General features: G+C 34.7%; 1 protein-coding gene across 2 annotated transcripts; it reads right to left on the reverse strand.

The window, feature by feature from the left end:
* Nucleotides 1-9,522: 9,522 nt before the first annotated feature.
* On the reverse strand, nucleotides 9,523-78,387 carry LOC138335125 (cilia- and flagella-associated protein 46-like). 2 transcript variants are annotated; one of them, XM_069284056.1, is made up of 72 exons: nucleotides 78,236-78,387; nucleotides 76,725-76,855; nucleotides 75,731-75,862; nucleotides 74,728-74,792; nucleotides 73,758-73,922; nucleotides 73,300-73,423; nucleotides 72,554-72,648; nucleotides 71,103-71,291; nucleotides 68,158-68,211; nucleotides 66,362-66,394; nucleotides 65,098-65,175; nucleotides 61,065-61,164; nucleotides 60,461-60,559; nucleotides 59,836-60,026; nucleotides 59,113-59,209; nucleotides 58,764-58,895; nucleotides 58,206-58,323; nucleotides 57,546-57,581; nucleotides 53,346-53,475; nucleotides 52,756-52,893; nucleotides 52,076-52,367; nucleotides 51,491-51,624; nucleotides 50,238-50,450; nucleotides 49,485-49,710; nucleotides 49,051-49,200; nucleotides 48,685-48,795; nucleotides 48,043-48,221; nucleotides 47,411-47,542; nucleotides 46,934-47,105; nucleotides 46,361-46,522; nucleotides 44,174-44,244; nucleotides 43,433-43,508; nucleotides 42,702-42,740; nucleotides 41,361-41,468; nucleotides 40,736-40,895; nucleotides 39,775-39,831; nucleotides 35,402-35,635; nucleotides 34,772-34,941; nucleotides 34,114-34,332; nucleotides 33,751-33,819; nucleotides 33,361-33,509; nucleotides 32,810-32,908; nucleotides 32,178-32,340; nucleotides 31,669-31,767; nucleotides 31,127-31,180; nucleotides 30,308-30,415; nucleotides 29,874-29,972; nucleotides 29,420-29,526; nucleotides 28,563-28,653; nucleotides 28,221-28,370; nucleotides 27,852-27,932; nucleotides 27,357-27,503; nucleotides 26,780-26,850; nucleotides 26,132-26,210; nucleotides 25,729-25,815; nucleotides 25,415-25,531; nucleotides 24,869-24,958; nucleotides 23,050-23,139; nucleotides 22,316-22,498; nucleotides 21,341-21,438; nucleotides 20,974-21,062; nucleotides 20,165-20,355; nucleotides 19,674-19,795; nucleotides 19,102-19,322; nucleotides 18,551-18,562; nucleotides 14,138-14,232; nucleotides 13,191-13,251; nucleotides 12,748-12,783; nucleotides 11,870-12,085; nucleotides 11,465-11,546; nucleotides 10,830-10,966; nucleotides 9,523-10,374 (listed from the first exon to the last, which is right to left on the reverse strand). In XM_069284056.1, the coding sequence occupies exons 1-72, from the start codon at nucleotides 78,282-78,284 to the stop codon at nucleotides 10,127-10,129; spliced, it is 8,802 nt and encodes a 2,933-aa protein (XP_069140157.1). In that variant the 5' UTR covers nucleotides 78,285-78,387; the 3' UTR covers nucleotides 9,523-10,126. The 2 variants fall into 2 exon arrangements, with proteins under 2 accessions (XP_069140157.1, XP_069140158.1); XM_069284057.1 differs by lacking the exons at nucleotides 18,551-18,562; nucleotides 42,702-42,740; nucleotides 57,546-57,581; nucleotides 66,362-66,394 and adding exons at nucleotides 15,184-15,216; nucleotides 56,432-56,455.
* Nucleotides 78,388-120,313: the final 41,926 nt, after the last annotated feature.

Here is a 120,313-nt window from a genome sequence, read left to right on the forward strand (position 1 = left end):
AAAATAAACAAGATTCTGAAAGCAAGTATTTTTTTATATCTAAAAAAAAAAAATGTCAAAAAGTTACCGGAACTAATATGCCACAAGTACAGAATAACCGGAAGTACATAAACAGGAAGTTCACAACCGGAAATACAAATTTAGAAAATACACATCTTATGACAACGAACGAAAATAATAAAAATACTGAATCGGTAGTTGAAATCAAGTAAATATTCACAAATTTTAGAACAACGTTATCAAGAGAAAAAAAACTTTTGTGAAATACAGAATGTCAATTTACACTTTTTAACTGAAGATCACAGAAGAAGCACAAGATTTATAGCAAGATATATGAAAAGTCAGTGGTACACAAATGTCATTTACCGTGTACGGTCTCCTCCGGATATTCCTTCGTCCAGTTCTTATCCATTCACTTTCAGCTTAGAATTCACTATAGATACGCACATATAGGAAACGTGCCGTACACGCGCACTCGCTGGTCAAGGTCATCTGTAGGTCGTTCAAACGTAGACGCGTGTCTTTCCGATACACAAACATACACAATGGAAATCCATTCATTCATTCACCAGGTGAATCGTCGATAGGTATACACAGGTGACTTTACCTGTCGGGCCTTCAAGGTCGCTATTCTACTTGGTAGGAATCACAACGTATCCCGTCATGCGTGTCGACTGGCAGTACACAAAGGTCATCAATCCAACGATACATGGGCGCCAATGTAGTAGCTATGGTTTCAAGGAAGACACCAATGCTGTTGTCGGGTTCACTTCATTTATTCATTAAAATAATACCCTGTAACATGAATTACATCATATTACCATTTAATATACAGTTATCTATATACATACAATTATACGGCTATACTCATATGTTCAATATTACTTTACATGTTCTAACGGATAGTTAACCAGTTCGTTATCAGAACATATATAATAGCAATTAACAACATCTATATGTATAGATGGCAACTATTACATAACTATAGCATATATAAAAATACCCACCTCTTCAGTGTGAAGAGGGTTTCACCGGACCGTCGTCCGACGAGCTCAAACCACTCGTTTTATAAATTATGTATTGGGCTAATTTCCTATGAGTCTGCAATCAGTTCATCTACTAGAGATCGATGTTGCCTCTTGGTCATCCAAACCCCAAGTGACCAATACCCCAGATAAACTACCCAACATTCACTCGACGTAGACAATAGACTAATACCATATAAGGACACAAATATGATTGACATACACATTACGTCACATTCACATAACTCATCGCTCTCACTTACACGTGCCTTTTCCGCGCGCGCGCCAACGATCTTGTCGCATTGCGTATCCGCGACCCGCGACTATCGCTATACGGACCATACGCGAACGCGCACTAAAATATAACGTATACAAAATAAAAGTAGTAAAATAACACTACTACAGAATGTCACAGTAGATGGCACTGGAACCAGAGCTTTACTGGATACAGGCGCGACGGTGTCTACGGTGAGTCAACGATTTTATGAAAGCCATTTGAGTCATCTGGACAGTCTGTTGGTGAACTACTTGCTATTGAGTGTGCAGATGGACAACAGTTGCCGTATTCGGGATTGATTGAGACGAATGTCAAGTTTGAAGGATTACCTGGATCAGCTGAGCAGAGCTGTTTATTGTTGGTTGTTCCTAACAGCAATTATAACTCGAAGGTACCAGTTTTGTTCGGGACAAATGTTTTGGATGTATTATTAGGAGATTGTCGAAGGAAGAAAGGACCGAAGTATCTACAGAAGGGGTTGGATACGCCATGGTTTTTAGCGTTTCGTTGTATGACGTTGAGGGACCGGGATTTAGCGAGGAATCGTAACAGCATTGGTCTTGTTAAGAATGCAGGAAACATGGATTGTATTTTGAAGCCCAATTCTACGGTTACTCTAAAGGGATACATAGATCAGCGAAGTGCTTATCCGACTACTTGCGCTATCATTCAGCCTACGGAACGTTCTAAACTGTCGAAGGATATAGACGTTACGCCTACTGTATTCTCCTACGATTGTGATAACACACAACCGCTAGATATCCAGCTTTCAAATTTAACCACAAGGACATTTGTAATTCCTCCTAAGGCCGTTTTGTGTGAAATACAGCCGGTGGTTGTACAAGAGTTGCCTAAATCTGATGACGAGATGGGAATACTTCAGTCGTTTATGGACAAGATAGACTTTTCAAATTCAGCTGTTACCGAAGATGAATTGCGTATTGGAAAGAAACTCATTAAGGACTACGAGGATATATTCTCACATGGGGACACTGATCTTGGATGTACTGGTCTCGTGAAACATCGAATCGATTTGACGGATGCAGTTGCTTTTAAACAACGTCACAGGAGGATACCGCCTTCTATGTACGATGAAGTCAAGACTCATCTTCAACAATTGCTATCTGCAGGAGTCATTAAGCCATCACACAGTCCTTGGTCTTCGAACGTTGTTTTGGTAAGAAAGAAAGACGGATCATTGAGAATGTGTGTAGATTTCCGTCAGTTGAATCAGAGAACCATACGGGATTCATATGCTTTACCACGAGTGGAGGATATTCTGGATTGTTTAGCTGGATCGCATTACTTTACCGTGTTGGATTTAAAATCGGGTTATCATCAGATCGAGCTTGAGGATGAACACAAGGAGCGTACTGCGTTTTCTGTTGGCCCATTAGGATTTTACGAGTTTACAAGGATGCCATTTGGACTTACAAATGCTCCTGCGACGTTTCAGCGCTTAATGGAACGATGTATGGGAGACCTACACCTTGCCATTTGTTTGATATATCTTGATGATTTAATTATCTTCTCAAGGACCTATGATGAGCATTTGGAGGTTAGGAAAGGTTTTTCAGAGATTACGAGACAACGGATTGAAACTTGCATCTAAGAAATGTCAGTTCTTCATGAACAGAGTTGCCTACGTGGGACATATTGTTACACCTGATGGAATTGAGGCTGACCCAAAGAAGATTGAGAAGGTACGAGATTGGCCGACACCAACTAATCCTGAGGAATTACGTCAGTTTTTAGGGTTCGCGGGATATTACAGAAAGTTCGTAAAGGATTTTGCAAAGATTGCGCGGCCTTTAACCAACTTATTGCCACCAACAAGAGATAAGAAGAAAAAGGGTAGAGTGAAGTCCGATGTGGGTACCGTTAAATGGATGTGGACGTCTGAACAGGCTACTGCATTTCAGAGTCTGAAGGATGCACTGTGCAACCCACCTGTCCTTGGTTATGCTAATTACAGCCGGCCGTTTGAGCTGCACACGGATGCGAGTACCCAGGGACTAGGAGCTGTTCTTTATCAAGAGCAGGATGGACATTTGAGACCTATTTGCTACGCCAGCCGAGGATTAGGTAAATCGGAAAGGAATTACCCAGCTCATAAACTGGAGTTCTTGGCGTTGAAATGGGCTATTACGGAGAAGTTTCATGATCATTTATATGGACAGAAATTTACAGTTTTAACGGACAACAACCCTTTGACCTACGTCCTATCTAAGGCTAAGCTTGATGCGACGGGGCATAGATGGCTGTCCGCTTTATCAGCATACAACTTCGAGATAAAGTATCGACCAGGAAGGAACAATGCCGATGCGGATGCTTTGTCACGACTTCCGGGATGTAGCATTTCGGCAGAGTCTGTGCAAGCAGTGTGTAAGGGAGCAGTTACCTGTAGTGGACCCTTGGTAGAATGTTTGAGTTTGTCAGCAGAGGCATTGGATACATTTGAAGTTGAAGACGAACATGGTTTCCGCACGATGACAGCACGTGAATGGAGAAAGTTACAGGCAGATGATGATGTCATTGGGGAATGGTTGCCAGTCATAAGGCAGAACCTGAAGCCGTCACGAAAGAGGTTATCCGCTATTCCAGAGAGCGCCACCCTTAAGAGATGCTGGGATAGCTGGAAATTGAAACGTGGTGTGCTGTATAGACACATGTCTGATGAAGAGGGCGAAGTAGACCAACTTGTACTGCCGGCTTCCATGCGCGAGCAAGTGTTGACGTCGTTACATAATGATACGGGCCACCCAGGACGCGATAGAACGTTATCATTGCTGCGGGATAGATTTTTTTGGCCTGGCATGACCAAAGACGTGGAGAAGTGGCTAAAGGAATGTCAAAGATGTCTCTTCAGGAAGTCTAAGATTGATGTCAAGGCACCGTTGGTAAGCATTGTCACCACCCAGCCCATGGACTTGGTGTGTATGGATTTCTTGAAATTGGAAGTTTCCAAAGGCGGGTTCCAGGATGTGTTGGTAATTACTGATCACTTCACGCGGTACGCTAAAGCGATACCTACCCGTAGCCAGTCTGCTAAAGCGACTGCTGAGGCGCTTCAAGGATTTATTGAGCATTACGGAATTCCACGGAGGTTACATTCCGACCAAGGCGCTAACTTTGAGGGGAAGGTAATCGAGAGCTTATGTGACACACTACACATCGCCAAATCAAGGACGACGCCATACCACCCTAGTGGGAATGGGATGTGTGAGCGATTTAATCGGACCCTTATTGACATGTTGGGCACACTGGAGCCTCATCAAAAAAAGGATTGGAAAAGCTACGTAGGATCTCTAACGTTAGCTTATAACTGCACAAGGCACAAGACTACTGGATATTCGCCATTCCATCTAATGTTCGGACGACAACCGCGTTTACCAGTTGATCTTTTGTGTGGATTTGTTGAGGAACCTACTTCACGTTCTTTACCGGATTATATTAAGAATTTAAGGAACAGGATGTCTCATTCGTTTAGCTTGGCAAGTAAGAAGGCTCGGGAATCGCAGAGTCGACAGAAGGCAGACTACGATCTTCGTAGTAGGGAAGCCGTTTTGGAACCGGGAGACCGAGTTCTTGTCAAAGTACTGGCCTTTGAGGGACGACATAAGCTAGCGGATCGATGGGAACCTGACGTGTACATCGTAAAGAGTCAGCCCAATGGAGACATTCCTGTATACACAATACAGAGGGAAGACGGGAAGGGGAAATCAAAAACCCTCCATCGGAACCATCTACTTCCCATTGGAGCGATACCTGTGGAAATAGATAAGGAACCACTTCCTGAACTTCCACCTCGACCAGTTCCACGTATAAGGAGGTCGAGGCTGGAACGTGAACCACTTCGAAAGGAATCTGTGGCGGAACTCGTCGAACCACTGTCCGGGAACGATAGTAGCGACAGTTCCGATGAGGATGTTGTGGGCATGGATATTAATTCCGATGTTCAGCGGCCACCCACGCAGGATAGTATCCGGTCGAGCAATGACACGGTACATATTCCTGGACCTCGCACTGGTTTCGTTGATGTGGAAACGTCGGAATCTGAACCGGAGAATGCAGCTGCTGATGCAGTACAGGGAAATGTTAATTTGCCTGAACCGGAGATTCTAGGGCCAAGGAGATCGACAAGGAACAGACGACCGCCTAATTGGATGACCTCTGGCGAGTTTGTATGTTCACAGCAACCTGTTGAAACGGTGCCGGACTGGAAAATGAAGGCTTTATTTCTGGTGGACATGGTATCTTCAGCGTCCTTTCGGGATATGCCTTCGGCTGCTCAACAGGCAATGCTAAAAATTTTAAGCACTTAGTTTTTTTTTCTTTTGTCATTGGATACTTGTAACCATGTTGTAATGTTATTTTGGAAACCCTTGCGGAAGATGAGGGCATCTTCTTTACGAGCGGGGGAGTACGGGATGAATTTTGTGGCTGAAATTAAGATTTTTGTTGTATATTCTTTTTTCGTATTGTAATTTCATTTATTTTGTTTATAGTTTGTCCTTGACATATAGATGGGGACAGCTTCCATCTAAGGAGGGGAGAATGTAGTAGTGTTATTTTACTACTTTTATTTTGTATACGTTATATTTTAGTGCGCGTTCGCGTATGGTCCGTATAGCGATAGTCGCGGGTCGCGGATACGCAATGCGACAAGATCGTTGGCGCGCGCGCGGAAAAGGCACGTGTAAGTGAGAGCGATGAGTTATGTGAATGTGACGTAATGTGTATGTCAATCATATTTGTGTCCTTATATGGTATTAGTCTATTGTCTACGTCGAGTGAATGTTGGGTAGTTTATCTGGGGTATTGGTCACTTGGGGTTTGGATGACCAAGAGGCAACATCGATCTCTAGTAGATGAACTGATTGCAGACTCATAGGAAATTAGCCCAATACATAATTTATAAAACGAGTGGTTTGAGCTCGTCGGACGACGGTCCGGTGAAACCCTCTTCACACTGAAGAGGTGGGTATTTTTATATATGCTATAGTTATGTAATAGTTGCCATCTATACATATAGATGTTGTTAATTGCTATTATATATGTTCTGATAACGAACTGGTTAACTATCCGTTAGAACATGTAAAGTAATATTGAACATATGGGTATAGCCGTATAATTGTATGTATATAGATAACTGTATATTAAATGGTAATATGATGTAATTCATGTTACAGGGTATTATTTTAATGAATAAATGAAGTGAACCCGACAACAGCATTGGTGTCTTCCTTGAAACCATAGCTACTACAGTTTATCATTTTAAAAACCAACTAAATATTACTCATGTTTGTATTTTCATATGCAGATTCATTTGCCTCTTACCTTATGGCTGGATTCCATATTAAAATGCTGGTGGCATATTTTAAAATTTAATGGTTTTATCACGTGTCCTGATGCCAGAAGAATATAGTTTTACAAACATATATGTGATATTGTTGATTATTTTTTAAAACCAATAAAATATTCCCAATGTTTGTATGTTTTTATGCAGATTCATTTGTTCAACCCCATTCCAGTATACCCCTTTACTTCGTTGCGGGAGTATAAATAAACAATGGTTATTAATATGTAGTAATTAACAACAAATGTGTTGGGTTTATACTTGTGTAACGAACCAACTATGAACAGATGATTTTACTGACAAAATACAACAAGTGTTGGGGTATAACTGATGTAATAGCTCGCTGGCTGGGACAGTAGCAGATAGATGAAACAGGGTCTCTCATTGGCTATCGCGGCGACTGAAAGGCGGGGCATATATGTTACCTTGCTCTTCACTTTACCTTAGTCCGATCAAGTGTCAGGCTGATACAAATACATTTCTCGTATAATACCCATATGTAAATCTATTGTACTAACAACTATGATCAATTTACAAATAACAAATCTGCTGATAATAATGTTTCGTCAACTATACATATCTGTATAAGTGTCAATATCCAAGGCAAACAACACCAAGAATTTATAATACATATACGTCCTTGCATAACACACACATAATTCTTTTCAAATACACCGCCATGATTTACCGGAAGCCGAGAAGAACCACGAAGATGTGTTACAAATGAAACAATCGACAAAGTTTTGAAGTTAATAAAAGTCAACAAACTTAAAATAAACTTTGTGAAACACCAGAGTCATTTGGATTTTACCCAGAATAATTTTTCAAACTCGAGTTAAAAAATCTGTGAAATCATCTTTCATATTAAAAATTGTGTGCAAGTAAGTTAAGTTATTCCAAATATGATAAAGTAGGCTAACGAGAATCATCATGGCGGACAAGTGAACCGTGTCGGAGATGCGAGTCAAAATGTGCTTACAAACATAATTTAGACATGAAGGTGGGTAAAAGTACAAGGTATAATCAGTAATTTAAGAAATGTTGGATATTGTTGAATTTAATTGCAAACTTGCATGACACACGTGAATATATCATTTTCACCGCTGGATGTTTTTTCAACACTACGGTCAATGAGATGGAATCGTAGCTCTGACGATGAACATCTGTCAGAAATCCTCCGTTCGTCGTTCAGAGCTACGTTGTTGCAGCCAGGTTTTATATAAATATCAGTCTCCAGATTTAATGTAGCGGAATATATATTTCGACTCATATATATATAAATGAGGCACGAATTACAGGAAAACATGTGGCTAACGTACGACTTTAATGAATAATTAATGCAATTACAACTTTACAAATCAAAGATTCATTTCATCTTAATCTGTTGGGAGATGATATGTGTGAATTTATTTACTGTGGACAAGACTGTTGTGACTGAGACTTATATAGATACATGTATGTTTGATAATACCGATTAAAATGTGGCATTGTTGTATGTTGTTGCTATTTTTAGGTCATCTGACCCTCTTCGGGTCAGATGACCTATAGCCATCATGCTTCGTCCGTCGTCGTGCGCCGTGCGCCGTCCGTAAACTTTTCACATTTTGAACTTCTTCTCAAGTTCTACCGGTGCGATTTGGCTGAAACTTGCATGAAATGATCCTGACATGGTCCCGACAAAGTGTTCTTATTTTTCGGGTCGATCCGAAATCCAAGATGGCCGCCACAGCCGCCATCTTGAAAACACATTTTGAACTTCTTCTCAAGTTCTACCTGTGCGATTTGGCTGAGACTTGCATGAAATGATCCTGACATGGTCCCGACAAAGTGTTCTTATTTTTCGGGTCGATCCGAAATCCAAGATGGCCGCCACAGCCGCCATCTTGAAAACACATTTTGAACTTCTTCTCAAGTTCTACCGGTGCGATTTGGCTGAGACTTGCATGAAATGATCCTGACATGGTCCCGACAAAGTGTTCTTATTTTTCGGGTCGATCAAAAATCCAAGATGGCCGCCACAGCCGCCATCTTGAAAACACATTTTGAACTTCTTCTCAAGTTCAACCGGTGCGATTTGGCTGAAACTTGCATGAAATGATCCTGACATGGTCCCGACAAAGTATTCTTATTTTTCGGGTCGATCAAAAATCCAAGATGGCCGCCACAGCCGCCATCTTGAAAACACATTTTGAACTTCTTCTCAAGTTCAACCGGTGCGCGATTTAGCTGAAACTTGCATGAAATGATCCTGACATGGTCCCGACAAAATATTCTTATTTTTCGGGTCGATCAAAATCAAAGATGGCCGCCACAGCCGCCATCTTGAAAACACATTTTGAACTTCTTCTCAAGTTCTACCTGTGCGATTTGGCTGAAACTTGCATGAAAGGAGCCTGACATGGTTCCAACAAAGTGTTGTTACATCTCTGGTTGATCCCCAATCGAAGATGGCAACCATGACACTATATCTAATTAATTTCCTATATGATTATTGCCAAGGTACTCAGATGACCGTTAAGGCCCATGGGCCTCTTGTCTGAATTTATCTCTCGTGAAAGATTGTTCATTGTATCGTTGCTACGCCCATGGAGCTATCCCAACCAATCAGAGCCAAGATTACATACTTCAATTGCCTAATTGCTATATTGGTTCGCTCACCTATCACGGTGCTACTGAGCTGCGACACCAGTTGATAGGTCACGGCCGTTACCAACACTTGTTGTATTTTGTCGGTAATATTGAAATTGAGATGAATTGATTATATACAGCTTGCGTAGTTGTAAAGCAATTAAAAAAAAAACCTGTGGTTAAAACCTTCACTTTACAATTGTCATCATAAAGGATCAAACTGAAGATTAGAATGGTTGATGCAAAGCATTTAATTGGTATCCTCAATTAAAACAATAAAAGAATTTCATTAAATAAACTATATGTGTAAATAATATTGGAATGTAGTCAAATACTTATATCACAGTTGTTATCACATGGAAAATAAATATTTAGTAGGGACGGAAAGCATGTATATCAATATAAATTAGAATATAAATATACATGTCTATTGTTTTTCTTTCAAAACAATTTAACATTCAAAATGTGTATCCAAACTAATGTTAGCTTATCATAGCATGGTTATCAGTTCAAAGTCAGATACTTTGTAGATTAAACACAATGTAACAGACTAATGCTCAGATCTCTATTTCATAAAACTGTCATTCTAGATATCACAGAGTACAAAAAACAAAAAGGTTTGAGATAAGGAGCAGCATGGTCATTAATATCTTTCAGAGATAATAACATAATCCATATTTCATCACTTTTTAAACAGTCGTGTATAAAATTGTAATCTTTTTGGACATTATATCATATTCATATTTGATCTCAATTTTGACGATATTTTTAGCACTGGCGAAAAATCCTCTTGATTACATTGTTGGAAATTCCTGACAAGAGTTCTAGTGATGTTGATTATGTTCCTGAGAGCTGGGTCACCACAATGTTTGGAAGTCCGTAACAGACAGTGTTATACCAGGACATTTCTGGTTCAGGCATTTCCTCCTTGGCACCAAAGTCACGATCACTGAAGTCTCGTTCCTCTGTTCTGTGACTCTCTTCCGTCTCCTCTGTAGGTTTATCCTCCTCGGGTTTACGTCGTCTGTACGGTGTAAACACCAGTCTAACTGCCTCTCCTGTTGTCTTTCCACCCTCCAGCATATCTGTTGTAAAACACAAAATTTTGTAATTCATTTTGATAATGGTCAATGTTATAACAATGGCTTTGTTCATCTAAGGATGGACATCCAGTCTAAAGAAGATACATTGAATAATATATGTATGGGTGTTTTGGTAGAACTATTACATTTGTCTCCATAGGTGGTAGTAAAGGATTCAAAATGATTCCTTATTGAAGTAAACTGCTGAAAATTTCTTATAAAAAACAAGCCAATCATTTTAAGTACAACTTTGTTCATAGATAATATTCCGTCTTAAAGACATTTAAAAACTGAAGTTCATTTTTTCCCCAAACTTATTCAAAATTCATTTTGTTGATTATACCTAGTGCAGTAGTAATTGATAATATTTTCCTAGTTAAAATAGTGCTGCTTCAAAAGTACAATTTATAATTATCCATCTGTAACAAAGACAGAATGACCTTTACAGATTGATTTACCTTTCATGTTGACCTTTAACCTATTTGCGTTCTCGGCCAGAGTACAGTGCCATTGGTTGGCAAGAAGACATTTGATCCCAGTCAGACTGGCAAGCATGGCTGTCTCTACAGGCTTCTCCAAGGCCAGGATACTAGCACTGGAATATAACAATGATTTACATACAATGCCACATCAATCTTAATAGTCTCTAAAAGTTCATGAAAAGTTCTTCAAATGTGATTTGACTCAAAAGAGTTCAAACAGTGTTCTTATTTGGTGTTAGCAGTTCATTTACTTATTCATTTCCCATACGTCTAGTTCGAGATTTCAACGTGGGTGGAACTACCACCTTTCCGTGATTGTGACATAATTTTTTGTAATCACTGAAAGGGGTGACTTATTGACAGTAAATCATATTTTACCTACATCGGTTTTGTATCTAGAAACCCCCAAATTGAGTTGACAGGGAAATGGGGATCAAAAGAGGACATATAAGCTTTTATTAAGAGACTACTGTTAACAATGACTTGATACTTGGATTCAAACTGACAATGCTTCAGTCACTAGTCCTGTGTCCTACTGAAGGAACACTGTGCCTCTATTGACAATACTTTAAACACCTTACACAAAGACAATTAGCTGACATGTGACTGACCTCTTGAGAACATCCAGCTTAGACTGTCTGGTGAAGCTCTTACTGGTCTGGGCCAAGTCTTGAATGTACAGGATATTACAATCTACAAGGAAACAAAATATTCACATCATTATCATAGGTAAACTTCATATAAAATGATTTCATCAAGCTTCAGTATTTAATTATTTCATATGTAAAAAAAGACTATAGAAAATATATATATCTGTATTCATTCTGTGTAGAACTTTGAGATGATCGACCACTGAGTCGTAAAATTTGTCAAATGACAATTAAAATTATCCTTAAGAATTTCAAGTTTTTTCAGGGATTATAGACTGAAAACACTTCACTTTTGTGAAATTACAACATTATAATAAAGTAACTTGATTTTCCTTGTTGTAATTAATATACTTATGTTAGCTGTACCTGGTATATTGAGAGCGGTAAGTTTAGCAGGGGGTATGTAGTTGAGGAATTTCTCCATGCCATAGAAGATGAAAGAACTATTCTCTGTAAGATAGATCTCCCACTCTCCTACACTCGGGGTGTGGTCATCTCCCATAATGCCGAGCCAACGAGGCGTGAACTGCTGGTCGTACTCGTCTATCAGACGATTCGTCACATCAATTGGTTTATCTACCTCTGTTATTAGATAGAACCATGGAGTCAGAAGCTTATGGATTTAAGTTTATGTTATGCAGCAAGATATATTCAGGAATAAAATTGTTTGTTATTTTGATTAAAAATAAGAACATTAAATTCAAACGGTTTTAAAATTGCTCAATCTGGCTATAGGTGTGAATAAACTTCATACATTTTTCAATAATTTTTGGATCAAATTTTCGCAGAAATTGAAATGTTCCTCATAATTGTGAAAATATAATATCATAACTTTTCAACTGCGACAGTCAGGGGATCAGCAATCGTAAAAGATTTAAAAACTGATCAATGTCAAAAGATCAGAGACCTGAAGGTCAATATTGTATAAAGTAGAGATCGGAAGGTGTATTCCATTAGAATGGAGGTTAGGATCAATGTCACAGGATTAAAGATCAAAGGTCAATGTCACAGAAATAGAGGTAAACAATGTTATCACCTTCAAAGGTCAATGTCATGTGAAGAAATGTGATTGGATAAGAGAGCAAAAGGTCAAGGATTAATGTTACTGATTTGGAAGCAAAATAGATAATAGTGGAATCTATGTTATTTGAATGAATATTGATAAAATATGTCGAAAGATAAATGTCACAAGGTAAGAAGTCAAATGTCAATCAGCAACCTTTGTTTACAAAATGTGTACATACCTGTTTCAGCACAATCCAAATGTGTGTCCACAATATCTGGATCGGTTAAGGAAACTTAAGCCTTTATGTTTATAAATGTAATCTAATCTTGCATTCTACCCCATTTCTACTTCTACTTTTCCCTGATTTTGATTTTCATTTTGTAACAGGTCTGGATCGCGTTGACCACCAAGTAGCTCCATCAGTATATAGCCCATGACCAAACCCAGTGTTTTCATGTCTGAAGACTTTTTCACAGCGATTTTATTTTGAGATTTGGACTCGTATTTCTATAGTACTGTACCTGTATTCAAAATTTCATTGATTTCTTATCGCCGGTGAAATTACCCAAACTTTAATCATGTGTGAAAATAAGCTTAAAGTATCTGGTCAAGTGGAGTGATTTTGCAGGTAAAGTACCGGTACCATGAAGATCTATGAATAGACACAGTGGGAAAGGATACATCTAAAGTTCATGGTATCAACAGCATGTTGCCATGGAGCTATCTCTCTACTCAAGGGAACCTAGAAAACAGAATTAGGATTTTCTTTAGTATGATAAAAATAATCATAATTATACTACATCAACTTTAAAACAAGTCATGACATCCACGTCTGTGGTATGAAAACTACTGCAGAAATAGTATTCTAAACAAATCTTCAATCTTCTAAATGGTTAAAAATAATGTATTTTCACTTATTAGCTCGGCCTCAAGATTTGTTCTTTGAAAACTTAAGATATATTACTTCATTCATATGAATAAGAAAATGAAAATAAATCTAGCCAAGAGAAAATATATTTTCACAAATGTGTAGCCCAGTAAGTAGATAATTAATATTACACATGCAGTTACCTTTCACTGATTTAAAACTTAAAAAACATTAAGTATCAAATGTAATTATAAATGCCTAGCCGTGCGTTCCATTTGCAGATACAACTGGTACAAACCCCGCTGTATCTGTAATGGAACGAGCTGTACCAGCCGCACCGAACCGGTACAAGTGGTTTGTTTTCAGAAGCGTACCACTTGTATCCAAGATGGCGGACCCGAGATTCCTCATTTGTCACCGGAATGTTTTCTTTGTTGAAAACAAGGCAGAGTGTACTATTACAGGGATCGCTTATTTCAATGTGTGCTGAAACTATTTAGGTATTATTTTTATATCCATTTTATTGTTAACACCGCAAATACTTAGTTTTTATATTCGAAGCATATCCTTCATATGGGTGCCGCCATCATGGAAAAATCCAAACACGTTCCCTTTGGCGGTGCCGTATTACTTTAATGCAACTGGTAAGAATCCGCAAATAGAACGCACGGTAAATGCTAAACTGCTTTCCTGAATTATTGAAAAAATAACAAATACATCTTATGAGGCCACAAAATCTTGTTGCTGTTTGTAGGCTTACAATCTTTGCCATCTTTTTGCTGGCGTCCCTCAGACCTGGAATTCTGGACATCGGGTTGTCCACCTGACCCTTGGGTTTCTTCTTGTTTACTTCTTCTGTGGTGAGAAAAATAAGATGAAAGAGTACCTCCTAGATTATTATAACCCAAATACACTGTATTAATATCAAACCATACAATCAGGACATGCAGATATATAATATGATAACATATGATAGAATATATTCAATGTGCTTGAATTAAAAACTGGTAAAACATGTTAATAATTGAAACAAAATGTAAAAAATAAATAATAATAACTAAACAGAATTAAATAAACAAAACTCAAAAATAAACATTTTTGTGTGATTTGCTTTTTTGAAATATTATGCACTGCCTCTTACACAGAATTACTAACAATAACATAATAAAATTTATTTATTCATGGTAAAAACTGAAATTGTCTGTCTGGTAAATATATTTAGCTACATTATACCTAGTATTTGATGAATAACATTATCTATGAGGGGTGAAGTTAAAATCCAGCTATGATCTCAGAGTGATTGTGATATGAATATTACAGCATACCTATGTGTGCTATCCAAACTTATGTAATGAAAGAGATGTGTCAAGAAATCACGCGTTAGAAAAATGGTGGAGAAAATTATAATGTAATATTTAATATTCCGACTTTTCACATTAAAGAGTTATCTCCCCTTGCAGGTAGGTATTGAATATGATGTCATATGTTTGAGAGTGTTACGTCACATTTGTACATTTAGTAGTAAACAAGTTTCGCTCTCAAATGATGACGTCACAATATATATCTTCTTGCAAGGGAGATAACTCTGTAATATGCAAATATAGAGTATTAATTGATTTTAATTAACCATTCAGCTAAAGACTTAATTGATCAGAGGATTTCTTTAATCAAGTGGAGAAAATCAGTGGCAAGGACTGTGGTTTGAACTTGAAACTTTAGAAAACTCGGAAACGTGACTGGGAATCAGTACGGAACATGGAATTTAACACCAACAATAAACATTTAATAGAATGCGTTTGGTCTTACTGGCCGATTCTGACGCAAATTTGACATGATCACCTAAAAACAAAGATAGGCGGAGAATATAGATTTACCAATCAACTAATAGAGTAATGGATATCACATAGGTTAGCTGAACAGTAATTCTAGCAGGAAAATACAGGAGTGTTGTATCCCAAAACATTTAGGATATTAAGAGATGAAAGTACATGTACAACAGTCAAGAGGTCCAATGGGATGTACGTACTCCGATGTAGCTCCCATATCAAATTGTTAATCTATTGTTTACTGTTTCTAGATAAAGTTTTGTAAATGTTAAAGTAATAACCTCTTTGCTAAAATACTTTGTCAATTACAGTGACCTTGGAAATGACATTTATGGTGCATTATATAATACATATCCTTATACAGGTTTTTTGCCTCCTGGATTTAAATCCTTACAAACTTGATCCCTGTGACTTTGGAGAAAATTAGAAGGTATTTTTTAACAAATGGTAGCATTTTCCAAGTACATAGTGAGAGAAACTACTTAAGGTGAATCTAAAATCTACTCGAAAGTGTCTAGCAGCAAGTAAATAAGATGAAGATTGGTCAATACAATGATGTCCCTGTTTACCAACTACTACCTGTAGTAGTTGGGATAGTATTTGATGTATGGTAGAAACAATTTTGAAAATTTACTTGTCACGGTTATTTTTTTTCTTTAAATGTTATAATCAATTAAATATTAAACAAAACATACAATACAATAATAAAATTGAAAATTATTAATTTTAAATGAGTTTAATTGTTTATGATATAGATATACACATGTATACCAAGTATGGATAATATTTTCTGAAACAATTACGTTAGTATCATCATAATAGTATCTAAAACCTCTTTGGTTAACTTATGTAAAATAACAAAATTTGTACTTAAAATAAATGTAAAAAGTGATATTTGTTAATGATTATAAACAAATTACTCAAAATTAACAAAATCTGTATGAACAGAAAAATTTAAAATCTAGTATACATATTATGACAGTTATTTTTGTAATGATGTTGATTTATGTGTTCAAAACCAAATGTTAACGTTTTTCACCCCATAACATGATCATGAAACTTTGACAAAATTATTTGTCCTCTCTGTGAAAAAAACCGTCACCCACTGAAAACAGCACACAATCCTATCACATGACTACATTCTAACTCGGTATAAAATCATCCGACAATCGAACATTAAACAATACAAAATCAAAACATGTTTTCTAAATTTATTTTCAAAAGTAACAATAAAAAAATATATGGTGTAGAAGAAACAAGGTATTAAGTAAATAAATTATGAACCAGAAATCTCTTATTCTTCCTGTACAAAATATAAGACAACTTTGGACGCTGTAATTGATTTATTGATTTAATTTTTTCCTAATTATTTAGGAATGAGTCACAAAGATTAATTTAGCTTGGCAAACTTCAACAAAACATGACGTACCAATTCTACTAGTTCTTGACAATTAAAAATGTCAATATTCTATCCAAGTGTTCCTGGATTATTTTGCATCAAAAACTACCATAACAGACACACTACTCTTCTACTGACAAACAGCTAAAACAGATTGTCTACTTTTATTTCCCGTTCTCCCCTAGTCACACAAATTCAGTCCCCAGTATCTCACACACTTTACCTTCTCCGTCAGCTAGTATAGTATAAACACAATTTGGATGAAAACGATCGATTTTTTCTTCAGAAATAGCTAGTAATATAATATCATTTCTGATATGTTTATTTACAATAGTTTAAAAAAATAAAAGTCTATCAATATGTCTACTGGTATTGTTCACAATGTAAATAATTTAATTTCATGAAAATGATTATATTTGGTGATGTTTGACTTAATGTAATATTTCAGTTATCTTAATTTAGAAGAAAACTTTGATATTTGAAAAGAAACTTTGATCAAAAACAGAAATTTTAATAACACTAGAAAATATCTGCAAGACGTTATAAAATTAATGTACCTGCCTCCATGAAGATTAAAGCGGGAAGAGGCATGATGGGATAGGACAGATACAAGTAACATTATATGCCTCATTTTTCATGATGGGGCAAAAAAACCCAATAAATTATCCCAAATCTTGAAAGAAAAAAAAAGAAAAAAGACAGAAAAAGAGAAAAAGGAAAAAATAACCTACAGCTATCAAAATATTTTTGGAATTTACAGTAAATACCTGTAGGACAGTAAATATGAATAAGTATATAAAGCAGTTGACGGAGTTATATAATTAAATGTACACTACTATGATCATCACTACATCATCCGACAATCCCAACATGCAATACCTACCCTCCTCTGTAGAAAGAGAGAAAACCAGTACATTAGTAACTCGTCCAGTAAGAATATTTCACAGAAATAAAGGGATTTTCAGAAATCAAGAAATCCAACATTAGCAATAGTACCCAGGCCATTAGAAGAACAGAAATCATGTAAAACACATTTATAAGTATGGATAAAACGAAACAAGTTTAGAATTTCAGTGTAAAGTGTGCTATAATACCAGAATGAAAACAATCGTTTTTAAACATGAATCATAAATGATAAAGATGGATTAAAATATCTGCCATTAAACTTGACCTGTATATGATGAAGATAGGTACATTTCTATAGTTTGCCTGATCTGGCATCAGCTATTTTCTCTAGCTAGCCAACAATAATCCTGCCATTATATATTATGATACTAAATTCATACTACATGTATAATAACAATACAGAACTATTAATTGTGTTCTTGCTATTTTAGCCAATGTTCTTCCTTTCTATATTGTCATTATAATGATCTAAAGAAGCTTAAAATTTATTTTCACAAAATTAATTCCACAGATGAAAACCTGGTTCTTACTTGATTTATTTCAAATATCAAATTAATTTTAGAAAAAATATGAAAAGGTAGAAAAAATCACAAATATCTAATTGATTTTTAAAAATCTCTCTTTAAGAGATTGAAAAAAAATGGACTGAGAGAGAAACCAGATTTCAAAGTGCTTTGAAATTCTTAAATTAAATATTTTTCACTAGTTAATCTGCACTAATCATTCTAAATAATATGGTATTTGAGATTCATTAATTTTTATTTCAATTTGACAAAACTATTTGAAATTAGATTGGACATTTATGTATTAGCATGGTCTAAAAAATGCTAGAAAATCAGAATTAAAATAATAATCATGCATTTAAAGTGTGGAAAGATAATAAAATATATATGGAAAAAATATTACAATGAAAAAATACCGAGTACCACAGAGTGTAATTTGGACTAAAGATTCTAAGGCTGGGAGGTTCAATGATAAAATAAGTTATAAGACTATACCGACATTCGACTAGACCCATATTCACTAGGTGAGCAAAGCTTACCTTTAGGCTTTCCTGTATTGATAAATTTATTGGAGATTAAAACTGCTCTTAAGTATAGAAAATCTGGTTTGATAGAAACATTCGATTTTAATCTGCCTTCGAATTTTAAGAAATTCAAAGTGAATCAAAAAGTATGCAATACCAAAAAGGAAACCAAAAATGTAACTAAGTTAATGCCCCTTCTAACATGATGAAGTGGGACACAACTCTATTTAAGATTAAAGGATTTTTTCCTCCGAGTCTGCCATCTACTGACAGGAGTTTGCTTGGGCATCCTAATTCCATACATTTTTTTCTATCAAGAGTTACTTCCCATCACTTCATTCTGTCAGTATTTGTATTTCTGAATGAATTTTATTGGTGATGTGAAACAAAGGGAAGTAATTATATTTGATGACAATGAATGCTATAGAAAGAACCCCTTACTAGGCTTTGTATTAACAAGTAGCTGACTGTAATTAATGCAATAGCTATGTAAACATGAATAAAATTAATAAATGTATTGTTGGTGTGTATTGATGTACGCGGGTGTGGTTGAACAGAAAACATACCTGCTGGTACCTCCTCTTTGTAGAACCTGTGGTAGAAAAGCTGTAAGGAGAAGTCACGTGATAGGGATGCGATGTTCTCCACCTGTAGGAACTCCAGCGCCTCCAGGGGGAGCTGCATCAAATAGTTGTCAACCAGGAGAATTGCACACTCGATACTCGGAGGTGGCTCCACAGGGGCATTCTTAGCCTCCTTCCCACTAGCTGGGGTCACCACTTGGGGACTATTGAGGGAAAAAGACAGTATAATCAATATAAATTTTTTTGTTTAATGAAAAATCAATGACATGAAGTGTAAAAGTGCCAACATCTTTTTGCTATGAATTTTCAATGTGATAAGATATTATCCCTAGCCCCCTCAACCCATACAAAAAGAACTGTCAGTAAGACACATAATTGCCACTGCCTCAATATAAATCAGCTAACATTACAAAGACACCAGGATGGGATGGATATTGGTAACATTATGTACCCTCTTATGTATGACACAACCTGGGGGCATTGAAGACAGAAAAAAACTCAAATGATTCAACTGATCTCTTCTTGTTTTAACTATAGTTTGTGCGTTTCCATACTTGAGCATGCCCTGTAGGAAAGTTGTGATTGGTTGGAGGTAGGATTCCATGTCCTTTATCAGTTGATCAAACTCCTCCAACAACATCGCCTCCTCTTCAGCATCCTCATCTAAATGTAGAGTCTGAAATATCAAAATGTAAAATTTTAATCATGAGAGTTTGACATTGAAAATTTAATTCTAGAGTAATATTCATATCAATAAATTCAAATTTCTATATACTGTATTTGACTAAATAAGCACCCAGGTGCTTAAAAATTAAAGCAAGTAAGGAGGCGCTTAATACAATCAAATTTGGGTTAGTCTTTCATAAAATCAATCAACAAAGTAAGCTGTAAATCAATTCACAAGATAAATCAGTAAGGAAACATACAGTTTTAAATATTTTCAGTCTGCATTTAATTCGAAGTAAGTGAAATTGAAGCCTAAAAGGGATAGGAGCACTTTATTATTGGGTCAAATACGTTTAGCAGACAGATGGACTATACAGACCTGAGTCTTCTGCTTGAGACTCTCATCCAGGTTTTCCAACATCTTCTGTCTCATCATAGCCTGGGCGCGGGCGTACTCCTGCTTTAGGAGAAGTGCCTGAATGGCCTGGCGATGCTCAGAAAACTTTGTTAGTAGAGAATCCAGCATTTCAGGGTTGACTTGGGTACCAAATACCTTGGCTCTGCTGGCAGCTGTTACAGAAATAATTGTTAAATAAAATCAAGTATTGAACTCTTTTAATAACAATAATAATCAAGATTATTGCAGGAGTTTTGAGATCCCAAAACGATGCGAGTAAAGTGCAATTTACTGTCAATTCCTCCCACCTTTTGGTAATTAAATAATCATCTCTGATGAGAATTTTGTGACATCATAATTGAACACTGGAAGGTGAGACTAATTGGTGGTAAATCATACTTTACCTACATTGTTTGGGATCAGTAAAAACTGACGTATTGTTTTTATTTTCCATGAGTAGCTTGGTTTTTTTTTCATATTCTGATTATAAATACAGTTATAATTCAATTTCTAAAATCACTTTAAAGTCAATTAACAATATATGGGCACTATGAAAAACTCATCTTTGGAGTTTCATCTACTTTTCCTTTGTCAGAAGTCCTTTAATCCTTTGTCCTTTGATAAAATGAATATATACATATGTATTTCCATGGTAATAAAAAGAATCAGTTTTGATCAACAGAAAAAATAAATGGACATCTCCACAGCCAACTAATTAAATAAAAACTTTGTAAGAGCCAGAAGAAACATCTAAAAAATTCATCCCCCCCCCTTGTAGCTGTAACCCTGACCTGGAGCTGCCGTTGTTTTTGGATTCTTGCCTCCTCCAGCCACAGGAGCATTCTTAGGCTTGTCTAGAATTGCTCCATACAAAAAGTTTCTGAAACAAAATGGTTGACAAGTTTTTTTGATTTATTTCTCCCTTAATTGTTCTACAGCTACTCAATTTCAAAATAGTTTTAATATGACTTTGAACTTTTCCACAAAATCTTATTTTTTCTTTAACTTAATTGGAAAAACATCTATACTTTTATCAAGCTCTTAACTTTCATGTTCTTCATTTTTTTAAAACTCTCAATTTTTTTATAAAATTAATTGTTAAAAAATCAACAATAAATTGTGACATGCTGACGGGTGTAGAGACTAGCCAGTACATACTTGTCAGGGGAATGCTGGAGTATGATAAAGTTAAAGTTGGCTGGGAACTCCTTCAGCAGATCCAGATGGTTGGGTACCACTTCCAGTCTCTTCCAGGCCTGTAACAACCATAGGGAAAATATTGTCAATATCATAGTTTTATATAAATCATATCATTCTACCGTGAACTTGTTTATTTTGGTGCCATCAAATCTTAGCATAAAATTGATTAAGAACAGGTCAATAAATTATCGTATGTAATATTTGTTATACGAACGATATGCAGAAAATGCAAATATCCTTTTTGCCGTAATTATAGCACTCAGAAAAAAAAATCATTACAAAGGAGAGCATATTAGGTGACAAAAGTTTCATTTGGGAAGCATTATTACACCATCATTCACATAAAAAAGACCCGCACGTTCATATGATATGGGATACAATGCCGATGTTATAATAAGCAGGGTTCTCTCTATGTTTTTTAATAGATGGTTGAAAATTGGTAATAGGTGGTTGGGGGTCACAAGCCCCGAGGGTGGCCAATACTTATTTCTGACAAAAATAGCCGGTTGTAAAAAAGGAAATAGGTGGCTGTTTTTGCAGGCAACCAGCTTTTAACGAGAACCATGACAGGCATCATGAAGTTGTAAAACATTGCTTAATTTACGGGATGGGAATGGGAACGTTTATATAACTTCATCTTCTCAAGAGTGGAGGAGCACTTATAGGAGGAAGGGCACTAATTACGGCCAATATGGTAACACAATCACATTTCTGTGCAAATTGTTTGTAAAACAGAATATAAAGTTGGCAAAGAACCACATATGTATGCTTCAGGTGTTACTACATCCACAGGGCTTTGTTACTAATGATAATATATATAAGATAGGTCACGTCTATTTACGTGTAATGTATGTAAATAGACGTGACTTATCTTATATATATATGATCATTAGTAACGAGGCCCTGTGCTACATCTGACTATAGAATACTGACCTGCCAGTTCTGTTCTAGGGATGATGTGACAGAGGCCATTAGACCGCCACTCGACATATTTGTCCTGATGTCGTTTTCCAGGATGTTAGATCTCTGGTGAAGAAGAGCGGCCAGGCGGGAGGTCATGGGGTCAACCTGGGCCTTGTTTAGGAGGCTTTCTAGTTTGATGGACGTGCAACAACTCTGTGGGGGAAAACATTTGAATTTTTGAGGATATAGAAAATCACAATATCAAAATAACAAAATCATATTATCAAAGAATGAAACTCAAAGAGAGAAACAACAATGCTAACATTTACAAAATGCAAAATAGCTACTTTAAAATTCCTATATAAATACTGTCAACTAAAGAAATATATACTAAGTCAGCATTCAACTGTTTGCGTAGAGATAATTTTCATGCTGTACATCTATTAAATAATTTAATTATTCCCATGTCAAAAATTGAATGTCTTGTTGATGTGTTCACAAGTGGATAAATTTAATGAAAGCTAAAAAAAAAACCCAAAACACTGCAATTAATAATTAATCTTTAACAATATTCATTAATATTTGAGGACACAAAGAGCACTTATTTTGGGAAACCTTAGTATTTATGACTATCTATAAGGTAATTATGACTATCTATAAGGTATTTATGACTATATATAAGGTATTTTATCTATAAGGTATTTATGACTACCTATAAGGCCAGAAAAATAAGAATAATTGGTAATAATTTTCTAAGAACTTACCTGGTACAGTGCCAAGAACATTGAACATGCCTGAGGATCATACTGTCCACAACATTCTACAAGTTCCAGTGAGATCTTGGCTGCCAAATCCTGAAAATAAGCAGAAAATCCATGTATTTATTTAAGAGAATCTTTTTTCACAATATGATTTCAACATATTAGAGTCGTTATCACTATACTGAGTGGCGTAGCGCCCGTGCATGCTTGCATGCTCAAGCATGCAAAAAATAATCTGACTTACATTTTTGAACAGTCAGAAAAAAAACACAACATTTGAATACACGTAACGCTGCAGAATATAAATTATGTATAAATACATATGATATGCCCAACTGTATGCCTGGCATAACATGCCTGTGCACATTTGAAAGACTTGAAGATTGGTCATTCTGGAAATTTATTAGAATAGTCTATATATTTCCGGTTACCAAGTTGTTAAATATGTTTGAATTTTGTCGAAGACAATATTAGACTTAAACTAAAGAAGAAGACTTCTTCACCAAAATCCCTCACGCAATTGTGGATTTTGAATCGGGAAACATTTATGAATACCAAAATAAACAACATCGCATGAAAAGTTAGAAATATTCTAAAAACATATAATCATCTTAAAAATGATATCAAAACAACTTAATTAAAGCAATTGCAACATGTTCTTGGCCTTAGTAACGAAAAAGTGAATTGATCAATTTTGGTTCACTAAAACGCGTGTTAATCCGTGATTTCCAGTGTCACGAAATAGTTGACTTTTATTTTTGTCGAATATGAAACAGATTTTTTATTTAGAAAAGAATTTTTGTGGTTGTAATTGTTAGAAATAGAACAGAATAAGTAGAAAAATAGGTCATTAATACAATTTTTTTTTATTGAGGTGGTCGAGGACTGGTCCCTTCTTACGCAATTTCCACCATTTGGACAGTGGTCTTTGACTCGCTGTCATAAACAAACCAACACGTAAACTTAATTTTAATTGTTTAAAATATTCTCCTTAAGTTTTTCATTAGTTAAAATAACACAAAATTCTCCCATTACTTTCTAATTTAATATTTACAGCCAAAATCCGTGTTTTTGTTCGAGCACTTGTCACGGGAGTCTAGTATGTATACAATGTATATATAGTTTTGCATGGTTATCACATAAATATCGTGACCTCCATTTAACCATTGGTATATACGTTAAAAGTTACCAAAGAAGTAAAATGGTTACTACATTGTAACAATTTCCCGTCAGCTTCTGGGGGGCTTCGCCCCCCCCCCCATACCCCCTACCGGGGCTTCGCCCCTGGACCCTGAGCAGGGGGCTGTCGCCCCCTTCACCCCCAGGCATGCAAGCCTATCCAGACCTAGCTACGCCGCTGATCACTATACTGAGTGGAATTTTTTTCTTTCTAATTTTAGGAACAGGTTAATATTCAATATGCTGCTTTAAGAAAACTAAGAATGTAAATTCCCACATTTATACATATACCTTACATGACCCTAAATTAATCAATATGTCGAAATTTTACAATTCATTAAGTTTTCAAATGCTGTATTTTTATCTTTTCGATTTAAAGAAAAAAATGTATCCAGTTTAGAGACTTAAACAAATGCATTTATTTAAACATATTTATTGTCCAATATACAAACAACTAGAGATAAAGCACAAGTTACTACAACTTATCATGCCCTTTTCCATAAATCCATTATAAAATCCATCATATTTTCCTAATAGCATTCTTATAAAATTTGAATGTGAATTTCAGTTCTGTTTTCTAAAAACATGTTACAGAAATTGTGAAGGGTTGCTCTAAGTGATAGTAAAACTTCGTGGTACTCACAGTGTAGTGTTTATTCAGAGCCAAGTTAAGAGCCTGGACCAGGCACTCTGTAGCCTGTAATAAGTAGTGTCGACTCACATCCTCAGCAGCCTGTCATAAACATACAAATTCATTATCTTAGCTGGAAATTGCAGTATGCAATGCAAAATGCACAACGAGGGCCCATGGGGAGCCTTATACATATGAAATTTGAGACAGATCCTTTCAGGACTTTCTGAGAAATACAATGGCAGTAAAAAATTTCTTTAATCAACATCTAAGATGGCTGCCTGACGGCCATCTTGCTTACAGATATGTCCCATGCTAAGGTGCTAGTGGAACATACCCGTATGTAAAAATATTGATCCCTTCTGTACTTTCTGACAAATGGCGGTAGCATTATGAACTGTTAGTAATGAACAGTCTGATATGTCTGAATGGAAAATATCTCTGTGACTCTGTTTTTGTGTGTCAACTTTGTTAAAAACTACAGATTTCCCTGTGACCTTTCCTCTTTAGTTTTCTTTGATAATCAGAAAGAAGCTAACAAAAGGTTTGATTTTTCACCTTCGTCTCTTTCATTTGTACAGAGTAGCGGACAAACAGTTTGGAAGTCTCGTCAAGTTCTGGTTTCTCCTCTTCATCTTCTCCCTCTCCAGATGAACTCTCCAATTTGGAAATCTCCTGCAAAAAATGCCATTTAGTTCTTGATCATTTCAAGTCATTGTACAGATATTTTAAAAGAAATTCTGATTAATGAATTTAATTAAATAAATGATTACTTATTGAGTAAGATTTCAATAATCAAATCAAAAGTATAAAACGTTGGCCATATTATTTTACTAGTCATATACCTGTATATCAAACTTTCTTGGACTTACCTCTTCATACACTGACCACTGTGTAGCAGAATTTGGACAGGAAAACACTGAGAATGCCTTCAAACTTTGGCCTATTCCACACAATGCCTACAATTGAAATACATTAAAATATATCTAGTAAGTTAATTTAGATACGAGAGGAGTTATTTAAGTCAATGAAAGACTAGTTTGGACTGCCAATGTGTTTCAAATAGGTTAATTTACCCCTGTGATACATTGCACAAATCAAGGGATACTTAATGTGCATAATAACGTTGTGAAATGCATTATATTGTTAAATCTGACTTTGTGAAATGTGGAGTTGACGACTGTTACAGTAACCAAGTTATCCAATGCTTCAAACCAACAGTTGGAAAACAAAAAATGTTCTTGAAAACCCTTTGATTTTAAACATTATTCCTACCTTAGCTCTGAGCATTGGGATTCCGGCCGCTACGTTGTGAGCATCCACAAACTTCAGCATTGCGTCTTCTATAACAGTCCTTCACAACAAAATGATAAATATTGAAATCTGTCTTTTATCAGAAAACAATTCTGTGCATCAAGATTACAATCCTATTGATAGCACTCTTTTGGTTTAGAGAGATTTTCTCTTTATCTTAAATAGTTCAGCATTGGACTAGTACGCTAGAGTTTCTGATTTTCAACTTTAGCGAAGAAGCTACCTGGTAATTATAAATACACAATCAAAATTGGAAGTGAAACTCAATGTAGAGATAATCTACTCTCACATAAATTATTTAAAAACTTAATCTAAGATTTTTGGAATGGTCCATGATTTTAATATCAGTTACGTTATTATGCTATCATCATAAAAAGAAAAATTAACACACTGTAAAACAAATCATTTTAACATATATTGCGGGCTAAGAGAAATTGCAAAAATTCATTGCTGCAAAAATATCACCAGTATAGGTACATAGCAACCATATATGTGTCTGAATTGCGAAATCAAATTACTGTGAAAACGTTGTGAGGTTTTGAAATAAATGTATGAAATACAAAGTTGATTTACAGAATAATTTTGTAATGCTATGTAACCCAAACCTACTTTGTGGTATCGACCCACTCCTTCTCCATGTGGGTAAAGGTCGGGGTCTCTCTGATGAAATCTTCTACCATCTGTCAATATAAACAATATTTGTTTAGATATTGAAGAAAGGTTTGAAATAATTCTATAATTGAACTTTCTTGTTACGATTTTGGATGGATAACTAAATTAGAAATACCCATTAGAACATAAATGAACTGTTGTATAGGAGACCAACTTATACCCCATAAACCCTACCAGGTTTGTAACAAAGGGGCATAACTCTGAAAAGGTGGAGTTGAGGGGAATAACAAGAATTTTAAAAATAATTCATAATAATCATGATATAACAATTTTAACTGAATTCATCCATAATATGTCTTTGATGTAATATTGATTTCATGTTACACAAAAGATTGTCCAAGATAATACTAAAATAAGGTATTTATAAATGAATCATCGGTTATATATAAACTAGATTCAAAGCCAAAGATTATAGAGAAAAAAATATTTAAGTGAGTTTTCAACCAGACTCAGATATGCAACAACAGTTTTCTCTGCTTTGATATACTCAGACTAATTAAGCTTATCATGTTACCTTGACTACTGCCCCTTTCCTGAGATCCTCCAGCTGCGTCTCTCGTGCTTCCTTGGCGTGTTCCTGGAATATCTCAAGCATCACCGTCCCACAATGCACCTTAATGTCAGCTAACTCTCTCTGAATTGGCAGACTCAAGCTCCGTAACTGAAGAATTTATTTCAAATATTAGTATTCTGAGAATTACACACCAGTCATTGAATTAACATTGAATTCATCACAAATATCATATTTTCATTCAGTTTTATTTTGTATGCATATTGTAATATACCTTAAGTCTGTATATGAAGACATTTTTTATGATTTATCAATAACAATGCTATTCTAATTAACAGGTCAGAATGGTTTGATCCCAAATTAATTTCAAATCCATTTCTATGACAAATGAAATAGTTAAGAACATTGGCATGACATAAACCTATTTATCTCAACTATGATATGTTAAATTAACATTTAAGTGAGATTTTCATTAATATAAAGCCAACAATAAGCTACCTCTTGTAGAGATGACAGAGTCTGGACATCCCTGTACACCTCCTCTGCTATAGATACAGCTTCCTTTAGTACACCCATAGACTGTAATATATTTATATCACCATTACGTCATAGCATCAAAATTGCATAATAAATATCTATACACAGATAACCAAAATCTTATATGCTTTAAATGTTTAAATATTATCATTGGCAAATTAAAATTCATATCATATTAATTTTATTATCTATAACAATTAAATTCAAAGTATAAATTCATTTTATTTGTTTAGGATGATGAAATTTATAATTAAATCTTTTCATTTATCACAATTTTTTATTCTAATGTGAAGGATGATTTAAAAAATTTTTTTTATCTAAAGTTGTTACCTGAAGGTAGTAAGTGTGTAGAACTTCTTTCTCTGTATGGACGGACTTCTTGGCCATTTGGAGCAGGACATCAGCATGCTCCTTCATAATTGGTAGGACTTCTCTTTTGTAGCCGAGTTTCACAAGCTTGTCACAGGCACTCTCATATTTCTGTTTAAACATGTTCACATGTAATTAACTTTGATTATCTCCCTTTAAATGTAGGTATCAAATGAATATTATTGATTCTCACTTTATCTTTTCGACATATACTTAGTCCAGAACATATGTATAAGTAATTCAATATTTTTTTTTAATTAAAGAAATGTTCAGCTGAAAAATTAAAGAAAAGCTAAACATTACCTCACAAATTCCCAGGAGTTTCCTCAACACTTTTGGCTCATTAATGTCCAAATCTTCTTCAAAAATGAGTTTGCTCTGAACAAATGCCAATCTGTGAAATAAAATATGAATTTTAGAGGGCTTAAGTAATGTTGAATATTGTTGTCAGAATTTGAGAAAAATATACAGACCTACATCCAATTTATGAATGAGAGGTGATGGGTCTGTGGTGAAATGTCAAAGTTTTTAACCATTCAACCACTGTCACCAAAATGTATTATAAGACATATGGTTAGAATCTAAATGTCTTCAAACAAATATGTATAATAAACATTTTCCACTGCTATCAGAGTTGAGAGCTAGAGATAGATGTCAGACACCTTAACACTTGACAACTAAAGAGAAGAGGTGGAGAACTAGCTAGTGCAGTCTGTGACGTTTATTTTCCCCGTTACTAGTCATTTGGACTAGTAAACCCCAAAATTATACTAGTCTGAGTATTTTATCACTAGTCCAAATTAAATACAGTCATTTCAGTCATGTTCAGCTGACGATTTTTGGCGCAAATTAGAGTCTGGATGCGTTCATGAACGCAAATTCTCACAAAAATATGCATCAAAACCGAAAAAAATTGCATACAGAATGCACTCCAAATGTATTGATAAATGCTATTGACCAACGCTCTTGAAAATATAGTACTTAACGATTTTAATCGTGTGGTGAGCCACTAGTCCAATCAGACTAGCTCATTACAATTGGCTGCTAGTCCGGCTATAAAATTACTAGTCCTGGGCATCGGACTAGTGCTTAAAGTCGCAGACTGCTATTAGTGGTAGATGGTGTTGGATAAGTTCAAGTTTAATCTCCTAATCACTTACCTTGCTTCCATTTTGGAGATGATGAACTGAGTCACGCTGACTCTATTAGGACGTTCATCAGCGATCCTCAAGAACTCATTAAGGCCATGTACCAGGATACCACGGGCCTGTAAATAGTCAGATAGTATACACAACCATGAACATCATTGGAAGACTTACTTATCTTCATCAAAATGTTATGGTATTATAAGTTGTTGGACCAATATTTACTGGTACTTTTTACTGTTAAAGGGGTCTCAGAGGAAGCTTCAAAAGAAGCAATAAATACAAAATATCATGACTTAATTAGCACAAAATTTTATATATTCTCCTACTCATATGACTACAAGTTATCTAAACAAATGTTTTCATGTAATTCTACGGTACATCACAAACATATATATATACCTCTACAAAGTCTAAGTACCTGATATGTGATAGGACTTGGAGGGAGTATTATCATTGATTTACTTACAATTCTCTTTGAGTTCCTGTTTTCATAGTCTTTCAATGTAGCATCCACCATCAGCATGGTTGTCTCATACCAGAACATCTCATCTCCTTGGTACACGTTCTGTAAATCATAATTATTCGATTAATACAAGGAAGGCATTGTAACTGAAGACACACATATGATTTTTGATTTATCAAACTGGTGTATTTTATCATGGGCTTCTCAAACATAAAAGCATAATAACTGTTTGGTGAAATGCAATATAGCTAGAACAATTTCAACATCATATCTGCATCGTTATTGTCAATTTAAGCTATTATTTTATGAATTAACTCGGATATCTGTATATTTGTATCCACTTTTATATATTTTCCATCAATGTTCCTAAAAATGATTGCAGATTGAACTACGTGTGTTCTAAATCCAGAGGACATTAATTTGCTGTGATATCTGACCTGTGCCTCCCGACAGAAGTTGAAGGCCTGTCCATACTGGGCCTCAGCGAGTGCTAACCTCCCGAACAGGAACAGGATCCGAGCGGTCAGCTGGTGGTCATCAAACGCCTACAGAGTAACAACATTGTCTGAGTTATTGTGTACAAATTATTGTATACAGTGCAATCTGTAATCTGTACTGTACACCAAAGTTAGCACCTCAGTTATAATATTTTATAAATACCATTACATTTTACGGACTACATGATATTATTATTAGTTTGATATTGATCATATTTAAAAATGGGACTAATTCATGTACCATGCCCAATAACGTTTATGCAGTATCTCCAGTGGTGATGGAACAAAGCTCTGTGTAATCTTCCTGCTCAAATGACGTCAGTGCAGGATATCCGCTTTTAGTTTTAATCCATCACCAATAGAAACAACAGTCCCACACGAACGTGATCAGGTATTATATGGTACAAAAATTAGTCCCATTATGAATTCTTAAAGTGTAGTATGTTGAATTATGCAGAGCACAGAGTACATCTTACTCTGTCAGATATAAATTTTGACATTGTGTATGTTGATTAGTTGTAAACCACCTAATTTTTGCAGCGACTGAATTTCACATTTCACACATAATGTTTTTTTGTTTTGTTCACAGCAATCTAATTTTGTGATCCAGACCTCTTTAGCCTTTAGGTCTACTATACCTGTAGCTTTGCGATTTCTTATCGCCAGCAACATACTCAAAATTGAATCATGAAAATAAGTTGGTTTACAAAATAAGAATGTGAGATATTTAGATATAATTATAGCTTCTACTATACTGACCACTGCGGCTTTGTGAGCCTCGTCCAGGTACTGTCTAGCAGCCTGGTACCCACACTGTAACAAGGGAAATCAAGTAATTCTTTTAGGTGTAATTCAACAATTTATTCATTTATTATTTAAAGTAATTCCCTAATATTTACAAAAGCAATGTACCATGCATGTAATATAATAATCTTTATCGTATAATTGTTACAAATTTAATATAATTTACTCAAGTGAAATTTCTTACGTATAAAGAATCATGAATTGAAATAGAAATAGCTGTTAATTTAGCCAATATTATAATCAAAGACTATGTATATATATGTTTGCCTCCTTTGATGCTGTATTTTTCTGCTGGCCCTATACTGTATTTGTGCATATTCCAGAGTTATATGCCCTTGAGGGCAGGTATTGGTTATGGTGTCATATGGTGTCCGGGAGTTAACGTCACACTTTTCAGAAAAAACAATATGAATTTCGCTCACATGATAATGTTGATGTCACAATTGATACCTACTCGCAAGGGAGGTAACTCTAATATGTAAATACAATGTACCAACCTGTGTAATAAGGAGATCAGCCATGTCGGCCCACACGTCGCGGAATGTGATGGCACTCAGCACTTTACCCAGGTGTGACGTGATCGGCTGTTCATCACTCTGTAACATAAAATACATCTGATCAGTTAGAACTATAAGGTCAATAAACAAATGATGTAAAGCAAGAGGCCGATGGGCCTGCACCACTCACCTGTTTTTTTAATTTTTTTAATAATTGAATACAGCCCAAGTTAATGTATTTTCAAGGTAATGTATTTTACTAAGATAATAACCATGTCAGTTCTTATTGACAGAATAAATCAGGTTTTGACCTCCATACTACACTATGACATGATAACTTATTGAACATATATAGCCCTGTATATATACAAATTCATAGGATTTGAGCTTAGAACAATCTGCTTTAAAGATTACTGTGTTTCCACAATTATATTTATCATTTCAGAGGAGACCTACCATCCTCATGAACTATAAATCCTATCTTCCTTTTAATTCTACAGCAGACAAACCTTGGTGTCTATGGAGGACTGTCCTGGATGTGATGTCACCGATTTCCTCGTTATCTGACTCGTACTCTCCGCGGCCAGATTAGCTAACGATTCTTTGACTCTCATCTCCTCCTTCACCACCTGTATCTGTTTTTCCTTCCAAATTCGGATCTCATCACGGGAACTGGCAGTGAAGAAATATATGATCTCTATGTAATAGATTTCTTTATAGATTTGATTTATTTCGGAATATTTTATTTTTATTGTACAGGAAATGTTAACAACAACAAGAATTAGGTAGAAGGCCTAGACTATACACGTCCTTTCCACTTTGGTTTCATTGGTCTATGAAAACTGAGGCCTGATATCCATGAATTAGCTGATGGCCTTCTCACAGATTTAACTTAAGACAGTCTATTGCACAGTATTCTCCTTACTATAATGAATCCGTATTAGTATAGACCAGTTTCCTTCTCGATTTTGACTACCATCAATTAGTATATGTTCTATGAATGACACCAATACTGCATGCATACCAAACATATGGAACATTTGATTACAAAAGAAAATCAATTTCACTGATCAAGAATTGGTAATAACCAACACTAGAAGTGCCATGAAGAACTGACACCAACATCTACACTAGTACTCACAGAGATTGGTCATCCTCACTGATCACTAGAGGTCCAGCTAGTCTCTCATGGAAGTTGATACCATTCTTCAGGTTCAATTCCAAGCAAACCTCTGCAGCCCTATACCAAAGAACAGCACACTGAATATGATTTTATTACAACATGGATGATTTTAAAATACTGATATTTGAATTTTGATCTAAGTACAAATTTTGTCTTCATTACATCATATTTCTAAATTACATGTTCATACCAATCTAGTTTGAATCATGATAATTAAGGAGAGCAACAAATTATCAGGAGTGAATCATGATAATTAAGGAGAGCAACAAATTATCAGGAGTGACAACAATTAAAACTAATTTTACTTTAAAACTTGACTGATACTCACCAAGTTAAATGACACTATCAATGTAGTTATTCAATGATATGAGTATGTACACAACAACATGAAAGTCTATGCACATATAGAATATCATGTTTCATTGACAGGTAGAAGTATAGGAATTAATTCATTTTCTGCTCTGTAACTAGTATAAAGAAATATGACTATAGTATTGATGATACTGTACCTTGAGTGGATGAGTATGTTGAGACCGGTACTCTTCAGTAGGTTACGTGACAGAATGTCCTCCAGGGCAAACACGGGTAGGGTGAGATGGTTGTAGCCGACGTCCCTCAGCATTTGTATCAGTGTATCAAGGTAGTGTAATGTCAACATCTGAAACATTTTGATATTGTCATTCAAAATTATTGCTATAAAAATTTAAGAATTGTCACTTAACTTTGTTTTTCAAACAACAAATTCAAAGTATATGAGTATTTTGTTGGTCCTAACCCAAGTTTTTACAACTGTAGAAATTATTTGAACATTCTGATATGGTCCTGTCAACTTCAAGTTTACCGAGTTAGACAGAACTTAGAAGACACTGAGTATTGGTAACTTTACGTGACAGACTTACCGGTTTGACAATGGTGTTAGAGTTGATACCATTCACCTTCATCTGTTCACTGCTAAAAGCTTCTACCACCTTAAACAAATAAATCAACACATTTTCAACATTCATCACTGATGGACAGAATTGATCATGCATTGTTTTTCCATCCAGATCTTGTTCATTCTTTATTAAAATTTCCAAACTAAAATGATTTTTTTATCTGTAGCTTTCCTAATTTGCCTTTCCTACAAAGAACTCTCCATATCCTTGTTGTACTATTAGTGAATGTATTGTCAAATTCTTCAAAAGATTTCAAATTCTTTTGTACAGAAAATTTTCTGATATCCTGTTGAAAGTTTGATACAAAAAAATAAAAGTATAACTTACCTCGTCTGGAGCATCATAGACGGCCCACTCCTCAGTACTACTGGGCAGGGCGTCAAGAGGTCCCTTACGTTTGGGTTTCTCCTTCACCGGAGCTGCTGGTGCATCTTTCTCCTTTTTCTTGTTTTTAACTGATGCAGTGTCTGACTTAGCATCAGATGCTCCAGCAGCGGCAGCCTTGACCATCTCTTTAATGATTGGTCCCGTCACAGGCACAGATACCTACACAGGATAAGGAGCACAGGACAATAAAAATTTGCATAGAATGTCAAAATACTAGATTAACAAAAGATTTCAGTTCCCTAATACCCTATAATCTTGATAAACCATGGCTAATATTCATTTTGGTAGGAAATCCCAGGTTTATTCTTGAGATAATTTCTCTACAAGGAAATCAAGGCTAACTTGCAGCCTATTTTCGATTCAGGCTTATTGTTAAGATTTTAGGATGTAATATTCATTCCTTTAGAATTTTATCAGCAATTTTGTCTAATGTTAGGCTATAACCTATCTGATATAATAATTGAACATGACAACGTTTAATGACTCCGATTGATATGAAATAACATAATGTGAATTACCTATGATATTACAATGACTTTGTAAAGTTGAGAATTTACAGGTGATACCCTTTTCACCATTACATAACATTTCATCCTACCTGCCAAAGTCGCATTACAAATGAGTGACACATCAAGAGGAAGTCTTGGTACTCCACAGAGGTGCGACCCACGATCTCAGCCAGGAGGATGTACGCCCTCAACAGTCCATCTATCTGCTTTATATCCTCCAGATCCTGGAATTTCAGGCCGGGGTTGTTAGGTAGTACACCTGTACATTAAAATGGACATGAATATCATATAGCTGACGGTTATTTTAACAATTTCGCATGCCATTGCTGTGATAAAAATTTTTTGATCTGCAAAATATTGAGAAGTGGTGGACTCATATACGCCCCCAAAGATTAGATCACGAAATATTTTAACGTTTTTACCTCAATCGCGAAAATGTTGACCTGGGTAAATGATCGGATATACAGTAGATTCACTTTTTTCTATTTGGTTTTTATTTTAGGCCTATTAACATGCCAAAATTATTTAAAGACCTGCTAGATTTGGATGATGGAGAAAAGCTCCCTCAGAAAAAAACACTAATTTGACTTTGTTCATTTGAATGTTGGTCTGACCTTCGATCACTTGTCCTTTGAATCTTTAGTTTGATCTCTATTATGCAAAAGTTTCTTTTTACTTTAGATTGATCTCAACCAGTTGAAAAAAGTTTTACAACAAACCTATGACAGCTTGCTTGGCGACTGGTATATATCCGTCAGGATTGATATCATCAGACACACTACTAGTCTCACTGCGACTGTCCATAGACTTTGCCATTTTCTTTGGTTCCGGACTTTTCCGAGGAGTATCAGCTGTCGGGGCCGTTTTTGGAGGTGGTGCCGGTGTGCTTTTGCCCTTTGCTGACCCCTTACCCTTGCCCTTCTTAGTGTCAGCCTTCTTTGCCACAGAGGCCGCTACAATGTTCAGTGACAACATGGTGTAGATTAAGGTCGGTACAAAATCATCTCAATGATAAATAAATTTTCAAACATATGTCAATTTCTGAACACTTTAATGATAATTTATTTATACACAGGGCGTGTTTAGTAACAACCATACATAGAGAACCTGAAGCATAACCATGTTATTTCCAAGTTACTGATAAATGACCATTAAAAAAAAATGTAGGTTTACAATACTTTTTACATGCATGAACTGTTCACATACACCTGTAGGAACTATATAACTGCATTACATGGTCAATTATGGAGATGGATTACAAAAAATGTCCATTATAATTGTAAAATAGAGTCATTTTGAAATTCATAGATCTGTGTGTAAATCAGATGGTGTCTTGATCAATTAACACAAAGAATTGATTGTTAAATATAAAAAAATACACCACTGTGCGGTTACTCTGCATACATATTGAAATAGGATGTCAAATCATAATTTTAAATGAAAGGGTTCAATTATAAATTTGAACAAACAAATTACTGAACATCTAGAATGACACATCTATGGAAAAACTGCCAAAGTCTTTGACACATTATTGTTTGATGACAATCCCTATAGCATGATATTATGTGTCAAGTGTTTTGTGAAAAATGTGATCATGTAATTATAATAAGAGTGAGCAGCAATTCATTTGAATTCTATATCAATACTATTAATATCACACGATATTTTGTATAAGGCGTGTCGGTGATAATCATTTTGTAAATCTGTTTGATCAAACTATTGTATAACTACAATCAAACCTGCTTCAGTGACCACCTCTAAATATAGACCTGCTTCTAATAGGACCACTTTTATTAAGATCCTGAATCGGTCAATTCAAACACAATTTGTCCTGTGTATAAAAACCACATGACATTTCTTTTTCTTTTGGATGGTCTTTATAGACAGGTTTGTCCCTTGGGTGGTCTTTATAGACAGGTTTGTCCCTTGGGTGGTCTTTATAGACAGGTTTGTCCCTTGGGTGGTCTTTATAGACAGGTTTGTCCCTTGGGTGGTCTTTATAGACAGGTTTGTCCCTTGGGTGGTCTTTATAGACAGGTTTGTCCCTTGGGTGGTCTTTATAGACAGGTTTGTCCCTTGGGTGGTCTTTATAGACAGGTTGGTCCCTTGGGTGGTCTTTATAGACAGGTTTGTCCCTTGGGTGGTCTTTATAGACAGGTTTGTCCCTTGGGTGGTCTTTATAGACAGGTTTGTCCCTTGGGTGGTCTTTATAGACAGGTTGGTCCCTTGGGTGGTCTTTATAGACAGGTTGGTCCCTTGGGTGGTCTTTATAGACAGGTTGGTCCCTTGGGTGGTCTTTATAGACAGGTTTGTCCCTTGGGTGGTCTTTATAGACAGGTTTGTCCCTTGGGTGGTCTTTATAGACAGGTTTGTCCCTTTGGTGGTCTTTATCCCTTTGGTGGTCTTTATAGACAGGTTGGACTGGTGCCTGGGTGGTCTTTATAGACAGGTTTGTCCCTTGGGTGGTCTTTATAGACAGGTTTGTCCCTTGGGTGGTCTTTATAGACAGGTTTGTCCCTTGGGTGGTCTTTATAGACAGGTTTGTCCCTTGGGTGGTCTTTATAGACAGGTTTGTCCCTTGGGTGGTCTTTATAGACAGGTTTGTCCCTTGGGTGGTCTTTATAGACAGGTTTGTCCCTTGGGTGGTCATTATAGACAGGTTTGTCCCTTGGGTGGTCTTTATAGACAGGTTTGTCCCTTGGGTGGTCTTTATAGACAGGTTTGTCCCTTGGGTGGTCTTTATAGACAGGTTTGTCCCTTGGGTGGTCTTTATAGACAGGTTTGTCCCTTTGGTTGTCTTTATCCCTTTGGTGGTCTTTATAGACAGGTTGGACTGGTGCCTGGGTGGTCTTTATAGACAGGTTTGTACCTTTGGTGGTCTTTATAGACAGGTTTGTCCCTTGGGTGGTCTTTATAGACAGGTTTGTCCCTTGGGTGGTCTTTATAGACAGGTTTGTCCCTTGGGTGGTCTTTATAGACAGGTTTGTCCCTTGGGTGGTCTTTATAGACAGGTTTATCCCTTTGGTGGTCTTTATAGACAGGTTTGTCCCTTGGGTGGTCTTTATAGACAGGTTTGTCCCTTGGGTGGTCTTTATAGACAGGTTTGTCCCTTGGGTGGTCTTTATAGACAGGTTTGTCCCTTGGGTGGTCTTTATAGACAGGTTTGTCCCTTGGGTGGTCTTTATAGACAGGTTTGTCCCTTGGGTGGTCTTTATAGACAGGTTTATCCCTTGGGTGGTCTTTATAGACAGGTTTGTCCCTTGGGTGGTCTTTATAGACAGGTTTGTCCCTTGGGTGGTCTTTATAGACAGGTTTGTCCCTTGGGTGGTCTTTATAGACAGGTTTGTCCCTTGGGTGGTCTTTATAGACAGGTTTGTCCCTTGGGTGGTCTTTATAGACAGGTTTGTCCCTTGGGTGGTCTTTATAGACAGGTTTGTCCCTTGGGTGGTCTTTATAGACAGGTTTGTCCCTTGGGTGGTCTTTATAGACAGGTTTATCCCTTGGGTGGTCTTTATAGACAGGTTTGTCCCTTGGGTGGTCTTTATAGACAGGTTTGTCCCTTGGGTGGTCTTTATAGACAGGTTTGTCCCTTGGGTGGTCATTATAGACAGGTTTGTCCCTTGGGTGGTCTTTATAGACAGGTTTGTCCCTTGGGTGGTCTTTATAGACAGGTTTGTCCCTTGGGTGGTCTTATTAGACAGGTTTGTCCCTTGGGTGGTCTTTATAGACAGGTTTATCCCTTGGGTGGTCTTATTAGACAGGTTTGTCCCTTGGGTGGTCTTTATAGACAGGTTTGTCCCTTGGATGGTCATTATAGACAGGTTTGTCCCTTGGGTGGTCTTTATAGACAGGTTTGTCCCTTGGGTGGTCTTTATAGACAGGTTTGTCCCTTGGGTGGTCTTTATAGACAGGTTTGTCCCTTGGGTGGTCTTTATAGACAGGTTTGTCCCTTGGGTGGTCTTTATAGACAGGTTTGTCCCTTGGGTGGTCTTTATAGACAGGTTTGTCCCTTGGGTGGTCTTTATAGACAGGTTTGTCCCTTGGGTGGTCTTTATAGACAGGTTTGTCCCTTGGGTGGTCTTTATAGACAGGTTTGTCCCTTGGGTGGTCTTTATAGACAGGTTTGTCCCTTGGGTGGTCATTATAGACAGGTTTATCCCTTGGGTGGTCTTATTAGACAGGTTTGACTGTTACAGTAATGATTTACATCAATAACATAGAACCTAAGAAGGTCTTTACTGTAGTGCATTACCTACTATGGGATCAACAATATGTTTACTACATATACATACCAGGTTTATACTACAAAAGGGATGGTCGCAGAGAAATATTCATAATGACAAAATCTTAACAGATTAAAGGAATGTCATCATTTATATAAGAACTGGGATGAAATTGAAAATAAATAAATACTCTAGCCACATCTAAAAACACCAAGGATAAAAGTCTAAATGGATGAGGAATGATTCAAATACACAAGATTGGGATAAGGTTTGTATGGGTTTACATACAGTAGGAACTGATATACTTAGACAAGCAAAATGGAAAAAGTAAAGAAGTTAACCCACAATATAGTCATGCAAAATGATCACACCTAGGCATACACTTAACAGACAGGATATAGATAGGGATAGTTCAAAGACAATAAACTAAAACCTATATACACATCTGGTTGAAATACCTGCACTATTGTCGTTATTATAATTATCTGTTTTACTTATCTGGTCCTATGTACATGTAATTTGAAAACCTGCTAGTGACCACCTCTATGTAAAGAACACCTGTTCAATACAATCACTCACAGTCTCAAATGGCACATTTTAACACAATTTGACTTATGCATAAAGGCACCTTGGTTTTATAATTATGAAGACAGTGTTTGTTTTAATGTCCCTCTTTGCTTTGATAAAATGTTTTGAAATAAAATAATATTTATTATCACATTATAATGAAAATTGCACAAAACGTGACACAAAACTGAAAGAAGTTTGAAAATCATGCACAACAGTATGCCCACTAGATATTTGCACAGTGAGGAGAGAGTGGCGAGTAGAGATAAAGCTAAGAATGAGGCCTGAAGGACTGCTGCTACCTTTGCCGGCTAACTTTTTATTGGACTCTATCACAGATAGTCTCCTCTGGGCTTCAGCTGGATCAGAACAGTAATAGTATACACAACACACAGGCCAAACAACAGATAGTGCTCTCTACATAGACAATATCCTTCCTCGCATGGAGTTCATTAAATTTTACTCTTTTTTATTTACTTAAGTTACAATCGAACCAGGTTATATTGAAGTCCTCAGGAAATTATCTCTTCCAATTATTCATATTTCAATATAACCAAGGAGAAAGACAATGGATCTGTATGACCAGGAATTAGAATTCATTTCAAATTAAGCAGTATTTCAATAATTCAATGACCGATTTCAAATTATCTGGGTACCAATGTATTAAGTTCATGCATCTACCATTTATTACTCAGTTTTACTTTCAACATTATTAAAAAAACCAGGGATGAGGAGGAATTCAGTTTTTCTTTTATGGACCTTCATTGTATTATGTCATGATCTACCATTTCCATGATTTTACTTTGTTATAAGATATCACAATGACCGATGAGAGATCAATTTTCTTTAACTAATATGTGATTATAACTCCAGAGTCTCCTTGGTAACTAACCAAAAATCTCTACACCTGGAAATTAAAAAAAAAAAAAAAAGAAGATAAAGTTAATTACAGTGCCTTTCAATTTAAAATAACTTAATCTTTCCATAATGAGAAAAAGAGAGCCCAGGTGTTGCACTATAGACTTGAGTATGTACTAGGAATGAAGTGCTGTCATTAAAACATACAACATAAACTACAGATTTTTTTTAAAAGCTCCTTAAACTAATTCATCCCCGAAAACACATTTAGGCTCTTCTTAATCAACGATTAGACCAGTCCATTATGGAAGTTCAGGGGTGAATGAGTTGAACTAAAATGAACAACATATCCTTACACATGAGTAAAGAAGTGAGTGATTGTTATACAAATTTCTGACTGGTTACCTCTCTCCTTCTGTATCTCTGTGTCTGTCCTCATGTTGAGGATGATGTCCACTGCCCATTCTATCTGGTCAACAGCGTCCTGAAGTGGGAACTCATTGTAGTATAACCACTGTCCGAACTCCAACAACAGGTCCACTTTCTGCCATTCGTTACTGGCGCTCTGAAAAAGAAGGGGAATAACTCTGTGTCATGAATGAAACAAGTTATAATGCAGTAAATATCATTTTCTGGTGAATGCTATTCTAGCACATCTTACTATACTAGTGTCTTGCTACAGACTTAGAAACTTTTATAATCAACAAAAAAGTTCATTTAACACCATTAGTTCCTTGGAATGTTTTATGGAAACAAGGGACATAACTCCATTAGTTCCTTGGAATGTATAAGGAAACAGGGGACATTACTCTATGATAACTGGAACATAATTAGATAATCTGGGTTATATAGGCTATATCTTTTGCGCTTTCAAAATACAATTATCATAATTTTTTCGATTTCCCTTTTCATTAATTTCTTTCTTAAGCACTATCTTTTTCTTCATTTTTTTCACTCTCTCAAAATTGGAACAGGGGGTATAACTCTAGTGTGTAATACATGTAATGGAACTACTCGGGTATGTGCTTACATTCAGAGCCTCGACAGCGGCCTGGTATGATATGAGCTGTTCCAGAGTTTCCTTAGAACTGAGAGCCACTCTCCTCCACATGTGAGCCACGTAATCTTCACTCTCATCCTGGAATATCAACCTTACAATGTCAGCATATCAATTGTTAGAATTTATTTTGTAAAATAAATTCATTTCTTGGTGATATGTATTAACATTTCTTAATATTAAAAAATGATATAGAATCATTTGAGTAGCTCAGCAAGAAGCATAACACTACAGAATCAGAGTATTTTTCATAAGTGATTATATTCATAATTAAAAGTACATTTACTTAACATTAAAATCCTGCAAAAGAGAATTAGTTAGAAATGATTAGAATCATAAATTTCATTAATTAAGTGAATGAGATGAAAATGTTTGTAATCATATCACAAAATATCACAAATAACAACCACAAAATATCTTCGTTAATTTTTGAAGACTGCCAAACATTATTATGGCCAAAGGATTGACCGGTATATCACATTCACTACATAATTTTATTGATAAATTGATGCATGCAAGTGTAACACTGTAAATATATGGTGTAGGGGACTTATAGTGCCAGTACCTAGCCACACTGGGTCAATGATGTGTGACAACTTGGACAAATTTCATTAAGAAGTGGTTTCATGGATCTATGACCTTCACCTGGTAACAGGGCAGTGCAGATGATGTAATGAGTGATCTATCATGCAATCTTTAATATATATATATATCAGTGAATAGGATAATACAGTTTGTGTAAAAAGTCAAACCTTTCTTAACAAATACCTATGCATAAAGACCACTTGTTTAAAAAGACCACTTTCTCAGGGTCACAAATGGTCAATTTCAATACAGTTTGACCCTTGTATAAAGACCTTTTTGTTGGTCTCTTGAATGGTCATTATAGACAGGTTGGTCTAGGCAATGACAATGATTGAAAAACTGAAATAATCAATTTGTATCAGTTGGTAAAGAAAGAAGGAATGTCTACATGGTTAACTATTTATATTCAAGTAACATTAAGTAAAAAATTAGAGAAAAAATCCACACAGAGTCATCTGAAAATCAGGATGAGAATATTTTCACCTGTCTCTATAGATTCATATCTTTCACGACTACATTAGAATTTTATACTAAGAAACAGAACTCTAGCAATTTCATATGAAGTAATGAAATACAATAACAATTAAGTGTCCGATACTAAGCCCTTGTGTTGACACATGCGAGTCGTGTCCGCCCCGTAAGCAGTGATAGACTAGACAGTACACCAAGGCACTGTGTGTGACTCGCTGATAGATATACATTATAAAGCAGACATCACAGCACTCAAACCTTGCAAACTTTGCTGATTGAACAATCATCTAGTTCATCCTGTCGAGGTTTTCATCAAACAAAATGACAAGCAAATAAATATATAGGACCAATATCGTAAATGATAAAAGTTACATGAAAATGTTTTAGACACATAGAGAAGATTTCTGTTGAATTGCAAGCTGGTAACTTTTAAATGTTTCAGTTAAAGATTAATTTAAAAATAATAAAATAGGTATCATATTATTAGAGATATAAAGTATATATTTATTAGTATTTATTACATGTAGTTATTGAATATAAGCATACAATCTTAACAATGTGTCAGTTGATATAAAACTAAATGCAAAAATCTTCTGTTTAAACAATTGGGAGATTGTCACTGCTAACAGATCTACCTCTGTCAGATACAAGACTGATCTTTTCTCTGCTTTTAGCTTACCTCAAACATTACTTAGTATTGGGAAGCAAAAAAATCCATATAAATGCAACAAGCTTCACGTGTCAAATCAATTTCATGAAGGCTACAAGATTTTCTGATAAACTCTTAAATTGAACACATATGACTGGGGTCCATAAGGCAACTTGATGTTAATATATCAATAAAAGTGTAATGTTACTCTCTGGTTAGTATTGTAAATACGAAAGTGCAGCAAGAAATTGAAATAAAACCAAATGTAACTTCATTTGAAATTAATTCATATAAATTAGTGTAATTTAAAGAAGAATAATGCCATATCATAAGTTGCTACCTTAAACTTCTGAATGTCCATATTGACACTTCTTCCCAGCTTAGCTTTGGTCATCACACGGTGCTTAAAGATCAAACTGAAAAATCAAAACACACGTTTTAGTCACCAACTTCCTAGGTAAAATTTATATTTTAAGCCCAAACATAATAAAGATATTGTAATAATAACGGAAAATGTGTAAAACTGGAATTTTCTGTATAAGACATACCTGCCCCACTTCTACATCTAATGGGACACAATGGACGGCTGATGAAGGACACACGTAGCACTATATCCCCTCCTCCTCCCTACCTCAAACCATTTTACCATTACATTAAGTAAACAGTTCATTTACATAATAAACAATTGTATGTGGTTATATAAGTCCCTAATTTTTAAACAAGTAAAGATCAGATCCACATAAATGAGTCTTTTTAATCATGTTAACATGGAGATCAAGAACTCTGCTTGAGAAAACTGGCCTTTTTTTTTTTTTTTTTTTTTTTTTTTTTTTTATTTTTGAAGAGTTTAACGTACCGTCACATAATCGTTTCTGGGTACGCGAAAAGAGAGAAAATGCAGTAGGAAGAGCAAATTGTAAGAGAAAGCATAGAATGGGAGGAGTTGTCTGCTATACCTATATATCTATTTATTTGGAAGACGACTCCTACATCCTAATAGGTCCTATCATGACATCATCTAGCAATCAAGAAAACCGACAAGATTTCCAGCGTAAGACGTATGTACAGACAGTAAACTTACAGCCTGTGTTTGGTCCTGGGCATGTCAGTAATGGCCTGGTCCATAGCAGCCAAACCTTCCTCCCATTGTTTCTGTTAAACAAATCAACAATTGTTATCATATTTCACATGCAACATCAGAACAAGGTAATCTAAGACAAGAAATCAACAAAAGTATGATCTATGCCTCTTGAACAGAATGAACTTGCTGGTAAACTTCTTTTGAAATACAATAAATATATCAAACTTTGGATATATTTCACATCGCTCTTACTATTCAAAACAAGAAAAATCAATAATGAATTTTGTAAAATAATATTAGGCCAAATAGATATGTTAAGGTTTTTTTTTTTTAAACGTAAGCATCTAAATATATGACATTGTATGCCTGAGTGATCCTACCAGCTGACATTAGATCCTGAGTGATCCTACAGCTGACATTAGATCCTGAGTGATCCTACAGCTGACATTAGATCCTGAGTGATCAGCTGACACCTAATCCTACAGTGATTAGATCCCCTTGGAGTGATCCTACCAGCTGACATTAGATCCTGTGATCTACCTAACAACCTGGTGATCCTGAGTGATCCTACCAGCTGACATTAGATCCCTGAGTGATCCTACCAGCTGACATTAGATCCCCTGAGTGATCCTACCAGCTGAGATCCTGATGATCTACAGCTGATTATGATCCCCTGAGTGATCCTACCAGCTGACATTAGATCCCTGAGTGATCCTACACCAGCTGACATTAGATCCCTGAGTGATCCTACCAGCTGACATTAGATCCCTGAGTGATCCTACCAGCTGACATTAGATCCCTGAGTGATCCTACCAGCTGACATTAGATCCCTGAGTGATCCTACCAGCTGACATTAGATCCCTGAGTGATCCTACCAGCTGACATTAGATCCCTGAGTGATCCTACCAGCTGACATTAGATCCTACCAGATCTGAGTGATCCTACCAGCTGACATTAGATCCCTGAGTGATCCTACCAGCTGACATTAGATCCCTGAGTGATCTACCTAACCAGTGATCCTACAGCTGACATTAGATCCCTGAGTGATCCTACCAGCTGACATTAGATCCCTGAGTGATCCTACAGCTGAATTAGATCCCTGAGTGATCCTACCAGCTGCATAGATGACTGAATTAGATCCTGAGTGATCCTACCAGCTGACATTGATCCTGAGTGATCCTACCAGCTGAATTAGATCCCTAGTGATCTACCACCCCTGAGTGATCCACCACTGACATTAGATCCTGAGTGATCCTACAGCTGAATTAGATCCCTGAGTGATCCTACCAGCTGACATTAGATCCCTGAGTGATCCTACCAGCTGACATTAGATCCCTGAGTGATCCTACCAGCTGACATTAGATCCCTGAGTGATCCTACCAGCTGACATTAGATCCCTGATGAGTGATCCTACCAGCTGACATTAGATCCCTGAGTGATCCTACCAGCTGACATTAGATCCCTGAGTGATCCTACCAGCTGACATTAGATCCCTGAGTGATCCTACCAGCTGACATTAGATCCCTAGTGATCCTACAGCTGAATAGATCCTGAGTGATCCTACCAGCTGACATTAGATCCCTGAGTGATCCTACCAGCTGACATTAGATCCCTGAGTGATCCTACCAGCTGACATTAGATCCCTGAGTGATCCTACCAGCTGACATTAGATCCCTGAGTGATCCTCCTGACCATTAGATCCTGAGTGATCCTACCAGCTGACATTAGATCCCTGAGTGATCCTACAGCTGAATTAGATCCTGAGTGATCCTACAGCTGACATTAGATCCCTGAGTGATCCTACCCAGCTGACATTAGATCCCTGAGTGATCCTACAGCTGATCCTGAGTGATCCTACCAGCTGACATTAGATCCCTGAGTGATCCTACAGCTGATATAGATCCCTGAGTGATCCTACCAGCTGACATTAGATCCCTGAGTGATCCTACCAGCTGACATTAGATCCCTGAGTGATCCTACCAGCTGACATTAGATCCCTGAGTGATCCTACCAGCTGACATTAGATCCCTGAGTGATCCTACCAGCTGACATTAGATCCCTGAGTGATCCTACCAGCTGACATCAGATCCCTAAGTGATCCTACCAGCTGACATCAAATCCCTAAGTGATCCTACCTGCTGACATTAGATCCCTGAGTGCATGATCACCAGCTGTCATTTTACAAACCTTGTCAGCGTAGGACTGGAAGAGGACTCCATAGAGTGAGGCTCGGAGAGTAAGATCATCCTCGGGGCTCCCGATGGTAGAACTCTGTGGTTTATCTTCCCCTGCCACCTCAGCTCCCGTACCTGCTTCCTCCTCTTCATTCTCCTTGTTTTCTTGTTTTTCCTGTCCAGGATTAATTTTAATTTGATATAATTATACATAATTTTATCAATCATAATTTATTATTTCAATCTACATGTCACAAATTCAAATCCTAAAATCTCACATCCCACCACACCAAAAATAAGAAAATAAAATAAAGCATAAACTGATTATTGACTTTTGCTCTACTGTATTAATTACTTAACCAGTTTCAAATTTTGAAAGTTTACATTGTATTGCAGGGCCATAATATGACCATGTGTAGATGTAAAGTAAGTAAATAAAGAAAAAAACATTCAGCATTTGAAAGGTTCTAATGGTTTTCTTTGCTGTTCATTTGTCTAGACTTATAGCCAGCTAAGTTTAGATCCTTTCAATAAATTTTCAGCTGTTGTTATACTTTTTCCATCAAAGTTTTTGATGAATCCCTACCTCTGCCTTACGGACAGACTCGGCTGTGGTTGTGATACAGAAGAGGATGGCTTTGATTGGCTCTCTCAGGAGTTCTCTCTCGATTGGCTGACTGACGAGCGGCATACAGGCATTCCAGTAATGTCGCGCAGCTGTCATCACCATCTCGTAGTTGTCAGCATTTCTTGCAAATCTGTCAGGATATTCACATGCTTAATAGCTAGAGGCATTTGAAAAATTGCAAAAAATTGCAAAAAATTGCTTAGCATGGAAACACATTTTTAAAAATCATAGTTAAAAAAATTGAGAGTACAGTTAAAGACGATTGTACGCGTTGTACTGCATCTGAGAGAATAAATAGTCTTCCACAGGGCGTAAACATCAATTACAACCATTAGAGGAGTAGATTGAATAATTTATGTCACTGAAATGTCGCCTTTCTGATTGATATAGAGTAATGACTCACTGAGGTTAAGCTCTTTGTTATCATTATTATACCTGGCACTGTTTAGGAAAGCCTCCATGGCCTCGCGTCTGATTGCGTTTTTACCCGCCATGTTGTCGACCAGACTCTGCCCCAGGAGACCACTGGCATAGCTAAGCATTTCCTGCTCCACCATGTACCGGTGACTGTAGGAAAATACAGGCAATGCTAGAGGCAATCAAACAAAGCTTGTCGAGAAATTTTAGGTCAATACATTTAAAGTTTTTTTTTTTTTTTAATGACTGAATTTTACAAAATTTTATCAATATATCTACAGTGAAATTAACATTCTGATCTGTTAGTCTTAAAGGATTACTCCCTTTCATTCCACTCTGTCACATTCTGTTCTATCTATATATAGTATCAGATTTATTTTCCTTCATTTCAAAAGATAGAGTGAAATCAAGGGAAGTAACTCCTATAAACCAAAATCGCTATTAGACACATTTTTACACAAAATTTTGTAAAAACATAAACATATCAATCTTGTGATTTTCAAGCTTGAAGCAATGTGCTTTTAGATTCAATAACTATCTTTGTGCATACCTTAAATCAGTTAGGTTCTAAAATGCATCAAAGCTTAAGCTTAAAGGGAGTAAAAATGAGTTATTTCCAGTATACTCAGCTGTGACTCTAATATACTTACGCTTCCATCTTTCTATTCCTTGGTTGGGTACCGACCGTAGCAAAACGTATGGCCTGCTTACTGCAGCGAACAACAATAGCGTGAAGTTTCTGAGTGTAGGCCAGAGAGGTGAGCCTTGTCCACATTTGAAGTTCCATAAACTTGTCTGACCAGGTGCATTCTTCTAGCCAGTTAGCCACCTAGTATGTAATTAATGAGGATATTGTTAAAAAGATTGAAGGGAGCAGAGATGGCATTACTTTATATTCCACATACTATTCTATTCAAACCTCAACCTGTCTATAAAGGCACCCTGTCTATAGTGACCGTTTTTCTGTCTCCTCTTCAGTGGTCTTTATAGACAGGTTTGACTGTATATTAACTTATTTTTCTCTTTTAACGTTAATAGAAGAAATTGGAAGCATTATATTTATTTATGCATGAATTTGTGAAATTTTTATCTATTTTGCCTAATTGATATGAAAACAAAGGCCAGAACAGAAGATGGATGTATGCAAACACTTTCCAAGTTATCACGTACATTTAACTCTTCATGAAATGTGAGTAGGTATTATATAGGGTGGTTAAAAAGTACTAAAAGGATTGTATAATCAAATAATTCCTGTCGTAATATTTAATTAATATAAAACTTCAGATTTTTACCTCTGGAATACTTGGTGTTTCCTTAAACTCCATTATTCCATTCCTGTTGACCGTCAACATCTCCATGGCAACGATGGCCCTGGTCATCTGTCTCTGACCTTCAGTGTAGGGCTGGACATCAAGGAAAATTAATAATTAGTAAGAACACTTTGTTTGGAACCCAAATAGACAATTTTAACACAATATGACCTGTGTATAAAGACCACCTGGCTATAAAGACCATTTTCTTTGTCCAGTTGGTGGTCTTTATAGACAGGTTTGACTATCATCTGTATTTAGATCATTATTAAAAGTAATTCTGTTAGCATTTCATATCAATACAAAAGGAACATTGAAATCAAACCCTCTTTGTCTGCACACACTAACCTCATCATCAGCTCCAAGAGTTTTTGGGATCTGGACTTGTGCCATCTGTTTAGCGAGCACCCAAGTCTGAAGGAGAGGGACTCGAGCGGCGATAGGTACAACATGGAGAGGATTACTGCCGTTAGTCACATCTATGGCATACTCACAAACCTGAAAAGGCACATAAGATTGGTCATCAACAATTTTCTTAGGATACTTAGAAACATTACCATATTGTACCAACAATAAGCCCCTTTTCCCTCCCCTAACCTAGGATTAAAACTTTAGATTTTTAGGGAAAGGGATATATACAACAATGTTTAGAACGATAACAAGTGAAATTTATTCAAGTGATCTAGTGAAGGACCTTGAGATATATTTTCTTACTCTGATATCTAGAGTGACATATAGTGTGATATAGACATGATTATAATATACTTCAACCTAATACATACCTCTATGGCCTTCTTCAGATCTGGCATGGCGTCAGGATTTATTGTAACGGTGAGAGCAGGCTTACTCTTGGCAGCAGCCGGGGCAGGTTTCCCCTTCTTCCCCACCTCGGGGGAAGGGGCGGGGGTTGGGACAGCAGCGCCATCCTTACTGGGTTCGGCCGGAATCCAGGGCTTCATAAAGGCATACGCAAGAGCTGTACATATGTTGACCATCATCACTGTCTCTCTGGAAACATCAACATTAAACATAGATAACTATATCATAACTTGTCAAAACCGGCCCTTGTCTAATTAGAATTCTTGTGTATTACCATATGATTATATGGCATTTACATAAATAACAATATAAAGGAAATTACTTCTGAAAGTCATTTAAAAGGTATGATAGGAAGGCTTTCCTAAATTATCAATGGATTTGTCAGTTGTCGTGTAGCTGTCTGCTCTCATAACGATATGGTTTTTCAATTTGATCAGTAAATGGCACATAAAATATTTGTTTGAAATATTGGTCTCAATGATAAGACATCCAAAATCAATGACACGATATCCAAAATCAATGACAAGATATCCAAAATCAATGACAAGATATCCAAAATCAATGACAAGATATCCAAAATCAATGACAAGATATCCAACGTAGAAGCATACATCTAGATCATGAACTATGTTTACAATTTTCCAGATTCTGATTTTCTCACAACAAATGAATGTATACTGGTATAATTATATAAGATCTGCAGGTATAGAACATACCCTGCGTGTCCTATCTTGCGGAGGCCAGCCACGACAGTGGAGAGGATATCCATGATTTCTCTGTGTCGTAACTGTGTGAGTAGGTGATTGTTATAATTCCAGATATAGGCCCCAGCACTACACACTAGCCACGGTTCTACCAACTCCACCCCAAGTTCTAGTCCCCGCAGGAAGCTCTGGGTAGCGTCCTCCGTCAGGGATTTGATCCAGTCACTGTAGATATTTATCATTGTTTATTGGTGAGGTATGATTATGATCATGTTATCTAATAAATTATCACAACACTGCAGCAATCTAGTAACTATATTAAATATATAAATTCTAAATTTTCAAGAAAAATTAGAAAAAAAATTCCGACTACATAAGCAGAGTCTATATGATTTCCCCATTTTTTTATCTAGTTTTCGTGAAAAATATCCCTGCAACAATAACCGGCTGTATGGTATTTGTTTAGGAAGAATGCTGTTACAGGATAGATTTTTACATTGAAACACCAGATAACTACAACACATTTGGTGTTTCATTTCTTTATGGCATTATAACAACAAAGCATTATGCTAAGTTTTAGGTTTAAAATAAATACTTTCTATGATGGTTCAAAACTATAAGAGCTCAGTAAAGACAAACAAATTTATTTCATAAGCTACATACACCAAAGTCTTGACTGTTTGATTCATTAAAGGGATATTTCAGTCTATGAACACATTAAAGTTTGCACATTTATCGGAAGCAAACTAGTTCTGATTGATGTTAGTTGGTTTTACTGTAATATGCCAGAAAAGTCCTTGGTGGTGAAATGTGTGTGAAGTGTTCAAACTCGCTTGCTGTCCGCCATTACACATTGTGGTCGGACGTCTTGTATGCCAAACCCTGGCCCTTGCTTGTGGTGTAATGCAACTTTTGCCCATAAGTACCCAAATCGCTCTTACAGTAGTATGTTTACCTTATTATGTGCATGTTCCTGTCTAAAATATCAACTCCTCTGTGCCTATGTATTGCTTTTGTTTAACTTTTGTGACATTGGCTCGAGTGTGGGTACAGAGTTCATACTGTACATGCTTAATCGTATTGCTATACCATTTGGAATTTCAACAGTATCAATCAAAATACTTAACAATGACATGGAATTTGTCCATACTTTATGTTACATGGAATAATAAATTATGCCAAATTTTGCCTCGTGGTTATGTAACAGAATTAGACTCCCTTAATTGTTCCTTTAAAATACCATCATGATGACGAAAACTACACACCAATATTCTATCCAGTCAGGATCCTCCTCCGGTTTTTTAGCCACGTATCCCTTTGGGCGTTTACTCTTGTCAACGGGAGGTATTGGCATATCGTTCAGTTCCACACCTTCTGATCTCAGCAAGTGGACAATAGCCTAAATATCAAGTCATTTATGGTAAGTACAACAGACATAAATTCACAAATATAATGATATTTCCAAATCAATTTCCACGCATGCAAATGAAGATTAAATCTTTTAATTCACATACAGAATTGTAAATGAATGATCATTTTCAAGTTTCTGTAAACTTATTTTTGTGGAGACAAAATTTTGTATTTCCATACCTAATAAAATTTTCACTGCAAATTACATGATTTAGATGCATATAGATCTATAATTTTATGTATGAATAATTTTTCAGGCAATTATTTGTTGTGACAACACAGTACCTGGTATGTGACATTTGATCAAACATTAAAATAAGTTAGTTACAGTTTGAGATTTTATAAAATAAGCAGTAAAAGATCTTTTTATTAAGCAAGCATTCAGCTCCAAAATTAACAATCAATATTAAACATTATAGGATATGAAGAATTGCAGCTACCTCCCCTTGAACAAATGACACCTCTGCTAACATCCTGATAAGGTCCTTATCATACAGAGGTACGAATCTCTCCGGACTGGTGGGACGACTCAGGTTACGTGTCTTCTTCTCCATCCCCTCGTAAGAGGTGGCGCCTTCGGCCACAGTGGACATGACCGATTCCTTAGGACCACTGGTCACTGATTCCATCTTCATGGCTGACTCCTGTACCATCCTCATTGAAGACTCCTGACCGCCGGCAGCCCCCATACTACTACTCGCTCCACCATCACGTCGTCTTTCAGGCTTCGGGCTGCAAACATAATACTAAGTGATTATGTGTTGTTAAAGTACTATTTAAAGTATTTGTTGTGTCAGAAAATCTTCCATTTTTGTAATTGTTATTCAATTCTTAAGGACATTTAGCAAAAATCTTTAATGTGATAGCAAACTTGTGTATGGATCAAGTAAATTTATGCATGGATCTAGCAATTTCATATCTGGAAACAAAGACTTCATTAAGAGGAAAAACCTAAGATTTTATTAGTATGCATCAAGTTAGCTGGCAGGAGATATTTACAACCAGGAAATAATATGATATATAGGCAAAATTTTGGCAAAAAATAAAGAACTCTATTAATGCTTCAACATTTTGAATCTTATTTAGTACATATCTTTAAAGCAGTTACTATAGGTACTACCTTTCCATCTTCTTTTCAGGCAGAACATTTTTCCAGCGTCCATCATCATACAGGAGACAAAATCTGGCCGCTACACGACAAACGTCCCAAACTTGTTGTTTACGAGCAGTCTTTGCGAGGTCACCCCACAGACGAGATCTGTGAAATAAAGCAATTTAAAAATTCAGTTTATACAAACTGATGCTCTCTTAATATTTCTCTTAATAAAAGTTATGTGATAAATAGACTCTTACGCTCCTTGAATAATCTGATATGCTACTCGCCTAAAGGCTCGTGGAATATCAAATTATTGAACTTGTTTGATAAATTTCATATCACATAACCACTAATGTAAGATCCTCTATTTTTAACATTTTAAGCTGCACTAAGTATAAATTTTTATATGAAAACATTTACTTATCTGAAGAAATTCAAAGAACAATTAAAACAAGTCATTTTTTATTATTTTTACCTACATAATGAGGTTAATGATATCAAAATTTCTTGCTGTTGGGTGTCATTTTCAAGAAATGAATTGTAAGCTTTGAATTATATGATAGATGATAACATAGATATGTTTGCAATAACATCAACAAGGGGAGATAACTCACCTCTCCCTATCATTCTCGTCACCAAGTCTCTTGAGGTGGCCAGCAGCTTTTTTAACACACTTGTTGAATTGGAGGGCCTTGTTTGAGAGTTTCTTTATCTGTGTGAGAGGGGCCTTACCACCAGTGACATCTGTAAACATTTAAGGATTATATCAGCTTACAATTGATGGATATAATCGCCTATAAATTCTTCTGCATTTCCATATTATACAGTTATCTGCCCTTGTGGGTAAGTATTGATTGTGACGTCATATTCTTACAAGCAAAACATCATTTGTTAGGTGAAAATGACGCGAGTTTCATGAAATAATGACATCACAACCAATACCTACCCGTCAAGGCAGATAACTCTGTAATATACAAAGAATATAATATATATAAAAACTGTTTCATATTATTCACAGCACATGATTTCTTGATAATAAGAAGTACAAAATCCTGTGTTTTAAAATATATGGTATATTCTGGAGGTGTATGTAATAACAATAATATGTAATTCATAATACTGTAATGGTGAGATAACATTTCAATAATTATAAAACTATTACCATTAACTAACACACACAAAATATGTCTACTAAATTCATATATAGTCCTTTAAACTGTACATACACGTATTGGAATGCAACCAGCAAAAACCTTTTTTTCCCATTCTATACTTCCACCATGTTGAGAGCTTCGTGAGATCAATTCAAAGCATTAACTAATTCACCCCTGAAATCTTATGATGGACTTAAGAGTAATCTTTGATTTAGAGGAGTCTAAATGTAACTTCAGAGTTAAATAAACTGCCATAACAATATACTGTTTGGATAATATGATCTGCACATACCATAGTGAATAAACACAACAATATATATGGAGAGAAACAGATAACATTTAATATCATATACACTGGTATACTTGATTGTTTATTTACTTTAATCATTATTAAGTTCCAATTGTATTTTAGGAATTATAATCATGTCAAATTGAAATGAGATATATGAAACATGATATGTTTATTTCAGCATTAACAGATTAATTCCAACTAAATCTCGTTATTACAAGTAAATGAAGATGCTGATATCAGCGACCAGAATCAATGAGAAAAGTAAAGTTAATGGATATTACACATGCAGTTGATCAAATTATAATTTAAACCAGAGAAAATATTTTTATTTAATGTATTCTGCATTTTTATATTACAGAGTTATCTGCCCCTGTAGATAGGTATTGATTGTTACATAATATGTTTGTGAGCATAGTGTTCAATTTTCAGAATATATGATGCAACAATCAATACCTACCCACAAGGGCAGATAACTCTGTAATATGCATAGATAAAATAACATTTAAACCAGATTGATGATATTTTATTATTTGTTTGTTGATTGAATAAATCTGCATTTGAAACACATCTAAATTAAAAAAACAAAAAAAACCCAGAGCCAGACTGAAGAGTTCTTAATGTATACTAAGCCACATAGTTCTTTTGTTCAATCCTGCAAATTATGAAGGATGAGCAAATTTAAATGCCTCCAAATATCTTCCGGCTTTCAATGAAATTAAACCCATATCCCACTACTAGAAATTCAGTTACCATATTAGGTAATTCTACTGAAAGTAGAAAGAAAGGTAAGAAGATAATTTAAGTAATAATAATATGCATTAATCAGATTCTATGTTATTTGAAAATTTATTTTAAATTAATAATGTTACAGAAGTTATATAGCCTTAACATTTTAAAACCTCCATAATATTATTTAAAGGATGCTTTGAAGTTACAATTTGCATATAGTTATATAAAGGATGACTTTTTTAGCTGAATAAAATCTAATATCTTAAACACAGACAGAAGTTCAAATCTTAAATCTCTTAAATCTTTTCCAAGAGATCTGAAGATTTTTGAAGTAATCTACCCCTAACACCATGTAAATTTAGCCAAGATTCATTATTTTGCCCATATTTGACCTCACACTGTTAAATGTAGAAAGGCTAGAAGAGTTGTAGAGAGTAAAAGGGACAGTCTGTGTAAGCTGAACATGGTGATTCTACTGTTTTGCATGATGCACAGGGACTTGACACTTTAATTTGATCCAGAATAATAAAAAAAAATAGTTTCACCTTTGGAGGCCTTATATAACTTAATATATAAGATGTTCGAACATCAGATCATTTTTTTAACTTATATAAAGCGTTCGAGGGTCAGTCCATTTTTCTTCTATGCTGGGTTATAATAACGTGTCAAGTTCCTTTGGCATTGTGTCTGTAACATTCCTCTAGGAACTTGGGACAAGTTTAATTCTGTCTTTGCATGTTACAGAGTTATTTCCCCTTGCAGATAAGAAACATAATTTCTTTTATTAGTTTGTGTGCAAAAATAACATTATTTTTTTATATTTTCAGAAAAATTGTACATAACGCTTACAACGAAATAAATTACGAAACAATCTAACTACAAGGGTAAATAACTCTATAATATGCAAATAAAGAATAGTTAACGATATTAGGTTTCACCATATTATGATTTATCAATTATTTTGTTTCCTGGATAGATGTACAGACAGATGAGACATAACAATGTGATGATGCTAGGCCTCTCTAAGCTGGCTTTATCCATCACACAGAACAGCCATATCTGGCAGTGTCTACTACGTCCTACGGTCATGTGACTCAGTGTTTTCATGGCAAAGCATGCTTACATCAATATAAACTCACACAATCCTCCATAATTTGAAATAATAGAATGCATGAGTTTATAAAATTGTACTTTATTTGAAATAAATATCAAAACTTAGATACTAGATATTTTTATGAATATTTTCGTTGGCAAAAATCATCATTTTCCCTGCAGAAGACAATTGTATAGTCATCAGGTGTTGTACGTATTTTTTTTGAATACCAGTTTCCTTCAAGTACTCTTTAAATTCAGTAACATTTAAGAGTGAATGATTAGTTGATTTTCCCTCCAGAAAATTTTCGACATAAGTATAGCCATTTTGTCTTTAGTTTGTGACATGCACCAACACCATGTAAACATGCTTATAACCATAAATTTACTATCAGAATTAATTAGTAACATGATAGTTTATCTAAATATGAACCTGTAAACTCATGCTCCTTGTTCTCTGAAATCACAAATAATTAATAATCGTAATTTAAAAAGATTGTCATCATGAGAAACTATTTATAGAATGTATTGTAAAGAAATACATTCTCTGCAAATTAAATACATGTATATAAATACAGAATTTCAAATACCAGGTAATACACATAAAGCAATAAGCAAAGGTGTGAACATAAACAAATTAAAGGACATTGTTGGTAAAAAATTTTAAATTATCGTTTTCTGCAATTTCCTGTGTATTGCCCTACCTGATGAAGAACGATACCTAAGTAGTTTTTCAAACAACAAAAATTGCAGGCCCAATGTAATTTAAGAAATGCTTAACATACATAATGTATGAAGTCAAATAGATATTCAAATTTTAATCAAGAAATGAAGGCAAAATTCTATCAATTGAAAATGTCTGTCATCAATTGTAGATTGAATTCAAATCACTAATATCATAAAGATTAGTTCTACTGATAATGTCTATAAATTCTCTCAATGCTATCATCCGTCAATATCAGACTGCTCAGAAATGTTTGCATATAAATATCATCAACTTATTCCTGTCCAGTGTCTTACAATTTCTGCAAAAAGGGGGAATTTCTAAAAATATGTATGCCGTTTATAGGTGTGATGCATGCTACGGAAGTAGACTACAGTACACAATTAGCAGATGACCCATAGGAAATATGACGGTTCAAGCTATTCAGAGAATTAAAACCTTATAAATCTAAACTTTTGACCAGTGATGATAATCTTCAAGAGCGGGCAATATGCAAGAAATAATGGTAACAAAATGGTATTTGTAACAAAATCAGATTTTTTTTCCATCATTCTCAACAAGTAGAATTATTCTTTTGAAATGAAAAGACTAACTGCATTGATTTAATATAATTCAGGATTTCAACAGATTGCCAAAGCACAATAAGTGGGATTTGATAAAACTACCTAATACTGATGAAGCTTGTACTGTTAAGATTAGTAACAGAATTGTATAATGTCTAAAGCCAAACACAAAATGGAACAACTCAATATTCCTCAATGTACAATGTATGTACACTGGGGAGAGAAAAATAAATATCAACAATAACAGTGCATTTACATACCCTTGTTATTAAGAGAATTCTCTTCCTCAACAGATTCTTAGGAAATATTTGGAAATGATCAATATTTAAACTTAATATTGAATTTCACATGATCACTTAATATGAATAACTCCAAACTAATAAGTACAGAAACATATGCATTCACGTCTTATATACCTATGTTCTTTTGTTCTTGGTATAGTCTAATTAAATGAAAAAATATATTATTGATGTACTATTTAGATATAAAATTACACTTACTCCATATAAGAAAACACTATAAACTATGGTAACAAATCAAGTATCCAATGAAAAACTGATACAGGGTAGCTACTATGTATATATCATAAATGCTATCTAACCGAACTAAGGTTATATAATTACATAGAAAAAACTTAATTCTAAATCAATATCACTTATCTAAAAATAAGATCCAAAAGGACATGCTGTTTCCCTATTTTTGAATAACCAATGCTTTATAAGAAGAGGTCGTTCGGTATATAGATTAGACAACACATCATCATCTCCAACATTTACACAAGGGGAGGGGTTAATTTCAGCACTGTCACAAACATACTATTAAGGAATCTCCATCTTAATCAGTATCATCTCAAGTAACAGCATCAACAATCAATGAATACCTCACACAAAATACCCTATCAACTTTGACATCTAACTGACCTTTAGTGTCACTCTCGCTGTCCAATACCAAGAGGAAGGCATCAGGGGCGAGGGCCTCGCCGGCCTTGACCAAAAGTGACCGCTTCATCCTGATTGTGCCCGAGTCAGCTTTCCTGGCCTGTGATTAACACAAATTAATGTTGGTTCAATTTATCGTCAGAAATCCAACTCTATATTCTTGGCGTTTAATACAAACAATAGAACAGAGAGTCGTAGGCTTGCAACAATTGATATCAGTTAATATCTAAATACAAATCTAGAGCTTTTATCTGATCCAAGTCTTAATGTTTACACAAACTTCAGAGAGATTCTTCATATCTTAAATTGTAACAATGATCAAGCTCTATCTTTTCCAATTTCTTTTAAAAAGGGTTAAAAATCTGTAACCTAAAACTAGCATGAGAAAGGCTTTGAAATCATATAAATTTAATATATTGTATCACTGAATCACATAATATTGATTAAGAAACAGAATATTTTCTAGACATGGGTGAAGATTTAAGACTAGATACAGTTATTTTGACCTACACATATATCACACCAATAAAAGTATGGTACCTGTTCAATAATCATGGCAGCCATATCCTCTGGCCTCTCCGGCTGTTGGTACAGTTGAGACCTCAGCTCTAGTCTGCGAAGAGACACCTCTAGTCTCTCATGGTACACATTTCCATCGTCCAGTGCAAGAGCCTACAAAATAGAACATACTCAATAAGCTCTTGTTTGAAGAGCCAAAATGATACAACAGCCTAAATGAACTTTCAGGTAGGCTCCAGTCTAGGCATACAAAATAAAACAGCCTCACTAAACTTTCGTCTATATAGCCATAAAGACATATCTGCATTAATAAACCTTTATGTCTGTAAATAATAGATTTGGTTTGGTATTATTGTAACTGTATACAGACCTTTTTGAGGTTGTCCATGGCCACCTGTATCTGTTCTTGATCTTCCTCACACTTGGCCAGTTCTGTGTGGACCTGACATCTCAGGCTGATCAGTAAACTGAAACGATAAGTATTAGTATGTATGTTTCATATGATGATACAGGAGCATAAATAGGTCTCTATAGCTACTGAACCCATTGCCTGGCTTCCTAGAAAGCAAGCATCATGGGATACCTATGAAACCTAGCTCCATCATTTGCATTCAACAATGGTCTTGTTGAATTCCAGAAATGCTGGAAAGTGGCATGAAAAGCTCAACTCTGAGAAAAAAATGGATTCTCTCCCTTCGATAAAGGAAGACTTGGGCATCCCATGGTATCCAGGACCTCCAGGGGTTACTACTTTAAACTACTTAATTTTGCTTTAATATACAATATTTCACTTCTTCGTTTTTTAAAAACATATTCTCAACTAAGTGTACATAATTTTGTGATCCAGGGCTCTTACTGGCAATATTTTATACAGTTATTCACAAAACAAATGACTTTCTTATTAATTTCTCATGAAATTAATGTGGAAATTTGTAACTCTAGAGGTCAAAAGTATTACTAAGATTTAAATTATACTAGTTCAAATTATTGCCATAATTAATCATATCTGTGAATATAAGGATAGTGAAAGTAACCCCTTGAGTATAAAGGATGACAATGTGTACCAGTCTTATAGCTGCTGGGGCAGTCTTACCTTTCAATGTCCTCCAAGGCCTCGGCCACAAGGGTAAGCGGTTTACGTGCATGGTTCCTCAGGTTAAGTTGTAGCAGTGGCAGACACAGGTTCCACTGGGTCACACAGGCTGCCTGGATTACATTGGGGTCACCATGACGAATAGCATTCATAATGGTTTCCTCACAACGCTTGATAGCCTGTTGTCTCAGCTGGAAAGTGAATAAGGTCTGTCTTTACACTTTGCATTATTTCTTTCTAAATGATGATGATAAGTGACGAAGATGATATATAGTTAAGTTTCTTTTTTGTATTTGTACTGAAATGCAGTTACAGCACCATATAAATGACAACATCCATATGAATGATACTTTAATTTCCAATCTAAAAACCAACTATTATATTTTAAAATATCACAAACATACTAAGCAATACAGTAGAAGTTTCAAAATGCATTGGAAAACATAATTTGCAAAATTTTATAAAATATAAATATTTACTGACTCATATACAACAAAAAGAAATTTTAATCACACATGGAAATCTTGGATCTTGTACTATTTGGCTGGTATAACACATTCCATTTCAAATTCCTACCAGTACAACTGGTACAATCCCGATAATGGAAGGCACCCAAAACACTTACATCAATGACAGACTTCTGGTAAGATTCCTTTTTGTCGCCCAGCGAATGCAGCATTAAGTCGCACTCCAGCAACTCAAGCTCTAGGTAGAACCCTGCCTCCTATCAATATGATACACATAGTTTAGTATCTAAAGTAATGTGATCAGTTTTATTAAACTGTAAATTTACTTTTATTGACAGATCACTAGTAGATTGCTATCAATCTATTTACAAATGTATATTGAATCAAATCAATATTCACAGAATGATTTTGTTAGAAACGCAATGCAATTTTCCTTTCCAGAAACAATGAATTATTGTAAAGTGGTAATAATTTAACTTTAATTAATTGTATATCAACACATGGACATATAATAAGTACAAATGTTAACATGTGTACAATGATATCATCAACTCCATCTGCTCTTAAAGTTTTTATATTATGCATCTGCATATTAGAGTTATCTTCCCTTGCAGGTAGATATTGATTGTAACGTCATGTGTTTGTGAGCATTATATCTTTCAGAGAAAACAATGAGTTTCGCTCACAAAATAATGACGTCACAATGGATACCTACCCGCAAGGGAGCTAACTCTGTAATATGCGAAGACGAAGAGAACATACCTTGACGACACATGACTTCATGTGGTTCACACAGTCTTGAGCGAGTTCGGGGTACTCAAGGTCCAGACAAAAACGACCAAGCTCCAGCAGTAAAAACGGTCTGGTAGTGGGCAAATAAAAACACAGAGGATAATATAAGCTTTAATATCTTTAAAGATGAATTTGATACAAATACCCATCTATCGATCTATAATAGATTAAATATATGGAGAGAGAAGAATTTTGTTTGTATTATAATCCATTTGTTTCATGAGTGCATAAATACAATGTTAATGCAATTCAATTTGCACAACCTTTAGGATCTATTCCAGGTACTGGTCTGTTTCAGCTATTTTTCAGTAATGATCAGGAGCAGGTGTTTATCTAAGATTTCAGACCAACAAACATTTCTAAGATTGAGTGTTAATTATTCATTTTATAAAAGCATTTTATTTTGAAAACTTAGATTTGTTTATTCCACTTACAGCTTTATGCACTAAAAATCATAAACCAATGTCTACAAAACTAAAAATTGTGACTTAAATATAAAATTATATTTCTATTAAGCAGGTGATTGTTGTTAGCTTTTGTTTTCTATCTACATATAACTAAATATTGCCCTGTTCATCCAGTACCCAGTCACAGAGCCAGCCTCCAAGGAGAACAGGAAAATGATGTAAATCTAAGGATTTTTTTCTGATCAATGACTTACCTGTGTATTCTAAAAAAAAACAAGTTTAGTTTTGAAATTTCGTCTAAATTTTTGTTTGTTTAATGTCCTACTTAATAACAGTCACTGTGTCAATTAAAGCCACGCCAGTTTAAATATGAAATGGTGGAAAGTGGGAGTACCAGGAGAAAAACCACTGATCAATTGTCAATAACAGTGGCAACTGCCCCAGTGGTCTAATACCCACTCAGCCACTTTTCACCTTGTCAATACTAAAGGCTGTTTAGGGAAGCATATATTTTCTTGATACTTACTTTGATTCAAAACTTATTTACGTTGATCATTTAATACTTGCAAACTTTCTATTACTGACTCTCACCATTTCTCATCCTCATAAACTTGTCAGTAATCACAAAAGCTACGAACAGTTCTATATCAATAAAAGTTGTTTTTTTCATAATCACTGTCCTGTTAAAACTCTGTTATTCTCTATCTTTTGTGTTAGCCATTACTACCAGGTATTTATAATGTATTATAGATTACAGGGTTTTATATTGAAGGAATTCATTTGTCCGGACTGTCTGAACCTAATTTATAATGTATTATAGATTACAGGGTTTTATATTGAAGGAACTCACTTGTACGAACTGTCTGAAGCTAATTTATATGGTATTATAGATGACAGGGTTTTATATTGAAGGAACTCACTTGTCCGGACTGTCTGCAGCTTATTTATATGGTATTATAGATTACAGGGTTTTATATTGAAGGAACTCACTTGTCTGGACTGTCTGCAGCTAATTTATATGGTATTGTAGATTACAGGGTTTTATATTGAAGGAACTCACTTGTCTGGACTGTCTGAACCTAATTTATATGGTATTATAGATGACAGGGTTTTGTATTGAAGGAACTCACTTGTCTGGACTGTCTGAAGCTAATTTATATGGTATTATAGATTACAGGGTTTTATATTGAAGGAACTCACTTGTCCGGACTGTCTGAAGCTAATTTATATGGTATTATAGATTACAGGGTTTTATATTGAAGGAACTCACTTGTCCGGACTGTCTGAAGCTAATTTATATGGTATTATAGATTACAGGGTTTTATATTGAAGGAACTCACTTGTCCGGACTGTCTGAAGCTAATTTATATGGTATTATAGATTACAGGGTTTTATATTTAAGGAACTCACTTGTCCGGACTGTCTGCAGCTAATTTATATGGTATTATAGATTACATGGTTATATATTGAAGGAATTCTCTTGTCCGAACTGTCTGCAGCTAATTTATATGATTATAGATTACAGGGTTTTATATTGAAGGAATTCATTTGTCCGGACTGTCTGGAGCTAATTTATATGGTATTATAGATTACAGGGTTTTATATTGAAGGAATTCACTTGTCCGGACTGTCTGAAGCTAATTTATATGGTATTATAGATTACAGGGTTTTATATTGAAGGAACTCACTTGTCCGCGGACTGTCTGCAGCTAATTTATATGGTATTATAGATTACATGGTTATATATTGAAGGAATTCACTTGTCCGAACTGTCTGCAGCTAATTTATATGGTATTATAGATTACAGGGTTTTATATTGAAGGAACTCACTTGTCCGGACTGTCTGCAGCTAATTTATATGGTATTATAGATTACATGGTTATATATTGAAGGAATTCACTTGTCCGAACTGTCTGCAGCTAATTTATATGATTATAGATTACATGGTATTATATTGAAGGAACTCAATTGTACGGAATGTTAAAACTTTTATTCTCTATATTCAGTGTTATAGCCATTACTATTTACATGGCATTATAGATTATTATAGGGGTTTCTGTCCATAGATAGAAGGAACTCACTTGTCCGGACTGTTAAAACTCTTATTGTCTATCCTTGGTGTTAGCCATTACTACTTATACAGTTTTATAGATTACCGGGGTTTCTGGCCATACATTGAAGAAACTCACTTGTCTGGGCTGTCTGCAGCTAATTTATAATGTATTATAGATTACAGGGTTTTATATTGAAGGAACTCACTTGTACGAACTGTCTGAAGCTAATTTATATGGTATTATAGATGACAGGGTTTTATATTGAAGGAACTCACTTGTCCGGACTGTCTGCAGCTTATTTATATGGTATTATAGATTACAGGGTTTTATATTGAAGGAACTCACTTGTCTGGACTGTCTGCAGCTAATTTATATGGTATTGTAGATTACAGGGTTTTATATTGAAGGAACTCACTTGTCTGGACTGTCTGAACCTAATTTATATGGTATTATAGATGACAGGGTTTTGTATTGAAGGAACTCACTTGTCTGGACTGTCTGAAGCTAATTTATATGGTATTATAGATTACAGGGTTTTATATTGAAGGAATTCATTTGTCCGGACTGTCTGAAGCTAATTTATATGGTATTATAGATTACAGGGTTTTATATTGAAGGAACTCACTTGTCCGGACTGTCTGAAGCTAATTTATATGGTATTATAGATTACAGGGTTTTATATTGAAGGAACTCACTTGTCCGGACTGTCTGCAGCTAATTTATATGGTATTATAGATTACAGGGTTTTATATTTAAGGAACTCACTTGTCCGGACTGTCTGCAGCTAATTTATATGGTATTATAGATTACATGGTTATATATTGAAGGAATTCTCTTGTCCGAACTGTCTGCAGCTAATTTATATGATTATAGATTACAGGGTTTTATATTGAAGGAATTCATTTGTCCGGACTGTCTGGAGCTAATTTATATGGTATTATAGATTACAGGGTTTTATATTGAAGGAATTCACTTGTCCGGACTGTCTGAACCTAATTTATATGGTATTATAGATTACAGGGTTTTATATTGAAGGAACTCACTTGTCCGGACTGTCTGCAGCTAATTTATATGGTATTATAGATTACATGGTTATATATTGAAGGAATTCACTTGTCCGAACTGTCTGCAGCTAATTTATATGGTATTATAGATTACAGGGTTTTATATTGAAGGAACTCACTTGTCCGGACTGTCTGCAGCTAATTTATATGGTATTATAGATTACATGGTTATATATTGAAGGAATTCACTTGTCCGAACTGTCTGCAGCTAATTTATATGATTATAGATTACATGGTATTATATTGAAGGAACTCAATTGTACGGAATGTTAAAACTTTTATTCTCTATATTCAGTGTTATAGCCATTACTATTTACATGGCATTATAGATTATTATAGGGGTTTCTGTCCATAGATAGAAGGAACTCACTTGTCCGGACTGTTAAAACTCTTATTGTCTATCCTTGGTGTTAGCCATTACTACTTATACAGTTTTATAGATTACCGGGGTTTCTGGCCATACATTGAAGAAACTCACTTGTCTGGGCTGTCTGCAGCTAATTTCTTTGTACTTGTGGGAGTAGGGGTTCTTCTCCCCGCCTTAGATGGACTTCGCCTGTGTGAAAAATTCAGCCACCAATCTATAAACATCTACAGAAACATCTACTTAATCATCTACATAAACATCTACAAGGTCATCTAAACACACAGTGACACTACAGGTGAAATAATTTTTACAGATAATAGTACCCAACTTAAAAATTCCATCATCGACAAATCCATAAGTCACCTTGTCAATATCTGGGGAAATTAGAAAACTTTATTAAGTCAAGATTCTGTAATCAATTTTGCTCCTATATATATAAGCAAGTATTGATTAAATTAGGCAGATTATAATTTGTAGTATATCTGAAACATAAATGCGTAAAAAAGTTATATTTTTTTCTAATAGCTGAAATATTCCTTTAGAAGATGCACGACTAAATATTGATAGTGATTTTGGATAAGTCGATGTATGGAATGAAACAATTACTACTAAAACATCAAATTTACCACTGTCTTCAAATTTCGCAACCTTGAAAAATTAATGTTTTGATACAAATTATGTTCCTACCATATACATCATATCAAGAAAACTTTAACATCTTTGGTCCAGATTACATGTACTTTTAAGTTACTTCATGAAATTGATGCATGTTAAAAATTTAAAAACATCTGATTTTTACAAAATAAGATGAAATTGATTTATGAATTGACATTAATTGATGAATCATTCAGAAGCAGGATAACAAACTTTATAATAATGATATGATCAAAAGACTGTGGGAATGGTTGCTTGTGACTGAAGAAAATGATAAAAGGAAATTACCGTAAATTTCTTTTAAATGTTAGACTTCAGTGACAAAACCAGACAATTCAGGGGACCTAACTCTCTAAAGTCTTCAAATCCAATACAGAAATAACTATTTTGAGTTATATCTCAATATCAAAGTAGAAAAAATATCCTGAGTTCAGAGAATACTTTTGATGTAATTTGAATATCTTGCTGGAAATAGGAATTTTTTCACCATATCTTTTTTCTAAATTTTTCATAATTTACAAAATTTTTGTTTTTTGATTGTTCATTTTTTCCTGAAGTTTGCAAGAATTTGTCACTGTGTTTAACCAATATTAAATGCTACATCCATCTAGTGCATTGATGTGACACACAAAGTAGAGCCTTTTTGTGATGGTGATAATTAATGTAGACTCAGGCAAATGACGACTGAAAACTCAGTACCGTAGTCAGATTCAAATCTCACCTCATCAACTCACCACTGGAGATACTGCGATTTCTTAAAAGATTACCAAAACAGGTTTCTTAACATCTAAACAACATTATCATACAATTGTGACGTGTGAGGCAAGATGAAAATAAAATACAAGATGTACATGTTTCATTTTCACACTCATTATTTGTACAACCATATTCGACAATATAGAACCATGTATGGGTACATTTTTCTTCTAAACACAAAAGTATTGTATGTTATGTACATTACCAATGTTGCATGCCAGGTATGATCTGTAAGTTTCACAACAGTCATCAATATGACCAATAATAGAGATACCTGTACACATAGTCTAGCTTAAGAAAAATATTATTATTTTTTAACATGAAATTGATGATTAAGCTAGATACTAGATATGCATATTGTCTGCCAAAACTGTCTGGTACATTCCATATGGAACAGTATATTGGTAGGTTTCAATACTTTCGCTATATATTTCATTTTTACAATTTGACTATCGATTAATAATATAGTCGAAATCTGATACACTCTAAAAGGTATGCTTTCATGCAATGTCTGCAGTCACTGACATTAGAATATTCATTTATGGCATAATAACAAGTCCATGTAACACTCATTCCAGCAGGCGTTTGTTCTCTCAATATGGATACAAGCAATAGTGACATGACAATACGGTAGTATCGCAACCTTAAAGACAAAAAAGTGTCTGGTCCATTTTAGAAAACTAATTATGGATTCCTTGCATAATTTTTTTTTTAATTTTGAGTACGATTAACATACCAACAGGATTGAGCATTATAAATATAACATGTACTCATACCATATTGAATTCAGTTAAGTTACATAATAGCCATGCTTCATCCTTTTTTATTAATCTAAAAACAGTCTATATTATAATTCCATGCTGGTCTTTTAGAAAGTTGCAATATAGTATCGAGTGAAATAATATATATAACCATGCCTTATAATTTTCAACTTATTTTTTTTAAATTTTATACAACACCCTGACTTTCAGAATGTTATCATGTGTAGAACAAGATCCAAGTATATCATTTCTCAAGCTAGCAATACACTAAAATACAGATATATCAAGGCTATATGATCCTTATTATTTATTAAAACAATAGTGATGCTGGATCAAGAAATTATCGATGAAAAGAAACATAAACATGCAACATTTGGCTTGATTTAATCTATTTATGTCTTTCTCACAGCCTTCAAAAATTCTTAAAGATTTATAAAAGACTTCAAAACTAGAAGAAAGCTTGAATGTATGTTTAGAGAAAAACCACAGTACCTCTGCACCAAGAGGCTACGTGGTAGTCAGTGATATGTTACTCCTATTTTCAAATTAGAGGCCTCAAAAATCAATCTTATATCAGGTAGAATATAAAATGAAAGAGGAAGTGGAACATCCAAATATGAAACACTACATGAATTTTGGAAAAGATAGATTTTTTTTTCGAAAAAAACACAAAAGAATTGTAATGATGCAAATCTTTTGGAACAGTAATTAAACTATTTTTTATTTGCATATAAACAGTTACCTGCCGTTACAGGTAGGTATTGATTGTTACGCCATATATTTATGAGTGTGGTGCCTTTTTCCCCCAGAGAAAATGATGACATTTTTGTACACAAAGTGAAACATCACAATCGATACCTTTCCAAAAGGGAGATAACTCTGTGATATGTAACGACAAGATAATACATCATTCACAGTGATAGTCAGATTCATACAGAAATAGTACATCAATCCTACTAGCTAAATACACATGCATTGTTTGTGAAATGTCGTAACTTACAACTCGGTGTCCGAGATAACACTCTGAGACATCTCAGAATGATGAGATTGGGGGCTGGGAAAACAAAATATCACAAACATAACTTAAAGATGCTCCACTGCTAACAAATGGTATTTTTTAACTATCAAAACCAGGAGCAGAAGACTTGGTATCTTTCTTCGGTTACAAAAGTTACTTACTTTACATCATTACCACCATTGAAAAGTTTGAGCTTCTAATTTTACTTCAAGATAGAAATATTAAAAATAAATATTTGCATCCCAAAAAAATCTGTTCCACTATGCCCTATATGGAATGAAGTACTGATTGCGCATGCACCAATATTTACACGATAAAACACCAATTATTGTTCAAATGATAAATATCATTATGCTCTGTCGGCAGTGGAGCATCTTTAATAATTGAAAAATCTGATAGCAAATCATAAAATGATGAGATTGGGGGTTGGGAAAACAAAATATCACAAACATAACTTAATAACTGAAATATGTGACATCAAATCAGTAAATGATGAGAATGGGGGCTGGGAAAACAAACAATATCACAAATATAAACAAAATAACTAAAATATGTTTTACCATATCTTGATTTAGAACATGTTAATTTGCAGTTAGATTTCGCAATAAGCAGTAGCACTAATTTAGGACAACTGCTAAGATTATTTTGCAACTTAATATTATTTATTCAACTTAACAATTCAAATTCACACCATTTATCAACATCATCAGAAATAAGTTTGACTTCCAAACCTCATTTCTGAATTACTTGATAGATATTTAGTTTAGATAACAGCACAAACTCTATTAGGAATACTTAGCTAAAACACACTGTAATCAAACATACATCCCAATACAGGGACGCATATGTTTATAACTAAACTAGCCAGAAAATCACTGAAAACAAAGGAATCATTAGGGTCTACCATTTTATCTCCTGTTAAGGGACTCCAGTAATTTGTAATGAATTTTATGGTTCCTTAAATTCAATGGAAATTCCAGAAATTCATTTTTGTGTGCATAAATTTAATCGCAAATATGTTGAGTGGTACAAAATTTGTTGTGAGCTGTACAAAATTTGTTGTGAGAGGTACAAAATTTGTTGTGAGCGGTACAAAATTTGTTGTGAGCTGTACAAAATTCGGTACAAAATTTGTTGTGAGCTGTACAAAATTTGTTGTGAGCTGTACAAAATTTGTTGAGAGTGGTACAAAATTTGTGATAAGTGGTACAAAATTTGTTGTGAGCAGTAGAAAATTTGTTGTGAGCTGTACAAAATTTGTAATAAGTGGTACAAAATTTTTTGTGAGAGGTACAAAATTTGTTGTGAGCTGTACAAAATTTGTTGTGAGCTGTACAAAATTTGTTGTGAATTTGTTGTGAGCTGTACAAAATTTGTTGTGAGCTGTACAAAATTTGTTGAGAGTGGTACAAAATTTGTGATAAGTGGTACAAAATTTGTTGTGAGCGGTACAAAATTTGTTGTGAGCTGTACAAAATTTTTTGTGAGCGGTACAAAATTTGTTGTGAGCTGTACAAAATTTGTTGTAAGTGGTACAAAATTTGTTGTGAGCTGTACAAAATTTGTTGTGAGCTGTACAAAATTTGTTATAAGTGGTACAAAATTTGTTATGAGCTGTACAGCCCAATTTTTCACTTATGAATTCATGAAGAAAAGTATGCAATATATGTGCATAAATATGGTTTGTATGGTCAGGAAACTATATATGTATATTTTTCATCTGCATTTGATGTTGATTTAAAATTCAAGGTAAGTGAACTTGAGACCATGAAAATGGGAAGGTTTTGAAGTTATTGGGAGAGAGTAAAAAATATCTTTGGAGTCCCTTGACAGGATATGTATTTTACATAGCCTTATTATACTCATTAACATTAGATAATCAATTCCAGACCAAAAAACAATGTCACATTAGGTTATCATGGCCAGTTATACTTACACTCGCTGTGACGAGTTTTTACGTACAAGTTCGGGGCGAGGTCTATCAGGGGTGGATGAGCCTGACCTCACACTTCAAGGTACATCACACAATACAAAATACATATTACTTTTTTTTTCTGGAAAATCTTTAAATCATTCGGGCAAAATCTTTTTTCCTTACTTTAGTTTTTGGTGGTGTATTCTTGATTAAGATACTCATTCAAATGAACATTCAAAATGTAAGTTTGGTTGTAAATTCTTAAAACCAACACTCATATTGTAACAGTATCTATAATATTCGTGCACAAATCATGAAAATGGTGACAAAACAATTACTTTAGTGGTAAACTATATGTGCAAATGAATAAACCAATATATGATTTAATTACTCTACAGTTTAGTACTCTTGCAGGATATCAACTTAATGTAAATTGCTTTCTAATGGAGAATTTGAAGTTAACGGATTCCTTAAATTTAAGATTTTTTTTAATAAAAAACTGGACCCAGCAACAAACAGATTGAATTTTGCATTAAATCATTAAGAATAATCTAGCTGTGTCAAAATGAGTCAAGGGGCATTTACAATCTAATTAAAATTGGACTTTTGAAGTCTGCTCCACTATGATTACGATGCTCTATGATACACTCCAATACAAGATCTAACGGATTTGGGGTCAACTCAGCTTGACCCCTGGCCTAAAATTGGAACATCTTGAGGCATGCTCTTAGCCATTTGTACTTCCGAGAGAAGCCACACCAAAGATCTGAGATGCACTGATTGGCTTAACATAGGGGTCATGCTAAGGTGACCCAAAACGGGGAGTTGTCAGATCTTGTATTGGAGCGTAAAGGAGAGCATCACATTGGCGTGGAGATACAAGTCTAATCTTAATAAGATATTTCCACATACACCACAGAAAGGAGGATGACACATATAGGAGAGTCAATAATAATGGTAAATATCATGCAGCCTAACTCAGAACAAAACATTTACGTTGATATTAATGTACCTTTCTCTGTCATCCTCTAGGCGGCCACCCGCTGGGGTAGGGCTTGCGGCAGTTCTTCCACCCTTTTTGCGCCCTTTCTCAGTCTTTTGGATATTTGTGTCATCAGCACCCCCTTGAGTAACTCCAATCTGGTTCAGGATTCGCTGGATCTCGCTGTAGTACTCACGTTGTTCATTTAAATCTACAGATCTATAAGTATAAGGATATACAAAATAAGTGAATAGCAATTTCAATCATGTGTCTGTCATGTGTTTTAAAACTGACTAATTAAGTTATATAGCCTGTATTACGTTATATTCTCGATGAAGAGAGCGAGAAATACAGTACTTAAATAAATTAAAATTTCATTAATTGCCATCATTTTGAGATAATTGAATTAAGCACAAATTAAACCATGAGTTGCAAATGAAATTTAAGGAAAAGATAATCATTCAAACCAATGTAAATGAACAGTGTAACTCATTGTCGGAGACCCACGGGTGATCGCACTACACTACGCTACACTTATCACCCGTGGGTAAACTCTGCGATACTGTGAGCACACGAGCGGTGTAAATACGAGCGGTGTAAATACATGTGTATATGGGCCAGGTAATCTATGAACAAAAGAGTTATTAGCTTCGTTCATAGCAGTATAGGACTTTATTAGGTATTTCTGTAATAATATTATGCTTTATTAGGGCAGAAATAGGTATTGTCATATGAGTATTTTATCTAATAGTCTTAATGTTATTAGGTATAAGGTATTAATTACGGCATACGTATGTTGTAGCTCAACGTCATGGAGCCAACACATCCTTGACCTACACATTGTAACCAAACACAGCTGGTTAACACTCACCGTGGTCAACAACTCCATTCTACCCTTGGTGTCATCCATTTTCACCATACTACCATGACCTATGTGGTCATATGAGATAGTTTTGGAAGATGGAGATCTGTATGATTTGTCCTTGATCGTTTTTATACAAAACTCGCATGTTTTTATGAGCTTCGCCAATTTTTTGTTTATCATTAAGCTATTAAACCAGCCTTCATTCTGAAGAGTTCCGAACTATATATCAAGTATTCCAATTGGTCGATTCTAGTATGTTAATTAGCATATTTTACGAGGATTTTAAGAGGAGCTTGCCCACGGGTGACAAGTGTAGCGTAGTGTAGTGCGATCACCTGTGGGTCTCCGACAATGAGTGTAACTTGTCTAAACTGAATGTCACCACCAGGACTAGCATATTTGGTTGGTATAGCAAGGTCTCCAAATTATACAATTTCTAATAACCATAAATCAAGCAGGAAAATGGCATCCAATATTTACATAGGAATACACAGGGATCCAGATTTGATATGATCTAGTTTTTATCAGCTTACAGAAACAATGTCATGTGTACATGCACATGTAGCATATAATGTTAACAAAACCTAAATGTGAACAGAATATTCCACAAACTTACACTTTGAGCTTCAGTATCTTGTAATAGACTGCTAGCTCTGCTGAGTTCTTCACATCTTTGTGTAATTTAGCAGACTCTAACAGCTGGTTTCTCACCTTTTTATCAGAAAACAAAAACAAATAGAAACAGTTGGAAATATATTAAAGCAGACATCATTAATTTATACTTTTTTACGAAACTGTGATATAATAATAATGTTTACATACAAATATTTTTGGTAACTTTTTTCATGCTTAAGACAGATAAAACAATTGATAAATGATCACTACACTTATAATTAGACTTTAACTACATACTCATTTTATACAGAAAATAATTTGTGAAACCAATAACTGTTATCATACTAGTTTCACTCACTTAAATACAAATTATATGTATTGTAAATGAATGGCGACTTATGTCCTAATTTCAATGTTTCAGTACTGAAAAGTCTAATGTTATCAAATTTTATTTTACATGATAGACACTGGGCTTCATAACTTCCTAAATACATATGTAAAAGTTTATGCACAAATTCTTATAATATTAAAAGCATATATCTGCAACAGGAAAGGAAAGAATGTAGTGGTCAGACCAGAGTTATGAACACGGGACCTCCCAACACTAGACAGACGCTCTACCGCTTCAATTGAGCTAACTGGTTACCTATGATTGGCTCTGTCTAATTCAACTGCATATCATTATAAATAAACACACTATAAAAACTTGTTAAAACATTAACTTGATATAGTGACACCAGAACTTACAATGATCCCAAACACTTTCTTGTACAGGTGAGGAACATTAGCCTTGATGAACGTCACAGCAGGATTAGCAATACTAGCGGCATCGTTTCTCTTCCCAGCATCCAAATGGCACTCAATCAGTGCTCTAAATAATTCAAAAAATAATCTCATTTTTCATTTTCATTGCAGGTATATATGATTAAGGTATCTACTTGATGTAATGTAACAAACTTTCTTATAATGAATATTATTGAATGATTTTTTTTGGCGAATTTTGTAAAAATATATCTTGTAAAGTAATGTTAACTTTAGTTATACAATGTACATGAAAATATATTTAAATTCAATGATCTGCAAAAAATCAATCTTCACAAACTTGAAATGGAAATAGACATACCATTGGTTTCTAGTATACATTTAAAAGAGGGAGGGGCACTTATAGGGTCGAATATATGTAATTATGTGCATTTCAAACATACATCATGAGCTGAGCACGCCATTCAAAGTCTTTGTCATCAATATCATCAAGGGCCCTGACCACCTGATGGAGACCACGAGCCAAGTACTGTTTGTAGTTTGGCTTTAGAAAGGGACGACAAAACTGCCAGTAGATCACTGATGCATTGTATACCAAAAAGTGGTACCTGTAATATTTAAAATCATATCAATTAACAAACACATAATCCTTGTTACAACAAATTAGTCTCAACTCATTCACCCCTCAAATTTCATAATGGACTGGTCTATGCTTTTGAAGAAGAACCTAAATGTGTCTTCAGGGGTGAATTAGTTAATGCTGTGTAACTTAGTAAATTACAAATTGAATACTGTATTTTCAGGGTAATAAGTCGCGCCTGTGTATGAGTCGCAAAGGCCTTTTTTACGATTTTTTTCAGTTTTTGTACACATATAAGTCACACTGGTAAATAAGTAGCACCTTAAAGTTAGGCCCATGTACCCACGTAACCGTCTGTGTATACCAACGATTTAGATATCAAATCAAAAATGAAGTACATCAGATCTTGGTTTTCCGCAGATAAGTCTCATTCGTCTCAATCCCATTTATCAGGGTAAAAAGTCGTGACTTATACTCCGGAAAAAACAGTAATAAATTTCAGATAAATAATGTGGTTTCAAATCATTATTTTCTGGAAAATGATTTCTGTTGTACAGTGGTGAATCTTACTCATTGTTTTAAGATTTATTTCATAAAGGAAATAAGCATATAACAATATGACAAATACAGTAAACTCTCAATAATCCGTACACCTTTAATCTTAGCCTCAACCGTCCAGATGACAAACTTTCCAGACTGTCAAATTTTGTGTTCTAAGTCAATAAGTAAAGTTATGGTAATCTGTTCCCTAACATTTCCATCTGGACTGAGAATTTTGCAAACTATCTGCATCCGGATTATGGGGAATCATTTATAAATCATAAAATACCTACCTCACATTCTTCTTTGCAAAGGAAATAGCTTTCAACAAGTAAACTACTGCTTTTTCCAACTGTTCCTGAAAGATAACAATTGGTTTTTTTAACATTCTTTTACTTGAGATAATCCAGGGCATATACATGTGCAGATTTATCATTGTCACTCCAAGCCATTTTTTATTTTAGAATTAATACAGCATCATGGTAATATCAGACAACAATACAAAATTTTCATAATCATAGAATGCAGTGATACATCTGTAACATATTTATATGCAATTATGTATGAAGACATTAACTGCTTCAGGACATTTAGGATAATGTATTGTTTTGTATATGATGCTCTTCAATAGAAAAGATAATATTTTGCAATATTTCTTGATTTTTTTTTTCCAAATTTTCAAATCACTTAAAGATGCTCCACCACCGACAGAGCATAAATGATATTCATCATTTGAACAACAATTGGTGTGTAATCGTGTATATATATGTCTAATTACAAAAAAAAAAAAAAAATACAAAATAATTTGTTTCGCCTTAGATGCATGCGCAATCAGTACTTCATTCCATATAGGATATAGTGACACAAAAATTTTTCTGGATGCAATTAATTATTTTTTATATTTTTAACTTGAAGTTAAATTAGAAGCTCAAACTTTTCAATGGTGGTAATGGTGTAAAGTAAGTAACTTTTGTAACTGAAGAAAAATACTAAATCGTCTGCTCCTGGTTTTGATAGTGAAAAAATACCATTTGTCAGCGGTGGAGCATCTTTAATAATTTAAAACACCCAGCTTGCGAGTAACATATCTTACTGAAAACAAAAAATCAGTCTGAATTATTTCTAAGGCTTACATTTATACTGAAATTAATGTGCAGCTTGAATAGCACTTTATAAAAATTATCGCCTTTTAGAAATATAAAAGTCGTACAATCCTAGAGCGATGGACCAATAAGTCCAGGGTCACAGATTCGAGCCCGGCTGGCGGGTCACTACTCTCCCCGTTACATAACTTACTGGGTTGTTAGCCTGCTGTGGTGCCAAGAGCTGAGCTTGACATAAATATGCTCTACACAAAAACTGGTTTGCAGGTGGAGGTTTCATGAAGAACATTTTAAGACAGTCTCTTGCCATGTCATACAGGCCATTCTGAAAATATGAAAACAAAATCCATTGTCAATTTTGTTGTTGTTGTGATTTTCAATTTCTTTATCAATAGATGAAGTCAGGGTTTAATTGCATTTATGACGTCCCCATATCCTTTTTAAGCATGGAAAATAAAAAACCGGCACCAGATTTTTTTCTGAAACTTGGTCCATTACTATTACATTTGGGAGCCCAATTTTTCTGAGAAGGATCCATTTATGGAACACCTGCAAATCCTGTTAAGTTATATGAAACTATAATTATTTTATAACTATAACATTCAATCAACACAATTCCACACACACATCCACGTTAAATATCACACATGTGCACATATATCTTTACATGCACTGCCACACACATTACAAGGACAAATACATGGTGAAGACAATAAATACTTTCAATTTAATGAAATTCAATTAATTTCTCTCCAGACAAACAGTCTGTGTGTAAAAAGAGATCATTCAAACTACCTTTTGGTAATACATTTTTAAGATGACACAAACATAAACGCATTCACTGTCACCATGTGTCTGTCAATTCAAATGTGTGTAAGTATAATCAGGAGATTTGATAATCTCATCAGATGATATGGCAGTTTGAGATCTAAAAAAGACATGGATAAAATACAATTTACTGTTGATTAGTCCTTCCTTCCTGGGATTGTGACGTCATCTTTTGACGTTAATTTAATAATGTTGTAATCACCGAAAGTTCCGACTAATCCACAGTAAATTGTTCTTAATTTACACAAGTCATTTTGGAATCTTGAAACCCACTATTCCTAAAACAGCTATAGTACTAATAGATTAGACATTTTATGCAAAATGTCTGCTAATTTAAATTTCTTGAAAATTTAACTTACCTGGAAGGATATTTCTGCACAAATAACGTACAGATCCTGTCCAAATGCCTCTGGGGCATCCACTGATGGTTTGTTCTCTGCCACATTTCTTAGAATTCCAAATGCTTCATTTAGGGGTGGATTATCTGGACCTTAATATAAACATATATACAGCATTAATTCAAAGTTAATTTTCTTGATTGTTTGTTTGTTTATCAGATTTAACATCCAACTAACAGACAGGGTCGTTTAAGGACTGCCTCCCATGTGTGCAGTATGTGTTGCACTAGCTGTGTGAATTCATATTGATGTCTGTGTTCTTTTGAAGGCTGTGTTATAATACGCCGTTTCCAGAATACAACATTCAGTCAGTTTAGTCACGTGACTTGCATCACCAAGTGACTTTATTTAGGGCACATTTGAAACAAAATGGCGGCATATGTAATGACTGACAGGTGGAAAATTACATATTATGACAGAACACTTAGAATTAATTTATCAAAAAATAATATTGTATCAAATATCATCAAAAGTATTAACAACAATGACCATTACTCAGACATTAATTGATATTCTCTGCCTAGAAGTGTCGATCACTGCCATGATGAAAAAATGTATCCTAACTTTTTCGCGGTCACATGACCAAATCAACATTTTCTACCTTCTACCCAGAAGAGTTCCTTGTATCCCAGAATTGGCGTATTGTGTTGTGTTGATCTCATTGTAATAGAGCACACCCCACCAAGTCACATTAATACTGACAACTTGCAAACCAATCATCTCGCTTGGTCCCTATAATATTAGCTACAGTTGTAGCGGAAAATATATCACCTTCTGACTGACTTTTCCAGTCAGAAGGTGATATCTTTTCCTGACTTTTCCAGTCAGAAGGTGATATCTTTTCCACTATAACAGTAAAGCTACTATAATATATCCTGAGCATTAAGCACGAGCAGATACTACCACTTTTATATACTATGGTGTCTTGTCCAGGGGACAGAACTTACAGGGTGTTAGCTCAACCAAAGTCCAAAAGTGAGGCGAGTTTGAGGGAGACATTAAAGTTCCGATGTGTCCTAATACATGTAGATTTGAAGGACTCTCTCTTATTTCAATCAAACCCAAATAAAGAACAACATTTGTCTGTATGTCTGTCTACACCAGTGGATCCTGTGCTGGGGAAGGGGTGGTGTTGCGCGATGACTTCAGCAACACAACAATAACTCTTTTTAAATCGTGTCCAAAGACCAAAACAAGGGCCTATATATTTATATTTATTATCCCTCAATTTTCACAAGGAATTTAGAAAGATAGTTCTCTTGATCCACCACTGTACACTGTATTATAAGGATAATCAATAAGTTAGCGATGAATACGAATAAGGCGTTCCGTTAGACCTAAATTTGTAAAATCTAAGAAGGAATACATATATTCAGGCCTAATGAAGCACTAACGCACGACTTGTTATATTGTGCCGTTTGACAAGAGAATCGTTACATGAAAGTTAACATTCAATCTAACAGATCCAATACCTGAAAACTTTTGAGCAGTTGTCAGCAGTTTGCGAATGCTAATATCCATGCTGTCGTAATATCAAAACAATACACCGGTGAACAATCAGAGCACCTTAGCGTCGTCCGCCATGTTTCAACTTATGGTTGCTATTATGGACGCCATCTTTAATTCGTTGTTGGTCACGTGACTTTCATTCGCGGGAAATTCGAAGTTCCTACAGTTGCTTCCCTTGCATTACAATACAGAGCCTTACAATGAAGACGAATATTTACACATAGTTGCTTGAAGTTTTGACCAGGGGCGTATCCAGGGTTAAAACAATGTGGATGCAACGACGTAGGTTTTTTCCTTGCCTAATACTACGGGCACTCCCTCCCAAAGGTACCAATACCATTACCAAAAGCACCTCCCAAAATAAATAATGAATATGAATCCTCTCTGTAGAGATTTCCTTGTGTGCTAAGATCGAAATTACTGCCTTTTGATTTGAAACTATATACCTAATCTAAATTTGATCATTCCAAATTATACAATACAGTACTATATATATATTTTATACGTTTTGACAGAAAATTTTTAATTCTATATTACATCTTTGTAAATTTCAACATTGAGATAAGAATAAAGAACAAAATTGCATCAAAGTTTTAGGAGACGTGCAACAGGAAGAGCAAATTGTTTTTCACCGACTGTTTCAATTTAAAGAATTAGTTAAATCATAAAAAAAACCTTTTACATCTGTCGTTATTAGGAGAACCCGATCAAGACAATGATGCTTGTATTGTTGTCATGTGTACTTATGTAGCTATATAGAGAATATATCACAAGAAACTGTTCAATTCTATAGGATCATATACAGTTGTATTCCATATACAAAATGTGCATTGTATATCAAACTGATATCCCGACATTACAATTCTACAGTAACAAGAAAGTCAAACATACATGTACTGAATATATTTGTATGTTTGACATTGAGAAAATCCAGCTATTTTTCATGTAGGATGATATTTGGCAATTTTTTGGAAACATCCATGGCCAGATGGTCGCTAAAATATCCTCCATGAAATAATTACTAAGTATGAGATATTAATAAATTAAATATACTCTTTATTCAGAATGTAATATTTGGATTAATTGAGATATCTATTATTTTAAAACAGTAACCTGTAAAACTTAGTAAATTTGCATAATTTGATAATACATGTAATATATATATATATCAATGCGCATCACTTTTATCACACTTTAAAAACCTAAGCATTTTTACAGGATATAGGCTTCTGCAGACTGCAAATTGTTTGAGAAAATGCGAATGTTATACTATAACTGAAGAACAATGAGACATTGTTCAAAGTTTTGCTGATTTTGAAATTTCGTTAACTTATAGTTATACAGTAAACCTCCGGATAGTTTGAACACGCAATTTTCCCAGAGTAATTTATAGCTAGTCATGACTTTTTATAATATGTACTACTTCGGATAGTTCGCACCTATCCAATGATGAACGTAAAAGTTAGACTTTTGTCGGCAAATCGGCACAATGTGGCCCTAAAAATGACGATATATTGCAGTGTATTTCTGTAAAGTTGTCAAAAAGGTGATTTCTAATGAAAAGAGGCTATTAATTATATTATAAAATGTATGATACACATTGTCATAAACTATTTTTCTAGGTAGCATTTATGTGTTATATGTAGATGTAGTTGAAGTATGTATGTATATATTGTATGTTTTTCAAAAAGATAGAAAGAACTTTTGAAGTTAGTACCAAATATTACTTCTATTTTTGATGTGTTCAATAACATAAAAATATCAAGAACATAACTAGATTACAAAAAGAGTAACATATTAATAGATGTTTCCATGTAATAAAATTTTCATGCATGTACATGTTATGCATATATGATACCCTTATGGAATAAGTACAGTAGCACAGGTGAAATTCACAGGTAAAGCATCGGTAAATCCTGGTTTACTTCTCTGAAATGGACTATAACCCTTGTCATAACATTATGCTAATTACCAGACTATAAAAAGTGGGCAAATGGAGATACAGCCGATTACATAATGAGCTGACTTCAAGCATCGCAATCACGCTGATGAGATTTTTTACAGTGGATAAAAAAATGGCTGTCAGTGTGTAGGATTAAATTTTGAAGATTGTATTTTTTCTTTATTTTCATGTATGCGTTACCTTAGAAGTGCTTCGCACTTCGTGCCCTTCGAAGGCTGCGCCCTTATAATATCAATGCAAAAAAATGTGTACCTTTGTCGAAGCCATTATTTGTTTTGTGGTGTTACACATCTTCGATACTCCAGGGGTTCCGATCACTTCGATCTCTACACCCCTGTACTATCTCATAGTAAAATCGAAGGCAACACAACAGAACAGGTAATTTAATCTTTTGATGTTCACCAAGAGATCCGTATAACGGTTCACCGTATGACTGTGTGGCTTTGATGTTTGGCGTCGCTCACATAGTCTTCAAAGGAAATCTTTGCATGTCTGTGGTTGGGTCAGATGTTTTCCGCTGAGCTGCCTCTAATTTTACTATGAGATAGTCCAGGAGTGTAGAGATCGTAAATGATCGGAACCCCTGGAGTATCAAGGATGGGTGTTATACCACTAGGGTATCAATTTTAATTATGACCGAGGTCGTACATTCTTATTCTACCATGGCATTATAACACCATATGGACCGAATCAGCGATTCCTTATCTTTATATTGAATTATAAGTTTCTTTGAACAAATGTCAATGGTATTATTTGAGATGCATGCTACTAAAAAGAAAAATGATAGCCATAGAACACTACCCTGGTGAACACAATGTTTGCACAAAGGAGTTCAAAAGTGCAATATCAATGCGATTATGTCGTCAAAAAATTAATATTAGTTGATGTTTCTACAAAAGGAAAACCAAAGTCCATATGCTATATTATAACGACCTCCACGTGACCATAAGATATGATTACTCACAATACATTTGGATTTCCGACAGTAGAATGTCACCATACTAACGCTAAGGTTTATAAATAAAATTGATGCTACGTCAATTAATCTGATGGGGAGTTTAGATACTCATGGGTCAGGGAGTTATTTACATGTAGCAATAGTGTAGCCTGCGATACAAGTACGAGAAATCTTGCTTTTTAAATTTTGTGTATAAACGTTATCAGTATTAATTGAACGTGAAAATGATGTGGATGCACGGGAGTACCGAAGTCTATGGTAGCTACGCGCTCGATAACACGACCCGCTTTATTGAAAAATAACATTTGATTCAATTAAAAAAAGACGAAAGCCGTTTTGGTAAGTTCGTGGACTTAAACGACTGTTGTGGTTTTTTAGCAAAACACTTTTACAGGAAAGTTGTTTACATTATGTGTGAGTTCTATGTGTGTATTTTTTAATAGTTCCAAAATTGTTGTCAACAAGGAAGTTGACGTGCTTTGTTATTGTGTATTACAAACAGGTTTTTTAATTCCAGAGTCAAAAATCCTTAATGAAATCTGCGTAACTTCTATAAAGACGTTAACACTTATGACAGGTGTGCAATCACTTTCAGGAGCAATGCAATGCTTTGAATAATAATCGATAAAAATACAGGTATATAAGTTCGAAATGCTCGTTGTGCTCATTGCGGTACATTCCTTGGTAGATATATCCAATGTGTGATATAAACGTATTTTGACTACTCATCTCATGCATAACTTCTGTCCCTGTCCATCTGGAGAAAAGTATTTAAAAGCCAACTACAAGAACGTATTTACTTACTGTTTGGCACCATGCTATCTTACAGAATGCAATGCTTTACAGTATTTTGGCCAGTTTTTATATCCACTGGACTATGTTTAGAGGACGAATCATCAGACATCTATCGCCAAGTGGAAATATGTCAATATGCACACCATTCGTGTGTCCCTGGACCGACCAATGTCCACTGTGGCTGTGATAGGATGTGTATTTTCTATGATAATTGTTGTTACGATGCGGCAGTGATTACAGGTGTTGAGGAACCCAGTGAAGACGATGCACGCCGACAGTATGTTGAGATGACAACATGTGAAATGATCTCTTTCAAAGAAAGGACTGAAATTAGACAAGGGGCATTTATGGTGTCATCGTGTCCTGTAACTTGGAGCGGTAACCTTGAGATAAAACAAAACTGTGAACAAGGAAAATATACTGATGTCCGAGATATGATACCAGTATCGGATTCCAGAACAGATATAACTTTTAAAAACCGTCACTGTGCAGAATGTCACCGCGTCCAAAATTATCTACCATGGTTAATGAAAATTTCTTGTTCATATGAAAATATTTCTTCCTCAGATAATATGGTAGACGTAGTGATTGCAAGGATGTACAGCGAATACTGTAGTTATAGATTCAAATCACCGGATGTCAAAGTAAATTACTGCTACCAGGAATTCAATTATACCATATCAACCGACATTCAAGGTCTACAAATCTCTGCTTGTAGAAATCGTGTTTTTAAACCTATCGCTTTAGTTATGTCGAACGAAAAGTATTTCTACAGAAATCTACTATGCTTGATCCCTGATGACATATACGCTAATCAGAGCCGGTCATCTAATATTGCTTGTGTTCTGTTTTACAAAGAAGAATATAGTCTATCGATAAAGCCCAGACTCAGTAGCCTGATCGACTTCTCAACCTTGTTATATGGTGGACAGAAGGAGAGAAATTGTAAAGACAATGAAATTCAATTAAATAATAAGGTAAGATATTCAGATATGATTTATTTAAGTGTTTAAAATGCTACACCACTGACGCCGACAAATGGTATTTTTTCTCTATCAAAACAGAAGCAGATAAATTACTATTTTTCTTCAGTTATCAAAGTTGCTCACTTTGCACCATAACCACCATTGAAAAGTTTTAGCTGAGTACTGATTTTACGTCAAGATAAAAATACTGAAAATAATTCATTGCGTCCCGAAAAATTTCCATGGCACTATGTGCTATATGGAATAAAAAAGTGATTGCGCATGTATCAAAAGCAAAATAAATTGTTTATTATTAATTTTTGTCTTAATTAGAATTAAACATAGATTCCTGTTCAAATGATTAATATCGTTTATACTTTGTTGGTGGGGAAGCATTTTGATATTATAGATATATTAAGATTGTTTTTGTGATGTAATGTATATGAGACCTGTATATATATATATATATATAAAACTTCCCCAACAAAATCCTCGATACTCCAGAGGTTTCGATCACATGCTATCTCTACACCCCTGGACACTCACAGAAAAAACCCAGGTAATTTAGTCGTTTGATGTTCTTCGAAAGAGGCGTATAACGGTACACTATGGCTAACTGTGTGGCTTTGAAGTTGGGCGTCGCTCTCTGCAGTCTTCATAGGTAATCTTTGCAGGCATGTAATTGGTTCAGATGTTTTCCGCTGAGCTGCTTCCAATGTTACTATGCGATAGTCGAGGGATGAAGAGATCGTAAGTAATCAGAACCCCTGGAGTATCGCAGATGTCCCAACAAGTGACTGATGTTAATTAATTTATCAAACTCGAGGTGGTTTTCAAATTTTGAAGCTAACCAATACACATTAATTCATAATGTTTTTCCGTCATATAGTATAGTGCTAAAATATAGAGCCAATATTCTGTTGTATACTTTAAATCAGAAGCTGTTATCAATGCAATTAAAAGTAAATGTTTTTTTTTTTTTAAACTAAAAAAATCAAAAGTTGACAGCTTATCAGAGAGGACGGAGAGTTTATCGCTGTAGGTGCTTACACACTCGGGTGTGAAAACCTAGACGAAATGCAGCTGCTATAGTGTTTATTTCATGTTTTTTTCTATTTTGAAACATGTATAGTTATGGGATAAACACAGTATAACAAACAGGCATTGTCTTTATGTTACAGTTCATTAAAGTTAAATGGTTGAAAGATAAATTCCTTGTTCGAAAAATACCACTTTGGTAGCATCTATCCTTTAAAAGATAAATTCCTTGTCCGAAAAAATACTACCAGCTTCCCGAGAACTAAACATAGGTAAAGTAAAGTCAGAAATAGGCTAACAGTTAGCTACCTTGTATAACTGAGTGGAAGCAACATCGTGGTTTGTGTAAATCTTCAAAAAAAAAAAAATAGTACAAAACCCTTTTGGAGCCAATTATTTGGAATGAGAACAAATTCAGCATGAATGGGACATCTGAGTTAAATAACGGGACCGCAAAAAACCCTTGGATAAAACAAACTATTGGCTATGACGTTATACTCATCATTTCATGACGTCACAGTCAATACCATCTCAAAAAGGCAGACAACTCTGTAATAGGCCTATGCAGATTATCAGAAGCACCGAAGAGATTGGGAAAATAGCCGTCATGAATTGAATGAAAACAGAAACGGAGTATGGAATTAGATATACAGGGGAGTAATAGCATAGCTAATCTGTGGTTTTAATGTAGAAAAATACAAGTTACTGTATCACATGTCTTTGTTTGTTTACGACAGGCTGGGTGTCAGCATTTGTACTGTCCTACCCAATCAGAACCATCAGGAGGAGAATGTGTTGACATAGCTTATACAATTGACGGTCTGGTGGCGGATTTTTTGTTTGAAGTCAACAAGAGGATACAAATTACAAAAAGTTTGAAAGAATCTGTACAAATCATTTTGACGAATGAACTACGGCTAAAAAAGGTAAACGTTCCTTGGGTTGATACTTATCAGATAGAGCTCTTGCCTGGAATTGAAATAGGTACAAACAATGCTTGCACTGTCATCCATGTTCACACCGCTATTCCTTTTGAAGCACTAATGGGTTCTGCTGACGATATAAAATTCCGCGCATCAATAGTTTTTGAAAATTACAAATGGGTGAATTCAGATGGCAGTATTATGAAACACATATCGGACACGCACAATCTGACATGTCAGCCAAACACATCTGTCAGTAACCCGCTCTACGTCTTTGACATGTTTCCAGTCGATAATAATATACCCTGTCCAGCCATAAAGCTTCACTATATCCGAAATCAGTCAAGCATCGGATATATGGAAAGAAATTTCATCAATATGACATCACCGAGTCATCCTTACTTTACTGTCGGTGAAATTACGATATCTCCTTCAGACATTGTTTCTGCGAACGGACACTATTTCATATGTGTTAGTACATTTCTTTCAAAATATCAATTTGTTCGTGGAAAGAAAGTCCATGTGGACACCTACAGAGGTATCATCAACGTAGTTTGTTTATCTGTCTCAATAACATGTTTGATGTATTTCCTGGTCCAGTTTTGTATCATTCCAGTATTACGTGACGGAAAATCCGATCTGCTTATTGTACTTGTCGCACTTTTACTCTTAGCCCAGGTCAGCTTTTTACTTGTGTCTGTGATTGAAATTTCCGAGAATAAATGCGAATGGGTTGGTATTATTCAACACTTTATATGGTTAGGCGCATTTGTCTTCATGTTTCTCAGTTCGTATCGTCTAAATACAGATTTAAGATGCATGAAAACATATACCAAATCAGAAAGAATGCAAAATTCACTAAAATATATATTAATTGGATTTGCATTACCATTTGCTGTGATTATTTGTACTAAGATAACAAATGTTTGTTTGGAACCGAAAGAGAAATGGTATGGGGGACACATATGTTTTCTTTCAAATATGTACGTTCTGTTGTGCGGGTTTGTGATCCCAATATTTCTATTGCTCTGTGGAAATATCTATTTATTGGTATCTATTATTCATTATATTTCCACGACATCCGTCGCTTCAAATTCTAATATGAGTACCGCCATCATTTTTCTGAAAATATCAACAACTATGGGGTTAAGTTGGATAATAGGTATTATTGCTATACTATCACAGGTCGATATTCTCCTTTGGGTATTTGAAATATTATCAAATTTGCAGGGAACCTTTGTAACACTTTCTTTCTCGTGTACTAAACGAGTCAGAATGTATTATAAAGAATGTATAAGTAGTAAAACACGGCCGAAGACATCAGGACATCATACAAAAAAGACATTAGGAGAGAAGTATTACAAACAAGACGTTAGGGGGATGTATTACAAACAAGACGTTAGGGGAGATGTATTACAAACAAGACGTTAGGGGAGATGTATTACAAACAAGACGTTAGGGGAGAGGAGATGTATTACAAACAAGACGTTAGGGGAGATGTATTACAAACAAGACGTTAGGGGAGATGTATTACAAACAAGACGTTAGGGGAGATGTATTACAAACAAGACGTTAGGGGAGATGTGTATTACAAACAAGACGTTAGGGGAGATGTATTACAAACAAGACGTTAGGGGAGATGTATTACAAACAAGACGTTAGGGGAAGATGATTACAAACAAGACGTTAGGGGAGATGTATTACAAACAAGACGTTAGGGGAGATGTATTACAAACAAGACGTTAGGGAGATGTATTACAAACAAGACGTTAGGAGGTATTACAACAAGATGTATGTATTACAAACAAGAGTTAGGGAATGTATTACAAACAAGACGTTAGGGGGAGATGTATTACAAACAAGACGTTAGGGGAGATGTATTACAAACAAGACGTTAGGGAGATGTATTACAAACAAGACGTTAGGGGAGATGTATTACAAACAAGACGTTAGGGGAGATGTATTACAAACAAGACGTTAGGGGAGAGTATTACAAACAAGACGTTAGGGAGATGTATTACAAACAAGACGTTAGGGGAGATGTATTACAAACAAGACGTTAGGGGAGATGTATTACAAACAAGACGTTAGGGGAGATGTATTACAAACAAGACGTTAGGGGAGATGTATTACAAACAAGACGTTAGGAGAGATGTATTACAAACAAGACGTTAGGAGAGATGTATTACAAACAAGACGTTAGGGGAGAAGTATTACAAACAAGACGTTAGGAGAGAAGTATTACAAACAAGACGTTAGGAGAGATGTATTACAAACAAGACGTTAGGGAGATGTATTACAAACAAGCGTTAGGGGAGATGTATTACAAACAAGACGTTAGGAGAGATGTATTACAAACAAGACGTTAGGGGAGATGTATTACAAACAAGACGTTAGGGGAGATGTATTACAAACAAGACGTTAGGGGAGATGTATTACAAACAAGACGTTAGGGGAGATGTATTACAAACAAGACGTTAGGGGAGATGTATTACAAACAAGACGTTAGGGGAGATGTATTACAAACAAGACGTTAGGAGAGATGTATTACAAACAAGACGTTAGGAGAGATGTATTACAAACAAGACGTTAGGGGAGATGTATTACAAACAAGACGTTAGGGAGATGTATTACAAACAAGACGTTAGGGGAGATGTATTACAAACAAGACGTTAGGGAGATGTATTACAAACAAGACGTTAGGGGAGATGTATTACAAACAAGACGTTAGGGGAGATGTATTACAAACAAGACGTTAGGAGAGATGTATTACAAACAAGACGTTAGGGGAGATGTATTACAAACAAGACGTTAGGGGAGATGTATTACAAACAAGACGTTAGGGGAGATGTATTACAAACAAGACGTTAGGGGAGATGTATTACAAACAAGACGTTAGGGGAGATGTATTACAAACAAGACGTTAGGGGAGATGTATTACAAACAAGACGTTAGGGGAGATGTATTACAAACAAGACGTTAGGGGAGATGTATTACAAACAAGACGTTAGGGAGATGTATTACAAACAAGACGTTAGGGGAGATGTATTACAAACAAGACGTTAGGGGAGATGTATTACAAACAAGACGTTAGGGAGATGTATTACAAACAAGATTTTAGGAGATGCATTACAAACAAGACGTTAGGGAGAGTATTACAAACAAGACGTTAGGGGAGATGTATTACAAACAAGACGTTAGGGGAGATGTATTACAAACAAGACGTTAGGGGAGATGTATTACAAACAAGACGTTAGGGGAGATGTATTACAAACAAGACGTTAGGGGAGATGTATTACAAACAAGACGTTAGGGGAGATGTATTACAAACAAGACGTTAGGGGAGATGTATTACAAACAAGACGTTAGGGGAGATGTATTACAAACAAGACGTTAGGGGAGATGTATTACAAACAAGACGTTAGGGGAGATGTATTACAAACAAGACGTTAGGAGAGATGTATTACAAACAAGACGTTAGGGGAGATGTATTACAAACAAGACGTTAGGGGAGATGTATTACAAACAAGACGTTAGGTGAGAAGTATTACAAACAAGACGTTAGGGGAGATGTATTACAAACAAGACGTTAGGGGAGATGTATTACAAACAAGACGTTAGGGGAGATGTATTACAAACAAGACGTTAGGAGAGAAGTATTACAAACAAGACGTTAGGGGAGATGTATTACAAACAAGACGTTAGGGGAGATGTATTACAAACAAGACGTTAGGGGAGATGTATTACAAACAAGACGTTAGGAGAGAAGTATTACAAACAAGACGTTAGGAGAGATGTATTACAAACAAGACGTTAGGGGAGATGTATTACAAACAAGACGTTAGGGGAGATGTATTACAAACAAGATTTTAGGGAGATGCATTACAAACAAGATTTTAGGGAGATGTATTACAAACAAGACGTTAGGAGAGATGTATTACAAACAAGACGTTAGGGGAGATGTATTACAAACAAGACGTTAGGGGAGATGTATTACAAACAAGACGTTAGGGGAGATGTATTACAAACAAGACATTAAGGGAGATGTTTAAACTTTCGTAATGTATACTACTTTATCCTGATTCACATATAATATGATAATAAAAATTTGGCATAACAATTATTAATCAGTAGTCAATCGAACTTATAGGGAACAACCAATTAAATGAAAAATAGAAATTCGAAATGGCCCCTATGTATAGAAGATTGAACGCAGAATAGAATTTTAACTTAACCACCGATTGGTTAATTATGAATTTCAAAAGCAAAATGTTTTTTGAAAGGTAATTATTCCCATTCCCATTATGAATTTGGAAATTCATATTTACATTTAGTTTTCAAATATCACTTTTGATAATGAATATTTAAAATTACTAAAATTTCATGATTTTATTGTGCAAAATGCACCTTATTTCAAAATGGCAACCCTTGTTGGAGTTTGAACTGAAGAACCTAAGAACCTAGATATTAATTATAGAACAAAATTACTACAATAATTAAAATTTAGCTGTATTAATACATGTAATACATTACAGAACTTTAACAAACTTTAACACTGTGGTTTATGTAAAATTACTTAGTTAGCTGGTCTCTATATACATTGTAACTGTCTATACATACAGAAATGAGTGTAATCTGAACGCTACGTAATACGAGTAAAAGCGTCAGGAAATATCTGCAATTTTGTTTTAGAGATACTTTTTTTTCGTTTAAGGCTATATAAGACGCAAAAACTTTTAAAGGGTGATAAATTAATTGCATATTAGTTAAGAGGAGTTTTACAATTTTTATTTTTTCTGTTTGGACAATCGTAAACAATTTATATTTTTAAAAATGTTAAAAATCAAACAAAAGGAAAATATCAAAAAATTAAGTCATTGCGATAAAATTCATCACAGTGTTCAAGTTGACTTTCTGTCCCTGGATGGCAGACCAGCCTAATTTAGATATGGTTATCCACTCCTTAGACGATAATTTATTGTTAAAGCAAAAATGAATTCAGCAATATTCCCCATTTAGAGCCCCGTTATATATCCTTCTTTGGAGTTGGATCAACCTGATTTATATAAAATATTGATGTTTGTCTCCAATTTTGATTTGTATCCTTCAGCCGTGGGAGGGGGGAGAGGAGTAGTAATTTAAAAACAAACATTATTCTATCCCCCTTTTGGAGCTTAGTCCCTTCTAACCCCAAGGGATGATCGAACTCTTTTATACAAAATAATGTTTTCCGAAGGGTACCAATCCCTAATGTGGTATTGATCTATATTGGGGGTAATATGCTTTAAGCACGACGATGCACGGTGGATGGAGACGGCCGAATCATGTTTGTCTCAGGTCAATGTTTGTTGGTCCTTTAGTTTTGTAAAAGGCGGTTAAAGTAGATTTCGGTTCTTCATTTACAAGAAAACGAGTATATTAATTGTCTCCTTTTAGCTCCTATCGGTCCTGTGATCAACACCATACTTGAAACAAATTTGATATCGCATCTCTTAGGAAACTATTACACACCGGTTACACGGTTACACATTTGATGGTCAATAAAATATTTACTTGAGGAACACATATATAACAGACTGGCGTCTGTCAAAGGCGCGGCCGCCACTGATGAATTGAAACTTACACCTACGTCATTGGCCTACATGAGGTCAAGTCATGTTTTGGCAAATGTGATTTCTGTATATCGGATTTAAATGAGTGAATGCAGTTTTTGGTATTTACATCATGATCCCATATATGGTTAGAAAAACAATTCACGATTACAATATAAAAATTATCAATTAAAGTTGTATTTCTGTAATTTTCACTATAACAAATTCTTTAAATTTCTTTTAAAACATACAATGAATGAATATGGGTGCATTTACATGATGCTTCTGCTTTAGAAGATGAAGATAACGTTATGCATGAGCTTGGAAAGGGTAGTATATATATGGGTTGCCGATTTTATTACAATATTTATCACGGGGACTTTTAGATTTTAAAAACAGTTCATACGTGATTGGGACATTTCACCTGTATTTTAGAACGTGTGCTTGGGATTCTTTGAGTATATTATTTAGATTAGTTGTATTTCTAGTAGGATATCGTAAGTTTAGATTTAGGTGTGTTTCGTGTGTATTTAGCAAGAGGAAGAGTTTCGTCAATTTTAACATATAATATTATCCACTTTGTACATAATAGTATCTACTTTGTATACAACATTGTCCTTTTACAATATTGTCATATTTTGATTTAACATCATCCGCTTTACAAACAATATTATCTACTTTATTAATAGAATTGTCCATTTTATGAATGATAATGTCGTCTGTGGACAATTTTAACATCTACCACGTTTTTGTATAATATTGCTAATTTTTTTATACAAGAATGTCTACTTTGTGTATGATAACATTTTATATGCTTTTTGTATAACATTGTTTTCTTGGTACATAACATTACCCATCACATATAATAATGAGTACTTTGCAATTGACATCATCCGCTTTGTATACATCATTTTCTATTGTATATTACAAGACTCTTTCATATGTGGATATGAAGGATAGGGATATTCTACCCGAGGGTAACAAAATATTGTAAAACCCGAGGCTCATCGAGGATTTTATAACATATTGTGATCCCGAGGTGTTTTTCTTTCGTATTTCGACGTTTTATTGCTATTTTACTACTATGAGTTTCCGCAATTCTGAAAAAAACCGTGACTGCAAATTAATACATGAAAATTGCGTGATATTTAAAAAAAAAAAAATCCTGTTGTTGGGTCGTTTAAAGTAAATCCAGACTAGTTTCTGAAAAATAATGTGAACATTTTCCCGAGAAAATAGTAGTTTTGTCGACGTTGTGACGCCACGAGGCTTTATTGCGTGGATAACCATGTAATACAATATCGGACGACATGAGTTTATTGCCCTAGATCAGCCAGTATTGTATTTAACATTATTCATTATGTACATAACATTGTCCACTTTATGAATAATATTGCCAACTCTTTACATGTATATGATATTGCCGATTTTGCATTTAACATTGCCCACTTTGTAAACAACATTACCCCTTTATAATATTGTCTAATTAGTAAATATTATCGTCCTTTTTGTATATAGCTTTTACCACTTTTCATATAATGGTTTACTGTCTATTTTGTATATAACATTGTCCTTTTTAAATAAAAAAAAATTGTTCACTTTCAATATTTACCTTTGACTTTTTATAACAATGACCTTGTTGTACGCAGGATATCTTTACATATTTGGTCACATTTCCTTGGGAAGGAAAGAAAGAGGTGATCGCAATATTATTTACTTTAGGGTTCCAATAAGTGGAAAATTAAAGGTTTTTGTCTTCATGTTCATATGAAGGTATGGTTTTTAAAAAGGAAATATGAACAGACATTGCGTTACTTACAATCTAATTAAAATAAGGCTTCCGCTCCACTATAATATTCTACATTACGCTTCAATACCATTGTATTGGAGCGTAATGTAGAGTATCATAGAGTATTGGAGCGTAATGTAGAGTACCATAGTGTATTGGAGCGTAATGTAGAGTACCATAGTGTATTGGAGCGTAATGTAGAGTACCATAGTGTATTGGAGCGTAATGTAGAGTATCATAGTGTATTGGATAGCGTAATGTAGAGTACCATAGTATATTGGAGCGTAATGTAGAGTACCATAGTGTATTGGAGCGTAATGTAGAGTACCATAGTGTATTGGAGCGCAATGTAGAGTACCATAGTGTATTGGAGCGTAATGTAGAGTACCATAGTGTATTGGAGCGTAATGTAGAGTACCATAGTGTATTGGAGCGTAATGTAGAGTACCATAGAGTATTGGAGCGTAATGTAGAGTACCATAGTGTATTGGAGCGTAATGCAGAGTACCATATAGGGATTGGAGCGTAATGCAGAGTACCATAGTATATTGGCGAGCGTAATGTTTAGTACCATAGTGTATTGGAGTGTAATGTAGAGTACCATAGTGTATTGGAGCGTAATGTAGAGTACCTTAATGTATTGGTGAGCGTAATGTAGAGTACCATAGTGTATTGGAGCGTAATGTAGAGTACCATAGTGTATTGGAGCGTAATGTAGAGTACCATAGTATATTGGCGAGCGTAATGTTTAGTACTATAGTGTATTGGACAAAATATAGAGTATCATAGTGTATTGGAGAGCGTGATGTAGAGTACCATAGTTTATTGGAGAGCGTAATGTAGAGTACCATAGTGTATTGGAGAACGTAATGTAGAGTATCATAGTGTATTGGATAGCGTTATGTAGAGTACCATAGTGTATTGGAACGTAGTATTATAGTGTATGTAGAGTATTATAGTGTATTGGAGAGCGTAATGTAGAGTACCATAGTGCTTTGGAGAGCGTAATGTAGAGTTCCATAGTGTATTGTAGAGCGTTATGTAGAGTTCCATAGTGTATTGTAGAGCGTAATGTAGAGTTCCATAGTGTATTGTAGAGCGTAATGTAGAGTACCATAGTGTATTGGAGAGCGTTATGTAGAGTTCCATAGTGTATTGTAGAGCGTTATGTAGAGTATCATAGTGTATTGTAGAGCGTTATGTAGAGTATCATAGTGTATTGTAGAGCGTTATGTAGAGTATCATAGTGTATTGTAGAGCGTTATGTAGAGTATCATCGTGTATTGTAGAGCGTTATGTAGAGTATCATAGTGTATTGTAGAGCGTTATGTAGAGTTCCATAGTGTATTGTAGAGCGTTATGTAGAGTATCATCGTGTATTGTAGAGCGTTATGTAGAGTATCATCGTGTATTGTAGAGCGTTATGTAGAGTATCATAGTGTATTGTAGAGCGTTATGTAGAGTTCCATAGTGTATTGTAGAGCGTTATGTAGAGTATCATAGTGTATTGTAGAGCGTTATGTAGAGTATCATAGTGTATTGTAGAGCGTTATGTAGAGTATCATAGTGTATTGTAGAGCGTTATGTAGAGTTCCATAGTGTATTGTAGAGCGTTATGTAGAGTATCATAGTGTATTGTAGAGCGTTATGTAGAGTATCATAGTGTATTGTAGAGCGTTATGTAGAGTATCATAGTGTATTGTAGAGCGTTATGTAGAGTATCATAGTGTATTGTAGAGCGTTATGTAGAGTATCATAGTGTATTGGAGCGTAATGTAGAACATCATAATAGAGCGGAATTACAAGTTTAATTTTAATTAGATTGCATTACTTACGGCAGATCCACATGACCAGCACCGTGTTAAAAGATAAATCTTTAGATGTGGAATATTATGTATAAAGTGTTGCATTGTATACTCAAGTCCGCATATGTTCATAAGTTGAACAAGAGAGTAAGTAGGGTAAGTGATGTCCTTATTTCCTTCATGTTACGTTTCGTTCATTTTTACCTAAGATGCATACTGATGCACCCTGGCTCCTAAGTATTGGCTATGGTGGTGGTTGTGGTGGAAAGGGACGGTTTTTCACCAAGGACCATGGATGTGTAGGTTCAGCACAATTTTCGTCAACTTTTATCTCTGCGTATTGATATCAGAAAGTTATAATTATTTTAGTTATAGAGAGCAATCACTGTATCGCCAAATAATATGTTTAATTGGATTAATGTATTCGGTTGTACAATAAAAACAACAGATCGTGTGTACCGAAATACATTTTGTCAACAATCAGTCTACAACACCCGATCGCTCCAATAAAATTAGTCATTTATACTGAAATTCAAAATGACAGCTACACGCGTGTATAAATGATCTGTAAAGCAATGTTGTTCTAGTATCAATCTGATTAATATATAGATCCTTATTATCACTACCTTTGATAAGAGGATCTGACAACACCCCATTAGAGGTCACGTTGTGGTGACCTTTGGAAATGACAATCAAATTTCTACTGCCAGAATCTTGTCTGGGGACGAAACAGTTTCAAAAAGCAGTCAGAATGATTTTCATGTACGTAGTCATCTCGACCAATGAGCACATTAAAGCTAATTGAATTTGAAAACTGGGACGAAATGGCGTTTTCAATTGATGTAGACTGGTGTAGAAAAGCGTTTGATCTGAGTTACAGGTGGTATAAAGATCATCCGGATATGACCCCTCATGTTATATTGTCAGATACTCTTTGAACGCAGTGGTTAACGGATCTGTATTTTAATCAGATTGTTCTGGTATCTACTCAGGATTGTATCTATACACAATAGTTGAGAAAACCACTAGGAAACACTCGAAAAGTACCGAAAATAAATAATTTGATTAAAAGTCAATTTTCACAAAAACAATTACAATGAATAAATTATAATGAAAAAAACCACCTTAGAAATAATTGATGAAGTGTGATTCATAAAATGTTTAATAATGATATTTGATAATACAGATTACAGAACGTATATGTGTTAATACCTAAGTTGGAAAGGTCTTAAATATGTGTAGCCGTTGATATATATATAAACCAATAAAATCTTGTTAAAATTAAAATGACACCTAGACTAGATAATAAAAGGTGGCATATGCAGAGTTAGATTTTATATTAAATAATGTCTACATTTGAGAAGCCAATATGGACATTTATGTTTTATTAGTATTCCTCGAATAGATGCTTGACTCTTTTTTTAATTTCTACTGCTAAAACTTTCATAACTATACTGATTATCATATTGATTCATTTGTATATACATTTTAATACGTGGGAAAGAACTTGCATACGCATTATATGGTCCAATCTGATTGCATGTGGTCGATACTTTTTGAAATCTTATTCAAATAAAATTTTGTTGAAATTGAAATTGTATTTACATTTTATGTGAGGCGGAAACGTTCATGTTGTTTGGTTTAACTATCGTTATGTATTATAAAGTATTAGTAGTCTTGTTTTTTGTTTTCAGCTATCAGCGACACATTACAGATACATTCCGGCAAATAGCAATTGATCGATCTAAACGGCAATATATTTCCTGTATTGATTCTTGAATTCTTTAATATAGTACTTTACGAACATTTTAACCAGACAAGTATATCAACTTTGAAATATTTATGATGATGGGTAATTGACCAGTGAAATGTGACATTAATACGAAGTTGTATAATCGTTTATATACATCTTAAATTGGCACATACACGTATGCAATTGTACATATATGTGTCAATTAAAAAGAACTTTATCTTTTTTCATATCTAACAGTGTCGTACAGTTTTTTGTATACTTGTCCTTGTTTAAGCTGAAAGTAACATTACTTTGATTAATCACATGGATTCAGTAATGGTAATTTAATTAAATACATTGCAATATACTTGTAATAATTATGTCATTGTAAAATGTAATATGTAATTTGTTTAATTGCATTCTTATATAATTAAACTGGTCCCTGCATTGTTTATTGTTGCATTAATATCGATAAATGATTCAGACGATAATAATAATTAAACAATGATATTGATACTATCTATCAGTAAATCTGAAAAAAATCAAGATCAAATTAAGATGGAATTGAAAGAAATTAATAAAAAAACCATTTTAATATCAAACTAATTTGCCTTTTCAATGTGAGCGCTTGAGATTTCTTAGAGTTGGAGGAAACCCACATGATCGGGTATGTGACCTCTAACCTTTTCACGTCCTAGCTGGAGATCGAACTTCAGTCGGCTAGATAAAAGGCGATTGGCTTATGACCGCTACATACGATGTAACCCGATCACCCTAAATCCCCGATCCTCCTTTGAAACAATTTGTCCTCGTCTCATTATGGCAGTACCGTCGTCCATAAAAACACACGTCAGTGTGAGGTGAAATGTATCACTTATTATCGTTAACATGCTTTCATTTATATTGCTTCATGTTTGGTCAGAAATTTGTGTATATAAAGAAAATAAATTGACCATTAATCATCAAATCTGACAGAGACTAATTATAACGTATTAGTAAATGATAGTTTCACTCATATAACGGTTATAACATAAATCGTTCGTAACATGATAATGCTCAGTTAACAAACAAATAAAAATGTCCACCCGAAAAATATCCGCCTTAATTTACCTCATTAGCATGGCTAATTAAAAACAGAGTATCATGTGATATAAAATATCTAAATGACGTTGAAAACATTCTGAAAATTTACTTTCAGTTTTTTGCCCTCAATTTATCGAAGTTTAGTTGAGAAAATCAAAATGTCCACCAGGTGATACTAGACAATAACGTTCAATTAAGATAACTGGTATATATATTTATCATCATAGTATCTTAATTCCTTGTATACTGTAGATAGGTTACTTTTTGAATGTGAGCGCGCGAGATGTCTTAGGGTGGAAGGAAACCCAATTGATCGGACATGTGACTCCTGACCCTTTCACGTCCTTCATGGGGATATCAAACTCCGGCCGGTTATATTAAAATGAAAGGCGATTGGCATATAAGCGTTACAGGTCCTGATCATCCTAAACCCTGCTACCCCCAATTAGTTTTTACACACGTCAATGTGAGGTGAAATGTATCATTAGTTATCGTAAGTGTGCTTTCATTTATATTGGTCCATGTTTGGTCAGAAATATATGCTTATAGAGATAATAAATTTACCATTAATCACCGAATCTGGAGATTTTATTGCCAGAGACTAACTATCACGTATTGGAAAATGTTGGTTTCATTCCTATCACGGCAATAACATAAAATCTTAAACAAACCAATAAGAATGACCCCCCAAAAATGCATAAAATCTTAAACAAACCAATAAGAATGACCACCCAAAAATGCATAAAATCTTAAACAAACCAATAAGAATGACCACCCAAAAATGTATAAAATCTTAAATAAACCAATAAGAATGACCACCCGAAAATACATAAAATCTTAAACAAACCAATAAGAATGACCACCCAAAAATGCATAAAATCTTAAGCAAACCAATAAGAATGACCACCCAAAAATGTATAAAATCTTAAATAAACCAATAAGAATGACCACCCGAAAATGCATAAAATCTTAAACAATCCAATAAGAATGACCACCCAAAAATGCATAAAATCTTAAACAAACCAATAAGAATGACCACCGGAAAATGCATAAAATCTTAAACAAATTAATAAGAATGACCACCCAAAAATGCATAAAATCTTAAACAAATTAATAAGAATGACCACCCAAAAATGTATAAAATCTTAAAAAAAACCAATAAGAATGACCACCCGAAAATGCATAAAATCGTAAACAAACCAATAGGAATGACCACCCGAAAATGCATTAAAATCGTAAACAAACCAATAAGAATGACCATCCGAAAATGCATAAATCTTAAACAAACCAATAAGAATGACCCAAAAAAAAATGACCACCCGAAAATGTATAAAATCTTAAATAAACCAATAAGAATGACCACCCGAAAATGCATAAAATCTTAAACAAACCAATAAGAATGACCACCCGAAAATGCATAAAATCTTAAACAAACCAATAAGAATGACCACCCGAAAATGCATAAAATCTTAAACAAACCAATAAGAATGACCATCCGAAAATGCATAAATCTAAACAAACAATAAGAATGACCACCCGAAAATGCATAAAATCTTAAACAAACCAATAAGAATGACCACCCGAAAATGCATAAAATCTTAAACAAACCAATAAGAATGACCACCCGAAAATTCATAAAATCTTAAACAAACCAATAAGAATGACCTCCCAAAAATGTATAAAATCTTAAGCAAACCAATAAGAATGACCACCCGAAAATGCATAAAATCTTAAACAAACCAATAAGAATGACCACCCGAAAATGCATAAAATCTTAACAAACCAATAAGAATGACCACCCGAAAATGCATAAAATCTTAAACAAACCAATAAGAATGACCACCCGAAAATGCATAAAATCTTAAACAAACCAATAAGAATGACCACCCGAAAATGCATAAAATCTTAAACAAACCAATAAGAATGACCACCCGAAAATGCATAAAATCTTAAACAAACCAATAAGAATGACCCCCAAAATGCATAAAATCTTAAACAAACCAATAAGAATGACCCCCCGAAAATGCATAAAATCTTAAACAAACCAATAAGAATGACCACCCGAAAATGCATAAAATCTTAAACAAACCAATAAGAATGACCACCCGAAAATGCATAAAATCTTAAACAAACCAATAAGAATGACCACCCGAAAATGCATAAAATCTTAAACAAACCAATAAGAATGACCACCCGAAAATGCATAAAATACAAACCAAGAAGCCCAAAAATAAAATCTTAAACAAACCAATAAGAATGACCACCCAAAAATGCATAAAATCTTAAACAAACCAATAAGAATGACCACCCAAAAATGTATAAAATCTTAAAAAACCAATAAGAATGACCACCCGAAAATACATAAAATCTTAAACAAACCAATAAGAATGACCACCCAAAAATGCATAAAATCTTAAGCAAACCAATAAGAATGACCACCCAAAAATGTATAAAATCTTAAATAAACCAATAAGAATGACCACCCGAAAATGCATAAAATCTTAAACAAACCAATAAGAATGACCACCCGAAAATGCATAAAATCTTAAACAAACCAATAAGAATGACCACCCAAAAATGCATAAAATCTTAAACAAACCAATAAGAATGACCACCGGAAAATGCATAAAATCTTAAACAAATTAATAAGAATGACCACCCAAAAATGCATAAAATCTTAAACAAATTAATAAGAATGACCACCCAAAAATGTATAAAATCTTAAATAAACCAATAAGAATGACCACCCGAAAATGCATAAAATCGTAAACAAACCAATAAGAATGACCACCCGAAAATGCATAAAATCGTAAACAAACCAATAAGAATGACCATCCGAAAATGCATAAAATCTTAAACAAACCAATAAGAATGACCACCCGAAAATGTATAAAATCTTAAATAAACCAATAAGAATGACCACCCGAAAATGCATAAAATCTTAAACAAACCAATAAGAATGACCACCCGAAAATGCATAAAATCTTAAACAAACCAATAAGAATGACCACCCGAAAATGCATAAATCTTAAACAAACCAATAAGAATGACCACCCGAAAATGCATAAAATCTTAAACAAACCAATAAGAATGACCACCCGAAAATGCATAAAATCTTAAACAAACCAATAAGAATGACCACCCGAAAATGCATAAAATCTTAAACAAACCAATAAGAATGACCACCCGAAAATGCATAAAATCTTAAACAAACCAATAAGAATGACCACCCGAAAATGCATAAAATCTTAAACAAACCAATAAGAATGACCACCCGAAAATGCATAAAATCTTAAACAAACCAATAAGAATGACCACCCGAAAATGCATAAAATCTTAAACAAACCAATAAGAATAAACCACCCGAAAAAATGCATAAAATCTTAAACAAACCAATAAGAATGACCACCCGAAAATGCATAAAATCTTAAACAAACCAATAAGAATGACCACCCAAAAATGCATAAAATCTTAAGCAAACCAATAAGAATGACCCCCCCGAAAAGCATAAATCTTAAACAAACCAATAAGAATGACCACCCGAAAATGCATAAATCTTAACAAACCAATACGAATGAAACAGTCTGAAAAGCATAAATCTTAAACAAACCAATAAGAATGACCACCCGAAAATGCATAAATCTTAAACAAACCAATAAGAATGACCACCCGAAAATGCATAAAATCTTAAACAAACCAATAAGAATGACCACCCAAAATGCATAAAATCTTAACAAACCAATAAGAATGACCACCCAAAATGATAAAATCTTAAACAAACCAATAAGAATGACCACCCAAAAATGTATAAAATCTTAAACAAACCAATAAGAATGACCACCCGAAAATGCATAAAATCTTAAACAAACCAATAAGAATGACCACCCAAAAATGCATAAAATCTTAAACAAACCAATAAGAATGACCACCCGAAAATGCATAAAATCTTAAACAAACCAATAAGAATGACCACCCAAAAATGCTATAAAATCTTAAACAAACCAATAAGAATGACCACCCAAAAATGCATAAAATCTTAAAAAAACCAATAAGAATGACCACCGGAAAATGCATAAAATCTTAAACAAACCAATAAGAATGACCACCCAAAAATGCATAAAATCTTAAACAAACCAATAAGAATGACCACCCGAAAATGCATAAAATCTTAAACAAACCAATAAGAATGACCACCCAAAAATGCATAAAATCTAAACAACCAATAAGAATGACCACCCAAAAATGCATAAAATCTTAAACAAATTAATAAGAATGACCACCCAAAAATGTATAAAATCTTAAATAAACCAATAAGAATGACCACCCGAAAATGCATAAAATCGTAAACAAACCAATAAGAATGACCACCCGAAAATGCATAAAATCGTAAACAAACCAATAAGAATGACCATCCGAAAATGCATAAAATCTTAAACAAACCAATAAGAATGACCACCCGAAAATGTATAAAATCTTAAAACAAACCAATAAGAATGACCACCCGAAAATGCATAAAATCGTAAACAAACCAATAAGAATGACCACCCGAAAATGCATAAAATCTTAAACAAACCAATAAGAATGACCACCCGAAAATGCATAAAATCTTAAACAAACCAATAAGAATGACCACCCGAAAATGCATAAAATCTTAAACAAACCAATAAGAATGACCACCCGAAAATGCATAAAATCTTAAACAAACCAATAAGAATGACCACCCGAAAATGCATAAAATCTTAAACAAACCAATAAGAATGACCACCCGAAAATGCATAAAATCTTAAACAAACCAATAAGAATGACCACCCGAAAATGCATAAAATCTTAAACAAACCAATAAGAATGAATGACCACCCGAAAATGCATAAAATCTTAAACAAACCAATAAGAATGACCACCCGAAAATGCATAAATCTTAAACAAACCAATAAGAATGACCACCCGAAAATGCATAAAATCTTAAACAAACCTTAAGAATGACCACCCGAAAATTCATAAAATCTTAAACAAACCAATAAGAATGACCACCAAAATGCATAAAATCTTAAACAAACCTAAGAATGACCACCCGAAAATGCATAAAATCTTAAACAAACCAATAAGAATGACCTCCCAAAATATAAAATCGAAAAGCAATAAGAATAATAAATCTTAAACAAACCAATAAGAATGACCACCCGAAAGTGCAAAATATTTCCATGACGTTGAAAACAGTCTGAAACTTTATTTTCAGTTTCTTTGCCCTCAATTCATCGAAGTTATTTGAGAAAATCAAAATGTCCACTAGGTGATACTAGACAATTAAAACGTTCGATTAAGTAACTGCTATATACTGTATGTTAATAATCGAAGTATCTTAATTTCATGTATACTGTGGATAAGCAATACATAGTGATTTCTGGCTAACATCAATACGGTTCCATTCCTGCAGGAAGCTTCATTTTTTAATGATAGACAAGGATCAGTTCATTTTAGCCATAAGTAAATACAAAATTGTATCGCTAGACGATGAGTTAATTAGTTCATTTCAGCCACACATAAATACAAAATTGTATTGCTGGAAATTGCCACAACTAACGCTAAAAATAAAATTATTAGCATATAAGGATAATGATTACCATTTTATTTAATTTTCCCCAAAATATGTCATTACATATATGGTATATTAATGAATTGAAGTTGGAGTTGTCCACCTGCAGCTGTGAAGTGTTGTGTGTATTTTTATGCAAATATATTAAAACAATACAATCTTTTAAAATTGTAAAATGACATCTAGAGTAGATAATAAAAAGGTTGCAAACGCTCAGTTAGATTTTATATTAAATAAAGTCTACATTTTAAAAGCCAATATGGACATTCTTGCTTGATAAGTATCCCTTGAATGGCTGTTTGACTCAAAGTTCTTTACATACAAATACAATACAACATATCCCTTGAATGGCTGTTTGACTCAAAGTTCTTTAATTTACACTTCAAACACTTTAGCTACTATACTGGTTATTATATCAATTCATTTGTATATGTAAATACACTGTGATACACGAACTTCCGTACGAATTATATGGCCCAATCTGATTGCAGGTGGTCGATCCATTTTGAAATTTTATTGAAAGATAAAATTTTGTTGAAGTAGAAATTGTATTTACATTTTAAGAGAGGCGGAAACGTTGTTGTTCTGTTTAATTATCATTGTGTAATATTAAGCATTGGTAGTATTCTCGTTTGTTTTCATCTACCAGCAAAACATTACAGATACATTCCGGCAAATTTCTCGATCTAAATCTTGTTTTGGTTTTTTTTAATTATTCATAAGTGCTTTGCCAACATTCTTGACCAGACCAGTATGCCAATTTTGAAATATTTCTGATCAAACCGGTAGCCTCATTGAAGCATAATTATTAAACTCAAGGAAAGCATCGACCTAAATTTTAATAAAAAAATAGACTGTCTAAGACGACTTAGAGTTGGAGAAAACCTACGTTATCGGACATGTGACCACTGGCCTTTTCACGTCCTTGCTGGAGATCGAACCCCAGTCGGCTAGATAAAAGGCGATTGACTTATAACCCATACATCACCCGATCACCGTATACCCCCGATCCTCAAATTTGTCCTTGTTTCATGCTGACAGCAGCGGTACTGTCGTCCGGGTCAAACGTGTATTTTTATGGACGTCAATGTGAGGTGAAATGTATTACTTATTATCGCAAACATGTTTTTATTTTTTTATTGTTCCATATTTGGTTATAAAATCATGTTTATAGAGAAAATAGATTGACCATTATTAAACAAATCTGAATACTTTATTACCAGAGAATAAATATAACTTTCACGGCAATGATATAAATCACCTGTAACATATTAGTTTTTCAGAAAAACAAATAAATACAAATGACCACCCAAAAATATCCGACTAAATTTACCTCATAAATATGGCCAATTGATAAAAAGTTATCATACGATATATTATTTCTTTCTAACGTTGAAGACATTCTGAAAATTGACTTCTATTTTTCAGTTCCTTTGCCCTCAATGCATCTGAGGTAAAGTTAAGGTAGTGTCCTGAACAGCAGTATCAAGTAGATATTAATTTCTGCTTTAAAATATTGATGCAGATTAACATTCAACCTGTTTTGTTGTTACTACAAAACCTATAATGGCGGACATTGTCAATATTCTGTCGTTTTTTTTCCGAACGCTATCACTGTCACAACAGGATGCTTAATTGACTGCACAATCTTCACCTTTGGATTAATTACCTTATAAAATCATGGGGTATTTAAGGATTATTGTCTTACATTAATTTGGCTAGTGTTCATATCATTGGGAGTCTGTTTAGAAAACAAAACGCACTACTATCTGAACATGCTCAACATTTGTCATGAGATATACCATTCATGTGCCAATGAACCAAATAATATTCACTGTAGGTGTGACCTGATGTGTATTTTCTATGATAATTGTTGTTACGATGCGGCAGTGATTACAGGAGGTGTTGAGGAAACCAGTGAAGACGATGCACGCCGACAATATGTTGAGATGACAACATGTGAAATGATCTCTTTCAAAGAAAGGACTGAAATTAGACAAGGGGCATTAATGGTGTCATCGTGTCCTGTAACTTGGAGCGTTAACCTTGAGATAAAACAAAACTGTGAAAAAGGAATATATACTGATGTCCGAGATATGATACCAGTATCGGATTCCAGAACAAATATAACTTTTAAAAACCGTCAATGTGCAGAATGTCACCGCGTCCAAAATTACCTACCATGGTTGACGGGACTTTCATGTTTAAATGAACGCATTTTTCCTTCTCACAATATGATAGACATAGTCATGACAAGGATTAAAAGCGAGTTACAGTTACAGTTTTAAGCTACCTGCTGTCACAGTAAATTACTGTTATCAGGAATTCAATTATACCATACCGACCGACATTCAAGGTCTACAAATCTCTGCTTGTGGAAATCGAGTTTTTAAGCCGGTTACAATTGATTTCGGAAATTATCAAATCTTATCTTTTTAGGAATTTGCATTGTTTTATTGCTAGTAACGAATGCACTGACCAAACTCTTTTAAGTAGCAGTTTTGGCCTGTATCTTCCAACTCATATAATCAGCATTTTATTCCTACACTTAGTAGTTTGATAGACCTCTCTTCATTATTCCGTAATCAACGGCAGGAGACCACATGTAGAGACGATGCAATCCAGTTAACGGCTGAGGTAAGGAATACGACCATACCTCATGTTAGTATTTAATGTCGAACTAATTTACATATATTTTATACAAAAGGATGGTTATATAAAAACACTAACCATTGATTACAACAAATTGATACTGGTATTTTATCCATTTCAAAATAGGCTTGAAATAATAAATAAAGAAATGTTAACTTAGGTCAATCTTCGGTAATATACATAATATTATTGCGGGTACGGTGCATCAAAACGCAGAACAATCGCTGCAGTGGGCCTGTAATTTGCCTTAGGAGGTACATTACATCACGTGGTTTCGCCACACTGCAAGTTAGCCACAATCAAAATCAAATGTCGAAAAACTTAATTAAACATATATTTGGCTAAATATATTTTCCCAACTATGATGTACCTTTTAAGAAATAAGATTTAATATTAAGCACGTTTCCTATGCTTACACACATAAGGATTTATATACCACTATTATTTCATACATTTCTCAATAATTTGCAGATTAATTTTTCGCGACCAGAGCGAAACCATCAAAATAAATTAACGCGAAAATAACCGATCAGTTGGGGATGAAAATATTTCTATAAATAATGACAGAAACTGGTTAATGACTTAAATAGGCAGTGTATCCTCCTCCGTGTTTGTAATGTAGAAATGTATCACATGAGGAACATTTGGTTATTATAAGCTGAAATAAGAGATGATATTAGTTACTGAATGGCTTAGAGTTCTAGTTTAATTTTGGTATGTACGTCCCGAGTAGCATCCTCGATATTCGAGGGGTTAATATCACAGCGATAGGAGCCCCAGGAGTATCAGAGATGCCCGAGATGTGGATCAAACACAAATAGCAATATAGGAAAGGCGAAGGGAAGTAACCCTGACAATACATTAAAAAAATATTACGGTATATGTTAATGTTCTTGAATATATGTTATATCTATTTCCAAACTAGATTGCAAAATTTATAAATTTTGAAATAGAGAGACAGTACACACGTTAAAATACTTAACATTAGTTTTTCTTTTAAATGTCTTTATACAAAAGAACACTTGTAACATGGGGAACATTATACGTGGTATCCATTATAAGAGAGCTGAAATTATTCAGGTTTGATATAATTAACAATTATTTTCACCACCGAGTAACGTTAATCAAGGAAAGGTTGCATTAAACATCATATTTGTTAATTAATTTAATCGGGCTATGAATTTTTGTGTGTGCAAAATTGCATTGTTAATCTCAATTTGTTGTTTCTATATTGGTTATTCCACTGCGCGAAAACAACGGCATTATTTATACAGGAAAACAATGTCATATTATGCAGTACATCGTTAATGAGGATGGAAAATCTTGCCAAATGAGAGGTCGTTTCAAAAACAAAATGCAATGTTAAAGTTATATGTGCCGTATTTTTCATAGTCACGAATCAAGAAGAGCTTTTAATATGTTATTAATAAAGTTACCAACATTTAGAGAATTACAATACTTTCAATGTATAGGATTTAATTTTACAAGTACAAAAAGGACTAAAAATGATTTTTGGCAGTACTGCCAAAATCATTATATTAACATCTTCAGTGTAATGAAATGAGTACAAACGGTCAGACCATGAAGCCATCTTGTTGTCCACAATTTCATTGCACTATTACAGTATTATTAGTAATTGTAAAGTGATATCTGAAGGTATATTTCCATCTAAACATGTATAAAACATAAAAACAAGAATTTCACAGTGCATAACCAATGAGTTCTAACTAACGTTTATAAGGCATTACATATGTGTGTCTGTCCACTTGAATGATTTTCACAGCTTTATTCATTAAAACTTATGGTTTTAAATAGATAATTGGAGAAAAATTAACATGTCCAAATTTTCAGCCAGTTACGGCACATATAAATTTAAACATCATATTAAGGAGTACAATATTATACCATGGTTAATACTGATAAAATCATAGACCAATTTTAGATTTATTGTAATTTGGGACCTATTTAGTAGAATATAGAACTTTAATACCACGGTATGTTTCTCTGTTCTTGTTTACCGTGACAGTCCGTCCTGCACGCACGACAGACGGCACACACGAGTTGTTGTATGATTAGCATACTCACCAAGTCATCTTTTCCACTGGGACCTAAATCGCACATCTATAATTCAACGTACCGCGTCTTGTTTTCCTGGTAATTTCTCTGTTGCAAGATTAACTGAAATGCTTACCTGTATGTTGATGTTAATTCCTTACGACCACATTTGTTATTTGTTACTCTAAAAGGACCTTACTTTCCATCATGGCAAGGCCACAAGTGCTGTCATTCCGAGGAGCAGTCTCCATGTTGGATGGTAGTGTTGTTGAAGGTATGTTTTCTGCACCTTCAATGATGATAAGTATATTTATATGCACAAGGTCAAAATGTTTCACTTTGTATTAACGTGAAGCATTTTTTATTCATAAAATACCTTACGTTTTTGTGAAATAAGAAATTATTTGTTCTTATTCTTAGATATATTTCATACTACCAGGAACAATGTCATGTTATGTTTTCTAACCCTGTGTAGCAAAACTACATTTTTATGAAAAACCATATTCTTGATATCCCAAATTTCCAAATTTAACGCCATTTGACTCGTATTAAAGACAGCTTGGCTTACAATTCTAGGTATTCTTTCTTCGCTTCGGGGACTTTATAGATATGTTTGATTTATTAGACATTTTTGTTAGCATCATATAGTCTTTAAATTAGCCATGTACGGGAGTTAACTCCTGCTAGCTTAGTGTACTTATACCAGAGGCAAGGAATATCGCCAATATCAAATAACAAAATGTTATTATTCCCTTAGCAGTGATAACGATAACTGTCAATACTGTGCAGTATCGGTTGTTCGAATCTCCCACCGCTAATAACGAATTTGCCAAACATTAAGTTAATTGCTTTCATGGTCTGTATGTTCTGAAAATGGCACGGGTTTCTAGGACTCAATCTCGAAAAGTGCCAACCTTAAAAGTATTTCTGTAATACGTTTGCACAATAATAATTTCTGTCATATTTTTTAAAAGTATTTTCAGTATCTCTAACCAATTATTATGAATGCGATTTATAAAGGAATTCGCTGAAATATTGCACGCATTTTTTACACTGCATATCAATTAATAATGTGCTATCACAGATTTGACCTCCATGCTGATAAACACTGCAACATCTAAAGAGGAAATTCGGCTTTATATGCTTGCAAGGTCCTAGGTTAATGCGTATACTACATTATTATTGATCTATGTATATTAAGGTATAAGCTTGTTTTCATCTAGTCATTATACATTTGTTCTGTTCTTTGTAATGAAGCGTTCACACAGCATATGCTTACATATGTAACAGTATCTGTTCACGTAGACTAGAAAGAAACTGTCTTTGTATGGATACCAATATCGCTATCAAGTATTGATCTAATACATAATTGGCGTGAAGAGTGCATTCTCCATACCAATACCCGGATCATAAACAAACATAACACTCTCAACTTCATCTTTATTATATTTTTATCAATCTGTTTATGTCTTTTCAAAACTATTTGTCATTTACTCATAAACAAATTTGAATGTGCTTGTTTTATACAAAATAAATCTATTTTATCTAAGGTCATCTGCAATGTATTGGCTGTATGCCTTGGTAAGAATTTATATTATATATATTTGCAAATGCTGTTTTATAGTGGACATCTCAATAACGAGATTTTACTTTAAACATGGCTGACCATTGAAAGTTATGATTAACTCGAATATGAAATTCAATGTTAATAGTACAAAGGATTTTTTTCATTCATTATCTACTGTTAGGTATGGATAACAAAAAGACTCATTGGTGTAATACATGCAACTGCCGAAATGTGTACCTGTCCATATCTATGTTGACCCTACTGTAAGTACACCGGGGATACACTACATGACCTTGTGGTATTTCCAGTCTGACTATCCGTTGTAGTTACCCCTCCCATCCCCTATACACTAGAGGAATAGCGATGTATGTAAGAGTCATTATGTTGTCATTACTAGCAGTGGGGAAAGGCAAGTGAAAGTGACAACAAGGGAATGGACTGGGCGAAATAACGAGTGATCTCACAATAGGAATAATCAGGTACAGGTGAAATGAGATCAAAAGGTGCTGGAGAAAAAATAGTGGATCTGGAAAGGAAAGGAGATCAGATTTCGAACGTTTTTGCATATCAAAGAGTTATCTGCCCTTGTGGGTACCGTATATATGTAGGTAATGGTTGAGTCGCCATGTGTTTACAATAGCAACGGGGTGAATTTCGTTCACAACATAATGACGTTACATTCGATACATTTTCGCGAGGCAGATAACTCCGTAATATGCAAGGACGAAAAATGGTAAATAAATATCTAATGATTTTTTTCAAACTTTGGAATTTAGCAGTTGGAGAGAAAGGACGAAAGGGAGCTAACTGTAAAACAAAGGATTGGAATAAAACAAAACAATAACTTAGATTGGGTTAGTATGGTAAAGCAAAGACACACACAATGAGACCAGTAAACGTGAAAGATGTTGGGTGCCAACGAGAGAGAAAGAGAGACAAAAGACCAAGATCATTACATACTAAAGAAATACTGTATTGGAATGACCTAGAATAAAGGAGATTTTGGTGTGTCTATCAATAGTTGTGAGAATAATGTAGATCAGAAGGTTAACATATTACTTAATTTAGATACAGAGAAGGAAGAGGCTAAAAGGGGGATAATGGATAGACGCATTCAAAAGTCGCTTCCAAAAACAAAACAGTACAAGAGGAGAGGTACGGTAGATAACAACAGGATTATATCATATGATATAATAGGATTATCGGGAGTCAATAAGAAAAATGTAGAGGTATTAAATAAGTATAGGTTATTGCATGGCTTTCAAGGGATTTATAACTCCCGAGTGACCATAAATCCATGCAATAACTGACTTACTGCATGCTTTCTACCTTGAACTTTACCTGTGAAGTATAGTAATTAGTACTCACCATCGGGTAGAAAACACATAGGCCTAAAGGTACCATTCATAATACAAGTGACCTTCACAATAGATACTACTGTTTTCTCTGATAATGATGACTTGGTTGAAGTCTTCACAATGTTGTGAAAATATCATGGATTGTAAAACACAAACTTTATACTTTGGTGAGAATTCTAAAATTCCTATGAAATCGGATAGGTTTCCCGAACCAGTGTCAGAATCAGATATACAAAAAACTCTGTTCTGCAGCGATACCAAAGAAAACCAAAAACATAACATATGCATTGAATGTTTGTAAAACATGAGCAAATGCCAGGAATTCAAACAAAACTGTATCAAGCGAGGACTACTCCATTGTACCGCTAGACAATTTGAAAACCTCACAGGAGGAGTTGAATTTTTGGCTGTGTCGTTTTGTTTTCGAAGCAAGGAGGGGGACAGAGCTGAATTTTCTTCCAATACATTGTATGACATCATTTGCTGTTCAAAGACATCTTCGGCAAGTTTTGTGATCGCCCGGAGATTTCATTTTTTGACAAGGGCTGTCAAAGTCTCAGTGGTTTGCAGAATACTCTTGACACACCGACAATATTACAATGGAGGATGAAATACGTCTTTGGGAAACGGGTATTTATGACTCGATTAATTAATTAATCATTCAATCAATTAACAAAACGATAAAACATTGGGTTAAAAAATGAATAATTGATTTTTTTGGAACGATAAACAAATCATTATCAAAGGGCTTATCGTATGCATTTTTTCTACAATTGCAAAATGTTTGGATTTCATGGGATGTCGGATGCTGAACAATATACAATCCACACAGACTCCAATGGAATAAAGACCCTTCAATATCAGGAAAGGGTTTTCAAGGCTATGCAGGTATGCATTTTAAATGTTGTTTTTTTTTACTTACGTTTGAATGTATAATATGTTATACATTTAATTCTTTTTGTTGTGTTAGAATAAATGTAACATTGATTTCTTAAACAAAAACCAAAATATTGAACAAATTACTGCATCTAGGCTAAATGTCTTAACAACAAAACTAAACGGACCAAATTCTTATTGAAGTAAGGTCTTGGTCACCGCAAGCTACAACCGAAGTCTATCGTCCAGCTTTCAGGTCCTTCAATCTCCCGTGACGCTGTTGGATTGTTTGAGGAATATCTCCATCTCATCCCACCATCTGGACCTTTATACCGACGTCCAATCACATTTTATACAGGACCTCCCAAATTTGGTTCCCAACCTGTAGGTGTCAATACCTTGTCAAAATACATACAAAACATGTTTGCCGGAGCCAAAATTGACATGACAGGCAAAAACATTACTAACCAGTCTGGAAGAGTGTATTGTTGTTCTTCCCTTTACAGTAGTGGAATCCCAGAACAAGAGATAACAGCACGGAGTGGTCACAGGAGTGATGCCGTCAGGCAGTATAAGAGACCATCAGAGCAACTATTGAGTGAGGTGTCCAAATCGAAAAACTAATCAAACCTGATACTGTTGACACATATTGTAACACTAGTTACCCAGCAAATGAAAAGGAGAACATTTCTCCCACACTTCACAGGGATATCCCTTGGTTGCTAGAGAAAAGATAACTCTATCTGACACAGGGGGATGTAAGACAGCTTACTCGCGCTAGATTATAACGTGACGTCATCAATACATGCGGCGTACCGCGGCATGCATTGTCGATGACGTCATCAATATCGAAGTTCCTGTGATCATAACGCGATAAAAAAGCAGGAAAGCAACGGAATTTTCATATCTTTTACAAATAAGTATAGGAGAAAAAAAGAATTCAACATGGGTCTGCCAAGTGGACAGGGATATCTTAACCCTCGTGAAAGATTTCGGCCGTCAACCCTCGGCAAGCCTCGGGTTGACATGCCAAAATCTCTCACTCGGGTTGAGAAATCCCTGTTCACTTGACAGACCCATGTAAGATCCTATAATTCCCAAAGTGGAGCAGGACCATGTCTTTGAAATTATTGTACCTAAATGTATTGTTCTCAAGAAGGGAGAGCCAAATGTTAAGAAATCTTTGTAATAGTGCTTGTGTCATCCACATTTGCCTGTATTTAGATAAATTGTGTACAGATGATCACCACGATATTATATATCATATAATATATAAGTTACCATAAATAGTTACGTTGCAGTAAGTTATTAAACTCTACTATTTTTCAAATGTTTGCAGTTGTTGGTCAATAATAATAACCATGGTCTAGTGCACAATGTCCCTTTCAGGGCCATGTAATCCCGACTGACCGTGAAAGGAGATTAGTGTTCACTGGGCCATGTAATTAGTGATTTATTACCCACACTTTTCCTTTGTGAAAGGTGAAAGTATACAATCAGTCCGATTATCAATGACCTATCGCTAGTGTTCGAAGGTCCCGGGTTCGACACCGATCTGGTCGCTACATTTTCCCTTCTACAGAATTGGTGCCCATCTAAAACTCATGAAGGTGGTATAATATATTATATTCTCTCATACCTACATGTGTAATTATGGTTTTTCCCATGCAATACACTTATGTCGCCTCAGGCTGTATTACAAGGCTATCCATGCGATATAACCTAGTGACGTCACGTCTTCAACAAAATTATTTTCTAGATATAAATATTAATATTAGCGTTTCAGAAACGAGGCTGATTTTACTATACAGAACACAAACCTCGTTGTTTGTGTATAAAATATCATGCACTTTCCATGTATGTAGAGTCGACATGAGTCACTGTTTGTTTTTGAACTATTTTCAAAATTACGGGATTACATAATTGTAAAATTGCAATAAAACGTCTATTTATGAGAGTGATAAATTACTCTTTCAAAGTTGTATATGACTGATAGAGATCACAAAGATCACAAATGCTGCTAAACCCTGGACAAGCTTGGGGGTTTTACAGTATTTTGTTACCTCAAGAAGAATATCCATATCCTCTCTCTCCTTACATGAAAGAGTCTTATAAACTAAGTTACATTATGCGAACACCTTTCGATAGTCGATACACACCTAGCCCTAAACACTCCTCATCAGTTGGTCTGTAATGAGGGCTAACGTTAAGTGATATAACTCACGTCTCTGGCATGCAAGGCGATGACAATGGGAAATTCCAATACTAATCTTACAGAAATGAGCCTAGTATCACTAAGTTCATCATAGAACAAAATTTTCTATAACATTTTTCTTATACATTTTACCGTTGAAATAGGTATTGTTTATGTCATTACTCTCCTGCCGGTGAAACCGGAGGGGACTGTAGTGTTTGTTCCCGTCTGTCCGTCTGTCCGTCTGTCTGTCTGTCCGGATTTGGTTTCCAGATGATAACTTGAGAATTGATGGATGAATTTTGATCAATGGTAGTAAATGGGCAGATACAGCTTGGGATTGAACTTGAGGTGAAAAGGTCAACTACAAAGGTCACTTACTAAAAAAAATTCACAAAATATTAGTTTCCAGACAATAAGTTGAGAATACATCAACGTGTTTTGATCAAATTTCACACAATGGTAGCATATGAGAAAATACAGCTTGGGAGTGAATTTAGGGTCAAAAGGCAAACTACAAAGGTCATTGTTACTAAAAATAGATTGTTTCACAAATTTTGTTTTCCGGATGATAAGATGAGAACACATGAACGGAATTTGTTCAAACCTTATATAATGAAAGCATATAAGAAAATACAGCTTGGGATTAAATTTTTTGATCAAAAGGTACAAAAGTCACTATTACTAATAATAGAACTTGTTTCACAAATTTTAGTTTCCGGGTGATAAGTTGAGAACAGATCAACGGAATTTGTTCAAACTTCATACAAAGGTAACATAGGGAATAACATACCTTGGGATTGAATTAGGGGTCAAAAGGTCACTGTTACTAAAAATAGTTTGTTTCACACATTTTCGTTTTTGGAGGATAACTTGAGACCGAATTTGTTCAAACTTCATACAATGATAACATATCTAAGCAATAATAACTGGCCAAAATTATAATTGACGACAGGGAACGTGTATTGCTTGTAACACTTACTGTAAGCTTGTTTTTTAAAGGGACTATTCAGTCTAAGAGAACGTTAAATTGTACATATATCGGGGAAAAAACAGTTCTAATGGAAATTAGATCAGCCGGTTTTACTGTGATATGCCAGAAAAGCCCATGGTGGTGAAATGCGTGTGAAATGTTCAAACTCGCTCGCTGTCCGCCATTTCACGTTGTGGTCGAACATCTTGTATGCCGAACCCTGTCCCTTGCACGTAGAGCAATGCAACTTTTTTTCTAGAACTGCTCAAATCGCTCTGACAGTAGTGTGTTTACCTTACTAGGTGAATTGTTTTGCCTAAAAAATATTTTATTGCCTCCTCAGTGGTTATGTAGTTCATTTGTTTGACGTGCGTGACTTTTGCTCTGGTATGGGTACAGCGTACATATTGTACCTGCTTAATCGTATTGATCAACGATTTGTAATTACACACGGTATCCATTAAAATACTAATCAATGACGTGGAATTTGTCAATATTTTATGTTTTATGTTTCATAAGAAATGTAGAACAATACATTTATGCCATATTTTGCTTATTGGTTATGTAAAAGAATTAACCTGAGTGAATTGTCCCTTTAAGCTTATCGCGGACAACGCATATGCTTTTTCTTCAGGAGAAAATTCAAATTACTGAATAACAAACGTTGTTGCTATAGTAACTGAAGCTGTAAATACATCACTCATTAACTAGAATGTTGGATATTATTGCTAATGCTGAATTGAATATTTTGTAAATATCCATTTAGATGTTTTTTTTAGTAAGGATCTCTCATCAGAGCTTTCCTTTTATTCTACTGTGTTAATTTATTTTGTTTATTGATTTTTATTATTATCATAATTTTGTTTTGTGTTTTGCAAGTTACATACAATGATGACGCTATATGATTAATATTCGATCCTATATATCCAATATGGTGTTAAGTTGAACTAATCAATATTGATGAAGCGGAAGAGGCTCGTTCATATCTATAACAACAGGTTATTGGTGTAGGTTTGTTATTTTTGTAAATTGATAACCTTTTTTACATGTCAGTGCTTTCTTATCTGTGTGTTTTATTCATGTTTGTTCAGACATACCCCAAAGCAAACCAATATGCTCGTAAATCCTAGAAAGACAAACTCTTTTTTTTTATCCATGGTTTTCAATATTCTTTCAATGTTTATCCTAGAATAAGTATTTGATGGAGCAGAAGAGACTCATACATAGGTATATAATCAGTCGATTGGTCGATTTATTTTGTAAATATGTAAATTAACTTTGTTTACCTGCCGGTGATTTCTTGTCTGTGTGTTTGTTGTCCAGAACCACCCCAAAACAGTATGCTCGTAAATCTTAGAAAACAGTTCCTAGTGTTTGACGTGTGAGAGGGGTTCATAACCTTAGTACGGCTGAGTAGGAATAGGTCTGTAATGCTTACTTAGTTATACAGGTGTCATTTACCTCCGGTCAGATATGCGTCAGAAACGCCAGCTTCATTTAGCAAAAGAGAAGCTATATGTTTAACAATGACATGGCGTGGTAGGTAAACAATACAGTAAATGACACTCCATATTGTACCGTTACGTCTCATTTGTAATCCCCATCGTACATACTCCCCACTTGTAGGATAAGGATCTGTAAGCAGTACATCATTAATGCCAGTGTCCTCTTGAACGTTTGCTTCTTTATGTCTCCTTAGAAGCGCGTTTTTAGCATTCCTTAAATTGCATTAATGACTTTGGTAATGAGTGTAAGGCAAGTTTGTGTTATTCTCTCAGTCGTCGTGTCGTCACATTACCACAAACCCTCTACTTCTGGATCGCGATTCTCTATATTATTCTCTCAGCCGTCGAGTCGTCACATTACCACAAACACTCTACTTCTAGATCGCGATTGTCTATGTTATTCTCTCAGCTGTCGAGTCGTGACATTACCACAAACACTCTACTTCTGGATCGCGATTGTCTATGTTATTCTCTCAGCCGTCGAGTGTCGTCACATTTCTGGATCGCGAGTTCGAATTCCATGTGGGACAGTTGTCAGATACTGAACCACAGTAGTTTTTTCTCCGGGTACTGCAACTTTCCTCCAACATCTAGGTCTAGCAGATCCTTGAATGACACTGGTTGTTAAACTACTTACACCAAACAATCTTATTAATGCATGTACTCTCATTATACGAGAACATACATTGGTCTCGTGTCTATTCATTCACAATTAAACAATCTCGGCTTCCTCACAAAAACTTTTTCTTTAACAATTTTCATTTTTGTTATCGAAACTTTATACTTAGATAGTCTTAGTTACATTAATGTAATGCCAACCAAATCCCAGGCAAAAACATATATCTGTTTTGGGGTTACATTGGCAAAAAAAGGGTCGGTAGTTTTTTTAAGTGTCTTTCACTCTAAAGTAATGACCGGAACCGGAGTCTGAGATCGATATCCCGACTTTTAGTTTTCTTCGTAGAAAAATGGGAAAACAATTAGGGTCGGGGGTAAAAAATTAGAGTCGGGCGGGTAACCCTAAACAGACACATTTTTCTTTTGGCCTCCACCAAGCACTATGTCAAATGCTGGTGGGTGAATTTAGGAAATAATAGAATAGAGCAAAATATAGATTAATACGTCTGTCCAGTAGTAAAGGGTATCTCAACTCAAGTAATAGATGTTTGCTGGTCAACAAGACGTTTGTTAAATGTTGGTAAGCAATATATTTTTCATTATTGTTAAATGTTGGTAAGCAATATATTTTTCATTATTTTACCAAAGTGATGCCAACTTAATTCTGTTATTTGAAGGACAAACTTATTTCAATTAAATATTGCCGCCACAAGCGCATAATATTCGGCATTCGGTTGGGTATCGCTCTGATTAGGAAAGCCCCTCGTCACATACACCATCCCACTCTTGCCTGAGATCATATTATTTACCTGCTATTACTTGAAGAGAACGAGACGATACAAGTTTTACTTCAAAAGCTATACTTGTGTGATAAAGGAGAGAAGGGTTGATAATTACATGTAATTGCGGGAAGGTATCGATTGTTAAATCATTATTTTGTGAACGAGATTCACGCTGTTTTCTCAAAAAGTATGACGTTATACTCACAAAACATGACGTCACAATCAATACCTACCCACAAGGGAAGATAACACTATAATATGCAAATATAGAACAATTACCACGGAATTCCCTGATACTATACATATACGTTATACAACGTAAGGTCAGAGTGGCGTCGAGAGGCCTAGAATGTTGTTAGATCTAGGTCTGTATGTACCGATTCCATGACATTTTTACAAATTATGTGTTATCAAAAATCCTCCGGTCTGACCTAAATCGGCCGCCTGGTGGGAGAGAACAACGCGACATTTACTTTATCGATTGCATGTACATGTGACAATGATAATGAAGGACAAAGCAATTATTGAGTAATACTACACAGAAAAATACTTCCTATGCCGACATAGACAAGCATGCCTGACTGTACAATTTACAGCTTTAATTTCGCGCTTACATGTCTAACGCATTTTTTACCTCGATTTAATTTTGCGATCGAAACTTCTTTAATTCTACTTTACCTAATCTGAAATAATTTCGCCGAAGTTTATTTTCGCGACAAATTATAAACGCAGCACGCGAAATGTAATCGCACGCGAAGATTTATATTATTAGGAATATATTAAGGGTCGATTTACAGTATTTTAAAGTATCAGGGAAATTGAGAAGAATTAACTATGTGAAATAATGTTAATATAAAAAAAAAGAAAATTGCAATTGTTTATTAACGTGAATACTATTTCTTTGATTACCATAAAGTTATGCTAGTGCGCAAAAAATATCTCAGTGAGTGTGTATTTTTTTACATTTTCTTCTTTTTTTTTTACTTTTTCTTCGGCTTCGTAAACACGTCACAAGAGTCACTCAAATCATCAGACCGACTCAGCATCACGTATAGAATCGTGCTTCGTGTTAACTATTTTTTTCATTGTCATTATCCCTATTGATAATGCGATATTTTAGCGTCTCCCTTGATTATCGAGAAGGTGTGAATTGATAGTTATTAGCTTATCAAAATTCGTACATTTATCCACAAAGAAAACCTGTAAGGATTGAGAAGGGTAACTTTTCTCATCATAGGATTGATCGAGAATATTGTTGTTACGTTTCTTGGTGTCTATGAATCCGAAAATGAGGGCGATCATAGATTATACAGTTAGCATTCACATGCTTGACACTTAGCCATCTCCTATCTATGTACAACAATATCCTAATGCTAGTAGTTTCGATCTCGATAGGGGCACTTGGGTGACAAAGCCACTCTGACTATGTCTGTTACAAAGATATAATTCAACAAAGTGTATGGTGTGGCACCGGGAAAGTGAATTACAAATGGACCATGTTCATAGCTTGGTTTCAACATGCTAGGCTCGCTTCCACGATCTCATGATCAACATTATAAATGCGTCAAAGATGTGTCAGTTCTCAAAATTTAAACCCACTTCATTTTAATACATCTATAAAACTCTTGCTAAAACAAACGATTTTGATCTCTGATTATTCAATCGACAAGAGAATGTAAAAACTTCGACACGGGGATATAAAAAGATCGACAAGAAACATTTAGATAGTAGCCGATGAGTAGCTAGAGATGTTTCATAGTCTAGGCATTCATAGTCGCCCCCTGGTACAAAAATTAACATCCGGAGGAATGTCTGAGAATGACAGTGCCTCACACACTGTTGACAGAGCGTGTCATGTAAAGCTATACAACAGAGTTCGATTTTCGCCAAAGGCACTCAACAGTAATTGTTATGACATCTGATATGAAGCTAAACTATATCTAATCAAATGAATATACATGTATTCTAACTTATATCCGAATTTGTCTAGTTTTGTTAATTAAAACAATTCCGATTGGCAATGACTTATTTTCTCAAGGATAGCTATTGCTTTGTTATCTATTTAGGACAAACCGAAATTCCTTTAGAATAAGATTAATTTTGAACGCTCGAAGGACATGTGAAATGACACAATAACAATACATCGTCTAAATTACTATATATCATTATCTTAATCCTACACAAATAATCGTACCGCTTAAGCTCAAAATTCTGCATTAAACTCTCATGCATAATATAAACAAATCGGTTAACTGGAGAGCTTTTACAGTCTAAATCAATACAATATGACTGAATGTTATGTTTCAGTGATGCACGTCTCCTGTTAGATAAACATTATCAGAAGAAAACGCGGAATAATGGAATCCTTATGCTCTGGACGAAGGCTGTCTGCTTTCACGGATAAACAGTTGAACAACCGCTGGAAAGCAGCATGACTCAACATTTGCATACCTGTTTTGTCACCCAAACTAACACTGCACGTGCATTTGCACATTCTGCATGTGTTTGAACCATTAAAGAAAAATGTTGCTGGAAATGTCTCATTTCGATTTTTTCCCTCGTTGTCTATTTTTAATGTATCTAGCATCATGAGATGTGAAAGACCAAGAAACATCTACATTGAGCTACCACTAGCTCATCTAGCCTTCCATCTTGTGATTTCAGCTTCAATCAAGACGACAAATTCTAAATGTTATAAACTCAAACCATTATAGATCGAATGTTTTACATTTTGGTGGATCTCGCTATCTCATATTGCATAGGAAAAATGGTCATAATAAGGATATGCCGGCTTTGTCGATTAGCACTATGTTTTAGACGATAATTTCGCTATCACAAGAGGACAAATACGGCTGTATAGCGATCTCACGAATAACACTCAGTATAATAAGCATATATATATGATTTTCGCATTTAGTAAAGGCTCTTCGTGACCTTTGTTAAAAGTACTGAAATAAATGCAAACAATAACAAGACAAAAGATAACAATGCTCTATAAACTTGATTACATTGTATTCAATATAGCTAAATGCGCATAATTTTTGTAATAAAACATATTTTTAAACAATATAGTTGTTAGCTTACAGGGACAGCATCATCGTTGATAGGTATGTAGTTTAACCAGTCAGTAGAACAATTTTACGTTAAGCAACAGTTAAACTTCAATTAAAACATGTTTTGGTGCAAGTAGTATTTTCTAGAACATTCTTTGTGATAAAGCTACTGA

This window comes from Argopecten irradians, chromosome 11, assembly GCF_041381155.1.
Source record: "Argopecten irradians isolate NY chromosome 11, Ai_NY, whole genome shotgun sequence".
Lineage (NCBI taxonomy): Eukaryota > Metazoa > Mollusca > Bivalvia > Pectinida > Pectinidae > Argopecten > Argopecten irradians.

Coding starts and splice junctions, on each gene's coding strand:
- LOC138335125 (XM_069284056.1), bottom strand. CDS start 78,284: ATGGATATTAGCATTCGCAAACTGCTGACAACTGCTCAAAAGTTTTCA. Junction 53,476..57,545: donor GAATTCTCTTAATAACAAGG/GTATGTAAATGC, acceptor AAATGTTTACAG/ATGTCACTGGTGGTAAGGCC. Junction 48,796..49,050: donor CTCTTGGAGCTGATGATGAG/GTTAGTGTGTGC, acceptor CTTGATGTCCAG/CCCTACACTGAAGGTCAGAG.